The following is a 144,179-nucleotide window of genomic DNA, read 5'->3' on the forward strand; positions in this document are numbered from 1 at the left end:
TAGTGATCTCTACACTTCCAGGTTTTCTCTCTGAAGATGTGAAGAAGTGAAGCCAGAAAACTCCTCAGCTATTAATGCCAAAAGCATCATTGATTTCATCTTTACAACTGCTACTTTTCTGATATGCAGTTGCTGAATATGATTTAGAGTTATCAACCAGTCAAGCATATCAAGATACTGAGTATCCTCATACATCATGTTAAAGATCTGTAGGCATTTCCATATTAGATCACCCACTTGAATTGCTTATTAATAAGCTATTATAATTCACCTTATTCTGAAATGATAACATCAGTTTAACTCATGAGTAATTTTATGTAGTCTGGTGTGTGAACATGTTTTGGGAAATACTCTTCATGTATAATTTGAAAGCTATGTTCATACTAGATGTCTTCTCAGAGCACCTGTGTAATTTTTTTGGATTTAGGGACTACTCATTTTGTTCAGCAGGTCTTTCTACAGGCTTGCACACAAATAATAGAAATGCTACAACTGTAGCACATGGAAATAAGGTAATGCAGTTACAACTGCTTTGTGAGCTGCTGAAGACAAAGTGCTTCTCTGTTACATGATTGTCCTCTTTGAGTATTTTTTATTATTGGTTTTACACTGAATTATGTCTGTGAGAATGTTCTAAGAAAGATTATTGGTCCAGATAACTCACCTGGGTTGAAGTCATGACAAGGATGAATTTCTAGCATGGATGATTTCCCAGGAGCTGTTCAAGGTTAAGATGACAGGAATACTGCAGTGCAGCTCAGATTGTGCTTACTGGCTATTTCATTTTCCAAGCTAATTACCATTATTATTTATTTACTTTTATTACTGTAGCAATTAGAAGCTACAGCTTTGAGTTAGAAGCTACAGCTTTGTAACACATGTTCAAACTTTAAATAGGCAGTGTTGCTATCAGTACCTGAAAATCCACTAACATATATTAGAGCTGTGTGAAGCTTTGGGTGCTGATTAGATTCAGAGGAGATTTGGCCCTATTTGGTGGCAGAATCTCCAAATCTGAATTGAATCAGGGGACCAATTAAAAGGTCTGAATCATAGTTTTATAGTTTCATAGTTGGTAGGGTCAGAAGGGACAGATCCTCAAGTCCGACCCCCTGCCATGGCAGGAAAAAGTACTGAGGTCAAATGACCCCAGCTAGGTGTTCATCTAACCTCCTCTTAAAGACCCCCAGGGTAGGAGGCAGCACCACTTCGCTTCAAAGTTGATTCCAGATCCTAGCTGTCCTGACAGTGAAGTAGCGCCTCCTGATGTCTAATCTGAATTTACCCTCTGCCAGCTTGTGACTGTTGTTTCTAGTCACTCCTGGTAGAGCTTGGAGGAACAGGGACTCCCCCAATGCCTGCTGGTCCCCTCTGACTAGTTTGTAACAGGCCACTAGATCCCTCCTCAGCCTTCTCTTGTGGAGGCTGAAGAGGTTCAGGTCCCTTAGCCTGTTCTCATAGGGCCTGCCCTGCTGCCCCCTGATCATACAGGTGGCCTTCCTCTGGACCCTCTCCATGCTGTCCACATCCCTCTTGAAGTGTGGTGCCCAGAACTGGATGCAGTACTCCAGCTGCGGCCTGACCAGTGCTGCATAGAGGGGGAGGATCACCTCTTTGGACCTGCTTGAGATGCATCAATGGATGCATGACAAGGTATGGTTGGCCTTCCTGGCTGCATGCCCACACTGCCAGCCCATGTTCATCTTGGAGTCAATGATGACTCCAAGATCCTTTTCTGCCTCTGTACTGATGAGAAGGGAGTTCCGCAGCCTGTAGGTATGGTGCTTGTTTTTTCTCCCCAGGTGCATCACCTTGCACTTGTCAGTGTTGAAACCTATTCTGTTCTCATCCACCCACCCCTGCAACCTGTCTAGATCTGATTGCAGCCTATTCTTTCCTTCTAACGTGCCCACATCCCCCCACATCTTAGTGTCTTCAGCAAATTTGAACAGGGTGCTTTCTACCCCCTCATCCAAGTCACTGATGAAGATGTTGAACAGTGCGGGCCCAAGGACCGAGCCCTGTGGAACCCCACTGCCCACATATCTCCAGGCTGAAAATGACCCATCCACCACCACTCTCTGGGTGTGGCCCTCCAGCCAGTTAATGATCCATTTGACTGTGTACGTGTCAACACCACAGTCCCCTAGTTTTTTAATGAGAATGGGGTGAGAGACAGTGTCGAAGGCCTTCCTAAAGTACAGAAAGAGTACGTCCACTGCTACCCCTGCATCTAAGGATTTTGTGACCTGGTCATAGAAGGCTACCAGGCTGGTCTGACAGGACCTGCCTCTAATGAACCCATGTTGCTTTCCCCTCAGCATAACCTCCCCAGCTGGCCCCTCGTGGATATGTGCCAGGATAATTCTCTCAAAAAGCTTACCCAGGATTGAGGTAAGACTAAATGACCTATAGTTTCCTGGGTCCTCCTTCCTCCTTTTTTTGAAGATGGGAACCATGCTGGCCCTCTTCCAGGCCTCTAGCACCACACCAGAGCACCACAAGTGCTCATACAGCCGTGCCAGGGGTCCCGCAATGACCTCAATTAATTCCTTCAGCACTCTGGAGTAGAGATCATTAGGACCAGCTGATTTAAATACATCGAGTCCCTCCAGAAGTTCCCCAACTAAATCCTCATTGACCCTTGGCCTGGTGCGCCTCCCCTGGGGCCTGAGGGTGTCCCGGTGGTGGGGCTGATCCGGCCCTGCTCAGGAAAATGGTGGCAAAGAAGTTGTTAAATAGGTTAGCTTTGTGGTCTGGTGTGATGACCAGATTCCCTAGTGTGTCTTGCAGAGGCCCCACGTTATCTTGTACTTTCTTTTTGCCCCCTATGTATTTAAAAAAGGACTTCTTGTTGTCCTTGATCTGGGTAGCTAGTCCCAGTTCCATCTCCGCCTTGGCCTTCCTGATCGCCCCCCTGCAGCCCCGAGCGACTGCAGTATAGTCCTCCCTGGTGATGGCCCTTCCCTTCCATTGGGTGTATGCCTCCCTTTTAGGTAGGAGACATTCCCGGATGCTTTTGGTGAGCCATGGGGGCTTTTGTGCCCTCCTGCCCCCTTTGATCCATGTTGGGATTACCTCCCTTCAGGCTTGGAGGATCGTCTCCTTAAGGAACAACCACTCTTCTTGGATACCTGACTCCCCTCCCCACCAGGACCTCAGTGCCTCCCCGACTATTCTCCTTAGCTCATTGAAGTCTGCCCTCCTGAAGTCTAGGTCTGCTGCCTTGCGCAAGGCCTTTGCCACCTTCCACTGGATGGTGAATTCCAGCAGACGATGATCGCTTTCACCCAGGGGGTCGAGCACCCACAGCCCCCTCACCAGGTCTAACAGGGCATCTTCCCTGGTGGGGCTGTGCACCTCTTGGGTTAGGTGGACGTCCTGCATTTTAACAAGGAACCTATGTGAGCAGCCAGACCTGGCTGACTGCTCTTCCCAGCAGATGTCTGGAAAGTTTAGTCACCCATGATGACCACATCTTTTGACCTAACTACCTCTGTGAGCTGACTTAAGAATTCCCAGTCTAGCTCTTCCCCTTGGTTGGGTGGTCTGTGATAGACCCCCACCGTTAAGTCCCATTCCCCTCGACTGCCTTGTATTCTAACCCAGAGCACTTCAGTGTGCCCCTCCTCTGACCCTGTGCTACTTGATGAGGATGTGTATTCCTCCTTGATGTAGAGCGCCACACCCTCACTTTTCCTCCCTGTCCTGTCCCTCCTGTACAGCCTATAGCCCTTGATATTCACCGCGCAGGCATGCAATGGGTCCCACCACATTTCTGTGAGCCCCACTATGTCTGGGTTGGTGTCAACTAGCAGGAGGGTAAGTTCCTCCTGCTTGTTCCCCATACTATGAGTGTTTGTTTAGAGGCATTTGAGGCCTCCTGAAGATGTGTGCACTGACCCCCTAATCTCAGCATTGCCTTGGCCCCTGTTGCTTACTTGGGCATTTGTTTTGCTCATTGGTCTCTGCTTGGCTGTACTTGTGGGTACTGCCTGGTTTAGCGGTCCAAGGCTTCCTCCGCCTTCATCTTCCCCTTCCTCCAAGAAGCCTAGTTTAAACCTGCCAGAGGAGATCCACCAACCTGGAAGAGAACACATGCTTACCTTTGGGGGAAAGGTGAAGCCTATCCCACCTGAGCATGCCTCTTTTCGTGATGTGCAGGTCATTGTCTAAGAAGGTGAAGCCTGCCTCAAGACACCATTCCCAAAGCCATTAGTTTGTCTGTGTGATGCAGGTCTAATGTCATCTTCAAAATCTGCTTACTGGTAGGGCAGAAGAGAATGCCACCTGTGCAACTGTCTCCCTCAGCACGCCCCCCAGAGCATGGTAGTTTGCCATCAGGTGATCAGGGCTTCTCCTGGCCACATCTTTAGTACCCATATGGATTAGGACCATGGGGTAGAATCGGTGGGCTGGATCATGACCTGGATCATCCCTGTCATGTCCTGAATCTTTGCTCCGGGCAAGCAGTAGACCTCGCATATTGAGGGGTCCTGGAGACAGATAGGGCCCTCTGTACCTCTCAGAATGGAGTCACCTATGATGATTACTTGAAGTTGCCTCGTCCAGGCCTGCTTATCTCCTTTGGCCTGTTCGGAGCATGGAAAGTGTGGAGTTGCCTCCTCTCCAGTTGCCTCCTCTCCTTCCTTCTCCTGAAGTGTTGCCAGGTCCTTGTACCTGTTCTCTAGCCAGACTGGAGGAACTGGTACTGCTTTGCTGCAAGCAGCCCTGGTTCTGGAGGTGACTGTCTGCCACTCTGCAGTGGAAGGCACCTCCTGGGGTGCTTCTTCCTTGGGTACATAGCTGTGCAGGGAAAGGAAATAACCATTAATTTCATCCTCCACCTCCCTGATTCCCCTCAGCCTGCTAACCTTCTCCTGGAGCTGCCTCACCTGCACCCCCAGGGCCCTAAGGAGGGTGCCTGAAGGACAGGTGTGGGGGCCCCCAATCCCTGCCCCCCCAGACTTGCTGGGCATCCCCTGTGCAGGCCAGGGGAAAGGGGGATTCTTGCTCCCCCCATGGAGGCCCTGCCCCCCAGGCAGGGGCCCTAGCAGCACTCCGCATCAACACCATTTTATGAGTTGATGTTTATTTGTAGTTTGGTGTGGTGCCTTCAACCTACCCTAGCAGGAGTCTCCCTCCTAGCTGTTCCTGCCTACCCACCAGCATGCTCTTACAGAGCGTGCCTGTTTGCACGCTCTGTTCACGTGGCTTGTCTCCCTCCCAGCTCAGCTAAAATGGATCCAGGGGGCTTCCCCTCTGGATCTGGCTCAGCTGTGTCTGGTCCCTCTGCCCAACTTACCTTTGGGGGATCAGCTGATGCTTCCCCCGCTGCTGGTTCCGCTTCTGCTGCGTCTGCCTCCGGTCAGGTAAGGGGGCACATGTGTGTGCAGGACGCACGTGTGCCTAGTTCCCTCCTCTCCTCCCTGCTCCTAGCTCCCAAGAATCGAAGCTCTCTGAGTTGATTCGGAAAAGATTTAGAGAGCTTCAGAGATTTGGGCAGTCCCTGCCTGCTGCAGCAGGGAGGTAAACCTGGACTCAGAGCTGGTAAGTAGGGGGTGAAGGAAAGGGGACAGGACCATGGGGGGACCCATGCCAGGCCCTGTCCTCTGCCTGTTTCCCCAGTCTCCCCCCATGGCTGCCTCACCCAGCCTTTGCTTCCAGTGCTTTTAAAAAAAGCCCCTACTCACCGGGTACTGCCAGGTGGGGGGGTCCCTGCTGCCCCCCACTGCCCCACACTGCATGGGGGGCTCTGTCATGAGGCCCCCAGACCTCACCCACTCTCTCAACCCCCTCGCCCCACCATGGTTGTCTCTCCTGGCCTAGCTCTGACCCTTTAAGAAAAAATGCAAACCCCTTCCCCTGCACTTACCAGTTTCTGCAGCAGCACTGGGGCTTCTGGGGGCTCATGCAGAGCCCCCAACACAGCACAGGGCATTGGGGTCAGCAGGGATTGCCCACCTGCTGGACAGGAACTGGTAAGTCTTGTGTTTTGGGGGGGGTTTTTTCTTAATGGGCCAGAGCTGTGGTGGATGGGCAGTCATGGGGAGGCTGGGACAGTGGGTGGGGGTTGAGAGGCTCATGGCAGAGCCCCCCATTCAGTTTGGGGCAGTGGGGGGGGCAGTGGGGATCCCCTCACCTGGAAGCAACCAGTGAGTGGGGGCTTTTTTGTCCAAAGTGCTGGAAGCTGGGGTCAGTGGGGCAGCCATTGCTGGGGCTGGGATAGTGGGTGGGAGATTGGGCCTGTGTAATTTGAAGATTCATCAGCAGCTGAATCTCCAAATCAGATTCAGCAAAATCAATTTGGGACAGTGATTCGAATCATCAAATTGAATCACTGTCTCCTGAATCAGCATGGCTGAGACAGAGAACCTAAGAGCAGGGCTGGACATGCATCTCTGAAGCAGCTACATTGCTTTAAAGCTGCTCTTCAAAGCAGCTACACTACCTTATTCTTAGAATTTGAAGTGCATGAACCAAGAGTGAGTGGGCAGGGTGTGTTTCATGGCAGCGCTCTTGGGCGCAACATGGAGGCAATGTGGACATACTCTAAGATATTAATATTTTTTAAATACTGGACTACATAGACTGGATTTATATTCTGTACTATTACTCATGTCTTTGCAACATAGACTTGTAGAACTGGACCTTATAATGACACTGCACTTGAATCAATTGTTAATTCAAGTCATATAGGCTAGGAACAGATGTTCCACATAAAGGCTAGGGACGGACATTCAAAAAGCCTGAGTCTGAACTGGTTTAATCTTTGCAGGTTAGTCTAACCTGGCTAAGCTGAACTGGTTTGAAACTGGACAGACAAACAGTCTCTCTGGACTGAAGAAATTCAGGCACATGCCCCCAGTGGCTCAGGCTAGAAGCTGGGGGTGAGGGGCACTCTACAGCAGCCCTCCCTTCCCTTCTGCCGGGAAGCTGAGCTGAGGGGGATGTGGCCACAGGACGCTCTCATTAGGGATGTCTGCCTGCACGGTCCCAGGCTTTTTCCCACTGGCTGCTCAGGGAGTGGGAGAGTTGCCAGCCCCAGGCAAGCACTGTGAGACAAGGTGGGGTGTGCAGTGCATACATCTGTTGATGATATGGAGCTTTTCAATCTCCCTCCCTGCTTCATTATACTGTCTGCAACAAATTAACAGGTGAGCAAGCCAGCAGGCAAGGGGGGGAGGGGTGTGGCAGATAACAGTCTTTATCATCCAATTAGCAAAACAATAGCCTCTCTTCACATTACTTCAGACTTCTTAAACAGCTTACTGGCTGACCCGTTGATTAGCTCCATAAGTCTTAAGCAGTCACTGCCTGCCCCAGTGAAATTGGAGACAGACACACGCACAGACACCTCTAGGCATTAGCTAGCATACCACATGCTGGCTATGGTCCCTGCTGTGGCAGAGAGGAGGAAGGAATCTCTGTTTAAGTAGCAAGGGGGGCGGGGCAAGAGGCATAGGGAACCCAGCAGACCCTGTTGTGTATCTGTGCTGAGCTCCAGCCAGGGAGCAGAGAGGAGGGGCAAGCCCTGCTGTGGAGCAAAGAGCCCTGCCAGCCCAGAGAGCATGCCAGGATGCTGGGGGACTCTGATTTAACTTAAACCAGCAAGAGGTGTGGGGCAGACATTGCATAAACTGGTTTGACCCAAATCATTAAGTCTGATACTCAAATTACATTCAACCAGCTTCATCTCAAACTGGATTAGCCATTTTCAAATCAGTTTATGTGCACTGAACATCTTTTCTGTTACAGATTTAAACCAGTTTCTGATCACTTAAACTGGTTATGCGTAATGTCTGTCTCTAGCCAAACTGGTTTTAAATGATCAGAAACTGGTTTAAATCTGAAACAGAACCCTCCTCCCAGTATCAATCATTCTGGTACCTATTCACTTTGAGTAAAGATATACTTATTTATCCCAGGAAGCTTGGCTCTCTGTCACCTGCTCTCAGACACTGCCTCCCAGAACCACAAATACTGTGAATGCCTGTCACTAAAGAGTAAATTGTCACCTTGTAGCAATAAGCTATGGTGCTTTTAAAACCAGATAAGCTTCTTGTGCTGAAACCAGCATTAAAATAAATCTTAAGACACTCGAGTTCTAAAAAAATTGTTGAAAGACTCAAAGTTCTTTAGAAGAGTTTGCCACTCTCTCTAGGAGTCAAATAGGGTTGCAGGTACCATTCAAATTGAATTTTAATACTTGGGCTTGCAGAGGATGTCAGGTTATGAGCATCCCTGAAATGGGATCATGAGCTCAGAAGTAAGGTTGCTTACATGAAAACTATTGTTGTGGAGACCAGACCAGATTTCAACTGAAAAACTGCATTGTTTCATAATTAGGCTAGTTTATTAAGAATACGTTAACCCCCTTGTAATTACATGGGTGTCAGTGGAATTAATCTCAATTTATCCTGTTTTAACAAAGATGAGAAATAGGCCCCATGTCTTTTCCCTGAACTCTTCTTGAGAAGACTGCAAGGGAACTTTGTCTCATCTCAGATACATACAAATATCCAGAGTCTGAAAAAGGTCTATTTGAGTATTATTGACTAGGGATTCCTCATCAGGGAACCTGTATAAAGATAGCAGCAAGGAAAACAGTTCCAATGGAACAAATAGGTAAAAAGTGGAAAAGGTGGTCAGAGTGAAGACAACAATGCAGAAGGGCTGTAAAAAAAGGAACAGAGGTTGGGAAGAAGCAGGGAGGCAGAAGAGAGAAATGTGAATGAAAAAAATAAAACAAAATGAGTCAGTCTCAATTTTACTGGGCACATGTGAGAAAGTGGAAGCACAGACTCATTTACAGATCCCCAATGTCAACTTCCTACCAAACCAATCCCCACAATAGGTTAGAATAGCCTCAGGGATGACTTCAGTGCTCTATCTAGGCCAGGTTCTCTCAGCCACACCTATGCCAAAACTGCTTTGAGATAGGACAGTATAGGAAGCATTGGAAAGGTTCTAACCCGGTGGTTCTCAAAGTTTTTAGACTGAAGCACTTCTCATAAAATCCAAGCTCTTGGCTTTCATTTATTTTTTGACTAGGGAAGAATTGGTCTATTTTTCCATTGCAAAGAACTGAGACCACACCCAGCCAGAATAGTCTTGACACTATGGATTCCTACTTGAAGTCTCAGGGTTTATTTTACAAATCATGTGTAGGTGTTTGCAGTGCTATTATTGTGTGCCCCCCCTGTAGCAGTCTTAAAAGTATCTCAGGCACTCCATGGTGCTCCAGCACCCCGGCTGAGAATTATCACTCTAACCTATTCAAGGATATCTCACACCAGGGGAATCCTCAGACAGCTGAATCTAACGCATAGTTAGCATGATACAAAACAGGAATAGATACAGTAGATTTTCCCCTGTGCTAGCTATATAGCTACAGCCACTGAGGGACAGATTGGGAGGGGTGCAGTAGCATAGTCACACCCTGCTTTATCTTTCAGGCCACATTATAGGAGCAGGAGCCAAGGACTTTGAGTCCCCCTATCAGGTAAAGATCCCTCCTTCTCCCTTTGTACTCAGCAGCATGCTCCCTCCCCTCACCCCCTCCCCTCACCTGTCTCCCACTGCTCCAACTATCTCTAGCTGCCCAGGGAAGCTCCAGAGCCATTCCTACCCCACTCCAGCCAGGGTGCACAGGAAGCCAGGATCAGGCCAATAAAGCTGCAGCACACAGTTCCTCCTCCCTGCCCAAACCCCACCCCATGTTTTCCACCAGTCTGGTGTTATACCATGGACAGCCACATCTGGGGCCACTCAGAGAACTGAGGTGCAAACTAGGGTCAGAAGGAGCAAGCTGATTTCAGGGACAAGCCAGATCAGGAGGTCAATCCAAGAGCAGGGTCAAGAGACAAACCAAGCCAGGAAGCCAGGAGATCAGGCAGACACTGAAGTCAGAGCATAAAACAGCAAAGCAATCTAAATGCAAATTAAACCCTGTTGCCCAGACACTTCCACTTCTTGTGAGGCATTTATAGTGGGGAGTGGAGGGTCAGCTGACCTTGATCAGCCACTCCAGTGACAGGGAGCGGGTGAAAGGTTAGGCCCTGATGGAGCCAGCCTTGCTCAGCTTAGGTGGTCAGCCATCATGTGGTAGGCTAGGCTGAGCAGCAGTATTGGCCAAACTGAGGCCTCAGGTTCAGGGCAATGGCCTCACACCTGGGAGAAGGCTCTAGGAGAGGAAATCCATCTGTTATTGTCACCAGTGGAACCTAGCCCCCTGTGCTATCCATCTCGAAATGTCCCCACCCCTGAGGCAGCAGAGAGAGGATGCATGGTGGAGCACAAGGGCGAAGATGCGGGTTTCTTTCCTTTTTTGGTAGCTTAAAAAAGTCCCTGATAGCTGCTCTTAGACTGCAGTTTGGTCCTGAACCCCTCTATTAAAATCCTGGATATGCTCATGCACTCGCACACAAACTATGGTAACATGGAGTTAACATGGAGTTAGAAAGTATGTATCATAATTTATTGGTAGAGTACATCATAGAGACTTTGCAGTTATTCCCAAACCAGTCATTACTGACAGTAGAAGATTAAAGTTTTATGAAAGGAAATCCAAACAGCTTAAAGTTAACTTAATCAGTCTTAACTCTGTAGTAACACCAAGAACTAGCCAGGTGGTTCTGACTGTAGACCCACAGGCTGTTTAACTGATTTTCAGAACTCATTAAAATTTTATTTAATTTTGTTCCCTCAGGGTGTCACTACAGGCCAAACTTGGTGGACCTTCAGGGATCCATATGGACAAGCCTCTGTAAAACCTGGAAAGGGGTTTATGCTTTGTAGACATGGAGAATTCTTCCCTATATACTGACAGGGGGACATGATCCGGGCAGTTATTGGGTGAGCAGAAAGTTACCTTATGAGGAGACAAATTATACATATGTTTGTGTGTGTGTGTGTATAAATGTATGTATGTATGTATGTATGTATACACACACTTACATACATATAAACCTAAATATATATAAATATGTTAAAAGGAAATACGTTTCACAAGAAAATCTTCAGTCATGTCTTTGGAAATAAATATAATAATTTTCTATAATAAAAAGGAGATTGTTGTCTAAGAATCAGCAGTTACATGAGACAGAAGATCTAATAGAAATTAGACCATAAACTCACTGTTACAATTTGCGCAAATTAGGTATTTCCTTGTACTTAAGTGTTTGCATAAACTGGTGAAGATGGGCTGCAAAATTAATCTCATTATATGGCTTAAAATGAAATGTAAAAGCTGCTAATAAGGTTTTGCTTTCAGATCTAATTCTTTTTACTGCACATAGTTAAGATATCATCTATTGAAAGTAACACAACTATTATAGGATGTCAGGTTACTTCAAATATGTGATTATCAGACATAGTTTCATTATGCCTGAGTAGTTAGTGCAAGAAGCAAAGAGCAATTAGCAGTATTTATTTATAAGAGTATACATGACCTCAGCTAAGCTATTTATGTCATAGTCTGGCATGTCATCTGTGTACTTCAGAAGTGGATCTGCTGTAAAGAGATGACCTCTGTCTTATTTATGAGCATAACAGCACAGGCTAGGGTCAAACTGCAGAGATTCTCTCTGACTTCCTCTGTTTTCTACCAAATTCACTGATGCATTTCAGCTGGTAAATATTAAAATTGTCAATAAGCAAGTTTTGTCTGTTTTGTTATTATCTGATCTGCTGTGAGCTAGAATTTGTAACTGTGATGATTGTCACTGAAGAGAGTCTTACATCACATGTGCTGCCTCAGCCATTCTATACAAGCGTACATTTCAGCTGTCTAATTTTCAGAAATGTGGCTAGCTTCTCATCACATGAACATTGTCTATATCATAAATCTGGTATCCTGTCTAATTATAGGATGGTATTTAAAAATTTTAAAATGTGATTTTTTAAAAAATCAGTGAAAATGTAGAATGTAATGATTTTTTTCCTTTTTAAATTTTCAGTTTTGTGAATCAAGTCTCTGATACCTTTGTTTAAAATTGCATAGACAAAGTCTTCTGAAAGGCTATTATAAGGGTTGTAAGTTAAATATTCAATAGTTACTAAATGTCAGAACGAAGGGGTCTATGAAATCTAAATTTGGCCCCTGTATGCAGATACATTATGATATGCCCTTTAATTTCATGAGCTCATATAGTTTTCTCATGTGACCATGCCTTTGCTGGGTCCAGAGTGAACCTCTTCTATAATAGAATCTAGGTGGTACAGTGAGTAGAGGTATTGTCTGTAGGACCCCTGCCTCCTGTGTTGCAGAAGTTTTAAAGTCTGTAGTGAATGAGTAAGAGACTGCAGAAAGAGAAAGGAATGTCTCCTGTGAAAAGCAATTGAATGCTGTGTTGGAGAGCTGGACTTTATCTCTTCTGTCACAGAGTTCTTGGGTAGTGTTAGGCAAGTGACTCAAATCAAACTTTTCACAGCTGTTCACCAAGTGTGTTTTCCTTATTTTGTGGGTACCTGAGACTCCAGGCTCTCATTTGCAAAAGGGCCGAACATTCACAGATACAAATGAAAACAATAAGATCTGTGCTTTGAACATTTTTTGCCAAGTACTTAACAAAATCAGGTCTTGAGAATCCCCGACTGCATGCTCAGAACAAATGCAAGCTTTCAATCTTTGTGTCCCAGTTCTACATCGGTGAAGTGATACCACATCCTCATTTCACAGGATATTGTGAAAATAAATGGATGCTTTTAAAATACCAAGATACTATATTGAAGAAAGCCCTAAGAAAGGCCCCTAAAGAAAGTAAAATCCCTATTGAACACTTGCCAAGTAAGTGATCATTGTCCACCCTGTGCAATATTTGAGGTAGGAGTCATATAAAAACAGGATGTGTGGTCACATAAGATTACAGTAATGCCCATGCATAGGACAGTTTACTTAATGTGGTACAAACAGCTTTGATTCTGGCATTTCCCCAACTTTTGAATGCTTAACTTTGCATCCTTAATGTTATTTCAACAGAGCTATTTTTTTTCACACATAATTGCCATGGTTTTTAAAAAAGGACACTGAAAAAGCTTGAAATCCAGCATGTGGCATCATATTGACAATCACATGGCTCAGCCTGGGAATCTGCTGCACAGTCTAGTGATACTACAACTGATAGAGAAACTAACAGCAATAATAGGTTGGCAACCTTTTGAATCAGCACAAGGTAGTGGCATGATTTGTCAATGTGTTTTATAGATATTTGCAAACAACTGAGGAATGATGAATCTTGAGTTCTACTTCAGGTACTAGAGATGCAGACAGAAGTGCAGCTTCTAGCTGTAACTCAGAATGATTTTTGCAAAGTGTTCTGAGTTACAATGTTACCCAAGACCAAACAGAAGTTCACCCTTGGTTCCAGGAGAGAGGAGAATCTAGCTTCAGCAGGGAGCCTGCAGCCAGGTTCCCATAGCAATGGCCAGTGCTCCCTGTTTTCAGAACGGGAGGAGAGAAAGGCAGGGAGGGAGCTCATTCTCGGGGCACCCCAACTGATGCTGAAAGGTGGGGTGGGTGAATTGGCCACAGCTAAAAGCTGCTTTCTGTAGTCAGATCAAGTAAAAATTGTCACTTCTGTCTGCATCTAGAAAGGAGTACCCTAGAGTGAGCATAGATGCTTTTCCACAAGCATGACATATTCTGCCTCATTCTATTCAACCTACACCTCTCTCTTCCCCACCACTGGACAACTGTCTAGCCTCAATGCCCACAGCTAGTTAGTACCATTCTGCATTCCTAAGGGTCCCCCTTTCTAAGCAAGTCCTGTCCCTTCAGACTCCTGCCCCAGTCCAATACTTTCACTAGTCCCAGAAAGGTTTCCTCACCTATGCTTCACTGATCTCTTTACCTACAAGTCCCAGTCCCTGTCCCTAACTTCTCATTCAAGTCTCTAATGCAGACGCAGGCAAAATATGGCCTGTGGGACACCTACAAAGTTTTAGAAAATTAATATTTATCTGCTCTGGGCTTCCTGTCAAAGCTGAAAGGAGCCTGGGGCAGTAGGACACAAGGGAAGCCAGCAGGAGTCAGGAGAAAGGTCAGCCAAGCCCTGCCCCCAACCCCCTCTTACCCCTGCTACCCCACCCAGAAGTGTCTACCTGCGGCAGCTTTCCCCGTACACAGCTGCTCCAGCACCACATGACCCCCAGCCACATCGCTGGACCGCGGGAGCAGGGGCATACCAATACCCCAGGGCAGCATGTGTGCATGTGTGTGCGTATGTTTCTGTAGTGAGGCAAGCACAGTGTGTGTGTGTGTGTGTGTGTGTTGGTAGGGTGAGTCACACAAGCACCCCCCACCATACACATATATCCATATGCGTCCTTGCACTGCCATTAACACAGATCCCCACATCTACACCCCCTCACACAGTCCAGCCAGCCTCCCCCCGCATATCCCCCCACAAACCCTACCCACACCTCACATGCCTACACACTCCCACATGCTCCCTTACCCCAACCCCCACCATATATATCCACAGCTTCCCCCACATACCCATACCACCACAGCCCCCTACAGTTAACAAGAGTAAGACTTCATTTTAAGCTACTGTGTGATCATCTCTATACACACTACACAAACACATGTAAATCAGGACAAAAAGATTTTTTGAAATCAAATTAATGAATGTTGTAGATGTTTGATTTTTAGAATATAATTTGATATTTTTCTGGTTCCTGAATGGCAAAACCCCTTGCTGAAAGGAGTACTTCTGGGGGCAAGTGAAGGGACTTTTGGTGGCAAAGGTCAGGGGTTAGGGGGTGGGACTTCCGGTCCCAAGATGACAACCAGGGAGTGGAGCACCTGTCAGGGGTGGGGCTACCCATGTGGCCCTTGACAGCTTGCCCAACCTCAGTAAGCTACTCTGCATCCAAAATAATTGCCTGCCCCTGCTTTAATGTCTGTCCTATTTTCCATGCAGCACTACTTCTCAGTCCCCGTCTTCCTGCCAGACCAGTTCCAGTCTCTGTCCTTGGCTTCTCATGTGATCTTAGTCTCCCGTCCTCCTTCTGGCTCCTAGGCCCCATTTATCATCCAAACACTCAGCTGCAAGTTCTTTGCATAGTCAGTTTAACTTTCTCATGGCCTCATAGTCCAATTTTCCTTGTTCCAGCCTCTCCACACCTCAACTCTTAATTTTTATTTCCCTCTCAACATCCTGCCAGCTACTAGTACCACCTTCTTCCCCCACAGCTTTTCCTAGTTTCTACCTCTGGGCCCTTTCACAAGTCCAAAATATGTCTCTTCTGCATTCAAATAAGACCCTCTCTGCCATATTGCCTAGGCTCAGCAGACAAGCTAGTGAGAGCACAAGAAAGACAGTCTTCCAGGTGAGCAAGGACTGGTGACTCCTCAGGTTGTGGAGAGGTCTTTGGGATGTCCCTTCAATCTAGGTCTCTCTCTAACATCCCTATTTAGCTCATCTGCTATGCCTCATTTTTGCCTCAGTGGCCAGGTTGCAGGTCAAGGACCTTGTCCCTCAGGACAAGGTACATTCACCAGTTAGGTCCTTAAGGAAGCTTCTGATAGTCTCCCACCTCCCTTTCACAGCTACCCCTTGCTTTGCAATGTTCCTGCTCCATTGTTGGTCTTCGCAGTTCCTGTTCTTCCCCTAGGTGCACTCAGTCCTCAGTCCTACATGGGATCCTCTCAGTCTAGGCCTTTCTCAGACATATCGCTAGTGCTTCTACTGGACCTCTTCCAGCCCTACTTAGTCTCCCACACCTTTGTCTCCTCTTCTGTGCTCCAGGTCATATCATCTGTAGCAGGGCCTTCTTTCAGGGTGCATCTACATGAGGCAGTAGATTGTGCAGTAGATTTAGCAAACCACTGTCCTCTTAGTGCATTAATTTACTGCACAGTAAAGTGTCACTATGTAACCATGTGCAGCAGCTACTGTGCATTAAAATAGGCTAACACATGGTTTTCTACTACCTATACATACAAGTAGATTTACTGTGAATTACCTAATGTGTGGTAACACACAGGTATATAGCTGACTGACAGCAAATTCCTCCCACTCAGCCCAGGCAGCAGGGGGGGAACTGTCCCCTCACCTGGGCAGCTGCCTGCTGCCAGGCCTCCACTCTAATCTCAGAGCAGGGGCTAGGACTTTGTCCCCTGCCCTGGCAGCAGACAGCTGCTGGGCCCCCGCTTTGAGATTAGAGTGGGGGCTGGGACAATGCCCCCTACCATGGCAGATGCCTGCTGCTGGGATAGAAGACATTGTCCCACTTTGATCTTGGAGTAGGAACTGGGCAGCAGGCAGCTGACTGGGGCAGGGGTGTTGGATGGGAGGCAGCTGCCCCAGAGACAGGAGAGGTCCCCAGCCCCCAGATCCCAGCCCCCTTCCAACCAGGGCTGACACCTGGGGGAGGCTAGAGCTCCCCCTTGGATGCCTTATGGGAGCAGAGAAGGGAGGAATAGCCCTTCACTGAACTCCTCCCATTGGGAGCAAATTTGCTTCTGATGGGCACACGTGTAGACACATTAGGGAAAGTGTACTGCACAGTAACCTTTCAGGGCATTAATTGCACATGTAGGCACACTATCACTAATGAAGGCCACCTATCTATTCTCTGCTGTCTTTCCTTACATAGAAGGGCCTCCCAGCCTGCATCATCCCTTTTAAAGGACTCTTCCCTCTTTTCCCTTTTTCTTCCATGATGACGAGGAAAGGGGCCCATTATAACCAGCTCAGATCTGCAAGATTCTGCATAGCCCTGGGCACAGTGCATACTAAAACTTTAGGGTATTTAGCTGCTAAAATATACATCTCTATTGAGCCTCTTCAGAAGTTTATAATTTGGCCAAATTAAGATGGATCTTCACAGGAGTGATTAAAGGTACCTCCATGGGACAAAGGGCAACCTCTACAAAATATTTAGGCCCTGCTCAAAAGTATAGGGCCAGTACAGAATTTTCAAATTAAAAAATGGCAGACTTTTTTACCAGAGTCAAAATTGGTATTTTTAATAACCTCATGTTCAGAAATAGCTGGCAGAAATAAAAAAGAAAAAAAATTAAAAACAGCCTAAGGCAGATATTCAGCTTGAAAATTTCAATTTGAACAGCTGAAGTTTGGTGAAGTTATAAACAACTGAAAATGGAGTCGTACAGTAGAAGTGTCAAGCACCTTTAATTATAGATAGTGCTAGCAGCCTTCCTTATAATGGATGGTGTTTAATTTCAATATTTATACTCAGAAACTATTTCAGCTACAACTTATTATTATGTTTTAAAGCATGTTACCAAAAGAATGTGCCTCTTTTACCAGAGAAATTACTAAAGTTAAATAAAAATAAATTTGTTTTTTACATGATCATTAAAATATTTCATGATGTAAACACAGAAAAAAAAGTGACATGAGTTTGCTTACCATTTTAGATAATAATGTTATTTCGGTAGTATTATAATACATACACACACACACACAAATGTAGAGTGCCTTTCAGATAAATATAACATGCCAGACCATAAATAATATAAAGTGATTCCTATTTAATAATATCAAACACAATTAACAGGAGTTCAATTCCTACAATATTTATGTTTAAAAACATGTTCTGTAATAATTAGCATTAGAAATATCATTTTTAAAATATCAGAAACAGGAGTGGAAAATATTTTAATATTTACTACTGTACAGGCCTTATAGTAAATGTAAAAATATGCATATGCACACAACACAGGTGTTTTGGCTTGAAGGTAAAAGGTATCATACAACAGTTGGACTTAAACAAAACAATTGTAGGTTAGACCTAGTGAGAGATCAGTCATGCTGGATTTACTTTTCTACCCTATAAGCTATACAGCACCACTGTTTTTTAAGTAGCAGTTTTACAAAAAATATTCATTATTATCACTTCAAAAGGTTTTATTCATTTCATAATCTTTGCCAATCATTGGCTTGGCAACTAAATTGATCTTTCTCCTTTTCTTTCTACGTACATAGACATTATATATTATACGTTATAATTATTGTAATATAAATAAACGTTCACGAATACAGTTGCCTATTAAATTATTACACTTGAAGTGACATTCTTTTGGTACTCACAAGTGTGGCTGAATGTTTAACTTTTCACTTGATTTTGAGAGGAGAAAAAATGAATTAGGGAATGTCTGGTGAACATTCAGAAAAACATTTTGCTGTGTAGTTGAAGCGTGGGATCCATAAAACCAGCTAGCAGAATTCCCCTTTGCTTCAGCAAATTGTATCAGAGGTGGAAACTTCCCTGGATTGAAACCATAACTGACATTCTCCATCTGGCATTCACCTGTGAAATACAGCCTGTTAAAGTAAAGCATTTTCCAGAGAGGATCCAGAAAATAGTAATATGTTTGGTGAAGAGAACTTGGTGTTAAAGAAGAACAATCTCCCCATGGCATGAAGTAATTCACAGTGAAATAAGAATCTGAATCCTTTTGATGTCCTCGTTTTCGCGATCTTTGGTGTTGCCTAAAGTTCCCATGAATAAAATCATTTAAGTTTTCCGGATGGATACTCCAGTAATTTCCTTTACCATCTTCACATCTTCCTACTTTGACAAAACAACTATTTAGTGAAAGGTTATGCCTCACACTGTTTCTCCAGCCTTGACCTTTATTTCTGTAGTAAGGAAAATTATCTTCAATGTATTTGTAAATGGAAGCTAAATTCAGCTTATTTGTAGGGGAGGAGAGAATTGCCTTTGCAATTAAAGCTATGTAAGAAAAAGGTGGTTTTTCCAAAAGCCTGTCTTCATTCATGTTCATGGAAAGACACTGGTTTATGCATGACTCAGAAAAGGCAGTTTTGGATGGAATCCTGTGAGCCAGGTATACTTCTTCCTCTCCTTTTTTATATATGTCTTTGCCTTTATTTTTTCCAGGAATATCGTGAGTCATTATAGCACAGTGAGGGTTCAAGACTTCGAGCTTCTCAATATTCTGCCTTGAGTAGTTAGTGAAATCATTAATCCATTGAAACAAACGGTAGCAGAAGTGAATGGCAGGCTCTTCATGTCCTTCTGTAACTTGTTCAGATTCCTATTTTATATCATGGTAAGGCAGTATTCTTAACAATGGAAAGAACTATCTATATTTACAAAACTCAAGATACAATTCCTAGCTGAATGAAAAAAACACAAAATAATTGTAATAAGTGAAGTACCAAGATAAACTGACCGTGACGTTCATTTTTCACTACATTATAATCTGGGAAAACACCCTTCAGTGTTCCCCATTGAAATCTAATGATTAATGAAAAAATGATTGTGGTTAGATAGCACTGTGAAAGGATTAGACCCTTCACTGATATGCAGAACAAAGTGAAATCAGCATGTTGGTTCCTGGGTTCTACACCTAGACAAACATGTTGTATTTAATACAATAAAGGTTTGTTTTATACTCTAAAAGAAAGTGCTGTGTAAACTGAAACATTTGATCAAATGTTACAGCTAGAAGTTGCCTACTGTGTAAGGAACTGAATTTCAGCCACAAGATAGTTGCCTGATTCTGGATTCTTATAGAACTGAGCCCAATTGTGCGACTGTTTCTCAAACAGAGTAGTGCTTACCCATGTGACTAGTCCTACTGACCCAAAGAACTGCTTGTGTGAGTAAGTACCACTTTGAGTAAGCACTGCATGCTAGGGCCCTCAGGGTATACACTAGAGCCTCAGCATTACATTAAGAGCCAATTCAGATAGCTCTGAGATCTGATACCAAGGAAAGACTTATGAATGTCACACTGTCTAATATGATTTCCTGGAGAAGTTAACTACATATTTTCTGGTATGTTTTATGGTTAAAAGAAAGAAGGAACTGAAGCTTCAAGAGACAAAGCTTATTCCTATGAGGAAAAAGTTTTTGTGAGCATTTAAAAGGTTCTTCTATTTGAGCATTTCTTATGCTCAGATGTATTTTTCCAATAGAAAACAAAGATCTGGAGCTGTGGAGGTATGGAGCTAAAGCTGACAACATTTTGGGCTCCATGGAACTCTGAGAAAACCTGTATTTGCCTTCTCCAGGTAACAGTTCTGACAGACGCTGGGCCTGATTGGTTACAAAGCTTTTGGACCCAAGTGAGAATAACCATCACTTGCTTATCATCCTAGAGAAAATTCTCCACCACTAGATTTAAGCAGTGCATAAAGCAAGGTACATGCGAGAAAGTCATGTTAGACCTGTTTCCTTCCCATTTTACCCATTGTCTGACGCCATTAACCAAGGGGACAGAAAAGATTTTATCTTCTAATACAGGACAGATTTTATCCAACTGTGTCTGCAGCAGCAACTTGCACCTTAAATAGACACATATGCAGTACATCACGGTGATACGCTTTGTTTATTATTGCATTTATTAGTGCATTGTTGAAAGAGCTGCTAGGATACTAAAAGCGTAAAGATTTTAAAATTGTATCAAGTCCCCTGCTCAAAGGAAAGAAAAAGCCTAAGCTAACTTCAGATAACATGCTAGTCAGAGTTCATTAGAGACAGCAGGCTAGAGGATAGTTATAATAATATTATATACCAGACATAAGCTGGACTGGTTAAATAATTTTTTGTTACAATTTACTGTAAATGGAATAATTTTGAAAGGAAGACCCTAGTAGATAGAATCCTGGTAAAAACTTTGAGTAGAAAACTCTGCACTGAAAATTGACTATGTAAACATTGGTACTCAGTGGGTACATCAGTATATTATATAAGCCTTAGTTAGCCTGTCTGTCCATAACGCTTTACTTGTACTCTGACTGGCTGACTGAAACAGCCAATCGGAGTGATCCAAAAGCATTGGGACAAGAGATGGCATGGTGGAGCACTGCCATGACAGTAGGGACACAGGTGACAGAGCAGGGTGAAGACAGCAGGCCGGCCCCAAAGCGGTGGGTGGGGAGGGTGGAGGGAGTGGGTCTGTTCCTCCCGGCCAGAGGAGAAGTGGGGTCAGAGCTGGACATGGGGCTTGGTCCCAGCGTGCACCCTCCCATGATAGTGGCCTGGCCCCAAAGCAGTCCTGAGGTGGTGGTGATGGAGGGAATGGCACAGGGTGGGCAAGGTGAGCAGCACCAGCCTCCCCCACCCCCCACCTGTCTGAGGTGGCAGGGGGATGAGGCGGGTAAAAACAGGCCGGGACATGGCACAGTGGAGGGTGGAGCAGGGGGAACAGCACCTGTGTCACCCCATAAGAATGGCACCAGCTGGGAGGGACTGGGAACAGAATGCATGTGGGGGGGCCGAGGCCAGTATTGCTGGCTTTGCCACCTCCTCCCTGCTCCTTGGAGCTGGTGGCACCATGGGGTGGAGTAGGTCCAGACCCCAAGCTGCATGGGGGTAATAGTCCCTGGTCCAGTTTCGGTGGGAAGTGGACCTGGGCCAGCCACACCGGTGGGGAAGGGAGGAATGGGCCTGTGTGCACTCCTGCCTTCTCCCTGCTGCCACAGGGGGGGATTGAGGGAGTGGTTCCGGTTCCCAAGCGGCAGGGATGAAGGGGGGAAAATGGCTTGGGCCCAGCATTGGGGGATGGGGAAGGAGTGGGTCCACTGCTGGGGCGGGGGCAGGCCCAGGCCAATGCGGAGGTGGTGGAGTGGGAAGGGAGGAGTGGGACCTTTCTCAGGATCCTGAACTCAATCACTCATGGTCACTGCTGCCCAAGTTACCATCCACTACTACATTCCCCAACAATTCTTCCCTGTTTGTGAGCACCAGGTCAAGAAGAGCATGGCTGCTAGTTGGCCACTCCAGTATTTGCACCAGGAAGTTGTCCCCAGTACTCTCCAAAAACTTCCTGGATTGCCTGTGTACTGCTGTATTGCCCTCCCAGCAGATATGGGGCCCTTGCAGGACGCCATGGGAAACTTGGTCGTCACACCAGATGGCAAAGCTAACATGTTTAATGATTTCTTTGCCTCCATCTTCCTAAGTAGGGACCAGAACAGCCACCTCCGTGCTGGGTTCCCCTCGGGCCCCGGGGGAGGCACACCTGGGCCACGGGTTAGTGAGGATTTAGTTAGGGAGCTTCTGGAGGGGTTGGACGTATTCAAGTCAGCCGGCCCGGATGATCTTCACCCTAGAGTTCTAAAGGAACTGGCCGAGGTCATTGCAAGTCTCCTGGCACAACTTTAAGAGCACTCGTGGTGCTCTGATGAGGTACCGGAGGACTGGAAGAGGGCCAACATGGTCCCCATCTTCAAAAAAGGCAGGAAGGAGGACCCGGGAAACTACAGGCTGGTTAGTCTTACCTCGATCCTAGGCAAGCTGTTCGAGAAAATTATGCTGGCACACATCCAGGAGGGGCCAGCAGGGGACTGCATGCTTAGGGGAAACCAACATGGGTTCATCAGTGGCAGGTCCTGTCAGACCAACCTGGTGGCCTTTTACGATCAGATCACCAGATCATTAGATGCAGGGGTAGCAGTGGATATAATCTTCCTGGACTTCCAGAAGGTTAGATGAACATCTTGCTGGTGTCATTTGACCCCAGTATTCTTTCCTGCCATGGCAGGGGGTCGGACTAGATGATCTGCTCAGGTCCCTTCCGACCCTAGAAACTATGAAACTATATCATGGTGATTGAAGTCCCCCATGAGAACCACGGCCTGTGGTCAGAAAACTTCCACTAGCTGTTTGAAGAAAGCTTCATCCTGTTCTGGTGGTCTGTAGCAAACTCTCACCATGACATCACCCTTATTGCTCTCCCTTCTAATCTTAACCTAGAGACTCTCAACAGGCCTGTCTCCAGTTCCATGCTGGAACTCTGAGCAATCATATGGCTCTTTTACATAAAGTGCAACTCTTCCTCCTCTTCTCCCCTGCCTGTTCTTCCTGAGTAGTTTGTATCCATCCATGACAGTGCTCCAGTCATGTGAGCTATCCTACCAAATCTCTCTTATTCCAATGACCTCATAGTGCCATGACTGTGCAAGGACTTCCAGTTCTTCCTTCTTGTTTCCCAGGCTCTGTGCATTTGTGTATAGGCACTTGAGGTAACTAGTTGATTGCCCTGATTTCTCACAAAGTATGAAAGCACCTCCCTTATTTCCCCCTCCTGCCTGATTTTCCTCCAGGTTTCTTACTTCCTTACTTGCTTCAGGGCTTTTCAGCACACCTAGTTTAAAGTCTCCCTCACTAGGTTAGTGAGCCTGTCTGCTATGATGCTCTTCCTTTTCTTCATCAGGTGGGTCCCATCTCTTCCCAGCAATCCAGGCTGGGGAGTTCCCCTCTTGAAAGCACAGAGGCGGAAAGGGATCTTGGAGTTATTATTGACTCCAAGATGAATGTGAGTCACCACTGCCAGACCACAGCCAGCAAGATCCATCCAAAGATGCATCTCAGGCCAGTCCAGAAGGTGATACTCCCCCTCTATGTGACACTGGTCAGGCTGCAGTTGGAGTACTGCATCCAGTACTGGGTGCTGCACTTCAAGAGGGATGTGGCCAGCCTGGAGAGGGCCACCCACTTGGTGAGAGGGCAGCAGGACAGACCCTATGAGGAGAGACTGAGGGACCTGAACCTATTCAGCCTCAGCAAGAGGAGACGGAGGGGGGACCTGGTGGCTGCCTACAAACTCATCAGGGGAGATCATCAGCAAATAGGAAGGGCCCTATTCTCCTCAGCATCACCTGGGGTGATGAGGACCAATGGTAATAAGCTTGTGGAGAATAGGTTTAGGTTAGAGATCAGAAGGCAATATTTTACAGTTAGGGTGGCCAGAATCTGGAACCAACTTCTTAGTGGTCCTCACCCCTACCTTGGGCAAAGTGGTCCTCGCTTCTACCTTGGGCAAATTCAAAAAGAGGTTAGATGATCCCCTGTCTGGGGTCTTGTGAACCCAGCATTCATTCCTGCCTGTGGCAGGGGGTCAGGCTAGATGGTCTGATCAGGTCCTTCCTGACCCTAGCTACTATGAAACTATGAAACTTTTTCTTACAATAACATGAGACACTAGGTTACCAGAGTGACAAGCTACAATGACATAGTGTTAGCAAGCACTAACAGTGATGCTGCCACTACCATGGGGTAGCAATGAGCTACTGTGGTGCAGCTTGTTGCTACTGCACATTACAGTCAAAACCGACCTGTGTGTTGCCAGGACTGTGCAGTAGAGGTGTGCAAAGTTGTCTCTATTGAATTCAGATTCAGATTTGGCCCAAAGCAGAGACAGTGATTCAGTTTGTTGATTCAGATCACTGTCCCTGTTTTGATTCAGCCAAATCTGAATCTGAATCTGAATATTCAATGCTGATTTGGAGAATCAGTTTGTCCCAGGGAGGCAAACACTGAGGGATGGGAAAACCTCCCTGCAGTCGGACAGGGGATGGGGGTGACCCACCCCTAGAAGAAAAGCCCTGAAACCAGGGCACACTCAGCAATTCCAGGCCGGGAAGCATGGGACAAGCTGCACTGAGAAAAGACACCTACACATTTTGTAAGCTGCACTTATTTCTGGTTGAAGCCAGCTCGGGTGGCTGATGTCATTGCAGAATGCCACCTGGCCAGGATAAAAGCCAGCATTGGGAGAGACAGCGGGGAGAGTGGAGGAGATGGCCAGCAGGGAAGGCGCTCTCCACACTGAGCGCCTCTGTGCAACTGAGGATCTGGCTTCATGGAAGGGAGAGAGGTCCTCAGCAGGATAGAGGACCCAGAGCAGCATTGGGGGACAGCACAATCCCCAGGCACTGGGGCTGTGAGGGAGGAGGGGCTGCTAGCCTAGTCCCTCACCTTTTTTTGTGTGTCAGGATTCCTTTTTTTTATTCCCCTTGTTTTTTTCTTTTTGGCCAGGGCATGGGCAATGTTCCAGGAGATAGAAGCAGCCTCAGATCCATGGCTGTGAAGAAGCACTGGGAGGTTAGGACAATCCAGTCACCCCTGGAGCACAGTGATAGGGAAGAGCAAGTTCATGGTCCAGGAGACATGGAGAGCAAGGATTGACATGAATGGAGGGCAAGCCGCATGAAGACCAAGTGGTTCATCCTGGAGGCTGGTATGTGGAAGGGTTGTAGGGGAGGTGGAGCCCCATGTATACCCATCAAAAAACATGACCTACCTGGGAACCCACCACTGATGGTTCAATCAGAGTTGTGGCATGTTAGTTTCTGGGATTTCCCCAGGGTGATCAAGGACCCCTTCAGAGGTCACAGGAGCCCACACAGTGCCCAATACCAGGTATGTGTGCTAGGGCAGCACATAAGCGCATACTCAATACCAGGTGAGCACAAAGTAGTACATTGTCTGGGAATCTGCAAAGAGACCTGGCAGACACAGAGTTTATCAACATGCAACCAGCGGCCATGGCCCCTCCAGCTGTCCTAAGCCAAAACTTGCAAGCCCTTACACAGATCCTGGATGCTTAACAACAGATGATGGATCAGCAGCAGAACTGGCTTTGCCATAGCCTAGTAGCATTGAAAATGCCAAAAATGACCCAGGAAGACGATTCAGAGGCATATATCAAGGTCTTCAAACCTCATGCAATAATGACCAGGTTGGACAAAGGGTATTGGGCCAGCCAGCTAGGTGCGCTCATTGTGGGCAAGGCCCAGGTGGTCTACCGGGGCCTTCCCAGGGATAAAGCCTGCGACTACAAGTGGGTGAAAGCAATTATTTTATATAGACTTGAGACTCAATCCTAGGGAAACTCTTTGAGAAGATCATCATGGAGCACATCTGTGATGGGCCAGCCTCAGAGATGATGCTCAAGGGCAACCAGCATGGTTTCATTAGGGGCAGGTCATGTCAGACCAACCTGACTGCTTTTTATGATCAGGTCATAAAAGCCTTGGATTCAGGTGTTGCCGTGGATGTAGTCTTTCTGGACTTCAGCAAGGCCTTTGACACCGTCTCCCACCCCATCCTCATTAAAAAATTGAGTGACTGTGGCATTGATGCCTACACAGTCAGATGGATTGCAGATTGGCTGAAGGGTCGCACTCAGAGGGTGGTGGTGGATGGGTCATATTCGACCTGGGGAGAAGTGGGCAGCGGAGTCCCCCAGGGCTTGGTTCTTGGGCCTGTGCTGTTCAATTTCTTTATCAGCAACTTGGACGACGGGGTGAAAAGCACCCTGTTTAAATTCACTGATGATCCCAAAATTTGGGGTGAGGTGAGCATGCTAGCAGGGAGGGAAAGACTGCAGCAAGACTTGGATAGGTTACAGGGGTGGGCTAGCAAAAACAGGATGTGCTTCAACACTGACAAGTGCAGGGTGCTGCACGTGGGCAGTAGTAAACAGCAGCACACTTATAAGATGGGAAACTCCCTTCCTGAGAGCACAGAGGTGGAAAGAGATCTTGGAGTCATTATTGACTCCATGATGAATGTGGGCCGACAATGCGAGGTCACAGTTGGCAGGGCTAACCGGACCTTGTCGTGCATCCACAGGTGCATCTGTAGCGGGGACAAGGAGGTGATCCTCCCCCTCTATGCAACACTGGTCAGGCCACAGCTGGAGTACTGTGTCCAGTTCTGTGCATCCCACTTCAGGAGGGATGTGGACAACATTGAGAGGGTCCAGAGGAGGGCCACCTGCATGATCTGGGCACAGCAGGGCAGACCCTACAATGAGACACTGTGGGACCTGAACCTGTTCAGCCTTCACAAGCAAAGGCTGAGGGGGGACCTGGTGACTGTCTATATACTTACTAGGGGGGGACCAGAAGGGTTTGGGAGAGACCTTGTTTCCCCTAGTGCCCCCTGGCATAACAAGAAATAATGGCCACAAGTTGTTGGAGAGTAGGTTTAGATTAGACAACCATAAGAACTACTTCACAGTTAGGGCGGCTAGGGTCTGGAACCAACTTCCAAGGGAAGTGGTGCTGGCTTCTACCCTGGGGGTCTTTAAGAGGAGGCTTGATGCCTACCTAGCTGGAATCATTTGAACCCAGTTTTTTCTCCTGCCCAGGCAGGGGGACAGACTTTGCAACACCTCAGAATGGCAAAGAACTTTGGTCATTTTTGGGGTTAGCCAACTATTACCAGTGAGTTGTTCTCCATTTTTCTGAACTAGTGGCACCCTTCATGGAAACCCTGGAAGGTCGGTGAACAAGAACCATAAAATGGACCACAGAAATGACACATAATTTTGAACTTCTGAAGACCTTATGTGAGGATGTCATAATACACACACCTGACTTTTGTAAACCTTTTATTTTATAGACGGATGCCTTGGAAACCACCATTGGAGCAGTCCTGAGGATGAAGGGCTGGAGAGGCCCATTGCCTATGTAAGTCATAAATTACTACCTACAGAGACACGGCATACTACAATAGAAAGGGAACGTTTAGCAATCTGCTGGGCAGTAGAGGATTTTAGGTACTATCTGATGGGGAGGGAGTTTAAACTCATGACAGATCATGCACCTCTAAAATGGTTAAGCACAGCCAAAACCAATAATGCTCGAATCACCAGGTGGGCCCTTGCCCTACATCCATTCAAATTTCACATACTACACCAACCAGGGAAAACTAATATTGTAGTGGATTTTTTATTCAGGTGCGGAGATGAGGCTAGACCCAGTGACACAGGATGCCAAGCTGTAAAGGTGAAATAAGAGGTAGAAACCCGGGACAAAAGAATGGGATGGCCCAAGGCATCTTAAAGGAGGGGTTATGTCCCAGAGAGACAATCACTGGGAGACGGTGAACCCTCCGTGTGGTGGGAGGGAGGATGGGGGGTGACCCGCCCCTACAAGAAAAGCCCTGAATTCAGATAAACACCAACTCCAGACAAAGAAGTGCTGGATAAGCTGCTCTGAAAAGAGACACGTGCGCAATTCGTAAGCCATGCTTATTTCTGCCTGAAGCCAGCTTGTGCGGCTGACGTCATTGCAGAATGCTGCCCAGATGGGATAAAAGCCAGCAGTAGGAGAGACAGCAAGGACGGTGGAGGAGACGGCAGTGGGGAAGGTGTTCTTCATGCTGAGTGCAGGCACTGCCAGTGTGCAACTCAGGATCCAGCTTCAAGAAGAGAGAGGTCCTCAGCAGGAGAGAGGACCTGGAGCAGCACTGGGGGACAGCCCAAGCCCCAGATACTGGGGCTGTGGGGGAGGAGGGGCTGCTAGCCTACTCCCTCAGCTTTTTTTCTTTAAAGTGCCAGGATTCCTTTTTTTTCCCCTTGTTTTTTTCTTTTCAGCCAGGGTGATGAGGAAAAATACTGGAGCAAGCAAAATAACATTAGGGCATAATAACGGGCATAAGTAAAGGCCAAATAACAAAGAGACCTTGAGGATAAGCTTATTGGGAGACAGCTGGAGAAAACGCATTTAGTCTGGCAAGCCTCCAGGGTGAATTATTGTCAGACTGCCAAGAGTGTATTAAGGGGAAGGCTAATCTGTGTCTTTTTTCTCACAAGTATATAACAGAGCCCTGTGCCCTGCTCCTGTTGCGAATTAGCCGCCCTTGTCTCTTCTCCCAGGGCCATGAAAAATAAAGCCCTTCTGCTAGCCAAGCAGTGATCCTGTCATGATTTCCACATCAAGGGCATGGGCAATGCTCCAGGAAACAGAAGCAGTCTCAGACTCACAGCAAGAAGCTGGCTGGCCATGAAGAAGCACTGTGACGTTAGGGCAATCCAGCTTCCCTTGGAGCACAGTGATAGTGAAGAGCAAGTTCACAGTCCAGGTGGTGTGAACAGCAGGGATTGACGTGACCAGAGGGCAAGCCACACAAGCTTCACACAGCCCTACTGTGCAGTACTGGGGGGTACTGCACAGTCACCAGAGTGATCGAGGTCAGAGGTCCACTTCCAGGTCCGCTGGGACGCCCCCTGTGCCTACCCTGGCTCAGTAATTGGCCATGGGGGGTCCCCGGGTCCCCACCGGAGACCCAGGAGGCACCATTTGCCAAACTGGGAGGGCATTGGGGGCCCCCCTGCATGCTCTGTGCCGGACCCAGAAGTCAACTGGAACTGCTTCTGGTCCACTTCTGGGTCTGCTGCTGAGCATGCTGAGGAGTCCCCTTGTGATAACCCGGAGTTGAATTGTTTTAAAAGTTGCCTAAGCATTTGAAATAACCTGGGGACAGCCTGAAGTTAAAAGGTTTGTCTCAAACATTGTAAGCAAGCACATTACTGCAAATGCTGACTCTGTGGTAACAAGTGCTGGGGAAAGTGGGAAGCAATGCAGGTCAGTGCACTGTACCAGCTTCCTTAAGCTGCAGCTTGTGTAAAGTTGGTTGTTTGCTAATCTGAGCATGTGCAAAACAAAGGTCACATTTCGGTCAACTTAGCTACCACCAGAAACCCCCAATGAGCCCACTGACTCAAATGGGGAAGTTTCTAGAACTCTAAATTGCGCAAGTCCGAGTGAGTGACAGAAAGAGGAGGAGCCATCATGAGGGAAGAAGATAAAAGGCGGACAGGAAAAACGCGCGCTCGTCGACCCACCACCCACGGATCAAGAAAGAAGTGCCAGCGACAAAGACACGCGCTGACAATGCAGGATCCAGGGGTGGTGATATCTCTCTCCTTCTCTTTTTCTCTCAAGTTTTCTTTCCTTCTCCTTGCCTCATGCGAATATTTCTGGTAATGAGTTTTGACCAAGGGTTTTTATGTTGTTTTTGAGTTAACCAAAATAAAACAGTAAATTGTTTACTTTGAGAGTGTTGCCTAACCACGCCGCACAGAGGATTGCAAAAGTACCTCTCCCTTCACCCCACTGAGTGGGACGGGACACCCCTGTGGTCCTGATACTCCATGCGCCGCAGTATTGCAGCTTTCACGAGCCACCTGCTACCTAGAGGTATGTAGAAAAAACATTTAAAGTTGTGTCTATGTCACATCTCTGAATCTTTCAGAATCTCTCCAAATTGATTCAGAGGGTTCCTATTCAATTTGAAGAGATTAAAGGTCCTCTGATTCGATTCAGAGTTGGAGATTCAGCCACCAAATCAAGCCAAATCTCTGCTGAATCGAATCATGGACTGAAGCTTCACACAGCCCTACTGTGCAGAACTGGGGGGTACTGCACAGTCATTTAGTACTTGCTAAAGCAAGTAGCACTCATTTAGTATGTGCTAAAGCAAGTAGTACCAACTACACAGTCAGGGGCACGTGTAGATGCACCCATTGGATTGGTTCCACCCAAATCCTGGTAATCTTGAAGTCAATGGGAATTTAGTTTTAATTGTATTGTGTGTATTGCTATTAAAATGACTTAAATAAAGTTTATTTTTGTTATTGTATATGCTTTTGTTACTCCTGATAGCACTGTGAAACAAACACGGTTTTTGAGAGTGAACTGCTTTCTAGGTTAGGCCACAGATATCAACAGAACCGATAATCAGTTTCCAATTTCAGGACCAAATCTCTGCAGTTTCTTTGAATTACGCACAGTCTGTAATTGAGGGCAGAAGACAAAAATGCTGCACAGATATAACAGAGGGCCTTTGCCCTCACACAGCCTTTATTACTTGTGGTGTGCTTTAAATTGCCTTTTTGTCAGGATATCTTGGCAGAACACAGTTAAATGAAATGGTGTGTGCTTTCTTTCTTAGGTCCATACACTTCAAAAAAAAATCTCAGCATACCTCACACAATATGCCAAGAACTTGATTTCTAAAGGGTGCAAACTTTTCAGCCTTTCTGCCATCTCTTATTCAGCTTTTATGACCACCCAGCCATTGGCTAGTGTAGGCTTTTCTGCATGGAGAAAATATTTATTTCTTTCCCACTATACATACTACATACTTCATTATGTAAATAAGTTTTGTATTCTTCACTGAAGATAATTATGGACCCATATTTTTACAAGTGCTTCTATTGCTTATCCTCAGTCACCATTAGAGAGGTATGTATAAAGGAATAAGGAATTCTCTCTGCTCTTCACCCTGCTCTTCAGCCTGCTATTCACCCTGCCAGAACCAACCAGAAAAGTACAATCCAATGGCAACTATATAAACAATATAGGCAGTTGCACACATTCAGTAATGAAAAGTTCTTTTGGATTTTGCTTTCATCCTCCTGTTGTGTCTGGTCCTGCTTCCTCCATTATGTCCCTTATGGAATTGTTTACTACACAGTAGGTGCTTCTACATGAGATGCTAACTGTGCAGTAGCCTAATAATACAATGCAGTAATGTGTCACAGCACAAAGAGTGCTAATATGCTACTGTGCAGTATTATTAGACTACTGCACAGTAGTTTCACTAAAAAGGCATACACTGATGCTACTGAGCAATAACACCAGTTATTGTGCATTAATTTCATTCTAAATTTAATTTGCAATTTCTGTGGCACATTCATGAACATGTAGACATGCCCAGTTTGCTGCAGAAGCTGCTCCCTGAACAGCTGTGAACATTTTTGAGGAAAATTGTTTAAAATTAGTCCAACTGATGCCATCTAGAGGGGAAATAAAATGCTCCTCAGTTCACTAGATAGTTCAAATTGAAGAAAAAAGTAGTTTCTAACAGTGATGGTTTAAAAACAACTAGAAAGAGATGAACTCCATGAGTAGCAGGACAGTTATAGACCCAGAGAATAACTTCAAATGCTGACTTAACTGACACTATTTGGGTTTGGAAAAGTTTTGTTCTCCAAATGGAAGTGTCTATTTTTAAAGAGAAATTAGACATGACATTCTAATTGCAAGTAAAAGTCTGATCAATGAACAGCACAAAAATTCAGACCTAAGGCTGAAGCTTTCTTCATAAAACACCTGGCTAAGTATAGACATTCAAAAAGCCCAAGGCTGAATCAATTCAATTGTTGCAGGTTAGTCTAACCAATAAGCAAGTGAACAGACATTCACTTTTGATTTTGTAAATGCAGCCACATATCTGCAATGGCCCAGGCCAGAAGCTGGGGACGGGGGGGGAAGGTAGGCACTACAGGCACATGCCTCCCTGCTCAGCTAGAGCTGACAGCTTGGACAAAGGCTAGTTGGGACAGAAGTTTAATAAACAGATTTAACCTAAATCAGTTAAGTCTGATAGTAAATCCATCCACATTTACCTTAAACCAGTTTTGGTCATTTTGAAGCCATTTATGTGCACTAAACTTCTGTTGTGTTATAGATTTGAACTGGTTTCTGATCACTTATATGGGTTTCAGTGTAACTTCTGTCTCTAGCCCTGGTAGTATTCACTTACTGTGTAGGTATCACTTGTCATGTGTTATAGTCTGTACTTTAGCCGTCAGCCAACATTGGCCCTGACCCACTGCCGACTGAAGTTAATGGAAAAATTCCCATTGACTTACTGGGCATTAGATTAAGCCCAGAAAGAACATTTCTTCTTATTTAACTGTGTTTAAAATAGCAAAACCTTTCTACTTCTCTTCAGCTTGGTTTCTATATTCTAGGAGAAATTTCAACCTTCACAGTTCTAATTAACCTTCTGCTTACTAACCTCACTCACTTCATTCAGAATATTAAAAAAAACTTCTCTGGAAAAAGATAAATCCTTAATTCAAGATTGCATTCTCTCAGGAATTCTGCCTGAATAGCTTAGCCCTTCCCACCTATGTGGCTTGCCAGAGAGTTCATTAGGAAGTTAATTCCTTGTCTGCTGGACACAGTGTCTGTGCATTCTTTTATAAAGGTTCATTAAAAATAAAAAAGGGAAAATCATATCAGCGTGGACTGTGGGGATTTTTCCCCTCCCCTGCAGTTGGGGAAAAATAGTTCTATTCCTTAGATCTCTTGCATGTATTTTAACAAGCTACTTCTTGTCCTTCCAGTGTCAGGATGTTGACAGCACCCTCGTGCCCTGCTTTACCCCAGTCAAGTTATGATGTTCTGGCTGTTTGGAAACATTGTGCCTGATAGTTGTGCAAAAGGTTTGTTAATGCAGTTTTTAAAATAGATTCAACACTTACATAGGAAAGGTTACATACAAATGATCCTATCTTGAGCAGTGGCTAGGACTAGATGACCTCCTGAGGTCCCTTCCAGCTCTATTTTATATGATTCTATGAAACTGCAGTATGTAACAAAACTGGACCTAATATAGTTACACAAGCACTATAGTAACATTACAGTAAGTAAATTATAGTGGTTTTTGTCTCTGTGGGAAAGATTTTTGTCTCTGTGGGAAAGAAGTTGAGCTGCCAGTAGAGGATCAGCCACCATTGCTATCTTCAGCATGCAGTCACCATTCATCTGTAGGACTGTCCTGTTATTCATCTTCTGTCCTGCTTCTACAAGTTCTTCAAGCAGCCCCTCCATTTCCTGCTGTGATAGAACCGTATGAAAAAGTTCGATAGCATTCTACAATGCTACACTTTACAACGGTGATATTGCAAGAGTTTACATGACTACAGCAAACTACTTCACTATTCTTTAAATAAAGGGTTGCATTACTTATATAAGAATCCTATCTCAAGGGGAAAGCATCAATGAAGAGACAATGATAAGAGGAAACCAGTGTGATGCTGCAACAACTGATGAGACAATAGCAGAGAGGTGATAGTGGCGATGTAGCAAAGAGGGATGGAGTTGTATTCTCAATGTGGGAAGCAACATCTTTGTCAGAAAAGGGAGCCTGTAGGAAAAAGTATGTATGCCTTGCACTCCAAAAGTGCAACTGCATTACATGTAGGCATACCTGAGGTAGTTTAACAGCAAGCCACAGAAGAAAGGGGTTTCATGTAGAATGTGCCTGAGATCCTGGAAAAATACTCTGGAAACATAACTGAGATCTTGGAAGAATCCAGAAGAAACTCTGTGCTGTCATGGATATATTGCTCCCCATACCTGAGACTGCTACTTAAGATTAGTTTGGGTATGTCCACATGAGCTGTGGTCACATTTCTGGATTGAAAAGTAATCTTGCCCTTTGAGAGTCATATCAAGACAGCATGGAAGGACAGATGATAACCTATGGGAGGAAGAAATTAAGAGGTCATGGCCTATGCCTCAAAAACAGTTTTGCAAATTTCTATCTTCAGAATATCTTAAAAATATACGCTGACTGGTTAAGGTGTTTTTGAGTAAACTGATTTCTGGTGTTTAGCTGATGTCATGCCATGGGTGATATTGAGTTTTCTTACCCCAGTGGGGGCTCTCAGAGCCACCACCTCAAGATTTTAGCACACACAAAGCTCCTTGCTTCCTCCTCTAGGTGACTGTATGAGGACTAGACACAATCTAGCCCAAAAAGACTTTATAAAAGAACTAGTATGGATAAATGGATATATTTACAGTGATAATTTACAACATGACCTTCAATATATTAACTATATTTCATTTTGACTTAATTTAAAGGTATTTTGATATGGCTGTAATAAGATTGGCACATGTTTTTGATGGCAAGAACTTCAGTTGGTATAAAATAACATGGTTCAGGATCTGGCTTACTGAGCTTGCATGAAATCAGAGCAGAATTTGACTGAAATTTTATATTTGGATACAATTAAAATAATATGTTTGAAAAGAGAAACAGAAATAATCCATAACAAAGCATATCTTTTGTTGACAGGCAATACCTCCTATTTATGGTTCTACATTTGTGCAATATGTTATGCATTTGCTTTACAATGCAAAATGATTGCTTAAAATACCTCTATATTTGCAGTTTTGCAAAACATCAGCTATTTAAATGTTGCTTTTGCTCTTTGCACGTACACACTACCTAAAAACATCACTGCAGTAATCAAACATAGTTGAAACGGTAACATTAATACTATCAGATTTAAGGCCTTTGGAGAGCAGACTAACATAGCTTACAAGCCATTGCACCTATTAATAGACCTGACTCCCTTTTGCAATGTCAACTGTAACATGAATCCTTGTTTTAAATCACAGTGTCTCAAATATCATCTACCACTAGTTGTACAGTTCTCTTTCAGTTTATATCAGAGAGCCCAATGGAGTCTTTTGAAGAACCCAGTCAGGTTAGCAGGGATAACTTATTAGAAGTCCCTACTTTAAGCGATCCCCCTTCAGAAGATGAAGATGTTAAAACTACCCTTAAGCCTCGTTTCTCCCCACTTCCACGAAGGCGGAATTCTGCTTCTTCAGAAGATACAGAGCCAGATATCCCATCTACCATTACCCGAAAAGTTTCATTTGCTGATGCATTTGGTTTTGATCTTGTGTCTGTTAAAGAATTTGATACCTGGGAAGTTCCAACTACATCACAAAATGATGTCTTTGAAGATGAAATTGAGCCTGAGGAGGAATATTTTTTATCTCCACTGTTTACTTTGCCTGCCTCACAAGAAGATCTTTTGCAAAAAGTGCGTGAAGAGAAAGTATCGCTGGAGTCAGTTTTCTTCTTACCTGGAGTAACGTGTATAAATGGCATTATTAGAGTTCTAAATATATCTTTTGAAAAGTTGATATATGTTAGAATGACATTAGATGATTGGCAAAGTCACTATGACATCTTAGCAGACTATGTGCCTAATTCTTATGATGGTGAAACTGACCAGTTCTTCTTTAAGATTTCATTGGTTCCTCCTTATCAGAGAGATGAAGCTAAAGTTGAGTTCTGTATACGTTATGAGACCTCTGTTGGCACATTCTGGGCAAACAATGATGACAAAAATTACATACTGGTTTGTCATAAGAAAGTAACTAAGCAAGAGGTGGATAATAAAACACAAGAAGATTTTACTGACAAATACCTCAAAGGCTGCTTAAAGACAACGCTGAACAGGTGAGGTCGCATCTTACCTTTCTCTAGCTTTCAAAGGATTAAACTTTTACCATTTAAAAGTCATCAACTAATGCTGACTTGCTAACTGCAACCACTGAAGCTAAACATTTCCATACTGTTTTATTTCACTCAGTTTTCCTTGATAAGTAAGACCATTTTGTGCTTTAAATAAGGCACATACATATATAATACAATTGTTTTCTGCAGCAAAGTTAATTGTTAACAAATGCCATCATTACTAAATATGGTGTGTGTGATGTTCTTTTGGAAGCTAACATGGGTCCTACAGATTGAGAACTATGTACTGATTTTAATCTGTAGAGCATATAAATCCAGTTGACATCAGTGGGAGTTATGCTGTAAACTGAGATGAGTATATTGTCTCAAGAGTTTAAATTTAGTTCTTTGGCATGTCAAGAACAGTTTTAACATAAAATGTCTCCATATTTTCCTATAATTTATGTCATATGTAGATTTTCTAAATGTCATTATTGGGACAAAAGCAATAATGGTGGTTCAGGAAACTAATGACTCAGGGGAAGATGCTGTTGCACTCAGAACAGCTGGAACAATCTTAGCTATGATTGGCTGAACTATTTTGCGGGTAACCTTTGGTGATATCTTCCTCCTGTCACCGGTGAGTGTTTCTGTGAGCACTTTGATAAAAATCTTGAGCAGGAGAGAGAAAACAATGAATAAACAAACTGTGAAATAGATATAAAATAAAATAGGAGTTAACATGAAGAACTGTAGCTTTATTAAAAAGATGTTAAAATAGAAGAATATAGTAAATGGTGAGTAAAATAGTAATAGTTAAATTACCACTTAAACTCCTCAAACCAAAAAAACACAGGAGTACACCTACACTTCTATATTCCTATTCTATATTTAACTCATTATGTTATAATTAAATAGAGCAGCACATACATGGGCTCTGCTCCTGTTCCCATTCAAATCAATGGCAAAACTTCGATTGACTGTAATAGTTTAGAAACAAGTCCCTGGAGCCTAATCCTGCATTTTTATTAAGCAGTTTTGTTATGGAAATCAATGCAGGTATTACTTGAGTGAGGATCAAATCAGTATTTTGTGTACAGATTTCTCTAATACATTTAGGCACCAGAGGTGAATTATTGATGGGTTTACAGCTTTAATTGTCTATGGCTTTTCTCAGTCAGACAACACTATTTCTTTTTTGTGGTTTTAACTTCCTATGACCCATATTTCTCTTCTAAGCAAAAGTGAGGGGGAGGAGATCCAGAAAAGCAGCAAAGGCTGGAGGTCTGTGTGGGAAGAATCTAGTCCAATAGTTTAACCTTGCAGACCACTCCCAGAGGGATTGTCTGACCTATCTATATGCTACAGCAGTGGTTTTCAAACTTCCTAGAGTCACAGAAGCCTTTCAGATGACTTCTCCTGCTGCAGAACCCCTATCTCGGGCTCCATGGGCCATGTGAACTGATAGAGCCAGGCACCCCAGCCCAGCATTGGCAGTGCACTGCCTCCTGGCCTGCTTACCCATTACCCTCAATCACCTAGTGGAATCCTGATGAGCTATTGTGGAACCCTGGATGTCCACTGAATACTTTGAAAGCCACTGTGCTATACCACCACTTACCCACTAGCTATGATGAGTGAACATATAGTGAAAACAGTTACAGCTATCTAACTATAGTTTTGACAATAGTCAGAAGACTATTGTTCCTAGCTAGTTGTTCACTAGCTATTGTTCACTGTTGTTCTTCATATCCTACATAAACTTCTCCTTTGCTATGGTGATGACAAAGAATTGGACACGGATAGGCTGCTGGTGTGCTATGGCTGTGTCTAGCATGCTGACCAATGTTCTTTCATTGTTTCCTTGTGCTCCCCATCTGTTGCCTTTCATTTTAGACTTAAATTATAAGGTTTATGGGGCAGGGACTTTTGTTCTCTGTTTACACAGCACCAAGCACAGTGGGGCCTGTGAGTCCATTATTGTAGGATACAGGGCAATGCAGATAAATGCTAATTTTCGTAATTATTAAAAAGAATTATATAATTACAGTAATTATATAGTTAGAGGATATTCTGACCCAGACACATACATTGGGAACTGTAAACGGTAAATTACATAAAATAAATGACCACAGTGATTTCTTATCAGATAAAACATTTATACCCAAACTCTGAGAGTAGCTGGGTGCTAACAAATTTTAAAAATCAAGGAAGCCTAACTTTAAGCACAAATAGAAACCAAAAGACAAGCAAAAAAACAAGCAACCAGCCTACCCCACCCCAGAAGTACTTGGTTGTAAGATACTTAAATCTCTTCTTTTTAATAATAGGGTGGATAATTAACTTTCTAAGAAAGGGATTTTTAACCAGAAGCTGATCCTACATAGACCAAACTCTGCTTGCCTTATGTAGGGACTCTTTTTGGGGGCTGTTTGTATTAACTGGAGAAAATAATAATTTTGCAAGCTACTCCGGATACATAATTTTTTTACAGGACCTTATTTTGTAACCTTTATGGAACATTGGTCAAGACTACATCTCTGACTGCGGTAAAAAAAGGGCTTTTTGACATTATTATTTAAAAACGGGTTTACCTCTCAGAATTTGTATCTGTCAAATGTCATGATGAAAAGTGAAAGTCTGCAGAGATATAAAAAGATTATAGCTACTCAGGTGGGATCATCAAAAACACCTATTAACTATAGAGCTCTTGTTTGTTTGCAGTTCATGCATATATATGGCCAAACAGATTTCTATCAAACTCTGGAAAAAGTGTTTTTTTCCACCTGTGTTTTTCCAGTTTGAATTTAAACATCTGCTTTATGCACATTTCAAAAGCCACATAGACGATTGTAGGTGTTAGCAAGTGGAAAGGTCTGGCTATAATAAAATATCTATGCACATATGAAACATATATGTTTAGCTAGGCTTTGAATACCTTCTAAAAGTCATTCAAAATGCATATTAATTTCATTTTATTTGTTGGCCTCTGAAATGTTGTATGTGTATATTTTGCTGGGTGCAGGAAAGAAAAGAATATTTCACTCTTTAATTAAATTCAAACATTTTATAATTTGAAGGTCAACATTAAAAATGGTAACTAATGTAGGGAAACACATGACCTGAATTGACGGATTAACTTATATTGTCTTGTTGTTGAAATGAAAATTGGTAATGGATGCCACTCATTTTGATATCTTAACTCCATTCGATCAAATAGAAGTCTATTTCCTACTGTCACTACTGGACTGTATCTAAGAAAAATATCTATAATATATAGTTGCAAGTACCTGATGAGCTGTGGAAACCCATTCAGTAGGGTACACTTTGAATTATGTCTGTGAACTGTAGGCTTTCTGCTTGAGTCTTTTGCTCTGAAGACTGGTGATGACTCTGATCTATAACCATAAATTACCCTTGGTCCTAGAGTTTGGTACCTGCTTCTATTGTGGAGAGGCAGGTACTACATTTGGTTTTTGTTTGCCTGGAGTCATTTGGACAGTGATGTTAAGAATATGGCAGATGTGGCTGATCGGCATAATAATTATATCTAGAAACTGTGGAGTGTACAGTTGGCTACCTATCCTCTGTGTAAGAGAGGTGACTGCTAATATTTTTCTTATAACTGCTGGAGTTATCTCCGACTAGATTTTTCCTTTCTCCAGAGTGTTACTCCCTGAATTTATGGTGCATGGGATAACTGATCAATTGGCCCTGTGCTTTCTTTCCTAGTTTTAGATTCCTGAATGTTTTAACTATAGCTGTAGTTGAACATAAGGCCATTAATTCTGTTTTGTCTGTGTATTTTTGTCTCTTTTCTTGGTTTGAAAAAGAAGCACAAATAAGAAGTAATGGTGCTCAATCTTTTTGCCCTGTAGGCTAGGTACTGTATTTCCCCTGGGGCTACAAATATTCTTATCCCATCACGGCCAAGGCACTTTGTTCTGTACCACCTATTTCCCCACTTCAATCATAAAGTAACACAAAAAAATGGAAATATTAGTAATTGGAAAATATATTCCCCCAGATAGCATCAACCCAAATAATCTTAATCTGGTCATCAAACCCGTTTTGGCTGGTGGACCCAACTCACAATGTGGAGCAGGTGTGGTAGAGGTCCGATCCATCCTGGGCCCAATGCAGCTGGGGGGAGGGGCAAGATCTAGCCCCTCAAGGGGTCGTGGCTTCTGGCTGTGTGGAAGGGGGCCACTTCAGCCACATGGTAACAACCCAGTTTGGGCCCTGAATCAGCTGCATTGTAATGGCCTGGCTTGAGTCCCAATCTGGCTGTGTGGCAACAGCTCAGCCTGGACCTAATCCAGCCATGAGAGGCTTGAAAATTTGATGGTGGGTGAGGGGTGGCAGTGTAATTGTCACTACTCCGTCTCTATCACATTCCTGACATGTGGGAGCCCTAAGGGCCAGTAACTATAGCTCCACAGGCCGGATTTGGCCCATGGAGCAGGGGTTGAGCACTCCTGGTCTCTAGGCTGTATCAGGATGTAATGATAGTCAAAAGATTAAAGGGCCAGATTTACTGGTACTAAGGCCATTTACAACTGCATAACTACAAAATGACTTTAAACCAGTGGGAAATAGCCAGTGGAGAATTCCTCCTGCTCAAGGGAACTCTGCTGCTAGAAATCTGGCATTAGTTGCTCTTGTTTCCTTCTTCTCCAGCCACATTTCACTCCCAGCCACATCCCACCTGTTGGGTATATAGCATGGCAGAACTCTATTATGCCCAAGTCTCCGCTGGCATAAGGTATTTGAAAGCAAGTGAGCCTCTCTGCAGCCCCAGCCTGTGCTTGGGTAGGATGTTTTGGAATCAAGGAGCTGCAGTTAACTTCCTGAAGTCCTTGCCTCCTGCACTGGAGCAGAACCTGTACAAAAGGAGAATCAAGGGCTACAGAACTGCTATAGATTGCGTTTACAGTTTATTATATTCCCTGCTTCAGGAATAGGTGTACCATTCCCAGATGGCAAATTTAAAACATGGCACTTAAATGAAATTTTGTTGTATTCTTTGCTTTTGCACATCATAATCAGAAAGCAAATGTAAGTGAAAAAGCATTGAAATGGGAGACTCCTGCTTTAAGTTGTTGAATCCAAGTTTGTTACTGGTAAACTTAAATCATAAGTGTGCACCTTGAGTAACATGCAGGCATGGGGATTTGACTAAAGTTTATTACTATTATTAGGAAGTGACTATATTCATTGCTGTTATCATGACAGCAGCTGTTCCCTGCCAGCGTTAAGACAAGCTATCCATTCACAGAGAACCAGCTGAGAGATCAGCTATTCTGTGGCTGTCAAACCTGCCCTGGCTTTCCAGGCCTGCTCCTTACTTCTTTTTGCCAATCAGCAAAGGGAGGGCAGTCCTTTAGGTCAAGACAGGTGAAAAAATTCTGATATCACACTCAAGGGTAATGCAGAAGTCAGAAGCCCTCGCGGCCTGTGTGTTCTACTCCTTGTCACATAATTGTGTTCCAATTTGAGCTTTCTTTTTGAAGTGGTGTTTCTAGCTCTTCTCATTGTAAAGTGAAGATTGTAAATGTAAAATGTGCAAACCACTGTGGCATCATCTTCCTGAATCTACGAACAACCTGAAACAATATATCTGGCTATGAATTGTCACATTTATTTCAATGGATCACTGGTTCTGTAACCTAAAGAAGACAGATGACATAATTTAACTGTTGTCCATTTTATCAGGAAAACCCAGCTGATACTCTGCTCTTCCAAACTGAATAGTCCACTGTTGGTCTCCTTATATTCTGACACCAACCACTGTCCCTCAATAAAGCTGCCAAAACCTCCACCTCCTGTGCAATTGTGCATTATAATTACAATAAGTGGTGGCATACTCAAACTTGTGAGGAGAACAAAATAAATATAATAGGTTATAAATATAAATTACATGCCAACAAGAGTTACTAACTATATTATCCATACTCATGTTTCATTAATTAAACATCTAATTTTATTAATTTAAATAAGACTTGTAAAATTTCCAAGCAGAGTGCTGCAGAACTGGGGGAATATATCACAGAGTGTAGGTCTAGTCTGCTTCAAGTTCAAAGCCCTTATTTCAAATGTTGCCATTGCTTTAAATGAATGTTAGATGTGATGTGTTGCTGGCTTATGTAGTGAATTCAGATATGAGTAGAGGTAACTCATTAAAATATTATTGTTTAATTAAGAATAAAACAGAGGAAAACATTTGAATTCTTCATACCAAAGTGTGGAACAGGCAAGGAGTAAGATGTACCTCCTTCTGGAAAGGTCTGCAGTTGGTAAAGCATGGAGATACTTTGTTCTTCCACTGTCATACCTGCAAAAATAGACACAACCCTTGTATGTAGCAGTTTCAAATTCAAGTTATACAGATGAAAGAAATGTGTCAGATCCAATCTGGCTAAAAATGATGATGATGATACTGCAGTGGGTAAGACTAAAACACCTAAAGCAAATAGAAATGTCATGGCTCACTCTAAAAATTGGCAATAGTGATTGTTCAGCTTTCTGATTTATCACAGCTAAAGGAATTCAGTTTTGCTTCCTTCAGTATTCATTATATATATGTGTGTGTGTTATATATATAATACTATATATTATTCATTACTATAAACACAGGCTTTATAGTTTTTGTTTTTTATTGATGAATACTCCTTGTAGATTTATCCCAGAGGGCCCAATCATATAATCAGTATTGTCAACCAAAAGCATTTAAAAATCATCTATTCCCTTCCAAAATAAAATGACATCTGCTTAAAACCCCACAAATATTAAAAAACAATAAATGGATTGGAGAGTATTTTTGTTCTTTCTGGGTTTTGAGCCCTTAGCTTCCATATTATTAGGCTTTTCTTCATAGTTGGATGGGCTTACAAGTTCTTGAATGAAAATAGAGAGTCTTATATAATCACATGACAACAACCACTGAGGTTTTAGGAAAAGCATGAAATATTTTGACATCCATGATAATACTGCTAGGGTTGGTAGTACCAGCATAAGACTTCATGCATTTTAGAAAGGTGTTACTATAAAGAAGGGAGAATATTTGTTTAGGGTTATTGAAGAAAATAAAATTTGGACAAATGAGGTAAAAGTAAACTAAAAAGCTAGCCTTGGATATTATGAATATTTTACAGTAACTTCTATTAAGCTATGAAGTTATCTCCTGAGGGAATTGTTTTAATATTAGTCTCAAGAGTCATTAGAAACAAAGATAGGACAAAACTTTTGAAAACAAGTTATGGAAAGTAATTTTTGTTAGTCATCGGTGAAATGGATGACTATTTGATTTTTTTCAGTTGTCCAATCAAAGTATTTATAGGCACACTGAATATTTGAATTACATCATTATTAAAATATAAATTATATATGTTAGCCATGTAAGTGGAAAACTTTGAATTCATTAATTTATATGCAAGAAATATGGATGGCTTTATGGACAGTAATAGTGCATGATTTACAAAAGGCAATTACCTGGCTTACCTGGAAATGCTAATTTAGGAGTACCTAAATCCCAACAAATAGGCTGACATCTATAATAGATTGCTGTGGGCTGGTCTAGTTGCAATCCACAAATAGATCATATTGGAGCCATTAAAATGTGTATTTTATATAACAATATAGGAAAGCCATATATCCATTTGCTACCAATCTTGGTGATTTTTCATTTATTTTGACTTTTAAACACTCTCTTCCAGGAATAATAGCTGTTATCACTGCCACAATAGTAAAGTTATATTTTGGTTAAATGGCTCTGTACATTATGAAATGTACGTCGTTGCAAAGCTTGCTTATGTGAGACAGAAGACAAAGAATGGTGCTTTGCAATTTGACTAAGTATTTCTCCATTGTACTTCTCTCAATACTTAGGTAGCCAGATATTTATATGGTTGTATTTTACATATCTTTTGCTTTATATTTAACTTTATTCAACTGTTTATCTTGAAATATGTGAAATTTTTCTGCAGCTACTATGATTCATCAGTCTGTTTGAATTGTTTTAGAGTGATACTATCTTATAGTCTGTATCTATATAAACTAGGGACCTAATCCTCAATATGAACAGAAGTGACTTTCTGCAGGCACATCTACATGTGCTACTAAAGCTAGTAAAATACATCGACATGTGCTCCCTGTTGGTAGCAAATCTGCTCTCAATCTGTATTCCCATTCACAGGTCTGCTCCTATCCTGCTCTGGTCCCCTGCAACAATATGGAGGACCTCCAGGATGCCCTGAGGTTAGCACGGGGAACTGGCAGGGAACATAAGCCTGGTCCCCATGTGCACGGAGTCAGGAGAGCTCTGCCAGTTGCAGCTGTCTCCTTGACCTGTACACATTGGGAAAGGTCCCAACAAGCAGGGGGCCAGGAGTCAACTGTTGCATCAGATCTCTTCTGGTCCTGTATACACGGGGACAAGCTCTGTGCCCAGTGGCAGTTCCCCATGCAGCTGGTGGCTGGTAGGGCTGAGCGAAGCTTCAGTCCTTGATTCGATTCCACAGATATTTGGCCTGATTCGGTGGCCAAATCTTGAAATCCAAATTGAATCAGAGGACCCTTTAATCTCGCTGAATTGATTTGGAGAGATTCAGCAGATTTGGCAATTGGGAAGCAGATACAGCTTTAAATGTTTTTTCTACATACCCCTAGGTAGCAGGAGCTCTGAACGCTGTAGTGCAGATGCAGCATCCCACAGAAGCACGGAGGTGCTCCCCAGTGCACTTGGCAGCAGACCCAGAAGTGGACCAGAAGCACTTCTAGTCCACTTCCTGGTCCACCAGGAAGCACGTGGGGGGGGCCTGCACATCCCCAGCATGGTGACTAGTGCCTCTTGGGTCTGGAGGGTACCCAGGGTCCCCTGAAGCTGATCACTGGTTTGGAGGAAATGCCCCCCCCCCAGCACACTCCGCAGCAGACCTGGAAGTGGACCAGAATAACTTCTGGTCCACTTCCGGGTTTGCTGCTGAGCACACTGAAGAGTCCCCTGCTCCTGGGGGATGCTCCATGTGTCTCAGCATCACAGAGATCACAAGCCGCGCTGCTACCTCAAGGTATGTAGAAAAAACTTTTAAAGCTGTGTCTGTGTCCAAATCACCAATTCGCTGAATCAGCATTGAATCTTCAGATTCAGATTCAACCAAATCAAATCAGGGACAGTGATCCAAATCAATGGATCAAATCACTGTCCATGATTCAGGTTGAATCCAAATCAAATACAGCCCATTTCACACAGCCCTAGTGGCTGGCTGGAAGCTGTCCTGCTTCTGAGGCAGCTTCTGGCTAGCCCCTGGCTGGACAGCGAAGTAGAGAGCTGTCCAGTCCCAGCACTGCTCGGCTCCCAGCTCCTGGATTTTCCCATCTCTTGTGGTCCCCTAGTGTTGCGTCTGACCAGGAGCAAATTTGCATATGGGTAGATAATGATGCTTTATTGTGCAATAGATTAGTTTACTGTGCAGTAAAGAGTCTTGTGAAGACACACCCTGTATGTATGAGAGGTCCACTGAATTTTCATGAGGCTGCTTTATGTGTGTAAAATTACTTGCGTATGTGTTTACAGGACTTGTGCCTTTTTTCTGAACATTTTCATGTGATTGCTTAAGGCTTTTCTGACAAATTGAAGGATATGTTGCTAAATTACTTTTTTGTGCATCATTGTTCAATCACTCTATTGTTTAGTGAGGGAACCTGTTTGCACACTGAATCAACCTAGTATTGAACATTTCAGTATTCTGTCTCTTATCAAGTACTCTGGAAATGCCTCGTGTTTTTCAGGTTTCATTGGAAAGAGTGAGAACATTGGAAAGTTTTCATTATTTCAAAGCCAGCCCAGTTCAGGATTGATCAAAAGTTCCTAGCAACTCATCAGATGAGTGAATGTTTAATGGTCTCAATCCAGTTGTCAGTAGAGAAGTGTCCACATCTCAAGTTGTATTTTCATCTATTTGTGAGTAAAACAATAAAGTGTCCAAAAGTTGTTTACATGAAAAGCAGTGAGGCACAGCCTGGCAGCATTAGTGACAGATTTAAACACTGCATTTATTACTAGCGTCATACTAGCTGTTTATTCTGTTGAGGAATTTAAAACTCCAAATCCAGCCAAAGCACTTTGGCTCTGAAATTGAAGACAATGGATTCCAACTGCTGCAAATTAATTACCAGGTTCTAATCACTTACCATTTTTAAAATATAAAACTTGGATTGTCCTCTCTTGCAATGAAAGGAAAACATAGGCAAAACAGGCACTTTAAAAAATAAGTAAAGTCCAAAAGGAAGAGCTTAAAAATGAGAATTAGAAGCCTTGTGTGTGCTTATCTAGTCCATGGTTCTTCAAGAGAACACAAAAGCATATTATGTGATGTAGAAATGCCTAAGGAGGGCTTTATTTTCTTGTCCTGGCATTATGAGACCATGACCAGTGATTTGCTAGTGGTGTCTACAAATAACAGCAGGAAAGAGTACTGAATTAGACACTGAACTAAATTGTTGTGTGCAATGCTGCCCTGCACTACTTATGGTCTTTGTGAACTGGCTGCAAATCAGCTTCTTCTCCCTTTTGCCATGCAGGCTCTTGGAAGCTTTAGCAGCATTTAACTTTAAAAATATCTAGAGGTCATCCATTTCACAGGATTTCTGAAGATACTGAATGTATTAAGCTATGCCATTTTTATCATTTTTATTAGTGTAAGATATTGGCACAAATCTCCTAGTTTTTTCATCTAACTTTTTGATAGAAATATTGATATCCATCTCATAGAACCTTCTCTTTGTATTCTAGCAAAGCAATATTTGAAAGAAAAATGAAACAATCACTCCTTGGTATTGATCATGCCTTGACATTTTTGTGCACATTAAGAGATTTATTCAACCACTATCTGCTTCTAAGTAGGCATGTCCACACATGTGCTGAACTGCGCAGTTGTTACTGAGCAGTCATTTAGTCCTTGCTTAATGACTGTGCAGTAACCCATATTATTGCATAGTTCAGATGCTGCACAGGTCTTTTCCCATGCTACTGTGCAGTAGTATCAGCATCATAGTTTGTGCTCAACAACTGCCGTAGCTCCATGCAGGCCTTCTAAGCTTTCATGCTCTGTAGTTACAGAGCCACTTCTGAGGCAGGCCCTTCCCAAGAGTGGTTGACCAGCATTTACCATGGTCACCCATTTTATCTCTTTCCCCAAGGACAGTATCTATTTCTCTGTCTCACCTGACTGACATATATCTAGCTACAGACTCTCTAAGGCATCTGTCACCTTCTTATGTAAGTGCCTCAGTATACTGCAGTTAGCCTCTGGGAAATGCTTGGAAAAGACAAGAAGCTTTCTTGATATACTAGCAGGGGGAGCTGGGTCTTTTCCAATTTTTGGCCAAGGACACACTTTAAAGAGGTCATATAGTCTAAAGCCTTTTCCCTGAAGACCTTCTGAAAATAGATTTAAAATGGGAGTGGTGGAGGAGCCTAATGACAATGCAGTGACAATTAGTAAGAAATGAAGAACTGCACAACCCTCTCCCTAGTTTGTAGTAGAGTCCCCATGGCTTCCAGCTCCAATGGGAGTCAGAAGTTTACTACTTTGCTAAGCGATTTAGGTGAAAAAGGCCTCCTCTGCCCTCGTTCCAAGGTTAGCTTTTTAACAGCCCTCTTGAAATTTGATTCCTGACTCATCTTTCTCCTTTTCTCTCTAGCTATGCAAGGGGATTACTAGAGCTCTGCACTGGAGATGGACACACTGGTAATAGGATGTAACATTGCTAATTTATATAAGTTCCCTAACACAAGCCTCAGCAGTTCTTCTGCTCCTGTCTGAGGGAGGTTTTTTTTTTTAATTTCCCCATCATGCTGACCTTGTCTCAGCAGAAGTTGGCCCATTGTATGAGTGACTTAAGCAGGCTTCAGAGCTTTCTATATACAAAGGAGCTATGTAACAGTCTGCTGGATTAGAGTCTTCTTAATTTTCTTATGCAGATATCTTAATAAGGTTCTATGTTCGGCATTAAAGCTCAAGAATGTAACCATAGGAAGACTCAATAAGATATAAAATATTCCCATGCATGGTCACCCTTAATTCACGGTCACAGCTTAATTCATGATAGAACTGATCCATTCCACATGAGTCTTTCAATAATTACCATAGCTATAAGACCTAGAAATAGATCAAGATAAATGCTAAGGTTACAAATTTTGGGCCTAAGATTATAGTACAGGTTCATTTTTTGATGGCACCAACATCTCCAGCTTGACAGTTATACCATTGGATTTTTTAAAAATTGTACAGGATATCTTACTATTTAAGCTCAAATTCTGTTTTTTAATGAGCTGGAAAATAAAGTCTCATGTCAAGGGACTGTATTTGCTTTGAGGCTGTGATTATTCTTATCCCAACCTGGCCAAGGCACTTTGTTCTGTGCCACCTATTTCCCCACTTCAATCATGAAGTAAGACTAAAAACTGGAAATATTAGTAATTGGCAACTATATTCCCCCAGATAGCATCAGCCCAAATAATCTTAATAAAAATAGGTTTGTTACAAACATTGCCTGAACCCTACTGGGTATTATCTATTCAGTAAAAACACTCAGTTCCCTCACAGCTGAGCACTTGATCAATTGGTCCTCTCAATACTATTCATCTTCATTTTATATCCCTTTTCATACAATATCTCCTCCTAGTCATTGGCTTTCCAAGCTTTCTTTTTAATCCCTGCATGTATGAAAGCTGTTAATAATTGCTCTTTTCCTTCTTTTCTGGTTTTAGCACTCTTTTTATGTACGACAAACAAAATAGAGATATATATTCAAGGCAAAGAAATATCCCTGATCATCATAATTTACACCAAGATGTTGAAACAATCAGATATAGACTCATGAGGGCTGTATTTTTTGTGTAGATAGGTTAATTGATTGCTCTGGATAATGAAATCCTCTATTCATAGAATTGGTTCAATCTGCTAGAAGCAATAAAAACTTTCACTGCCTTACTAGTATCCCACAGCCCTGACTTAGACCTCCTAAGATTCTTGTTTTCCCTCCTAGGTTTGTCCATATGTAAATATTCCTGACAATAGAGAAGCATTAATTTTTCTAGTGAAGCTCCAGACCATGCGTGGTTTCCCTAATATTAAGGGTTTGCATGTATCTGAATTGGAGATTTGGAACAACCACAAATAGGACTTCCCTACTCTCCCAACTGGTAGGGCCAACTGGTTAAAGAAATTTCCCTTGTTACCTTCAGGGACTTTTCACTTATCAAAAGGTGATGCGTTCCCTTTCTGCTCCAGTGCTCTCCAGTTGACCTTTCCTATCCTCTAAGGATTGACAATGACATGTAATGATGCTTCCTCTGTTCATCCCATCACAGGATCCTGAAGGCATAATCACTTCATGAAATAGTTGTTCAGATTACCATTTATGGTCACCTGGCAAATAAAAATTGAGATCTGTGGTACACAAAATAAAAGATCAGACCTAGGTTTTGCTTTAGCTAAACTTCTGTCTGCCCTCTGCTTCCTGCTGGGCACTGATTACAGTACTCCCAGCTACTCTTCAAGCATTCTCCATTTTTTCATGTTTTTCCTTGCACCCATTACATCTCCATTGCACCTAAGCTATAGCTCACAGAACCTTTGATTTAACAATTAATTCACCCATTGGCTCTAGCCATATATATGGGCCTTGTGGCATGCTCATCCCTGGAGCTCCTCTCCTCACACAACTCACAGGAGCCTGACATTTGACTGGCTCTTCTAGTTCAGATGCATCATTAAAAGCAGCTACTCTTAGCGGCCTGTAGCAATACAAAAAGGACGTAAAACATTTTTTCTGAAACTTGGCACTGTCTTTCTTCAAGAGTCAAAAAATTGTTGCTTTACATATCTGCATTTAGGACTATGCTATAATACTGATGCTGAATGTTTTCTTGCTGGCTAACACGTCTTCCCTAGTGTAAACTTTATTAGCTCTCTCAGACCATGGACTGACATCCTCTAGTTAAGCGTATCTCAACCATTTAGACACAAAGCAACCCTCAGGAAATGTCAGCTCTAAGTTTTTACTTGTTTGGGGGAGGAGGGGTTTACTACAGAAAAAGAGCAAATTTTCTGTTGTAAAGAACTCAAGAAGGCCACAACATGTCAGAATTTTTTAACACTGTGAATTCCTATTTGAAATGTCTGGGTTTATTTTCTGAATCGTGTTTGCAAATCCAAGAGTGCTAACATGGTACAGCATCCCACAGCACCCTTCAGAGGATCTCAAGACTCCTCAGGGTATCGTTTCACCCTGGTTGAGAATCGCTGCTCTAGTTTCATGCATGGCAACTTTTCCTCCTAGCCAATCACAATTCTTTACCCAATTACTTAGCACCATCTAGTGGCATTTAATAGTTGATTCTTTAAACTCAGTTTCCCTCTACCATCTCTTAAAGGGACAATGGTAATTTTATTCTTATTTGTATAAAGGGATATCAATTTTTCTTATATTCTCTATGCCTAATATAGATTATCAAAACACATCTTTCTACATTTCTTCTCTCAATCTAGATGCCTTCATATTGCAAATCTGGCCCCAAAAGCTAAAAATTCTCTCACATCCTATTTCTGTCTGGATGGGATTTTCAAAGAAAAAGACACTTCCTTAAATTCTAGCCAATTCTTATTGATGCCTGTATATATAATCCCTTGTAAAGAGAAGAGTTTTCTTACTGATGCTTTCTGTAAATTTAAAACTGCCTCAGCAGGAGTTATGGAGGACTGAAACAACTGATAACAATTTAAAACAGTATCCTTTGCAAATTTACAAAGAATAATTGTATAAGGACAGTTTAGAACAGTGAAACGTATAGACTGTAACTGAAAAAAATGGTGTAATCTTCTAAGCACTCACAAGCTTCTCAAGAAAATATATTTTGTTTAAGTCAGATCCAGAACAACAAATAACCTAAGTAGTCACATGGAAATTATTAGCGGGCTAATAATTTGGGACCAGAGACAGTATAATGTGAGCATGTTCTCAATAAATGTTCACAAATGCATCAGACATCACAATTAAAAAATAAGTATGGCTATATTCTAAAAATATGAAATGTTCTATTCCATTTGATAAGTACTGAACACATTAAAACCATCACTGTTATCTACAAATCTGTATTTACAACATTAAACTGGATGTTCTCTCTTTTCAATAACTGTCATCTCATCTCTATTATTTTCTCCCCAAGACTCCAATTGTTTCTTTTATGTGAGCTAACCTACCAGTGTCCTTGGCAGTACAGTTTATGGCTCATGCATTTACAGTAATTGTTTGGGCAATTTGCCACATGTGATCTTCACATCACAATTGGTTTTGATAATAAACAGCATTAGTCGTGAAAAATAGGAACGATGCATATTTCTTATGGGGGCTAAGGGGCACTAAAGATACCCTTTAGAAAAAGGAAGAAAAATGCTAAAACCTTGAACTGCATGAAAAAATACTGATGTCACAGTGGAGCTAAATAATTTGATGGTACACACAAAAGAGGGAAAAGGGCCATGTATTCATTAATGTCAATTCCAAATGGGAGAGCAGAGTTCATAAAAAGTAACGGCTTTATTTTAGGCAAAATGTATAGGTAGACCAATCAGGGGAAAAAAGGCACCAATTCCAACAGTACCAATGATTTTACTCTTTACCTTTAAAAAGAACCTTTGTGTTTGTTTGCAATGCTTTAAAAGTTCCCATAGCATGGGTAAATCAATTTTGCATGTTGGACTGCACAACCATCTTAAACTTAATGAAGCACAAACATGGCTTAGAATCAATGTTGCACCTCCCCTTACTGAGGTCACGCTGTGCATTCTATGGCATCTGGGCCAAAATGAATTTGATGTAGGTCTCATTTCTGATAAGATAAGAAGTTTTGGAGCAGGTACAGTCTAACTCCATAACTTCAACATTTTATAATGTCATAGTCTATTTAAAACAGTCCACTCATTTTCTTTCATATGGCATCAGTTATCAGCTTCCAAATCTATAAGCCACTGCCTGGTATTATCACTCAATGAGCAGGTTCCATCTGCCCCATCTGGGCATTTGTAAAGATTGCAAGTTTCAATTAAGTTCTGAATTGTTTGTTGGATACCACATTCACATAGGTGAGCTGCCTAAGATGGGGCAGGCAATTATTTTCGGTGGAGGGCCGCTTAACACGGTTTGGTGAGCTTTCGAGGGCTGCATTGGTAGCCCTGCCCCTGACATTTGCCCCACCCCCGGTCACTATCTTGGGACTGGAAGTCCCTCCGCTTGGCCCCTAGAAACACTCCTTTTGGGAGTGGGGGAGGGTTGCCATCTTAGAACCAGAAAAAGACAAATCACCAGAAAAAGTGAAACACCTACTGTAACATATTTTAATTTTATTACAAAAATATTTTTGTCATGATTTGTGTTTGCATATTGTGTATAGAGGTGATTGCATAATAACTGAAAAATAAATTCTTAGTTTTGTATATTGTGTAGGGGGTGTGGTTGGGGTGTGTTTGTGTGTATGGGGGAGTGGGGTTTTGTATGGTGGGGTGTAGGAGATTTGTGAGGGAGTGTGGTGGTGTGTGGGGGGGCATATGGTATGTTGAGGAGCTGTGTATATGTAGGAGTTGTGGGGGTAGGGTGTGGGTGTGTGACATTTGTGGGGTGTGAGGGAGGGTTGGCCCATACTCCCCCCATGATGCAGCAGCAGGCGGGGGTCACTTGGGGTGCTGATCATGCCTGCTGCAGGCGCTGCTGCTCGGAACGCGGCTTCAGCCACCGCTGCACATTGCAGTGAAGAGTGCAGCTCCCACCAGGTTCTCTCTATTACTGGCTCTCCTTGCCATGCACACACAGCTCCCCTGCACTCATTTGGCATGGGAGGGAAGCCCCATGCACTGAAGCTGGCTGTGTTCCCTGTCCCTTGCTGTGCAGGACCTGCAGCTGGGAAAGGCAGCTGGTTCTAGCTCATGGGGCTTTCCTCCCATGCTCCGCACGTGCAGGGGCTGTGCATGCACAGTGGGGAGTACCAACAATAGAGACAGCCCAGTGGAGATTGCACTCCTTGCCGCAATGTGTAGCTCCACATCTCCCCACCCTTCCTCACACCCAGACATGGCCCACCCAAGCTCCGCACTGCAGCTGCCCCCTGGGTGTGGGATCCATACTGCTGCCAGCCCCAGCCCCATGCTCCCGCCCAGCTGCAGCTCTGCCCCCCCCCCTCACCGCTTCCTCACCTTCTTCCTGGAGTGAGTGGGAGACCAGGGAAGCTGAGTAGGTCCCTGGCAGCTGCAGCCGTGGCAATGGCAGCAGCAGCCCTGCCAAAAAGCTGTGTGCTGGTGGGGCCACTGTGCCCACAATGGTGGGAGTGAGGTGCAATAGGGTATACTGGGGGCATGTATATATTATATATGTGGGTGCCTTGCTCATCCTCATGGGTGGAAGGGCTGGCCAAGGTACAATTCATTGGTAGGTGCTGTGGGCAGGATGAAAGTGCCTGGCAGGCTGGATGCAGCCCATGGGCAGTATTTTGGCCTAAGATGTTCATATTATGAAGTGTCATTTTGAAGTGTTCATATCCTGATCTTAATCTCTTCAGCTGAACCCATGCTTCTCTGTCAAGGTCATGCCCAGTGGGTGACTAGTTTGGTGTTGGTACAAAATGCTGTCACAATAGGTCTGACCTTTCTCAGAAGTCAGGCCACTCTTTTGCTGCACATAGGTTTGAGTCAGCAAATTTATAACGAATAATTGTATAAGGAGATACCATAATAGTAAGAGGAGTAAAGCGTACAGTGATGCTTAAAATAACAGTCAAATACACTGGTTATAACTGTGTGAGGTGCGGTAAATAGAAGGACAGATACAAAGCATGATTTTCATACAAGTTTCACAGCGCACGAGGGTGTGGTAGGAGAGCAATTTAGGTGTCTTGCTGCAGCAATGGACAGAAGAGAATGGGTCTTGCTCTAGGGTCATGCCAATAGCCACCACTGGTTGACTCAGATGACCTCACTCAAACTGTAGAGTCAAAAGTGGCCAGACATGATGCTAGCTACATCATTCCCTTGTATGACACTGGCCAATGAACTGGTGTGTCTTAAGCATGTTAGTCCAATAGCAAGTAGGCTCAGATGGACTGTCACATGCTGGCATAAATCAGGTGAATCCGATAGGGTAATAGCAGGGTGACTGAGAACAGAATCAACTTCATGGTTCCTGTACCTCTTGCCTTGCATAGTACAACTCCTAGATTTGTTCCTTCCTCGGACTTAACTTCCCTTTTTTGCCCTATAGGTTGGTTTAACATAGTTTTTCTCATTTTTATTCCCCAGTTTGCTCATTATGTTAGGACCATATAAAAATGCAAAATAAGTACTCAGTGCTTTTCATGTAAACTAATTCTGTTCAGGGGAAAAAATGAGAAAACCATAGCTTGACCTTTGTATAAGGGAGATTACACTCCTGTATACATACTGGAATCTCTTTGAACTTCATACATACTGTGTGTCTTTCTAATTACTGTTATAGTATATTTCCATTGGGATGTTTTATGTACATAGGTTTTAAATGCAGTTAAATATAATTCATGGCTATTGATTTTAGGAGTCAAATGAATGATCAGATGTTTTAAATACTGTATTGTAACAGCACAATGGATTTTACTCAAGTATTCAAATTCTTGTTACACTATCATATACCTGACAAGATGCATGTTACAATGGGTGTAGTGAGAAATGCTTGCCATTTATACTGTATTATTTTATCAATGTGTTAAATATACATTTTTGCGTAACCTACATTAAATGAAATTTTACGTATTGTACATGTAGAGAGAAATCCAATGATAGAGAACATGGCTAATTCTTCTTGTATGAATGGAATTTGATTAGTTTTTCCTTCCGCTTCAGTAGAGCCTGGTTTCCAAAGCTAGAAATGTTTTTATTTGTTCTAGTCGTAGCTTATTTTGACTAGAATGTATTTTCTTACCAGCTATTACTTTGTAGTCTATTCTAAATGAATTATCCATACAGGAAGTGCTAGTTAAACAGCTTTCCACCTCCCTAGTTGCATATCAGAGAAAAATTTGAAGGCGGACGATCTCAAAGCACCTGCCAAAGTAAGATCTCATTAACTTAAGATTTTAGCATTTGCTGATTTAAATTATCATCAGTGAAGAAATGAATATAAGGGAATGGATATATTACAGACTAGTCCTGGTTCCAAGTCCACACTGTCAACAGAAAGGTTCTCTCTGGGTGTGTCTCTATATTCCTTAATGCGCAGTAATTACTGGGCATTTAATTTAGTACTTGTTTAATGAAGTACTAACTAAATGCACAGTAACTAGAATAACTGTGCAGTAGCACTGGTGCATGGGTTTTTAGTGACACTTGCTGTGCAGTGACTTAATACTACTGTGCAGTAGTGTATTAGCATGCTTTTTGCCTTGCATACTACTGTGTAGTGTTATTAGGTGATTGTATTTCATGTAGATGTGCCCTCTGCGTTTAAATGGATAATGCCCTGTATCTGAAAAGTAGTGAAAATGAAGAAACCTTCCATATGTAAATGTTTGTGGTCAGTACAGATGTTTTAAGTTTTCACTAGTTATTGAAAAAATCCCAAATCAGTGCAAAATTGGTCCCAATCTTGCAGGTGACCAAATTGATAGACCCCTTTCACATGGGGAGAGCCCAGTTAAGATTGTGGGATTCTGTTTAAGCCTATTTGGTTGGAAGAAAGATCCAAGTCCAAGGCCCATCCTGACCCTAGGTAGCTCCTTAAGCCAATACAGTTACAACATACATCATATGATCCCAGCAGTCTTTCCTGCCAAAGTGCAGGGGGACTGGACCCAGTGATCTGTAAGGTCCCTTCCAGCCCCTAACATCTGTGAAACGATACTGGTGTCTGTAGTGAGTGACATACAAGGAAATGATGGAACTAACTTTGGCTCTATAGACTGCTAACCATGTACCCACTCACAGCTAGATAAATTGGGGCAGCACTTAGGATTTTTTTTTAAATCACACTTGGCATATTGGAAATTCTAAGCAGAGACTGTGTCCTCTCTCTATGACAGTGACCAAAACTTTGAAAGGAAGGTACAAGAAAACCTGCAATAGACATATGTGAGATCCCCTGCCCGTCAGAAATACTTGTCCTAGTCTTAGTGGTCAGGTCAGTACCTCCAGCACCATTTGTGATAAAGACTGATGCCAACAAGTTATTCAGATTCTATAAAATGCCTCTTTTCCAAGATGCTATCCTGCTCCATGGCACCCAGCAGCCACTTACCACAGTGGAAGTGACAGGTCAAGTGGCTGCAGGGTGAGTGAGATCGTATCTGAACAGCCCTCACTCGCCCTTCTGCCACTGAGGGCCGTGTCCACTGGGGCCCAGGGGCCCTTAATTCTGTGGGAGGCCATATCTCCACCTTAGACATGCCCCCAACTTTTGTGGCCTGCCAGTAGACTAGTGAGCTGGGTGGAGCAGCTCTGCAGGTCATATTTGGCCTGTGGACTGGATGTGGATCCTTTTCTTATTCTTAGCCTTTCTTGTTAAATTTTGGATTGAAGAAAATATGTTCAGATATTCTTTAACATCTGAAAGAGTACAAGATCATTTTGGCTGCATTAATCTCCAGAGTTTTAAAAGCACATTTTTATTTTTCTGTACTGTATATAGTAATAAATTTTAGTCTTTCCCTGGGTTCCATAAAATAAATGCTTTTTAAGTTAGAAAAATTTAAGGTAAGTGTATTAATATTATATCTTTCATTGTGATATGTGGGAGCAAGTTATATAACTATCTCAGCAATAGCTGACAGCTTTGTATATACATTAGAATCACTACAAACTATAACAACCCTACCCACTGGAGCTATTAACCACTACTGGCTCTATGGGCTCAAGTCAAAGAAGTCTCAGAAAACAAATACTACTGTTTTCTAAATATTGGAGATTTTCTGCCATAATGAACTGAAGAAAAAATTACCATGGAGGCAGCTTGTAGGATATTCATAAACAATTGGGAAACAGAAACAAAAGAAATAGGTCTGGAAAGAAACTCCTGGGTCATTAAGTCCAGTCCCAAGTACAATGCCATAAAGAAATATATGTGGCTTCAGCTTGAAACTGGTTAGGTTCTTGCTTTCTACTAATTTTATAGGAAGGTTATTTCAGAACTTGAATTATCTCTTCATTAGAAAACTTCTAATATTCAGCCTAAATTTATTCAAAGCAAGCTTATACTGACTTGTTTTTGTGTCAACATTATTTTTTTGCTTAAGTAATTCTTCTCTTTCCTTGGCTTTCCCCCTCTTGATGTGTAAATGATTTTCTGATGCTGTCCTAGGGTAGTGTTTAGCTTTCTTCTTTGACCTGATCATACTGATATCTCCTAGGCACCTGGTGATCCAATAACAGATCCATGTTTTTTTTCCCCTTTTTAATTGGTAGTAACAGATTAACCTACACATTTTAGCAGAAATTCTTGGTATTAGTTCCAAAATAAAGAACTTTTTATGTTATACTATTCATTTTACATTATTCAAGTTCTCAAAGCCAGTCCCTTCCTCTATATTTCTATCCTACTCCATAGTGGTAATGCCAGCCAACACTGTGTGACCCACAATTTTAATTACCACATACTAGGCCTGTGTGAAGTGGCTAGTATTCGCTTCAGATTCAGCCAATTTGGGGAACAGTGATTCAATTCAGTGATTCGAATCACTGTCCTGAATCGATCGGCTGAATCACACAGGCCCATCCCCTGCCCACTCTCCCAGCCCCAGCAATGTCTGCCCTGCCTGCCCCAGCGCCCTGCACTTTGAAAAAAAAAGCCCTGACACACTGGATGCTTCCCAGCAGGCCCCACTGCCCCCCACCATGTGGGAGCCTCTGCACAAGCCCCCCAACCCCCCCCACTCCCCCACCCCCCCTTTGTTGCCCCACCTGCCCTGGTTCTGGCCCTTTAAGAAATGCTTCCCCCCCCACTCACCAGTTCCTGCCTAGCAGGGGCGATCCCCACTGCGCCCCACTGCCAATCAATCAATTTGGATGTTTTTATTGGTCTCCCGATTCCTTTCAGATTTGGAGATTTGGCCACCGAATTGGGCCGAGTCAAATCAGCACCTGAAGCTTTGCACAGCCCTACCACATACCTATTTTTTATGTGTCCAGGTCATTAATTACATTATTTAAAAATATATTTTTAGGAATTTCACTAATAAGCTCCATCCAGCCTAGCAGTTACCTTTCCTTCATAAAATGTAAGCTTTCTAGTCAGTTTCTTATCAATCTTGTAATTTGTGTATTATTTCTTCTCCAGTTTAGTGACCAATTTCCAGTGTGGTATTGGACCAAAGGCTGTATTGAAGCCAGATACATTAGATTTCCACATTTAAAAAAAAATGTTATTTGTCTCGCATGATCTACCTTTGAGCAACATGTTTCATTTTATCCCATTTCCGTTTATCTCCATATCTTTTATTTCACCTTCTTTCCTTCCATGGAGTTCTGAAACATCATTCTGTTGTGGTCAAACTATGGATCTTTAGTTGTTTGGATTATTTCTTTTCATTTTCTTAAATATAGGTATGAGTCTTGCTGTCTTTTAAGAATAAAAAAACCACATCCAACAACACAAAGCCTTTGTTACTGAATTTCAGAGTTCATGTGCCAGTTCTTTAGTAATCTGGGATACAGATTTTCTGCTACCTTTGATTTGATTGTACTATACTCTAAATTTGCTTCTACCTCTTCAGTGCTAATTTCCATTTCTGTGACTTGGTTACCATTAGTTATTTGGTTTTTCCCTACTTTCCCCAACATCATTGTCTTAATTGAAAACATAATTTCTTTGTATATTTTGGATATATAAAGATACCCAAAACTTTAATCTTGATCTCATTGTCATTTCTATCTTTCTTCTAATTGGTACAGCTGAAGAACCTTGCTTTATTTGTTTTAATTGAATTTTAATTGAAAGGTCTAATTCAGCTTGAATTCTGGCAATTCTCATGTTATCCCTAGCCTTTCTGACCTCCAAGACAGATTTCCTGCTGATAAAACACTTTTTATTTTATTTTGTGTAATCTCTGTTTACTCCTCGTATCTTTTTTTGAGGTGATTATTAATCCAAAAATGTCTGGACCCTTTCCTAAAAGATTTTCCCTCTTTATATAGGAGATAAATTCCACAGAGTTCTTTCTTTTTTTTTTTTTTACTTAAAGAAATGTTATGCATCCACCACATTTATATTCTGTCTTCAAGAAAGTTGAATTAAATATATTTAAAATTTCTCCAAAATGGCGTAAAAAAATTAAAAGATTATTTAGAGAGCTTATTTTTATTTATTCTTCTATGTATTTACAGCCAAATCAGCTCATAATCACCCAACAAAAGGAGATTTTTCTACAACCAACTCTTCCTTAATGTACTTACTATTACTTAAATCTAAGACAAAAATATCAATAGTTCTTACTGATTTTGAGAGGTCTATAAGCATCTTTTAGAGTCATTTCCTAAAGTAATGAAAGGACTCCATTAAATCCAAATGATCCATTATTATTGCTTTAGTGTCTCATATCTTACGTATGTGAGACTACACAATCACTTTTTCCTCATTTCTGTATTTCCCGAACAGCAAATATTTGTCAGTACCTGTTTTCCAATCATAACTTCTGTTCCATTCTGGTTCTTGTTAGATGCCTGACTCCATGCAGCGCCCAATGACTAGGGAGATGATGATCCAATTGCTCATGGGTCCTGTTACTCATTTGCCAGATCAGACAGGGAGCAAATGCTACTTGCACACACTGCTTGCAACACCTTTATTTAGAATGGAGACAGCTTTGGGTGAGCCCCCTCACAGACACCCAGTCTATGAACATGGGGAGCAGCCCTGAACAATAGATTTTTACCACATTTATACGCCTTGGTTTATACTCATTAACATTCACTTCACTTTCGTTCCATCTTCTGTTCCACCCATTTCTCCTCCCATTTCAAGCTCTGCCGTTGTTTACTGTTTGCTTCATTAGCATGGAATTGCCTATGTATTTCATTCATTTACATTCCTTTTTGCTATGAGTGCATGTCTAAGGCCATGAACTCCCTTCTTTTGGTCAATGGGTGGACTCTGGAGGTTCCTTTACCAATCACCATTTACCATTTTGCATATGTTCATCTCAGTTACATGTTATCTTCCACATTCCAATCTGTATTTCTGTCCCATGTTGTACCATCCCCACCCTTTTTGGGCCCCTGTATCTTATCTTGTTCCAAACTGTAGCTGGTTCACAGCACAGACTTATTTGCTGCTTTTTCCAGAAAATCGTTAACACAGTTAAGATGGTTACTTAACATGAGCAAAATCTTACATATAAAAGCTATATATCTCACAACAATACTATTATGTGGTTAAAACTACTTGCCTAAGCATACGCAAGGTTACTTTTAATATGTATCATTCTGTCTTTTGGTCAGCAACTTTGCTGAGACACAGATTAAAGCATTGCTCCAGCTGCAGGTTCTATGCACTCCAAAAATCCACATAGTGTTACCCTAACAGTTTTGTTCTCTTTAATATTCATTTTTGAACCTACAACAGTAGTTCTAGCTCCTCCATTTCTTTTCTGTGTATTTGGTTTAGTGATGGGTCTGTCAATTCTTTTTAGTAAGGAGTATTCAGTCACATAGACCTGCCTCTTCCTGGTGTTGATTTGAAACTTAGACTCTCCACTCTGTTTTGCTTCTTTCTGCAGATCATAGTTTCATAGTTTCTAGGGTCAGAAGGGACCTGAGTAGATCATCTAGTCCAACCCCCTCCCATGGCAGGAAAGAGTACTGGGGTCAAACGACCCCAGCAAGGTGTACATATAGCCTCCTCTTACAGACCCCCAGGGTAGGAGCCAGCATCACTTCTCTTGGAAGTTGGTTCCAGATCCTAGCCATCCTGACTGTGAAGTAGCACTTCCTGATATCTAGCCTAAATCTACCCTCTGCCAGCTTGTGACCGTTATTCCTGGTCACTCCTGGTAGTGCTCGGGGGAACAGGGACTTCCCCAGTGCCTGCTGGTCCCCTCTGACTACTTTGTAACAGGCCACTAGATCCCCCCTCAGCCTTCTCTTCTGGAGGCTGAACAGGTTCAGGTCCCATAGCCTCTCCTCATGTGAGTGGCCCTCCTCTGGACCCTCACCATGTTGTCCACATCCCTCTTGAAGTGCGGCGCCCAGAACTGGATGTAGTACTCCAGCTGTGGCCTGACCAGTGCTGCATAGAGGGGGAAGATCACCTCCTTGGACCTGCTTGAGATACATCTGTGGATGCATGAAAAGGTATAGTTGGCCTTCCTGACTGCATCCCCACACTGCCGGCCCATATTCATCTTGGAGTCAATGATGACTCCAAGATCCTTTTCTGCCTCTGTACTGACAAGAAGGGAGTTCCCCAACCTGTAGGTATAGTGCTGGTTGTTCCTCCCCAGGTGCATCATTTTGCACTTGTCAGTGTTGAATCCCATCCTATTCTCATCTGCCCACCTTTGTAACCTGTCTAGGTCCGATTGCAGCCTATTCCTCCCTTCTAGCATGCCCACATCCCCCCACATCTTAGTGTCATCAGAAAATTTGAACAGGGTGCTTTTTACCCCCTTGTCCAAGTCATTGATGAAGATGTTGAACAGTGCGGGCCTGAGGACCGAGCCCTGTGGAACCCCACTGCCCACATCCCTCCAAGTCAAAAATGACCCATCCACCACCACTCTCTGAGTGTGGCCCTCCACCCAGTTGGCGACCCAATTGACTGTGTGGGTGTCGACACCACATCCCCCCAGTTTCTTAATGAGAACAGGGTGAGAGACAGTGTCGAAGGCCTTCCGAAAGTCCACTGCCACCCCTGCATCTAAGGATTTGGTGATCTGGTCATAGAAGGCCACCAGCCGCTAATGAACCCGTGTTGGTTGCCCCTAAACATAATCTCCGCTGCTGGCCCCTCATGGATATGCGCCAGAATAATTTTCTCAAAAAGCTTGCCCAGGATCAAGGTAAGACTAACTGGGCTTTAGTTTCCCAGGTCCTCCTTCCTTCCCTTTTTGAAGGTGGGAACCACATTGGCCCTCTTCCAGTTCTCTGGCACCACAGCAGAGCACCATGAGTGCTCGTAAAGCCGAGCCAGGGGTCCTGCAATGACCTCAGCCAAGTACTCAATGGTGGATATCGTGCAGACCAGCTGATTTGAATACATCCAGTCCTTCCAGAAGTTCCCTAACTAGTTCCTCACTAATGCTTTGCCTAGGTATGCCTCCCCTGGGGCCTGAGGGGAGCACAGAGGGGGGGTGACTGTTCCAGTCCCTGCTTAAGAAAATGGAGGCAAAGAAATCGTTAAATATGTTGGCTTTGTTGTCTGGTGTGACGACCAAATTTCCTAACATGTCCTGAAGGGGTCCCACATTACCTGGAACCTTCTTTTTACTCCCTATGTATTTAAAAAAGGACTTCTTGTTGTCCTTAATCCAGGAAGCTAGTCCCAGTTCCATCTCCACCTTGGCCTTCCTGACTGCCCCCCTGTGCTCTCTTGTAACCTCTTAAACATAGTCTCCATTCTTCCCTGAGTGCTGGGACCTGATATCTGTATCTTTTACTGTGGGTTAAGATAGGTCCATATCTATACGTCACACATTTATGTCTTTCAGGTAGTTTGGCAAATGTATAGATTTTGAATTGTCTGTATGGCCTCATTTTTCCTCTTCTCCTTTACATCTTCAAATACCCACATGAATGCTATTATCATCTCCAGCTGCATCTGTAGTTTTCAGATCTTCTTTCACAATTTTTTGTGGTGACACAATGAATGAATAGCTTCTATGAGTATACATTAAAGATAATTTACATACCACAACTTTGGTATCCAGACATCTTTGTTTTCTCCCAATTTTTCTGATTCAGTAGCCATCATCACCTTTTCTTTTGACTGCTTAACCTTAAGTGAAAAAGAGGGAACAGAAGGATTTATCATTTAGTCAGTGCTAAATTCTCTCATTAGCAATTAAAAAAAACACATTATCAAGATGAAACCCATTGAAATTCATAGTTTCATAGTTTCCAGGGTCGGAAGGGACCTGAGCTGATCATCTAGTCCAACCCCCTGCCATGGCAGGAAAGAATACTGGGGTCAAATGACCCCAGCAAGATGTTCATCTAATCTCCTCTTCAAAATTCATAGATCTGCATGTCAGTTTTTTACCTCCATTTGCCACTAAGTTGTAGCTTTGTTGCTTATATATTATCCCCCCTCCTTACTTCCAGGAGAGGGAACCCATCTATTCTGTGGGGAAAGGCAGGGTGGGAGAATGCTTGTTCTACATCATCACACCATTCTTCCTATGTCTTACAAAACCTTTTCCCTATGCCCTGTGCCCCACAAAAGCATATCTGCCAGAACTCCATGGAATTTTTAAGATAAGCAGGGTAGGAGGAGAAAGACCAGGGAACCAGTTACTCTGCTTTATACTTATTGTATTTGGTGCAGCAGCCAAAGAGAATAAGCCAATGGTACACTGTCTCTTGAAGTTATCAAGTTCTTTGTAACAGGGGGCTTTCTTGGGGCTGGTCTGCCATTGGCCTGCCCACCTGTTTCTGGGCCAACTGTCTGCCTCCTCATCTGGCACACCTTGTCATTTCTTAATTGGTTCTAATAAGGCAGGAGGCTGCCCATTCTTGCCCCAATTCCAGGGGTCAATATCTGTGGCTCTTTTCTTCCCCTACACTGCAGCCCAAGCTTTGCAGATGGCATCCAGGTGACAATGCCCCTGGCCTACAGCTGGACCAAACTTAGCCCTCATTGCCAGGCCTCAGACACACACATTCATACCACCCTCCTCTCACTAGGGCCTCTCATGCTTCACCCCCTTTCACAGGGTCTCTTTCACACATCCACAACTTGTACTGCCTTACTTCTTCTCGGAGTGGGCCCCTTTGGCCATAGGCTTAACCTAGCACACACCTTGGGTGGCAGACATACCATCTTTTGGGACTCTCCTGTGACCCTCACTGGGGTAGTAGCCAGCTAATTACCTGACGGGGGCCAAGCTTGCCCTGGTTCCTCCCAGGGCAACTCTATACACACTCACACACACACCCAGCCCTCTGGTTTCCCCCTCACTGGGACTCTACATCTCTACCCCTTCCCTGGGGCCAGGGAGCCTCCCTCCCCAGTGGGGGCTCAGGTGGCCATAGTCATGCCTGGCCCCAATTGCTACTCACAGTGATTTGTCAGCTAGGGGTTATTGAGGTGCCCTGACCTTCCTTCCACCAGGGTGGTAACTGGTCCGGTATTTTCCTGGAGGCTCCTGTGCCACTGGGAGCCCCACCAGGCCACCCACACCTGGCAGGGTGCAACTTTAGGTCATGCCCAGAACCAGGAGCCTCCAAACCATCCCCTTAAGCTCCTGCCCTTACCTCCAAGATGTTTCATACAGCCTTTCAGCCAGGCAGTGTTTCTGCCTGGCCTGCCACCAGCGAACTGCTCTGTTTATACAGATGGCCAGAATTCTAAACTGGCCACTGTAATCAAGCACATGCCGGTTGTTTGGCTCAGCCCTTAAAGTGGCAGGCAAAAAAAGTGCCCTGCCACACTCTTAAAAGAAACTAGGGGGGGATTAGAGGAGAATAATAGATTAACTTTATGGAGGGACATCCCTGTATATGAATGCTTCTGGTGTCACATAGTTGAAGACCTTGCCTGCATAGCTCCCTTACATCTGTGAAATTGGACTGCAAAGACACCCTTTCCTTCATGCTTTCCCAAGGGAGAAGGAAAATCTCATGGCCTGAGGTCAATATGAGAATACAAGTTCTTACTTAAAAAGGATAAAGATGTATGTTTTAAAAATGAACAGGAGCTTTGTTCCTGAGCAGGTACATTTAGATTCCTGTGAGATTGCTAATATATATCAAAAGCAGATTCTTTATCACAGTATTTATTTATATAGTCCCAAGAGTGAGCTAGGCACTTTTTATGGATGAGAATAAAGGAAATGTTGTAAACCAACCAGTTTACAGTCAATGTAGACAACAGACACTGAGTGAAAGGGTTGATATGGAAAGCAATGTCTTGCTGGTTAATGGAAATTTTCTCATGAGGTTGTTTTTTCTTGTTCCCTGCAAATCTGTTCAGATTTTTTTCCCTAGTTACAAGATTCTGATAGTCACCATTTTGAGATGTTAAGCAGAGACTGTTAGAAGCTTGATGCTAAGAATCTCAACATGACCTGTAGTATACATGACCTGTAGTATACATTCTTCTAAACTTTGAGAAACCTTGTATGGCAGACATAGAGTTTCAGCTCATAATGTATTGGGGCCTGGGTGTCAATAGTCCAGTCCAACAGTCAAAATCACAATCCAAGGTTGATATCCAGGATAACTAAGAGTTAAAAACCAGAGACAGGGACCAGGATGATAGGCAGGAGTCAGAAAGTGAAGGTTACTCCATATACTCTATGAGGCCAGAAGCCCTCCAAAGAAGACACACACCAAGACAAAACAAAATCTCCAGAACAAGGAGAAACATTAAGCCATTTCCTGTGGCTCTTCTGTGAGACCCTTAAACAGTTGAGCTTCCTGCTTCTTGCTTCCTGGGAGGTGAGAGCCAATCACAATCCAAGGTATGACAGTTAAACAGGTCACAGGCCCATGTAAATGAATCATCCTACCTGCACAGGAGGGCAAATCGTTACAAAACTGGACACCAAAAAATAAACAATAGCAGAATATGGGACACCAGAAAAATGAACAATAGAGGAGCTTGTTAGCTGGGGATCAGAGGGCCATGTTTAACAGACTTGATTTTCTGGATGCCTAGGTTTAACAATTCTTTGCAATTCATAGTCCTTATTGTTGAATAAGGCTTTATCATCCTTCTCTGAGTGATACAGGCAAGTATTGTGCCCAATTGTACAATCATGGAAAATTGTCCTTCAGAAAAAATCATCTAGTGCTTTCCTATACTGTCTTTAACCACTAGATACCATACCTCTCTAAAGGCAGGATTAATGGCTACCTGCATTTCATTGCTTCCCAGGAAACACTTAGGTAAGTCCCTGCTAAAGTGCCACTTCTCCCCCTGTACCTTGAAGCTATAGTTCTACAAGTTGTTTCTTCAGCATAAGTAGTCAAAGACTGTTTTGGGATACTGAGGATATGACTTCTGATGCTGCTTTATGACTGACAGCAAAGCTGAGTTGGTCAGGTCTCCTGCTGGAGCTGAAGTATTGTCAGCAGTAGACATTACAACAGCTCCCCTGAATAACAGAAACTCTGCGAGCAGGACTACATCCACACTGGTGGTTGTAGTTACAAAAGTTATATTTGCTACATAGCCAAAGTGGTTCTGCAGGCTGAACTTTGTCATGCAGACAAGGCCTAAGTACACAGCAAATTGCAGTGCTGTGCTGAACTAGCTCTGAATGTACTAGCTTGGGTACAAAAGACAAATATCCATATTAACATGGTGCCTGTCCAAGCTAACAAGCCCTACTGAAAAGCTTGTTCAGGGCTCCGTTAGGTATCTTTACACAATAATTTTGGATTGAATAAACAACATTGCACGGTGCTGTGGAAACATATCCTAAAGGGACAGTATTCAAGTCTTTCTGATGGTTCATTTTTTCCAGGGCTGTTTTTAAAGCCTAGAAATTATAAGCAAGGAAACAGACAACATTTCAAAAAATGTTAGCCATACAAATTCAGCACTTAAAGGCTGGGGAATATCAACATTCAGGTTTAAGTAGCTGCCTGATTTAGCAGTAATTCTTTTTTCCTGAATACATCTCCTTTATATAACACATACTGGGCCAAGACAGGTCTAGTGATTCTAGCATATGAGCAATAATGCGAATACCTTAGTTGAACCCTTAATTTTGATGCAGGCATGTGTGACTCTGGGGCTGTGTCTACATGTGTACTTTACTGCAGAGTAAAGCATCACTGTCTACATATGTGACGGTATTAGGCCACAGTAAACTAATTAATACCACTGTAAATGTTCATTAGTACCATCTGGGACAGTACTATCTTACAGCAAAGTAATTAGCTGTTATTAAACACATGTAGGCCTGGACTGAGGGTTAGTATTGCATCTGGTTAGTCCAGCCAGCAGGGGGCCAGATGCTTGCCTGCCACCTAGCCACATGGCTCTGCACTTTCAGCACCCTTTTGCCCAGCCAGTTCTTCTTGCCTCCTGATGCTACCACCCGGAGCTTGGGGCAGAGCAGGGCAGGAGCGATAGTGGCATAAATTTCTCTATCCCATCTCAAATTGCTGCTGTCCTTGGTGCATGTGCAAGTGCTGCATCCAGGAGCAGTCAACTCTGACTAAAACTGCTCCAGATTTATTGTTACAAATTAATGGCACATGTAAGCACGCCCTGGATGAATTATTTAAGTCCTGTTGCTCAGCTCCAGTTTCACTTTTATGTGAACATATACATAGAGACACAAACACATGCAGATTCCTACAATTTGTGGATGCATAGGTTACCATGTGACATTAAATGATTTGATCTCTTTTACATAGGCTGGTGCTAGCACTTACCCTCTCAAAACCCATTTATCTCAATGTATGTTGAGTTTGTGCAGAGGTTCATTTGCAGGCAGAATATTTAAATTACAATTTGTAGGTGTTTCAACCAATACAGTGTGTTTGTGTGTGTAATTATACACGTACATAAGTGGAGGCTTAGCAGAGGACCAGCTAAAAATGTGGGCTTTACATTTTCAGAACATACTTGCTCATTTCAAAGGTGTGTTGCTAAGTTAATAATTTTTTTTCTTAAAGCTGTAGTAACCTTTTATATCAAAGCTCAAAGAATTAATGTGGCCAATACTAGCAAATTGCCGGTCAAGAATGACGGGGGGGAGGGAGGGGGGGGCAGAGATGGAGGCCCACATTTGGCTCTGCCCCCACTCCAGCTCCAGCCCCACTCACCTTCCCTGCACCCTCCTGCCAGTCCGGGTCCAGCCCCACTCCACCCCCCACACCACTTCAGGTCTGGCCACACTCAACTCTCCCTCCGCCTTGCTGTTCTGGGTCCAGCCCCACTCCACCGCCCCCAGCTGCTCTGGTTCCAACCATACTCCACCCTCCCAATCCACATCTGCTTCTATCCCTCCCTGCCTGCTGCCTCCCCCTCCCTGCTGGCTGTTTCTCCCTCCCCTCCCACTACCGTGATCTCCCCTTTGCCCTCAGGCAGGGAGGAGGGGGAAGCCCTGCTGCTTGGGTAGCTGGGGTGTGTTCACTGCTGCCACAAACTTTCCTGGCAACATGAGCACGTGCAGCCAGTCACCACCCATCCTCTCAGAAGCACATGCGCAGGTGTCCAAAGGTGTTACGGACAGACAGATATACACGCAGACAGACAGACTAACCTTTTATTATATTACAATAAATTACCCACACATTTAATGAGATTAGGCTTTAGGTGCATTGGTGGCAGGTTCTATGTTAGCAGATTTAGTAAAATACAATGTAGCATGAAAAGTCAGGGATCCATGCCCTGTGGTTATGCTATTATCATTATTTATTATCAGTATTATAGCAGTGACCAGAAACTCCACTCATGGATCAAGTCCTCACTGTGCTACTTTTTACACAACCATGTAATAAGAACATACAGCTAGAATCAATAAAAGATTTAGGCAGCTAAAGCCTAAAGCTGGACTTGCATAGAACTGAGGCATCTACATCCTGAAAACCTCTGCTCAGCTGCTGCCTCATAAGCTCATAAGTCACCTTTCTGTTTGACCTTAATCTGCCATGGATGTCTCTACATTCCACAACTGCCCCTAAAGAGACTAGCTTATGTATAAGGCCTATCAATATCCAGAAACTAGAGCTCAGATTCTATTCTATTAGGTGTGCAAGTGGACTTAGTCACCTAAGTGTGATTCTGTTTGATCTTGCTTGAGTCCCTAAAAAACAGTTAATGTAAAAGGTGTGGGAGTATTTTCTTCCTTCTCCTCACTGCTTTTTATGACTCAACCTTAAAGGACAGATGTGTGTTAAAAAGTAGATGTATTAAATGGATTTTCATGACTTGAACAGGGTGGAATAGAATTACATTTAGGCAACTAAATCCACATAGGTGCCCAATAGGTGGAGTAGAATTTGGTCTGAGTATCCCTCCATGTTACTTTTTTAAGGGACCCAAGCAAGTACTGAGCATGTTTTCCACTTAACAAAAGAATCACATCTCTAGGGTTCAATTTTTATACAATAGATTAGTGGTAAGAACACCTACCGAGGAAATGGGAGAATGAGTTTTGGTGCCTTTCCTCAGCCCCATTCTCAGGTCCACAGAGAAGTTCATAACCAGGTTACACATTAGGCCTGTGGGATGTGAGGAGGAGACTCAAGTCCTCTAACTGAATCTATGCCACTGTACTTCCGAGAATCCAAAATTCACTGGCCAGAGGGAGGTAGCATGACTGTCTGGTTTATTTAACAGTCCAATGGGCCTCCACTCATTTTTCATCTGGAGAAAGAAAGAATGAGAAACCCTGTATTTTACATTAAAGAATAAAGGGAGCAGGGGCCAGAACTCAGAATTCCCTTTTCTAGGTATCTTAACAGCAGACTACAGCGCCACCTTGCCCTTTTCTCTCTCTGAATTCCTTTATTGTCAACCTGGGAGGTGAGAGAGGAGTTTGATCTTCTCAAGCCTTTAATCCAAGTCCCCCACATTCTGGCTGAATGCTCAAACTATTATATAAATAAAGGGCACCACTGCCTCATACTCCAACAGCTCTTTTTAAACCAAATCGGGGAGCACTGCTTGCTCAGTTCTTTCAACAAATGGTGGTAGATGCCTTCCCTTAGGGCTCTGGATCTCAATTGGGTACATATACCTGACACATGTCGTCAGTCAGGTATGTAAGCTACATAGAAAAGTGAGGTTTAACAGATACTTCTTTTATACCTTAACTGCTAGCTTGAATTGCTCCTTGCTCAGTGTACTGGCTGTTCCAGATCCCATTATGACAAGTGCTCTGTAAGGAATCTAGGGAACCAGATGCATACATCTAATATTTTATTGGGTATAGGCCATAATCCCCCTGCAGAGTGCTCATTTGTCAAGGTTTATGAAAGACACAGAAAAAGGTGGATGAAACAGACATGCAAGTGGGTGGAAGGAAAGATGGAAGGAGGAGAAAGATAATGTGATACTAAGATGAACTTTTAAATAATAAAAATAATGACTAACATTATTTAAATATTAATCAGTAAGATTTACTTTGTAGCAAACCACAGATCCTCTACATAACAAGGACAGGCTCTGCTTGCTTTGCTCTGGATGAATGTTATCTAACTCCATGAATAGTCCTGTTAATTCGCAGAATAAAGTACAACTCAGGGGGTCCCTCTACACATGCAATTACAGTGCCTGAATAAACTGTGGAGCTTATCGCTCTGGAGTTAATTGCTCCTGAGCACGCTATTTGAGCATTCGCCTGGGAACAATTAACTTTGGATCAATAAGCTTGCAGTTTATTCAGGTGCAACATGTGGAGCCTGGGCAGCGCAGCCCCAGCTGGCAGGCGGGCCCGGAAGTCAGACTGCCAGCCCAGGGCTGCTCCCCTGGGTTCAAGGTGCTGTGGAGGCACTGGCTAGGGCACAAGAGAGTTTTAGTGTGGGGCTAGCTGGCAGGCAGCTCCCATACTGAAGCACTCACATGCCCCAGCTAGCCAGGGCAGTAAACATCTCTGTGTCTACATATGTGCTGCTGTGGAATATTTTACTCTACAGCAGGATAGTACTTGTATTTACTCCAGCCTACTAGGGGTGCACGAGTAGATGCTGAGACATTTATTACACAGCTAATTAGTCAACTGCACAGTAAATGTCTTGTGTAGACATGCCCCCTGTGAAGAGGATCAGCAGTATCTGATTTTCTGGTTATGTGTACACTGCATATTAAAGTGAATTAACTTAGGCATTGGAAGGAGTCTAGCCACAGCAGCACAGAAATTTCTTCATGGGCTAATTAAGTTAAGAAGCCTCCATGGGTGCATACACGCTTGCAGCAGCTCAAATAGAAGTGGTGAAAATCTGAGATGGGGCTTTTTGCCTCAGCACACATGCTCAGACATGCACTTTGTTGTGGAGCAAATTGTGCCACTTGGGGCAATATATCTCAGACCTGCAGCCAGATCTGCAGCGCAGTACCTGTGCTGTCCCCAGAAGTATAAAAAGCTGCCCTGGCAAGTAGCTCAGGGCTACTCGCTCTCAGGAGCTTCTGGGTCCCAGCCATTTGGTACCTCAGGACACTACCCCTGGTGCCAGCTAAACTGCTGAAGCAGCCCTGAAAGTTCCCTGCACCCTCTACCCACTGCAGCAGACTGGCAGTGGGGGCTGCTGCCTGGCTGTGACTTGCTGCACACCTGCCAGACCCTGATGGGGACTGTAGAGCCAGCAGAGGCATCTGCCCCTCTGGGCCAGCTGCCAGTGGGCTGTGTTTGCAGGGTTGGCCTCTGTGTGGCTCTACTGCCATGTGTGCCCCTTGTCTGGCTGTCTGGGCAGCTATTGCCCAGAAGATGTTCCGGGTGTGGTGGCCTGCTCTGAACTGTCAAAACATGTCCTCCTGGCCTCATTTGGCCAGGAGGTCAGCCACAGCCAGCTTGGTCCAAGGTGCCAGCTCTGAGCAGGCAGGAATTCTGGTGTTCCTTACTGGAAAACTGAAAAATCCCTGATAAAAAAATCCCAAAGTCACTCTGTAAAATACCCCAAAATCAATGTTCCTCCACAAGTAAAACAAAAGACCACTATAAAGAGAGTGAGACAGAGACAGCTATCAGTTGGGCAAAGTTTCATTGATATATCTACAGTGTTAAAGCAATGTGGAAGCCTACCAGTGTCTCTATCATAATAATAAAGTGAACTCTAAATACATGTATTCATGAATTCATGAAACATGAATATATATTTTGCTGCCCTCCCACAGGGCTACGGCCCCCACATAGGAGTTACGGCCCCCCAACAGAGGTTACAACCCCACACACAGTGGTTACGGACCCCCACAGGGGTTGTGGCCTCCCACGCAGGGGTTACAGCCCCCAACAAGGGCCAAATGGCCCCCATAGGGGCTACTGCATTCCCTACAAGGCCCACCTCAGTGCCCCAATTGCTGCCCCACCTGGCCCCATCCCCCACCAGCTGCTGCAGCCCCACTGATTGCAGCCTCACCCAGCCCCACCCTGCACTCCCTCAGACCCCCCCAGTGGCTGCCCCACCCAGACCCACCCCACAATTGCACCCCCAGACCTCCATGGCTGCCCCTCCAACCCCAGGCACCATCACTTTAAAAAGAAAAAAAATGCCTCTACTTACCCCAGGAGCAGGGGCTGGCGGGGCTCTGGGGTCTCCTGGCAGAGCCCTCCTGGGCAGCACAGGGCAACAGAGGACAGGAGGGCCCAAGCTGGGGCCACTGGGGCTGTCCCTCTGCCCTGTGCTGTGTGGGCAGGGCCTCAGTGATCCAGACAGCAGCTGGACTGCTGGTAAATGCCGGAGGGTTTTTTTTTTTTTCAACTTTTGGGATGCTGAGGTTGGGGAGCAGAGATCAGGGGCCTCAGAGGTCAGGGGGTGGGCTGGGCAGGACAGGGATTGGGGGGATGGGGGGATAGAGCCGGGTAGGAAAGTGATTGGGGAGTTTGGGGAGGCAGGCAGGGGTGGGGCAGGGATTGGAGGACTGGGGGTGTGGGCGGGGCCACCAGGGTCTGCCCCATAGTTCCCCCCCTCCTCCAGCCCCCTGACCCCTTATAGCACTGGAGCCCTGGTGCTGAAGCAGCTGCCTGCCCTGCATGGGCAGGCCGTGTGTTTCAGCACCAGGGTGAGGGGCCAACTACAGAGATGCTGTGGCAGCCAGAGCATCTCTGTGGAGGGCTCAGCCTCTGGTTGCCTCAGGGCATGGTCTGGGACTGTGCCCTACCCCTTTTTTTTTGAGCTTCATTTTTTTTAGACCACTGGATACCCAGGGGTCTAATTTTCTCCGCGCACTGCAAGGTTGCAGCACGGGGAGCATTTTTCCTTTCCTGCACGTGCCTCTTGCCCTATCTCAAAGGGGTTTGATATGGAGCAAGAGGCACATGCACACTTGTCTGGACGCACCCCATGTATCTACAGAACACTGCAGTAGGCAAACCCTAGCTGAGCAGGGCTTAAAAATGACTAGACACTTTATGAGTATCAAGAATACCCAGAGTTATGGTAATTCATTATAAAACTAAATTGTGGAAGGGATATTAAACCTCATTTTTCAGGGACAAGCTTAGCTGCTAAAACTCAGGATGAGATCTGATGAGGAAAGGCAGATTACTTTACATCATCCTTCTGCAGGGTTGGGATGCATCTGGGGCTGGCCACACTAAGAGGCAGGACACTGGACTAAAGGATCTCATGTCTGATCCAGCCTGGCAGTCCCCAAGTTCCTAAAGGAGGGAATGCTTTGTTTTTAAACATGTGGTGACAGTACGTGTCTAGATTCTCTTGACAAAGTATAAATTTAGCATTCTACTTCTGAATGAAGGGTATTTTTTTGTTGACCAAATGAATGTTACATCAGCCTAACTGAATGAGGTTTGGAAAAATGAAGCAGGAAAAGAATGATAGATTAATCGATTCATAAATTGTAAAGGGCTGGAAGGGACCTCGGAAGATTATTTGGTCCAGCCCCCTGAACAAGCACAAAAGACAACTGGGGTCAGGTGACCCCAGCAAGGTGACTGTCCAGTCTCCTCTTGAAGATTTCCAGGGTAGGCGATTGCACCACCTCTGGAGGGAGCTTATTTCACAGTCTGGACACCCTAACTGTGAAGTAGTTTTTCCTAATGTTGAGCCTGAAAAGGTCTTCCAGGAGTTTGTGACCATTACCCCTAGTTTTCCCCAAAGGTGCCCTGGTGAACAGTTGTTCACTGAGTCCTTGATGTACACCTCTGATGTAGCGATAAACTACATTAGTAATTGAAAACTGGAAAGCAGTTTAATCTAGTACCGCTAGTAGTCTGGCAGATCACAAACTTATTAAGGCCAATACAAATGTTTTCTCTTCACGGGGATGGAGTCATTGATTGATATAAAATATATTTTAATATTTTAAAAAATCATTACTATTTTATTTACCAAGGGTAAATTCTGATCAGGACCTGAACATTAGTTCCATCTAAACCTCCACCTCCAACTAAGGTGTGGAGTTTTATAGGTGTGAAAGACACTCAGTGCCCTTCCTTAGGTAGTCACATGGAAGGTTTAGGTCTCTTATCTTTAAGGATCCTGTTCCATTTGAAATCAATGAGAAAAATTCCATTGACTGAATGGCAGCAGGATTAGATCCCACAGTACAGGAACAACTTAGCCTTAGGGACTTCAGTGCAGCAAGATTTCCTTGTTTATTGCAGTTTACAGAAATGTCTTATGCTCTCTGCTTACCTGCAAATATTTTAACAGTAAAAACAACTTCAACAGACTTACAGCCAAAACCCTGGTCAACCCCAAATGATGGTCCCTTATTTTTCACCCATCTAATCCATCCTTATGCAGTTTTCTCAGCAAATGCCTGAGAACACATCAACTTTACAGTATGATCTGAAAGTCAACACGTTCTTTAATACTTCTTTCCTTAACTAAGAGTTAATGCCACATCATTAAAAATATTTTATACAATTGTTATCTGTAGAGTTATGTTTCTTCAGAATTGCAAAAAACATGAAATATTTTGCATAATTACTTTAGCTATTTTTAGGTTTGGATGTAAAAAGATTTGGAACAATAATTGTTGCAAAATAACTCATGATGTTTCTTTTTCATTTAACAGCAAAGAAGAAATACTGGCAACATCTGATGATGACATATGGAATAATTCAAGGACTTCAGGTACAACACCCAGTTTAATTAGTTCTTCCTTACTGCACATGTTAATTAAAAATAGATAATGAGATAAACAATCCAAGTATTCAAATATATTTTTGTTAACTCTTCAGGTGCAAATATCCCAGAAATTGTTTATTCGCAAGAGGAGGACAAAGACATGGAACCAATTAACAAAAATGTAAAAGATACAAGTGTGAAATACAATGAAGGCGATAATGAAGATAATGAAAAAGAATTAGAGTTGCTGGTAAGTGTTACAATTACATCTTCCATACTAGATTATATGAATCTATTTATGCTTCAAAGCCAGTGAAATGTCCCCTTTTTAACTGAGCTGGCTGATGTACTAATTTACAAATGTAAAGCCTTGTTCTGAATTTTCATTGCATCTCCATCTGAGTCAACAACAGAAGGTACTTTGATTTTAGTATACTGCATTAATTTCTTGTGGTCTTAAATTAATGACATCTCTCTCCTACTTCTTTAGCAAGGTCTGTCTCTAAATGACAGTTTGGAAGAATTAGAAGAGTAACATTTGAAAGATGTCTCTTCCTAGTGTCTGCTGAAAAGTATATACTTAACATAAACATTTTATATTTGGTAAAATTCCTATATTAATGGTCTTGCTAGGATTTTGCATTTCTTACAGGTTAACAATGGAACCCACCTCATAAACAAAATGCCAATTTCCATAATTTTAATAGGACAAATTATAGTTATCACACTAGACTTTTCTATATCTGTATTTAGTATTAATTTGTTATAATAAATTTCACACTCAGTGAACACTTAAATTACTTATTTTTTTCCTTTGGTTTGGCTTGAATTTTTCAGCATGGAGAAAGAAATGGCAATAAATGAGACATATACATCAATTTATTATTCTTGGTGCCTGTTCTGAGCTTTATCATTTGGTTACATAGATTCATAATCACAGATTATAATGGCTATCACCTGTGAAAGTGTGAATGCTGAATCAGACAAGAAAGGAAAATGAGTGCCCCTCTCTCTTTTTGATAAGGAAAAAGAGAATGACTTCCTCACACTTACATATGAAATTTTCTTAGCTCTAACTTGCAGAAAATTCAAAGTTGTCACCTATAGTGGGACCTCTCACCACCTGAAAGTCAACATCTCCATATTTTTTAAAGATCGAACATGCATTTTAAAAGGGCCATAAAAATCACATACTTTTCTCAATTTGCCCTGCTACAATGAGCTGGATCAAATATAACGATTTGTTTATAAATTATAGGGATTGCCCGTACAATAAATGAATGGGGGGAGATGTAATTTAGATGTTAATTTGCACTCTGCACTCTTTAATGAATTAAACAATGAAGGCTTATAATAGATGGAAATACAACCAAATCTTTGAAACCCACAGGCATTGGCTCACAAGACAGCTGTGCAGTTGACAAGTAACATGAGCCTTATGTGAGAAGAAGGGGAAATCGTAAGATTTGCATATAATTATTGAGATCATGCAAATGTCAGTTATGAGAAGGGAAAAAAAACACAGGCATCTCACTGTTAAATCCTGACAGTTGGCATCACCGAAGAGCTCAAATACATTTGAGCACCAGTTGGCAGAGGGTCATTAAAACAGAATTTGCAGAGACATTAGCTCCCTCACTTTTCTTTGAGTGACGTTTTACTATTAATAGTTTGCAGAGGCTTTGCAGAAAACATATTAATAAGAGAAACTGCAATGGGGTATCTACAGCAAGTGTAAATGTAAAAAGGGGTGCCCAAGAAACTATCCTCTAATTGATCAGCATGGAGCTATCATTGTGAGTATCCTAAAGTGAGAAGAGAGTGCAATGACAAGCAGGCATAGTTGAATAATACAATATGATATTTGGGAGCCAGGAAGGAGAGTGATTAGTTTCTAGCCTTTTACTTCACTAATCTCATTTCCAACTTATGCCTTATTATGTTGTCTAAAAACATTCTGGTTTGAAGGCTGCAAAAGGTCCCAAAGAGAAATGAAGCAAAGATAATCCTTACAGTATTTGTCTGTGTGCAAATGTGTCTTTGTTTTACTGGACAATACTGTATGTTACCAGGCTTTCATATACTGTATCAATTCTCTCACTTACAAAAAACCCAAAAAATTAGAAGTGAATGTGCAGAGAATGAATTAACCTCCCATTTAGAGCATGGTCTCTTTAGATTTCATTTGTATAAAATGTACTTGAAGCTTACTGAACTCATGAATAAAGAGAGAGTTCTTAATTCTGTTTTATTTCATGCTCCTTTTCAGCGTCACTATAAAGCTCATTACATATGTTAAAAAATACATACAATGCAAATTTTGCAAATGGTTCAGAACATGTTTCCATCAAAGCTTTGTTACTGAAAACAAAACTTCCCATAATGACATCCTGCCTTATTCATTTAGCATATTTTTATAAAGCTTTTTTTGATCATTTTTTCTATTCTATTGTTTCAGCTAAATCAGCACTTCACAGAAACTAGAAGTACTTCTTCCAGAGATGAAAGGAATTTATACACAACAGAGCCAGTTAATTTTCCAAATGAAGCCCAAGGACTGGAGAATAAGCTAACCCTTACTGAAACCAGCACCAACTTGCTTAGGCAGCCTGTGCCTATCAGTCCCTCCTCAGAAAATATTTTACAAGAGTTAGAAGAATTACATGATAATGATAACAAAAAATATTCCATAGGATATAATTATAGTCAGCCATCAGCACAGGAACCTACTGCAGGCTCTGTAAACATTAGTGAGCCGCCTTTGGAATGCACTGATACCGCCACCCTTTTATCACAGGAATATTTGCCTGGAACAAAGCAAAATGAGACTATCGGTACTCCTGATATTGTATCAAGCAGACAAGAAATGAGCTATGTGGATGTTTCAAAAGGTGAAACAGATAGCGCCTCAGGAAGTAAGATGACGGAGAGATTATTCATCAGTGAAGATGATGCTTATATCTATAAAGAGACCTATGAAACGAGACCAGAAGCAAGTTCTGCAGAGCATGATAAACCAATGCAATTAAGTGCATGTGCATTAGAAACACGGGATGACAATGCTAACCCAGCTGTAGAGCAGCACATGGTACACATGTCTTCCCAAACTCTAGATTCATTGTTGGCAGACACTGATAAAAGTGAAGAAGTCAACATGACAGAAAGCAAAGACCAGGTGCATGTAAGAACAGATTTATATGCTGGCATTTTTGCACATTCTGAAACACAAGCCACAGAGTTGCTATCAACTGTGGACAACAAACATGAAGACAATCCTTCACAAGCAGATGACCAGATTTGTTCCCATATAGCAGATAAAAGAAAGGCTGCAGGCTCTTGTGAAGTCACAGAGTTTACATGGGCAAGAGATAGAGGACACTCAGGCAACAAAAGCAGAAGAAAAGAAATCTCAAGCTATGTGGAAGAAAATCAAAGGGAGGAGGGATATAGTGAATTAAGTGATGACTTCAGGAGAATAGACAGTGGCTATCCAGATGCCACTCAATGTAGAGTGACTGTTTTTCACACAAGTGCTACAAGTGCTATGTCATTAAACCCAGATGATGTGTCCAGTACAAGGGAAAACGGTCATAAAGTTGTTGATGAAAGACTGTACAGTCAATGTTATTTTCCAACAAATAGCAATGTTTTGGAGACAGATCCCTGTCAACCTAAATCTGCGAGTATCCTTTCAGAGGATAAGAACAGAGTGGTACCAGAAAATCAAAGCTGGAGTGTTTCAGAAAGGCAACTGGTAGAAAGAGAGTGTGAAGCAAATAGATCAGAACATATTAAAGAACAAACAGATGGTAAAGTTACGTGGGGAATGCGGGATAATTCTGGGTGTGCAAATGTTACTCCCAGAGAAGAATTGTTTACCTGCCATGAAACGGTGGGATTTGAAAAGTCTTCCGTATCTGAGCATGATATTACACAGGAAGCAGAAGCAAGTACAGCTTATATAATTAAAACAACATCAGAAAGTGCTCCAGAAAAAATGTCTGCTAGCGAAAAAGCAGTAATTGCTAAGCTACCTCAAGAGACTGCACTAAGTGACAGGCCCACAGAGGAAAAGGAAACAGCGTTTGATACACATGAAGGGAGAAATGATGGTTCACATTATACTCTTTGTCAACGCAACACAGTGGGTGTATTATATGACACTGAATTTGAAAAGAAATCAGTTTTAGATATTTATAATGCACGCGAACATGAAACACTGCAAGGAGAAGCGATGTCTGTATGCAATATCACAGAAAGACTTGCCAAAGCAGAACATGACATTAGAAATATTCCACCTGCAGAGAAAACATTATGGGCTTCTGCTACAGAAGAAGAGAGTTTGGAACAGGATTTACATTCAGAAGAGTCATCTAAATCCCCCACAAATCCCCAGCTGTCTTTGTACGGTAAGGAGATTGAAGAGCTTCAAAAGGAGGAAAGCATTTTTGGAACACTTTCCCATTTGGGTGCTAAAAATGAAACCAAAATGCCACCTTCTGATACAAATATCATATCTAGTTACCATTACAAAAACTCTTCAGTGACATCTTCTGAAGAGTCTAGTAAGATAATTGCTGCTGAGGCAGAAAATACAGGGCATCCAAATACAGACTCTGCATTCAAACCACTCCCCAATGTTTCTGCTGAATCAGGATATGATTTCAATCCCACAAGTGAAATGACACATATTAATAAAACTCTCTCTCCTGAAGTTGAACACAAAGAAGCTCTTCAGAGTTCAGATCTGTTGACTTCTAGCAATGGAGGAGAAAAGAATATAGGCCAGTGTTTCCATCAAACAGAGTTCAGAAAAGATAAGTCATTAGGGCCAACGATTTTAATTAGTGAGCCTATTGAAGAAGCTGAAGAGACAGCGTCTCAGTCTGAAGGTTTAATAACTGAGGGAAAAATATTAAACTGGCATGATGGCTCCCAGCATGGAAGGCAGCATGTTTCTGATTCTGCTGATATTTCTGACCAGAAAAATGAAGCACATAGTTTACCTAGTGAGTCTCTAGTTTTAAAGCGTATCAGTCACAGAATCTTCTTTTTTCTTTTCTTTGTTGTATTCGTTGTAACGCTCTGTCATTATGATTTGACGGTTTGTTTTGCACTCTATCTGTTTTCCTTGTACTGGTTATACTGTGCCGGAGGAAGACGCAAGGAGTCTGTAAAGAAGGAGTAACCTCAAGGTTCATGGTCTAAAATTGTCTCCTGTACTTAAAATGTAAGGTTAGTACTCCTCAGCCCCTCAAAAGCATTTTAACTGTTAGATGGGAATATTCATTGTCAAAACCACAGCAAGTTTCTTCCTGAAGCACCTTTTTAAAAAAGAATGCATATGAAGCTTGTGCCTTCATATAAGTAATTATTCTATATAGGACCATTATATTTGGATCATTAATGCCTATATGAATATGAGATCTGAAGCACATCATGTTAAAATTAAGTACAGCTGCTGGTTCTTACCAGGCTATGAAGATGCAATGCTTCATATCTCTTCAGCACTTAAAAACACCATTTTCTTCCATTTGTTTTTTGTAGTAAAGCTTACATTTTTTCTGAACATTTTTCTAAGGTTTTGTATAGTAGTTAACACAGAGAATGGCATTATGGTAATACTGACACTGCAACTGATAATCTATTTTGAGAGATGAAAACTGTAGACTAAATAGTTCTTTCAAATTTTTATTTCATTGTTTTGAGGTAGTGCAATAATAATCATCGTTATTGAAAAATGTCAAGCTTTGACTCCAGTAACATTATGTAACTTTGGCAAGCTAGTTGACCTGCTTCCATACCATGGAGGTGTAAAAGACTGAAGGATACACCTGTGAGCCCATTATCACTCACTTCCACAAACATTCATAACTGGGATGTTTTCAAGTGATGTTTATATATTTGCAAAGGATGACTAGAGAGAGCATTTCATTAGATTTAAGATATTCATATCTACAAAGCACTGAATAAAAAAAGGAATTGAATGCTTTGATTGTTTTCAGAATTGGCGACACTGCCTTTTTTATTTACGGGTTTTTAACTAGGTCTTATTATTCAACAGCAGAAAAGCCTAAAAGGAAAACATGGGGCATGATCCCAGCATTCAATAAGTTGGTTTTGTGCTGCAGATTAGCCCCAAGTCTACGCTGGTGAGACAGATGGGAGAATTCCACTACAAGGGGCATGCTGTGGAGTTCACTGGCTCTGAGCTACTCTTGTCCAGTTTAGCAGCAATCCAGCAGTATGTCACAAAAGGAAAGGAGCATCTGGAGCATGCTGCACTCTTACAGTTGGGATCCCGGAAAAGTTCAGTGAAAAGGGGACACTGCAGCCAAGCATAATGCAACACCCCCACCTTGAGACTACGCAATGTTACTGGAGTCCCAGAGACTGAGAAAGGAGAAGAGTGGCTTTGAGCACTCCTCAGCCTTTCACCTCTGCACAGCTGAGGACAGGGCCGTGGTGAAATTATATAGTGGCTGTGAAAGAGATAGGTGCAATATATGAGTAAGCTAGATAATCAAAATAACATGACCATTATTTGCTTAGCACTGAAGCAGATTTTAGCATTTGGCTAAAGACTGTTTACATATTTCAGGATGTTGAAAGACCCTGCGACAGGAGTGACCTTAACACTCCTGCTCTCCAAGAGGGCAAAAATGCAGCATCATGGAAATGATGCGTTCTGTGGGGTGGAGATATATGTGAAAACCTACTTCTGGCTAGATGCATGGACTGTTTTGGACAGTAATCCAAGTGGGTGATATTAGTGGTATCTAGAGTGGTATCCACTTTGTATGGCTGGCAGAAAAAAGGTTGCCACACTTGCCCAGAAGCTCAATGGTATTTAGGTGATCAAATCCCATTGAAATAATTGGAATAAATCCAATAAAGGACTTAGTTGCCTAACTCAAATTTTGTGATGTAAAAACCCCTGAGCTGCCACCTACCCCTGAAGGCACCTAAAATCCATAGACATCATACTGTCTGACCCTAAAATTTCCCAGGCACTCAGAGCTGCACCTCTTTGCCTAGCCAGAATTGCATCAGTCTGCAGAATTCATGTGTAAACCCCACTGGGATCCAGAAAGTAGGCATTCACCCACTTAAGTAACTGAGGGGCCCAATCTCGTATGTGTTCTCAGAGTACAGATAATACACATCTGTTAGGATTGTGCTTCTCACAAATATGGACATGGCTGTCTTCTAGTAAGAAGTCAGGTGTGGTAACAACGGTGCTTTTCACATTTTATATAAAATTCTAGTGGGAGATTTAGGTTATAAGTCCTCCCCAGCCTAAGAGGGTTCAAATTCATATATTTCATCTGGACAAATGAGAAAGGAGAATACCTAACTCACTAGGTAGAGGCCAGGCTGGGACAGGGACACTGTCAGTTCTTCCTGTGGAAGACATGCCACTGTGCAGCAATAAAAAGACAAGATTCACTGGGTTGTAGGCAGCATTGTTTGCTAGTCTAGTGGTTAGGGCATTTACCTGGGAGGAAACTATTTCTTTATCACCTGCCTATTTAATATGAAATACAGAGACAGTCTTCAGATTAGGGACCAGATCCAGGTCTTCCCCATCAAAGTGAGTACATGAGCCACTAGACTACAGAGCCATGTCCCCACTTGTATTCTCTTTCTGTGCAGTTAATCAAGCACTCTGTTGCCCACATTTCCAACAGGAGCAATAGCCGGGTATTCTTTTCAGAATAACCTGTAGTCTGTTGGCTAGGGAACTCTTCTGGGAGGCTGGAGATGTGTGCTTGAATCTTCTCAAACTGAGCAGAGAAGTGAATCCATATCTACCACTCCTGGAGCTGTGTAGTAAGGAGTAGGCTACTGTGTAAAAAGTGACCTTTTCCCTCACCTTGTGTCCTTAAGGAAAAAGGAGGGGATCCCACTTAGTTCTTTAAAAAACGGCTATAGCTAACAACCTTCAAGAGAGGGTCCAGAGCTATGGATCTTAAGTAGCCAGTGGGGCCTCTTTGCAACCCTAAGTGGGATGCTTAACTCTTGAAGATGGGTGGTATTTCTAATACAGCCCTGCGCTTAGCCTTTTACCTTTTGTGGCTTCCATCTCACAGTACTGGCTGCTTTGGATATGCTTCTGAGACAAATCCCATGTGTTGGATATGGGGCAAGTGCCTAGTCCAGGATTCTGGTTTCCAGCCAGCAAGAGCCTAACAAAGGCACAGTATAGAAATGACTGCTGCCTCTCAATTTTAGGTCCCCATAGCCCCCTTTTTGGATCGAGCCCTAAGCACCTAAACACCTTTGAGTGTCTGGGCCACAGTCCATGTTGAAAATATACAGATGGATTCCAGCCATAAGGGAATGAGGCTAGCTTGGTTAAGGTGATCACAGAATATTGAGGGCCTGTCAGGGTGTGCACTCTGGAGAAGCTCTTGCTCATTAGTTTGACCTAGCAGTCAGGACATCCTGGAAAAATGGGGAAATGTTGGTGTGGTAAGCACCTTGTATTTAATTTAGTGACTGCATGTGGTTTCTTTCATTTATTTTAACTCAAATTCTTTGTTTAGTTGTTCTACACTCAGTCTTAGGTCATCTGGCCTATGATGGTGAGAAAAGGGAAAGGAGGAGAATGGTGGGCCTGTGCTTAAGTGAGGAAGAAAGCACAGGGACTACATCCCTAGATCAGGATTTGAGGAATGTCCAGATAAAATTAAGGAGAGAAGAGGTATGTGCAGAAAAGAACAGAGAAGATGAATAATGTGTGGATTTGAGCTGAACAGATGTGATCTACTTTGTATGGATATTCACTCAAAAGAAAAAAGTATACTACAAATTTGTATGTTATCATATATCTTAAACCATTAACTGGAGATCAACTAAATTATATTTTAATGTTTCTGTCTATTTCTATTATAAATACATACAGTAAGATAGCTCCAAATGGCTTTATTCCTGAATCCAATGGGTTAAGAATTTCTAAATCTGCCATTTTACCATGTACAAACATTCTGAGTTGTAATTTAGGATAAATATTTGAATGCTAGAATAAGCATAGTTTCATCTAAATACAAGTGGAATGCTGTTAGCATTTCTCATATTTGAACTGGGATTTCTGCATTCTATATTTAAGATGTTTAGTCAGGAGATCATATCTTATGACTGCAAAACATAAGTCTAGATTGATCTGTGAACACAGCTGCTGAACTGTTACTTATGCACTTAAAACAACAAAGCAACTTATTTTGTCTTTTGTATTTAACATTTGATAAGATATCCTTTCAAAATCCTCTTATCTTTATTTGTAGTATAAAAACAGTGCCCTTATAATATTGGAAAAACACTCAACTTTATGTTTCTACTTATTTCAATGAAGAAATCATTTTTGGCTGTAAAATGTTGCTTTTCCCCAGTGATTCACTTTTAATTTGTCCAATACTTCTGATAGCTTGATTCTTGTTAGCCAGTAATGGTTACATCTCCCAACAAAGCAAAACAGATGGTATGGTTTTTTATAGATGAGTCTATGATTATGAGAGGCCCAACACCAATCTAATATAGAGATTAAGCTATATTTTATCATGAAAGTCTTTCCTTACTGTATCAGGAGTACAAGGTAGGGTATACCTCCTGGCTGCTGCCTGAGCTATACATGTAATGGATAAATATGTCTTTTTATTGCAGCATTTCTATACTGCTGGAAGTAAAATTCTGGAAAAAAAATCAAGTGAGGTTTGTATCAGGGCACTTGATTGTTAGGAGATAATGAGGCTAAACCTTACCAGTAATGTCAAAAATGCATTGTGTGGTTGATTGCTGGTTGCCATCGGGGAACTTCTGGCTCTGCAGTATGTAGATTGCAGACAGCAGAGGGACGTGGCACAGAACAGTGACTGCAGGCTTCTGAGGAGCTATTTTTGTTCATCACAATAGAGGTGACTGCACATGCATACCTCCTGCTGCAGCCTTTGCTTTCACAGACCCAGTAATACGCATGGAGTCTCTGTGTGGGTGGGAGGGATAGGGAGTTTCTGAGTATGGCTGCAAGGAGACAGTGTTGGGGCTAGATTCACTAAGGGAGTCAGAAAAGTCAATGAATGGCCTTGCTGACAATGCTTGTCACATCTAATGTTCAGGCACCTAGCTAGCTGTTTGGAAACCACAATCTTTAGTTAGGCATCTAACCTCTATATACATTGTGCAAAGAGTATTAGGCACCTCTGAAAGGGATTCACAACAGTCAGCAGGCAAAGTGGGGATCTGCTCCAGGTAGTCGATGGGAAATACAGAGGTAGGTTTAAATCCTGTCCCTCTCAAGTGCAAGATTTAAGAGATGTCTAACTCTAGTTCGCAAGGAGGCACTGATGTCAGACTGTGATTTATATCCTAGAACCCTCTCCTGGAATTAAGCTTGCAAATCATTCCTTTTGAAAACAGAGCAGGGGTCGCACATTTCCTATAAAGCATGACTGACAGATGGTTGTGTTTCCACTTTCTGTACAATAGCTTTGTGACTAAAGCATGTCAGATGTCTTTTGTGCACCTCGGTATATGGTTTTAAGGTTAGCGGTAGATTTCCTGAGCCTGGAAGATTATGTTTGTGGGAGAGGAAGAATAGGAAGGAAAGGGGTGGAGTTGGGATGCTATTCTGACCTTGGGAGAGTTGATTTGGTTGTGGTCCTGAGCTGGGGCTATTGGTTCAGCTTGGTAGGAAAAGGGGAATTTTTCAGACTAAACCCGATTGGGGGTTGAACAGTGTTTCTCAGATAATGCAGTTGGACTGAAGAGGACTGAAGGGTCTTAGCTGGTGGTAATGGTGTAGACTGACAGAAAGGAAGGAAAGGAGTGACCTGATGAATAAGCCTATAGGTGAATTAAGTTGCATCTCTGAATGGGAGGTTGCAAAGTAAGAGCTAGACTGGAGGTGTGAATGGTTCCAAGAAAAAATATCACACCAACAATAGCCAATTGTAAGGTTTCTGAGCTGATTTCTCTAATTACGTGACTATAGTTCAGACAAAAGGTATAAGCAGAGTATTAGGTCTATAGACAGAAGCTGCAGAAATTCAAGTACATGATAATACACTAGAACACTTTTATCCATTACCAGTTCATGGAGATGTAGCAGAAAATGTCTTGGTTAGCTTCCTGCCCCTAATATTTGGTAGGCAGAAAATCTGGCCTCAGTACTGTTGTCCAGGCAGTACTCATAAACACTATAAAATTCCTGAAGAGGACTTTCTCTGGGAGTGGCCACAGAGCTGCTCTATGGGTGGCTACTAAGGTCCATTTTCACTGAGGTAAAGCCAAAAGACCACAATTCTTAGCTGCCCTGAGTGTGTGGGGGCTAGCGTGTACACTAAGTAACAGTCAAGTTTACATTCCTCCCATCCTGAGGTTACTCTTTGTTGGCATGGTGTCCTAACATAATTAAGACTATTGTTATGCCTACTCTACTTTGTGCCAACTGTCAATAGCTACAGGAGGAGATTAAGATCTCCAGGAGCTACTGGGACATATGGGAGTACTTGGCATGCTCCCTTTTACCTGACTACAGGGAAGGAACAGTATAAGAACTGCTACAGTACCTCTGCCTCTCATGATGGTTTCTTTCCTCTCCCCTGGAGGAAATCTTTCTAGCATTAATTGAACAGCACTAAAGCAGAAGGAGACTAGGAAGAAATAGACTGCCCTGGAATGCCATATGCAATGTCAGTGGGAGATGATGCCTCTGTCTATATTTCAGCAAGGAGAATTAGAACTTTTCTGCTGATGGAAAGTTCAGCAGATATTGAGGACATCAGCTTGATCCCTTTAGACCATAAAGGGAAATATCTTCCATTCCCAAGGCAGTTAGGAGATATGAATAGCTTAACTAGGCCAGGGCAAGTAGGGCAAGAGCTCAAAGCTCCAAATAAGAAAGGGTGTCAGAATTGTCCCCAGGAGTCTTTGCCATGGCAGGAACAGCCCTGCATTGCCGTGCCCAGCCAGCAGTGTTTCTTGGGGCAGGAGATGAGAACAGTGAGTAGAATGGTGCTCTCAGTGAGTAGATTGGGCTCTCAGGGAGGTTGCTGTCACCTGAGAACAGCTGATACTGCTACACTCACCCCAAATCTACCCTGGTCAGTAGGGCTGTGTGGAGCTTCGGCCCTGATTTGATTCAGCAGAGATTCGGTGGCCGAATCTCCAAATCTAAATTGAATCAGGAGACCCTTTAATCTCTCCGAATCAAATCAGAACCCTCCGAATCAATTGGGATAGATTCAGAAAGATTTGGAGATTTGGACATAGACACAGCTTTAAATGTTTTTTGTACATACCTCAAGGTAGCAGGCGGCTCATGAATGCTATGATGCTGGGTGGATGGAGCATCCCACAGGAGCGTGGGGGTGCTCCCCAGCGCACTCCGCAGCAGATCAAGTACTCCCTGAATCAACAACTGGTGCCTCCTGGGTCTGGGGGGCATCCAGGGTCCCCTTGTGGCTGCTCACCGAGCCTGGAAGGTTTAGGGGGGGCCCACCGCGTGCTCCCCAGTGGACCCAGAAGTGGACCAAAAGTACTTCCAATCCACTTCTGGGTTCACTGCCAAGCATGTGGGGGCCCCCTGCACTCTTGTGGGATGCTCCATGTGCCCCAGCATCACAGCATTCACAAGCCATGCCTGGTACCTTGAGGTATGTAGAAAAAACATTTACAGCTGTGTCTATGGCTGAATTGCTGAGTCTCTGAATCAGCATTGAATCTTCAGATTTGGATTCGGCCGAATCTAATCGGGGACAGTATTCTGAATCAATGAATTGAATCACTGTCCCCAATTCAGGCCAGATCTGAATCTGAATCAAGTATGACCCACTTCACACACCCCTACTGGTCAACATACCTCCACTACTCCCAAACTCTAATGCTGGGTGTTCATTGAGTTTGCTAAGCCTCTGGTAGATGCATTGAGTAACCCCTGCATCTATACACACACTTTTTTGTGGAATGTCTGAATAAGCTCCTCATAGTCAAGCTACCTCTATCCAAGCTGTCTCAGGGCACAGACTTCCTGTGGAAGAGAGTCAGAGGATCCAGCATTTGTGGATGAATTAAGAAGATGGTAAAAAGTTGTCAGATGAGATAAGTTTCACTCTCTTTTCTAATTTCATTATATGCACTAGCTCATCTATCAGCAGCTTTAGTCAGGGTTTCATCGAGTAGACACCAACCACAGGAGCAAGTAGCTTGTTTACACTTTAGGATTTGGCTCTTCAACTTATAAGTTATTTCCCAGGAGACCGTATCATTTGACTAATGATTTAATCTGTCTCTTCCTTTACAAACCTTTATCCAGAGTATGTTTCTTTCACTGTTAGTTATAGAACAATATATATGGACACTCTAAAGTATAAATTACTTTTTTACACAGCTCTATGATGTATTTTTAGTGCAGAGTGATACTGTTGTATTGTTCAACGTTTATGGTGAATTTAGAAAGAGCCTTAAAATTGAAAGAGCGAGAGAGAGAGAGGAAGAAAGAGACACAGCAAGTTTGGGTATATACTAGTGTGTGCTAGAAGTGAAAAGGTAAAAGAATAAAAAAGTGGAGTATTAACTAATTCTAAATTCAGAATGTGCTTGTGATTAATATAACACAACTCTCTAATATTAACTCTACTCCAGAACAGGCCAGAAAGCCAGTCAAGCCTGTTTTGTTTTTTTTGCCTGTGGTGATGATAATAATGATGAAGGCACTAGTAATAGAAATCTGTTTGACAAAGAACTGTATTCTCTGTGATAAAGGAGATGCTTCACTTTTTGTCAGACAGTCTACAATAGATTCACTGCTGTAAGCAGAGACCGCTTAGATGGAATGGCCAGTATGTTCTAAAAGCCAACTTTAGGTTGGGATACTACTTCCACATTTCACGTATTCCACTCATGTGACAGATATTGCCCACTTTACCACTTATGTCTTGAAGCACTTACATTTGGCTTTCCTATGCTAAAATGCCCAATAAACTGCAAGCATAGTAACACACTACTCATTTGATAATGTATAATTTGGTGGTGCAAAGAAATGTGTAGATAAAACATCTTATCTTGAAATTATCACACATAGTGAGAGATAAAGTGCAAGAAATCCAACACTAGCAACTGCTGCTATGACCTTTCAGACTAGCTGACCTGGTCAAACTTACACCTGTAGCTGTACATCAACTTTTAGTGCAGACATACTATGTTAGAAGCAAACAGAGAAGTTTTTTTTTTCCGAATGTGTGTTGTCTGATAGTGTGACTTGTCATATACTGAATATAACCTCCTTTGAATCCTGCAAAACTAAAGATCCTGCAAATTCAATAAACATTAACTATAAATTAAATGAATTAAAATTGTAATGTCATTAATTCTAATTTTTATGAAGTGTTGCACCATGTTGCATTGTGCAGGAATAGGGCTGTTTGACTAACAGTCTGACTATCAATAATTTGAAATAAATCTGAATTTTTAGCATATTGATTTTTATAATAGCTTTCAAACATGTGAAAATCATTTCTGCAATCCTTAGCAGTAGAGCCAATGAAAGATTTATGTGCCTACAAGTTAAAAGTGGAATCCAGAATCCTCTATTAGGTGCCTGTGGTCTTTGTACAGTGGATAGGGAGAGATAGGTGCCTCAGAATGGGAATTAAAAAAGACGGCATGTGGAGCAGGAAGCTGCCTAGAGCAGTGGTTTTTAACCTGTGGTCCATGGACCCTTGGGGGTGTGCAGATTAAGTCTAAGGGGTCCACAAAAGGTGACTGTGATCAATCAAAAGTATGTGAATACCCACATTTACAATTCAAAAGTGTCTGCATCTCCATTTGAAACTTCCAGAGGGGTTCACACCTCCATTCCATTTTTTTTTCAGGGTCTGCAAATGAAAAAAGGGTTGAAAACCACTGGCCTAGAGCCAGACAATAGGGAATGCAGCAGTTTCTTAAATGCTGCCCTCCCTTTGGAGTATAGGTATATACTTGAACCTTGAGTCACAAACCTCTGTCATTTGGGGAACTACAAGATAGAATTCACTGTTAAATCTGTTCTTTGAACAAATGGAACAAATGTATAACCATTAGAGAAGAAGGTGATGGTGGGGGTGTTGTCCACCTTCCATATTATCACTTGGTGATTACAGTATTTACGGAGGAAGTGAGAGAGCAAGATTCACTGCTGTCCTTCTCCTGAGGGGGCTTAAACTCACAGCTGGCTCTCTCAGAAAAGTTCTTTAACTATTATTTGATAGACTAATGATTCTTAGCCAGGGTGCCAGTGACAGTCTTTGAAGGTTGCCACCAGAAGAAAGGAGATAAGCACTGGCTCAGTAAGGAGATAAGTGAAGCTTGTCCCTGGAAGCTGCTCCTCTTTCCAAGCTCTTCTTCAAGCAGGTAAGCACTATAATAAATAAATTAGTTCTTGAAATGAGGTTCCAGTCAAAACCCCAAGGTTATGGAGAACTCTAAAAAGGATGAGAACCACTGTGAAAGACTATCATTGGTGAGTGCACTCTGTCATCCTGTTGAAGCTTGACTACTGGGCTGGAAAGACTGCAGAATTCATGAGCCAGACAGAGACTGAAAGACTCTAACTTAGTGTCTAGGCTGGGAGGGAGGAGTCCTGCATTTGGATTCCTACTTCAAGGACTTTATTTTATCCAGTGACTATTTAATGTAATATAAAGGAACAATTTCTGGATCTTTGACCAGAAGCCAGGAATCTCCCCTCCATGTGAACGCCATAACTACTAGGCTACACAGCCAAGCTTCCTCTTGGTCTCATTCTTTCATTCTCTCTCCCTCCTCAATATATCTTCCTTTTTTTTCACATACTGGCACAGAACCAGTAGATGCAGTGCGGATGGCTCACTCAGAATAGCCTAACGATTAGGGAACTTTTCTTGGAGGTGAGGGGGATAAGGGCGTGACATCTCTCGGACTTAATAGGGAAGTGAATGGGAGCCTTCCACTGCCTGGGTTACTACTCTAAGCACTATATAAAAGGTGGCTACTACTTGCCACATTTTCAAAGAAAGCAGGCAGTGCTGCATTTTGTGAGGAGTTTGATCCTGACACTGAGAACACCTAGACTAAGTACAGCCAGTCAAAAAACCAAAGGCTGATTCAATCCTTGCAGGTTAGTCTAAGCTGTATAGATGGAACTGATAAGCAAGTGAACAGCCATTCACTTTTGATTCCAGAAATGCAGCCACGTGCCTGAAGTGGCTGAAGCCAGAAATCAGGGGATGCTAGAGCATGCCTCCCTGCTTGGCTGGATCAGACAGCTTGGGCCAAGGCTAGCCCATCCACCCTGTGAGGGGGTGGTTTTCAGGGGAGGAGCAAAGCATCCTGGGATGCTGAGGGACTATGAACTAACTTGAATCTGGAGTGGATTTAACCTATGTCAATTAAATCTGACACTACATCCATCTAAGTTGATCTTAAACTGGTTTTGACCTTTTTGAAAGGGGTTTACATGCACTGAACTTCTGTTGTGTTACAGAGTTGAACCAGTTTCTGATCACTGACATATCACCTGGACAAGGGAGAAGACATTGACTTCATATATCTGGACTTTAAAAAAGCCTTTGATCTGGTGTCCCATGATCTCCTTATGAAAAAATTGGCCAAATGTGGCCTCAGTACACCACAGTTTGATGGCTGGGAAATTGGCTCCGAGGTCAAACCCTGAGAGTAGTAGTTGATGAAAGTGAATCATTATGGTGCTCCATGACCAGTGGTGTCCCCCAAGGCTCTGTCCTTGGACCGGTTCTCTTCAACACCTTTATCAATGATGTGGACATTGGTGTCAAAAGCACACTGGCCAAGTTCGCCGATGACACTAAACTTTGGGGCATAGCGTCCACACCTGAGGATGGGCTAGTGACCCAGGCTGACTTGGATAAGCTTAGTAAGTGGGCAGCTATAAACCTGATGACATTCAATACTGAAAAATGCAAGGTACTCCACCTAGGGGAAAAAAACTCGTGGCATGCTTATAGGCTCGGCAGTGCTATGCTCACTAGCACCATGGCTGAAAGAGACTTGTGAGTCATGATTGACCACAAGATGAACATGAGCAACCAATGTGATGTTGAAGCTGGTAAAGCAAAGAAAACTCTGGCTTGCATCCATAGATGCTTCTCAAGTAAATCCCAGGATGTCATCCTCCCACTGTCATGCAAATCTTTAAAATATGCTTACATACAAAAACATTGCAAAAAAACCCACCTGATGAAGTGTGTATTCTACAGTGGCCTAATTCTTGGAAACTTACATAATGTGGGTACATCCACATGTGCAATTAATTTGAATGAATAAACTCTGGTGCCACCATAGGTTAGTACCAATATTGACCTAATAGGGCTACATGTGCAGACACCAAGATGTTTTCTACAGAGCTAATTAGCCTACTCTGCAGTAAACATTTTGTGTAGATGCACTCAGAGTAGTAACTTGCTCCACAAGCACTTCCATTTAATTTCAGTAGCACTATATATGAAGCAAGGTAACTACACAATGTAAAGATGACAAAATCCTTTTACTGAGCACAAAGGCGTATTTATACCTATATTTAGCAAACAGGTTGCTTCCAGTGCACAACTATATAACAGTATCATTTAATTCCTTACTTGTAAATGCATAATGGATCACACATACAAAGCATGAGAACTCTTGGTTCCAAAAAGATACCTTTACTAGGTCAATTGGGAAATCACAAGAAAATTGTCCTTTTAGCAGAAATGCATCATTCCTGATATGCAGGTAGTCCTTTACAGATGGTCTGGTAAGGAAGTACTGCCCACATGCCTGAATATTATGAAGTACACAGTAGCTCTAAATACGACATTGCACAGAAAGTGAACAAAGTGAGCTTTCTGGTCAGTTTTTCGACCAGAGTACATGGGCCATCCCACTGTTAAAGAACAGCAGGCCATTGCCTTTCCTTCCCTTCCTTTAGTTGGGCTTGTAGATTTCCTACCCCCAGGTACTGTGAAAGAACCTCCCCACCTGTGCTGTACAGAGGCAGAAACCCCTGAGCCTTACCTTCATAAATGCTGTTCTGTGCTGGTTCTTCTTTTTGTTTAGCAGCCAGGCTTCTACCTAAGTGTTCCTGCAGCTACTGCTATAGCTCAGTAACTGAGAGAAGCAGAGAGAAATTGGAGGACTTAATGCTACTCCAAGGTGATCATTTCACAGATCCTTGACAGGAAGATATTGCCTTTTGGCCAAATTTTTTTCTTGGTTACACTCATGAAATCTTACTGACTTCAGAAAATAAGAAGTAATATTAATTATAAATTTAATCATGTCATTTTGCAGTTCAAGAAATCCATGAAAATCCCATACTGACACTTAAAATATCCCCTCAAAGAATGAGGAAACATTATTTTTTGTAAAAAGCATAAGCATTAATGAAACGACAGACTGAACACTACACAGTACGGTTGTGCAAAGCTATGGGTGCTGATTCAATTCAGTGGCGATTTGGCTCGATTTGGTGGCTGAATCTCCAAATCCTAGTTGAATTGGGAGACCACTAAAAAGGTCCAAATTGATTTGAAACCTCCGAATCAATTCAGAAAAGATTTGGAGAAAGATTCAGAGATTTGAGGAGTCTCCGCTCGGCACCACAGGGAGCTGGACCAGGGCTCCATGTTAGTAAGTACAGGGCGAGGGGATGGCCTGGAGGAGGGAGGAGGAAACCATGGGGGAACCCCCCCAGGTCCTATCCCCTGCCTACTCCCTGAGTCCTCCTGAGTGTCCCCTCACCCTTGCCCGCTCTCCCAGAATTGTCAATGGCTGCCCCACCTGATCCCAGCATCCCAGCTCTTTAAAAAACAAACAAACCCTACACTCACTGGCTGATGCAGTGGCCATCAGGGCATTTGAGGCTCATGGCAGAGCCTCCCCATGCAGCACGGGGCAGTGGGGAGCAGCCGGTATTGTTCCCCACCCCCAGCCCACCTGGCAGAAGCCAGTCAGTGCAGGGCTTTTTGTTTTTGTTTTTAAAGAGCCAGGATGCTGGGGCCAAGTAGAGCAGCCATTGATGGGTCTGGGAGAGCAGGTGGGGAATGGGGCCTGTTTGATTTGAACATTCGGCTGAGTCAGCGGTGGCCAAGTCTCTGAATTAGTTAATTCAGGACAGTGATTTGAATCACCAAATCAAATCACTGTCCCTTGAATCAGCTGAATCTGAATCTGAAGTGAATACTAGCCATTTCACACGGCCCTACTACACAGCTTTGAAAAAGAAATGCTCCTGAGATCTGTATGGTCTATTAATTGAAAGGTACAATCCAGTGCCACTTCTGGAATGGGCTTGAAAATTTAATATTCTTCCTCCACCTTTAACCTCTATAAACATATGTCTACTTTGGAAATTTTGGCTATAGTGTTCTTATACTTATAGTCTGCAGTTGGATTTAGAGCAAGACCACATCACTAGGTCCCAGATACTATAATAATTAGAGCTGTCTGATTACAAAGATAGATTGGGTTGAATAGTAATAAAAGCCATGTATATCAACCTTTGTGGGGGGGGGTACAAGGCAACCCTCAATAAACTAAAGACACTCTTGAAAATTCCAGTTCTTAGTTTTCACTCATATTTTGACTCCAGAAAAAATAATAGAGCAATTCTTCTGCAAAGAACTCACAAAGACCACAACCAGTTGGAATGGGCATTGATACATGTGCATTGAAGCTGCTTCAACACGCTATAATAACAGAGCATTGGGGAAGATGCCAGTGTCATGGGTATCAACATCCCTGCACTGAAAAAAGGTGACGGAGGCACTTTAACTAAAGTTTGTTCATTGAGCTTTAGTTAAAGTGCTCCCTCCACCATTTTTCAGAGAAGGGATGTTGATACATGTGATGCTCCAAGCACTTTAATTAGAGTGGCTGTCAGGGCCAATCTAATTAAAATACCCCAACACCACCACCTGGAACACATGTATAAATGTCCAATATTTTTGACAGTATGGATTCCTTACATTATATGGCAACTTGCAACACCCTTGAAAGGATCTCAAAGTACCTCAGGGTGCCAAGGCTGCTTGGTTAAGAATCAATGAATAAGGGCAACATTCTCCCCTTTGTTACTCAGAGTGGAAACTAAAAAGAGCATAGCAAGCCCAAATAGAGTATATTTTACACATGTGATACCCAGTGAAATTTGTATGAGCTGGTCTCCAAAATTCCCTTAAAAATCTAGTCCTGAATCTTAAAATTAACCTGACACTGAGAAGAGAGCAATCTTTTTTTGTTGGCATGAATATTTTTACCCCCAGAACCTAGGCCTGCTTATCTTCTGGAAGAAGGAATAAGATATTTGCACAGCAGTCTCAGGACAGAGCATATTCTATTTACATTTGGGTGGAGTTTCAAGCAGAAATCCAGACTATCCATAACTCCGCTATTCATGATCTACATTCATGCTGTCCTTGGGAAGGAGAACTGAGAAAGCACTGAGTCCTCATATAAGTGCTCATCTATCTTGGTACATATACCAACATTCAAGTGAGTCCTGAGCTTCCTATATATTTAAGGCAGTGAGTCTCAGCCACAGTGCCACAAGATCCTTTGGAGGGTACCACGAGGAGTGAGGAGATAAGTGAGGTGTGAGGAAACAAGCAGAAAAGGGCAGGCTTTGGATTGTCCCTGTCTGGCCAAAACCCTCCCACACTGCCCAGCCCCTCTGTGAAGAAGCAAGCATTGTAATATATGAATTAGTTTATGAAATTGGCTGCCACTCAATTCACAAAAAAGTAGAGGGGTTGCTCTAGTCTAAAAAAGTTGACAACCCTGATTTAAGAGGTCAAAACCTCACTTAATCTCAACATAACAAGAGAACTGGTAGGAAACTCTGGGAATACAAATGCTTAAAAGTTTGTGTAGCAGTAGCATTTGGCTCACTGCCTTTCAGAAAATATATAAGCTACTCATGCCAGGGACAGTGTCTACTTCTATATTTGTACAGTGCTGAGCACAATGGGGCCCTGATACTGACAAGGGTTTTTGGGTGTTAGTAAATTATAATTAACTACCTTAAGACTTTAAGATCTGTATTTTAAGCTGTTTGCACACCTGACTCACAGCAAATTAGTCTGAGCTGGTCACCTAAATCCCCTTAAAAAAGTAGTCCTAAATCTTATAACTATAGTGTTTGTATACAGCACTTTTCTAGAAGAAATTTCTCATTTCTGTTAAACTATTGCTGAGTAAATACAAGTACATTTTCCCCCAGTAATTTATAGATTTTAAGACCACAAAAGAATGTTGTTATTTAATCTGATTTCCCTCATAATTAATTTTATTTAGTGTTGCTTGTATGTAGACCAATAACATGTACCTGGGCTAAAGCATTACTTTTAGAAAGATGCTTAATCTTGATTTAAGGACCTCAGGTAGTAAGCATTTACCTTACCTTTTGGTAATCTGTTCCAATAGTTATTTATTCACATGGTTAAAAAAGTCTTCATGCTTAACGCTAGAGAGCATATTTCTCTACATGCTAATATAGAGAAATTCATGTTTGCTTTGTGTCTCTATTATAAAAATATTAAAGTATTTCCAGGTTCTTGATTCAAAAGAAAAATTCAAGTTTCATTTGTGGTTTCTGTAATAGAAAACCTATTACATTTTTTTGAAAAGTTTTAAATCCACATCTTACTATTTAATAGGCATTATAGTCTTTTAAAGACACAGCTCAGATATCTAAAAATAGTTCACTCAGCATGAGGTTTATAATGCACATATGCATTTTAAACAGCTGGAACATTCATTCATATGCATTAGTGACATATAGATGAATACATATGTATTTTTCATGATTATACCTGTGGACATTTTATTTTTTCTTTTGACTCCATCAATATTAACAGAGTAGTCTTATCCCAATAAGTTTCCTGTCAGTATGCAGGTATAAAGCAGCACTTTGTGAAAAGGAAAGAGGCTAACAGGCTCTTTTGGTTACCATATCTCTCTGCATTCTTAATATCTAGACAGCCTTCATTATATTATGTGGGATCATATAGTGAAATGCAGTCAGAAGCGTATTTAACATGTGAGACAACTGGTGAAAGTTAAGTGGAAGGGAATGTATCAAAGGAGAAGCCAGCAGTGTCACTGAAGAAAAAGCACCCAGTCATATTCCTTTGCTTCTGTAATCCAAAATGTATTATATGGTTCTATAAGGGATTAATCAATCTGGGACACCATCTGGCCTTATGGATGTAGCCACCAAAGGGTTTGTCTACATGAGATGCTTTAATGCACATTAGCTTAATTTAATGCACATTACGGGTGTGCATCTACAGGTAGGCACCCTTAACGTGCATTACAAAAGGCATTTTCAGGTGCGAATTAGGCTAATCGAACCTAAATTTGTGATTGTCTTGCAAATGCAGGTATCAAATTTAGGCATAATTAGTCAAAGTGCATTAACACATGTGTAGATGTGACTTGGCACTAACTTTAGTGCTTGGTCTTCCCAGCCACTAGAAACACATGGTAGGGCTGCAGAGACTTGACACTAACTTCACGTGTAGACACCTGCCAAAAATCACTTAATGCACCTTAGCTTAAAGTGCATTAAATTTAGTCATGCTTAAATGCACATGTAGATGCCCCCCAAAAGCTAGTATACGGTTCTAAGAAAGTCAGTATAGTGCCTATCCAAATTATAAATTGGAAAACCTGGCTTGGCCTTATGGCAATATTGAGGGTGCCATTTCAAAACCTATAAAACACTTCAGAACATCCCCATTGATCACTGCAAATTTTCCCAAATGAAACCCCTGTGCTATCTTTGCTCCACATGTGTTAATACTCATGTGACTTCCGTACATGCCAACCAAGATGAAACACATCACTATGAATACAACAAAATCTTCTCTTCTGGATTAAGATGAACATTCCCAAGAATACAAATTTACATAGACTCATGGATTTGCTCAAGACCATTTACAATGTCCGGAATTCTTTTCATGGTGAAATAGACAATGGCAATTCACACTGTTAGGCTTTGTTCAACATCTCCCCTGACTATTCAACTGGCCCAGTAAAAGGTATCACCCTCCCCCTGCCCCTCCCCTCCCCACCTAGTCTCTCATTTCCTGGACCATCATGACTACAACACTTCAATCCTGTTACAGATTCACACTGGAATTTCATAGACATTAACACACTTTCTGAGACCTGTCAGAAAAAAATGATGAAATCTACACCCATTACTCTTTTCAAAAGAACTGTATGGGGTCCTGATGATTCACAGATTGGGGCTTGTGTAATTTCTGCCTGTTTTACATAGATACAAAGATACATAGAACAAGCTTATCATTCTACAGCTGCCCTCACAAGCCTGGCTATAGCTGATATTTGATCAGACCTGTTAATATCAGATTACCTTTTCAAGGATTATATTCTAATGAAACCACTCTAAACTGCATTATGTCTTAAAAAGGGTCAAAGCTTTGCTGTTTTCTCTAATTTTGAAGCAATGTGTTCTTCTGTTCTATTCCACAATAGTGTAGGCACTGGAGCTTACTCGTTTCAAAACTTTTTGGTGTACATGTCTAGAATAGCTTTCTTTTTTTCCCCAGAAGATACAATTTATTATTTCCCTCTGAAATAGATACATTTCCTTTACATAGTATGAAAAGGAAATAGCAGAAGTTGTGTGTATAATCTCAAAAAGGGGCTGTAGAAGAGAAGTGATTTGCAAGTTTATAAGTCTATAATAGATGGCTCCCACCTGAAACAAGGTGACAGATGAGACCAAGATGTAGGTCAACAAAAAGACTTAGTCAATGTGATGTTCAGCATTGCAACACCTATCTTTTAGGCACTTGCCTCATTCACTGGATTCCACAGTCGAGAGTTAGGTGCCTAAGTTAAGTGAGGAAAGTTATGTGCCTCAGGGCATGACTACATGTCACTGTGCTTTAGTATGTCCTTTTGGAAGTACTAAAGCATGGTGCAGCACAGGCAGTTACTGTGCTGTGCGTGCAGTGCAGTTAGATTTTGCTGCTGCATCGCCACAGCAGTGCACTATAGTGAGGGGAGTGTGCCACTATGACAATGTAGCTGGCAATCACATGTAGATGGGCGGGATCGCTACATTGCTGTAGCACACTGTATGGAGATGTAGCACATCGGTACATCACCGTAGGGCGGTGTGTAGACATGCCCTCACAATAGGCTTCCAAACACCCAGACCCTAAGTGGAGTAGGGTCAGATGCCTCAACCAGTCAATAGAAGACACTGAAAAGAGGGGTATGTCTTAAATCCAGCCCTCTTCTGGAAAGTAGGTGGTTCATTCTTGGTTCCTGGGAGTTCACAACCTAAAATGACTGTGTGGATTTAGATACTTTTCAAGTGAGAGCAAGAGTCACTCCTTTCTTTAAAAACACAACAGTACCATCAATTAATCTCAGGCACTCCAATATCTTTGAGATTCCAGAAGAGAGTGTATGCAACATTAATTAGCTTGGCTTCTTTAGTTTTCTAGGAAAATTCATGTTTCATATAGTATCTGCAAGTCATTCAAAGTCCTCTTGATTTTCAGTATTTTAAATTACATTACATATTGTCTTGAAACCTGATACATTCTAAGAGGTCTAACCAAATATTTTTTTTAATGTCCACTGATGTTGAAGGTTTCTATTATTTATCAGAGCTTCCCTTCATTTTTTTTCATTTGTATCCTTATTTATCTGTTTTTTTCTTGACTCATCTCCAACATGGAGGATGGGTGTCTATTTTTGAAAAAAAAAATCATGTTTCTCACTATTCTCTGTGGGGATGTCCTACATTGCAGATTTTATACTGATTTCCAAAACAATATAAATAACACCGATTAACAATCAAAAGAATAACATGAGTATTTAACCTGGCTGCTTCTACTCAACTTCTTAGGCATGTCTGGCAAAGCACTAATCTGCTATACACATTACACAGTTTTCCAATGGCCCATCAACAAAGTGCAGGACTGAAGATGCTGGAGCCAACATTTTCAGAAGCTTTGTTGCCAAAGTGTGTGCAATGCGGTGCGTGACACTTTATGCAAATTGTGTAATGAGATCATTTTCAAAAATGCATGAACTTTCCCTTGGAGAAAAACTACACTGCATAGTTTTAATGTTGGCAGAAGGTACTGACAATACCCACGGGTCACTTATTTTGATCACAGGGCTCTTCCAAGTACTGGGAACATTGTGAGGGACATAGGACCTTTATTCCCTTTATTCCCCTCAGAAATATGGGGAAAATCAAAGATATGTTGGGAAGGGTTGGGGGAAATAAGGGGTATGTGGTTGCTTGGCAGGAGGATTACTATGCAGTGGTATTGCTCTCCTGTTGCTGCACAGAGGCTCGCAGGTGAGAAGCACGTGGCAGCAGGCATATCAGCAAAAATGCTTACTGATCTGGGTGCTTGACCTGCCATAGGACAGGAGTTTGGAGGCTTAAGTCAGGCATCCAAAACCTGAAGCAGTAAAAATGAAAGGAGGGGTTTTCAAAAGTGCTGAGCACTGGCCTAACTCTGCCCAGAGCAGTTAAGTAACGACTAAGTCACATCAGTGCTGAGTAACTGTAAATACTGTAAACCGAGGGCTTAATTCTATGCCTCCCAATAAACTTTTTAAGTATAACTGCTGGCAAAGGCCTGGTGTAAACAGCCAGAATAAAGGAGCATTGCACCGTGCCTGTATAGTTCTCTTGTCTTTTTTAATGGGGAGCAAAATGTAACTTGGGGTCCTGGAGATAAATTCTACCTCACCTTGCCAGGGGCATATAGCTCTTCCACCCATAGGTAGCATTTAGATGCTTCTAGAGGTAGCACTTAATGCCTTTAGAGTTGGCCCTCCATTCACTCTAATGAGGGATTTTACCCTGTGCTAAAACACCCCGTCTACTCAGACATCTGCATCTCTTGATCACATAAAGGCACACATATCTTAGCAGGACTTTGACCTAAGCAAATAGGCATCTCCACAGACAACAGCTTAGGGATCCTATCTTAAGACGCCTCGGCGTTAGCGCACTTGCCCTGGATGTAGAGAACAGGGTTCTAAGTTCTGCACAAACTGGAGGTTAAGCCATGTCACAGAAGTGTGAAGCAGGATTGTAACGAGTCTTTCACTTAAGCACTTTCTAGATCGTGTAGCCTGGTATCTATTCCAGGGCCACAGTAAGGAAGTTTCAAGTAGGTAGAGAACCATATGAAGCCGATTCATTGCCCCACTGCTGTTTATGCAAATTTCCAAAGACCCTATAAAACAAAATGCACAAACTGTACTGGAAACAAGGGCTCCTTCCCCCCCCTGCCCCTCAGCGCAATATCCATGCCCTGAATCAAGCTCAGTTTTGCTTATTTTCTCTCTGGCTCTAGGATGCTTTCTTTTGTTAAGACCAGGTCACTGGGCACTCATGGTCACTCAGTCTCACTTAGCTTGCTGCCTAGTAATTAGGTTGTTATTCTGTGATTTGGGAGGTCAAGTTTCAAATCCCTTCAGGCTCCTCTAGAAACCAGGTCCCCTAGTTAATCCCTGCTGGAATAACTTTGCCCTGCTGGGCAAAACACTTCCACTGCCACAACCCACTTGTGTTTTTTAGTCAGCTAAAATGTCAGGGTATGCATAACACTTCTGTGAGCCCAGAATGAAATGAAATGGAACTGCAGCAGTGTATAAACTGCCTTAGACGCTTCGGGCCGGCACTCTATCACTTCCACACACATGCAGCAGAAGCAACTTGGTTGTACAGGATGAAACTGTAGTGCACATAATGCACATAAAGCACACATGTGATTCAGACTACTGCACAAGTAAAGCAGAATGTGGTTGGGTGATTTAGATAATTAGGGGTTTGCTACATATTCAAATTAAAGCTGGATAGAAACCAGCTATTGAGTTTTTACATATTTTCAGGCACTAACTTTATAGCTAGCTGGCTTACTTTATAGCTGTATAGTCCTTTTTATCATGAGATAAAATCTTTGCAGGTGTGGCTGGTCCAAATTTATTGTGCGATTAACCAGTTAATTGCATAATATATGTAATGTGTAGCAAGGGTCTAAAAACTGCATCATTTACACATCTGAGAAGTGAAATAGAAAGAAATCTATTCTAAATATCCACTTTGCAAAATGCAGACCTTTGTGAATGGCCAGCAGTGAGTTGGTTTCCAGTTAGACAAGTTTTAGGCTCAGCCCTGAAGACTAATACAGGGAAACACAAATTACTGAAGTAAGGATTGCAGAGAATTTAAATATTAAGTTCCACATTATGGCAGATATTTGAAGAAAACTGGAGAAGCTATAAGGAGCTTCCCCCATATTTTGTACCAGGCATAGCTACAGCCTTTGAGCTGCTAAATGTAGGAATTGCTCCAGAAATGAGCTAGCTTTTGTCAACACATGACAGGCATGGAGAGAAAGAGTGAGAGCAGTGAACAAGAGCAGAGCTGACACAAATATAAAGGAAGGCAAAGAAAGACAGAAGTGAAGCTGACAATTTGCACTTCTCTCACAGCTTCAGGAGAAATTCGACTGCATTAAACTACCATCTTTATTCTTTCTTGCATTCTTCTTACCTATCTGCAAGGACCTATAAGAAATGAATCTCATTGTTTCTGGCTATAAGTTTGTGTAACGGGCATGCAAAACCTGTAACAAGAACCTTTCAGGGTCAAAATAAAGCTACAGAGAGCCAGCTGGCTCCTTCATCACCGACCAGGGGTCCAGTCTGGCTGCAAAACTCTGACCCTAACTTCAAGGTCCACAGCTTAAGCTCCTTTAAGAAACCCAGCCCGTGGTCCCAAGATCTCTTGGTCTGAGCCAGTGACTATATGGCAGGTATTTTTAGAGGCAAGTCTGGCCCAAAAGATACCAGTAGCCTATTTAGCTGTTCCAAAATGAAACCTGTTCCTTGAAACATCTGTGCCTATGATTCATAGAGATGGAGGTGTTAGAAATGGCTCCCTCTAAAGAGCTGATTTTAGAAATGTTGGTCATGCTGTCTTACAAACACACTGAAGACAATGGTTTGCTATGGATTGTAAGGTAGCATGGAATTTAGAGTAATAATATTTGTATAGAAAGAATTTGAACTTGATCTCACATCTCAATCTACATAATGGGTTGAATGGGATATGCTGGGGCTATACTGGCATAAATACAAGGTAAGTACAAATAGAATACTTCAAATAATATTTGTAGAGTGCTTTATTTTTGCAAAGTACTATGAAGACATAAATCGGTTTTAGAGTTTGGAACTGTTCGTCCAATTGTCTTCAAGCTGGTAATGATTTTATCCATCATGGTTGCTATTATGTTTGTGTCAAGTCTCCACTGAATCAGGATGGGGTTAAGAGCTGAATATTAGCTTTAATTTTGAATTTCCATTTATTGTCAGATTTATGTTGCTTTTAGTATTGGTCAGAAAACTCACTCTGCAAAAATATCATCTTGTTACTGCAAGCTATGCCCTGTGAGTCATAATGTGATGAGAAAAATAATGTTTTATTAGTCATCACTGTAGATGTGATATAGCTGTAGAACAGTGTGCTGAGTCCTATCTGACCCATGAATCTTTAACTAAGCTATCAGATACTTCTCCTGGATAGCATAGTGATGGTCATATTAGAAACAGCAGCTAAAAATACATAGATATGTGATTTCCAAATCATTACTACTGTGCCTATAGAGAGTATAAGGCAGAAAGAACACAACCTGAATTTAAAATTTAAAACAGAATAGACTTAGCTCATTGTGCTGGCCTACCGATCAGAAAAAAACCAAATACTTGGTCTTGGACCCCTACATTTCCTAGTTTTCTATGTGCATTTATTCAAGTTTAACATTTAAAATGGAATGTATATGCCTATACTTCTAACTATAAAATGGCCCAGGTTGAAAAGTCTAAGAACACCTTGTATGTTCATGATTCAACTGTATTAGCTTCTTGCATGCTTCTTTCAGTCTCAGACTCATCAGTCTCAATCCATTATAACCAACAAACCTTAGGAGTGAGCCAGAGGAAGTGTATAAGTGAACTCTCCATCACTCAGTTCTTTATGCTATTGTCAGAATCAATAAATACTCATTCAAGAAAACTTGGGTTAAGCCACTCATTAATCCTGCCGCCTTGTGTTTCCAAAATATAGTTTCTTTTCCTATGTGGTCTTTTTAAAAATCCATTATGAAAAATGCAGCATATGAAAACTGGTCAAAGTATAGAAAAGATCTTGCTGAAAGATTACACAAATATCTAAAGGGGAAAACTCAGTGTTCATTAAACTTACACTCATGTAATTTGTGGTTTGGCCACTAGCAGGATTTTTTTTCTAGTAATGTGTAATTTTCTTCCTTCAGGACCTAAGTTGTCTCTGTATTTAGGTAATTACAAAAGATTGGTGTTGCTTCACTGAAGAAAAATGTCCTTGAACATAAATGGCATTTTGGCAACACACTCAAATAATAAACTTGGAGAGCAAACAAAAGCCTTGTTAGTGCATCAGAACCAATTTAACAAAAGCTGCATAGAATTGTTTGACAGCTCAGAATGATTTTGCTTAGATGCCCAATATTTTTTAACTTATGTTTTTTGTCTTGCATCAGCAATGCGTTTCAGGAAAGAGGCAATACTTGCCACTCAAGTTATGCCAGTAGGGACCATGACATTTCAATCAAACTCTGCCACTCACCCTAAAACTTTCATTATTACATTGTTCTTATACTTCCTCACAAGGTATATGTATGGTTGGGATTCCTAAGAACAGCCTTCCAGTTGTTTAAAAAGCCAAGGGTATCAATAAGGCCAGGCTATATTTGTTTGTTTTTTTTGTCTTGGTAAAACCCACAAACTTACTGCTTGCTATTCTGAAACAGTGGTACTCACCCTCCAGCACCAGGGGATGGATGAGTGGTAAACAGCTGGTCCACAAGCCTGATCCACTGCAGGGCTGGCTCATATAGTCAGTGCCCAGGTGTGAGCTAGCATACCAGCTCAACCCTGTGCGTTGGATCTGACCTGTGCTGGATTCCACCATGCCACTGGCACAACCCTGTGTGCCAAATCCGACTGTGCACTCACCCAAGCCCACACATGAGATCCTGTGCATGGCTGCCAGATCCCATGCATTAGACCTGTAGCATGCCCAGCCATGGAGTGACCCCATACATTGGCCCACCATGTACCGGCACGATCTAGCACACAGGGCCATATCATATGGCTTGCAGGGCTTCTTATGGGTCCAGAAATTTGGCAGCAGGGGAGTGGCAATTAATGCTGCCATCACTCTTTTGCTGCCAAGTTTTCAGAAGTGTTGGGAGATTCGCAGGCTAGACAACACAGCATCACAGGCTGGATCTTGTCTACAGGCCAGCACCACCGTTTTAAAGCAGCTTGAAAACTTGTTCAGGACTCAGTCATTACACTGTTGCTCAAACAATGTCTTTCTTAGAATTCCAAAAACCCTACCAACTTAAGCCTGTGCTTCTGAATAGTTTCAGTTCAATGCCACATTTACTCAAAATTATGTTGATCCTGAATTTAAGATGACGCCCAAATAATTAGATTACTTATATAACAAAATGATACATTTTCCATGATTTTTGAAATATAGGGTCTAATTATCAGAGAACTTGCCAATAATTAGATTCTATAACTGGAAAATTATAACAAAATTATTTGATTTCCCCCCTCTCAATGCTGCAGCAGGGAATATAGTGTCTGGGAGGAGGTCAGTTGGCCCTCTTGCCCTCTGAGCCCCCACTTCTTCCCCTTGCATCCTCCCTACATCTACTCCACCTTGTATGCGAATCTAAGATCAGGCACTTTCCCCCTCATGCTGATGTGGGAAAAAAACCTTGCCTTAGATTTGAGTAAATACAGTATATGCTTTAAGATAAAAGGACCTCTCACTTTCAGATACAGCTACCTTTCCTGGTGCTAGTCAGGAAATAGGTATATAAGTCCTGAGCCTTGGCTTTAGGCAACACCCAGTGCCTCTGAGGGAGGCTTATAAAGATCCAAAGACATGTCATATATACAAAGATATGAAACACTGAAAAACTAACCTCAGAATTTTTTTTCCTTGATGTGGAAAGAAAGAAAGACTTTTTTAATTACTTTATTCAGGGGTTCAGGGATACAACAATGGTAACCGCTTGCAAAGCGAAAACACAAACAACTTACTATCAAACCAAAAACTAGATCGAACAAGTCTCTTTGTCCTCGGATCCAGAGACCAAATTGGGAAAGGGGATTCGTTTTCTACCCAGGAGCTACCCGCACCCATTTTAATGCCCACAAAAGTGCATCCAATGCACACCAAATACCAGAAAGACCAAATTGGGCAAGGGGACTCGTTTTCCACATGGGAGCTACCCGCACCCATTTTAATGCCCCCAAAAGTGCGTCCAACGCACACCAAGTACCAGAAAGCGTGCACCGAAGGATTCGAGCCAAAGACTGTCCGCAAAAGTGCGTCCCACGCCCACCAAATACTGGGCCAAAAGAATCCCCAGAACAACCAGACAATCAACACATCACACCATGACAGACACCTTCGCTGCCTTTCATGTCGTGTCTCGCATGCTACGTGGTCGGTGTGCCAGCCACACAGTCATAAACAATTCAGACCCTGCTCCATCCCATCATACACATCACAAAGCCTCCAACTTCCACACACAAGAGAGCAGAAAAGCAGCCTGGTGAGGTCCCAGGACGCGGCAGAGCTGGGAGTCGCAGTTCGACACCGAGCCAGCCCGGTCGCCCAGACCGGTCATGACATCACAGCGCGTATTTGAGACGGCCGTCCTCCACCCGGCACAGCGCTCCCTCAAGGGCCCAGCGCGCCTCAAAGGCGGGCACCGCCCGCCGGAGCACAGTGTGCTCAAACTCCAGCGAGAGGCACGCCTGCACCAGGAGGCGGAAAAGCCGCAGGGCATCATCTGTGCTGGTCCCGGCAAGCCGGTTCCGGCGGCTCTTGAGGACGGCCAACTTGGCTTGATCCAGTACAAAGTTGGCCAGGCAGATGGGGCCCTTATCAGCCGCCTGGTACAGGCAGGAGCACACATAGGTGGTCTCTGAAAAGCTCCTGCCCAGAGCCCGCAGCAGCAGGCCGAGGGTGACAAAGAGCGGCTGCAGGCGGGGGCAGTCCAGGAAAGCGTGAAAAAGGGTCTCCTCAACACCCCCCAGGCAGAAGGGGCAGGCCGTCGAGGTGGCTGGGTCCAAGTGGGACGCAAATGCGCCGGTGGCTAGGATGTTGTGCAGCAACCGCCACTGCAGGTCGCCAGTCTTCTTGGCGATTGGCGGCTTATACAATGTGCGCCACGCCGGCTTATACAATGTGCACCACAGTGTATCAGGGCGGCTCGCCAGCACTTGGGCGTGGCGGACGTGAATCACCCAGGCGTATAAACCTCTATGCGACAGAGAAGCAAAAGGACAACCCGTGTCACTGTCAGGAGGCACAGCGAGCGTCAGCAGGGTGCCAGGGCCACCGGCCGGATCGTCGGCCACGGCTGGGGTGACTGGTAACACAGGGAAAGCCTCGCTCGGGGTGTCCTCAGTGCAGGGGACCTGGCCCGCCCAGAGATGGTCCTCCAGGGCGGCTGCCACCTCCAATGGGAGGGCAGCCCGGATGTCGCACAGGAGACGGCCCACGCTGTGAACGGAGCACATGCCCAGCCGGCTACTCAAGGCCTCGGGCGAGAGCCAGGCTGACCGAGCGGGGTCAAGGAGGTGGCCCAGGCAGAGAACACGCGCCTGAATGAAAGCGGCCGTGCGACTGGCAGAGGCCAGGCTCGGCACGGGGTGCCTCAGCGCTGGGTTGTGCACAAGGGGTTCCCCCAGCAACCGCGGGAACTGGAGGTGACGGGCCTGGGACTGGAGGCGGAAAGTGGCTTGCCAGGCTCGTACCACACTATGGTAAAAGGCTGGAAGCACGGCAAAAGTGTAAGGTCCAGCAGGAAGAGCTCCCGGTCAAAGCCGAGGGGCCCCACCCTCTGCAGAAACCGGCGTGCCAGGTGTTGCCAAGGTGGGCACTCCTCGCCGTACAGGAGTCACTGGAGGGCCTGGAGGCGGAAGGAGACCACCCTGCTCGCCAGGTCAACCAAACTCTGGCCCCCCTCAGTCACAGGTAGGTAAAGGACAGGTCGTGGGAGCCAGTGGCACTGGAGTCTCTCGAGCAGGTCCTCCGGCGGATCGAGTACGGTGCACCGATGCCACAGGCTCGCCGCCACTAGGTTGTCCACGATGAGGACGCGTCCACGGTAGGAGAGGCTGGGTAGGCACCAGTCCCACCCTTGCAGGCGGGCCTTCACTCCTTCCTCGAGGCCGTCCCGGTTGCGCGCCATGAAGGCCGGTGGCCCCAGGAACACGCCCAGGATCTTAAGGCCCTCGCAGCGCCAGCTGAGGCCCCCGGGCAAGGCCAGGGGGGGTTGTGGCAATCCACTCTCCAAGCAGAAGGGTATTGCTCTTGGCCCAGTTGATACGGGCCGAAGAGGCGCGTTTGTAGGCTCGCTGGCAGGCTGTCAGGGCCTCCACTTCTTCCTGGATGTTAAGGAAGATGGTCACATCATCTGCATATTCTGAGAGCCGCAGCAGAGGGGCAAGGGACGGGCCCCCAGCTGGTGGCAAGGCCACACCGCTCAGGCGGTGCCACAGCGCATGCAACAGTGGCTTGATAGCCAGGGCATAGAGCATGCCCGACAGGGGGCAGCCCTGACGGATGCCTCTGCACGTGGGGAATGGGGCACAGAGCACCCCGTTCACCTTGAGCAGGCTGGAAGTGTCTCGATACAAGACCCAGAGGGCGCCAATGAAAAGGGGCCCAAAGCCAAAGGCCTCCAGGGTCTGAAAGAGGTAGGCGTGGTCCACCCGGTCAAAGGCTTTCTCCTGGTCCAGGGAGAGAAAGCCAACGTCCAGGCCAAAGAGTTCGCTGGCTGTAAGTAGGTCGCGCAGCAGAAACAGGTTGTCTTGAATGGTTCTGCCCGGCACGCAGTAGCTCTGCTCAGGCCCAGTGACGGAGGCCATGACAGTGCGGAGGCGGGTGGCCAGCGCTTTGGCCAGGATCATGTAATCTGCGCACAGCAGTGAGACCAGCCGCCAGTTCTTAATGCAGCCAAGGTCTCCTTTCTTGGGCAGCAGCGTGAGCACTGCATGGCGGCAACTGATCGGCAAGACCTTGTCGGCAAGACTCTCCTGGAAAATGCGCAGGAGGCAGGGGCTGAGAAGAGGCCAGAAAGCCTTGTAGAACTCCGCAGGTAGCCCGTCGAGGCCCGGGGCTTTGCCGGAGGTGAGGCCAGCTGTGGCCACCGCCAGCTCCGCCAGAGACAGCTCCTGCTCAAGCTCGCCGGCCTCCAAGGCACCAAGGCACAGCAGGCCCGCATGGAGTTCCCACGTGGCATCAGGGCAGGATGGCTCAGCTGCAAACAGGTCATGATAGAAAGTCACAGCATGCTCATGTACTTCACCCAGGTCAGTGATGACCTGGCCCTCAGGGGTCTTGAGGTGATCTAAGACTTTGCTCGCTGCCCGCCGTCACTCCAGGTTGAAAAAGAAGCGGGTCGGGGCATCCGTTTCGGCCAGCTCTTGGCAGCGGGCGTGGATCCTCGCTCCATGGGCAGCACACTCCGCCAAGACGCGCAGGCACTTCTTCCGGAACTGGAGGCTCTCGCGCAGCACCGCATCGCTGCCGGCTGCCAGCAGGGCAGCCTCGAGCTTCACCACGTCCTCCTCCAGCTCTCTGATACAGTGGCGCAGTTCACTGGTGGCCAGCTGAGTGTACTGCTGGCAAAAGGCCCGAATCTGTACCTTGCCCACATCCCACCATAGCTTCCAGGAGGAGTAATTCGGTCTTGTGGCCTCCCAGCCCCGCCAAAAATTGGCAAAGCAGTCCCGGAAGTAAGATTCTTGAAGCAGGCTGATGTTGAAGCACCAATAAGGCGCTTATGCACAGGTTCCCCCTGGCAGGCTCAGTTCACAAAAGGCTAGGCTGTGGTCTGACAGGCCCGAGGGAATGATGCGGCCGCTGCGTAGGAGTGGCAGGTGGTACCTGGTGACATAAATGTGGTCGAGGCGGGCCATAGTGAGACCCCCGGCACTCATCCTGGCCCAGGTGTACTGGCGCGCGTCGGAGTTCAGGGCTCGCCAGACATCGACGAGGCCTGCAGTCTCCAAGACGGACTGCAGCTTGCGGGCTGAGGGCAGGTGAGGCTTGGGCCCCGTACGGTCGAGCAGGGTATCGGTGGTACAATTAAAGTCTCCGCCTACAAGAACCAGGTCATCATCCTCGCCGACGTCGTGCAAAAGGCCGGCCAAGGTCTCAAAGAAAGTGACCCTCTCCTGGCCATCAGAGGGGGCATAGACGTTGACGAGCAGCAGATGGTGTTGCGCTAGGGTGACGTGGACTGTCAACAGGCGGCTGGGGACAACCTCTCGTGCCACCGCCGTATCATGCTTTAGCTGTGATGATAGGAGAGTTGTGACCCCGGCGCCAAGATTGGTGCCGTGACTCAAGAACACCCGGCCTTGCCAGGCAGCGCGCCAGGCCAACTGGTTGTGCCTGTCAGAGTGCGTCTCCTGGAGGAAGACGACAGCCAGCCGCTTCTGGCTTCACCGGATCTCGACAGCCGTTGATGTTGAAGGTGCCAATGGTTGCGGCCGCCATGGGTGTGAGTTTGAGAGAAGAAGAGCAAGGTAAGGCGTAGATAAAAGCAAGCCTCCAAGAGTCGAGCAAAGGCAGAGACAGGTCGAAAAGAAAAGGCCTATCGTGCCCTACTCTAGTCCAGGGACCCCACCAGGCCCCACTCATCTCTCACCCGCTGGGCGAGCTTCTCCAGACGATAGGCCATCTGCCTAGTGCCCAGATCTTGCTGCATGAGCTTGGCCGCAGCCCTGGCAGCCTTGACGAACACTTTGGGGTCCGCGCACCACTGGGTGATGCGCACCGCTATGTTCTTTTGTCCCTTCGTTTGCTTTAGAAAGGTCAAGAGCCCCCCATAGTCAGGACCAACCCAGGGGGGGTCTGCCAACATGGGCTGCACATTTCCCACAGAGGAGCGGCGAGGGTGCACACTGGCTGGGAGCACTACATCCACACCCTCAATATCCAAGCCCATCAACCTCCTTTGATCGTCCAGGTCGAGGTCTGGCTCTTGAAGAGCAACCCCACCTTCTTGGGGGGGAGAGGTCATCCCGCTCTCGAGGTCGCTTGCAACACTCAGAAAGCTGGATTTCCATCTCACAAGCCTCCTCATCCAATTCAGTGGCCTGGGACGTGACCAAGAGGTCAGCAGACTCTTCTGCTGCTCCCTGGGTCAGACCTCCAGAAGCGACACATTGTGCATATGTCTTCTTGCCCCCCGTCTCCGAGAGCTGGGAGACGGGTGAGGCGTTAATGACCCCTGTCTCCCCCACCTCCAAACTGCCCTCATCCCCGGTCAGCAGGGTTGCTGTCGTGACAGCCGGAGCAGGGCCGGGCTCTCCAGCAGGGGCCTCCCCAGCACCAGCTAAGGAAGGCCTCAGTGGGGACGGGGTGTCCTGAGGGGTCCCTTTCACTTTCTTCTCCTTGTTGCTCTTCTTCTTCTTCTGCTTTGTGGCAGATGACCCATCCTTCACAGAGGATGGGCCAGACTGTGCCTGGCCTGTCTCCCCAGAGCCAGCCACCGCAGCCAAAGCCGTGGTGGAGAGCAACTTGCAGGAGGTCTGAGCCCCGTCATCCGATGGGGCCTCGGTGCCACAATCGCTGACCACCCCGGCCTCGATCGGGGAGGTCAGAGCAGGCAGGGCGGAAGAGGAGAAGCATCCGCCTCTCCCCCTGGTGCCGTCTCTGCACTGGTGGGGGTGGGCACTGTAGGTGGAATGGGGGGGGAGGGCTGGGGCCTAGCCTCAGTTCCTCCGCCAGATGACACTCCCACGCCAGAGACTTGAGCCCCCTCAGATGGAACAGGGGCAGGAGGAGGTCGGGAAAGACTCCCGGCCTAACTGGGTGGGGCCTGCATCCCAGAAGTGGATGGGCTGTCCATCGGCGTCACTGTAGTCGCCGACGTTTTGGCTGATCCCCCCTGTGGGCACTGAGCTGCTAGATGGGAAGAGCTGCCACACTGAAAGCACGTGGTCTCCCCACAAAAAAAATAAATCACATACCTCCGCCCATTGGACAAGAGGCTCAAGGACTGAGGCAGAGATCGTGAGCCCTCCCTAAAGAGCATGAACACCTGCCTTCGAAAAGACAGGACATGCCTCAGTTTGGGGTTTTTACTCCCTATGGTCAACCGGCAAAAGGGACTCGTAAGCACCCCATAGGGCTCGAGTACCCTGGCCAGGTCTCAATCGGTCACGTGCGGGGGCACATTGGAGATCACCACCCTCACCGCTAGGGGGTTGACAAAATAATGCACGCCCGCAATGTCCAGGCCCTCTACGCACACCCTGTGGACTAGGGTGGGGTCGCTCAGGTAGATCATCAGGACCGTGTTGACACAACCTGCGTAACGGATGGTCTGCTGTCCCAAGAGACTAGCCAGAGCATCCACGCAGACCTCAACCCCAACAAAGGGAGGAGTGTGCACCCTCAACCCACAGGTAATGGGAAGGTTCTGGGAGGCATCCTCGTGCCAGCTGCTGGCTGTAGGAGCAGCCATTCCTGATAGGACAGGGTTAATTCCCAACTCTAACTAAGCAAAGCAATAACAAAAAAAGTTTATAGTAACTAAAAAAGATAAGTGTCTGGGAAAGCGGCCACAAAAACTCTAGATGGGAGCGGGGAAGGGGGTGGAAAAAAAAAAAAGCGGCTGGGGTTTGAAAAAGCAAGAAAAAAAAAGACAAAAACAAAAGGGAGGGGGGAAAAGGGGTAATTTAGAGCACCCCGCGGAAGGCAAACTAATGGAAGTTAACTCCCCGCTACAAGCAAGCAGAAAAGAAAGAAAGAGAGAAAGAGCGAGAAAGAGACAGTAAGAAGGAAGGCTGCGAAGACAAGAGACCGGAAGTACGGGGGGATGGGACGAGGAGGAGAGAAAAGGGGGAAAAAAGCTGCAAAACAGCAAGAAAAGAGAGAGAAAGTGAAATAAACAGAGGCTAGAGACCTTTAGACAGGTGGGAGTGAAAAAAGGAAAGAGATAGGAAGCTGGGGAGTCTTACGCTCGGGATCGCCCCGTGCAGCTCCAAGCGAGCCTGGTCCGGTGCGTCCAAAGCGAAAGAAAGAAAGAATGAAAGAAAGCATGAAAGAAAGTGTTCCTGGCCCAGGTACAGTTTGGTAAACTAAACAAAACAGCTAGGAGGAAGGAGTTCTAAGTCCTTCATCCCAAGATCATTTCTGCTTTTTGATGGATGTCTTCCATTGTAAAATGAAAAAAAATGTCCTGGGGACTAGGACCCAAGACTCCCTCCTCCCAGGAGTGGCCTCCTTTTTGTGCTACAGCCAGGCTTTTTCTCTGGCCTTATGAGTCTTGCATTCTTTTCTGCACTGAGACCCTGCTTCAAGAGGGAGGGCCTGGAGGCAGGGTTCTGCACCCCAGCTACTCAATAGCCTGGTGGTTAGGGCATTCTTCTTTAGTGTGAGAAATGGGTTTGACCACTTAAGGTGATGAGGCCCTAGAACCTATGTTCCACATTTACTGGGTGAGTAGTCTAACAGCTAGACAGGTATGTAAAAGAGAAACTATTGCATAATCATGTTACCATTGCCCTACTCAGTGGGTGTGTTTACATGTGCATTTTCTGTGCAGTAAGCGGTTTTTATGTCAGCATCTACATGTGCAGAGACAACAGCACAGTAATACTGTGTGTGGACTGGCTTGGGACTAAAGTTAGTTCCAAATTAATCCACACACACAGGGTTAGTGCATACTAAGATGTCTATATGTGCCTTATTGTGCAGTAACTAATCAGTTGTAAATTTGCTATCTGCATCATGCAGGTAGCAAATTTATGTCCAAGTCAGCATAAGTTGCCATAGTTAGTGCACAGTATGGGCACGTACATGCAGACTAGTGCCTGTACTGAGCAGTAATTTAGATTACTGTGCAATAACAGTGCATGTATAGACCTGCTCAATTAGTAGCCTAGTCAAGTGGACTCGGTGCTCTGGGTCCTCTGCAGACCTAGTGTGCTGCTCTGAGGAAGGAAGAGTTCAAAATAAACCCATGTGCTTCCCCCCACCCCTCCTGCCCTTACTGGCTATGTCTGTGAAGCTCCCATTAGCATGTGGGCTCTCTGAATCACCTTAATTGACAATATGGGGAGCACAAGCACTTAACCCTGCTTCTTTTTATCATTTTCTTAGGGCCAAATGGTAACCTTTAGCTGTTATTATGCATAAATTGGTGGTGTCTAAGTGACCAATCTGGATGTTGTCCTAACTGCCATATACTAAGCCTCTTGTCATAGGTTCAGTGGGGCATGCAATGTAATGTAAAACAATAAAATGTAGCCTTACAGTGCTGAAGTAAAGAATGTGCAGTAAGAACCACAGGATGTATCTGTTGTGTGAAATGTTGGCAAATTTGTGTCTAAAGCTAATAATGTCCTCCAGAGTGATACCAAGGAAGCCATGCATAGCACTCCTTCTCTAGATAATATACTGCTTTGCTTTAATGTTAATGAGATAGAGTACACCATTTCCCCTGTATAGGAAAGCACTCGTAAATCCATTTCTCTTCTCTATCGTGACTAAGGGAATGAAGGACAATGGGAGAATTGATTCTTTGTCTATTCAGTCACATTTTAGTACATACTAAGAATGCAACTATATTGTTAGTTTTGCTCTTTATTAATTGCTTTCCTGGCTATTGACTTGAGTTTAGTAGCTGTATGTTTCAGAAGCATTAATAATTTCTTTTGTGCTCTAAGCTAGTGTTCCTCAAACCTTTCAGAGTAGGAACTTCTAATTTGAAATACTTTTTTGGCAATCACCCCCACTCTACATTCTGTAAAAATAAGTGGTAAAGGAATGTATCAATAATAGTGAAAAGCCTATAAAAATCAAAGGGTTGACAGGCAATACCTATTTTTAGAGATAAGGTGGGCAGGGAATTGGTAGAGGAAGATAATGGGAAAGAGTCATCTTAAGATGAAAGAGCTAGTACCTATAATGGATCTCAGAAGCTTTTGGCCACCCTGAAGTTATTATTTAAAATTTTATTTTCATTGTAAAATTTAATTGCGATTTCCTACAGCTAACAAGAACCCTCCTGATTTTACTTCACAACAAACCTGGGGGCCGTGCCTCCACTGATTGCAAACCACTGGTCTGGCCTGATGATGGTTGGTCTCCATATTGTTTCCTTGTATGCCTATTCTGCATTTGTATCCATACTGGTGAAAGCTGGGAGTGATGTCAAGCCCACTTGAGCCTGTGGACCTGTGCAGCTCCAGCTGTTGTCAGAGTCCCTGGGTTAACTGCACCTATGAATCTTAAGAGGTCTCCTTGGGGGCACATCACTTTGGCCTCAGGCTTCCCACATGTTTTTTTGCCAGTGTACACTCCTAGGATTCTCTTTCTCCAACCTAAGCCTTTAGGTTACACTCCATTGCAATACTCTGTGGTCACCTTAGCACATTCAGTTCATTACCTGCACTTACCTGTTCCTCCAAGGTCAAAAAACAGCCTTTGTGACCAGCCAGCCATCTTAAAGCAAATCACAACTTAGAAAAAATGACTTCAGAGTAAACCTTTGTTAAAATGACAGACTACTTACAACTTTAAGATGGTCATCCTTTTTCAATATAGGGACCCTGCCAGCAGTGGGTGTAACTAGGGAAGGGTGACCAGGGCAGGAACCCCAGGCACCAACTTGGAGGGGAAGTGGGTGCAGAAAAAATGGCTGACGCTGCAGCTGCACAATTGTGCCAGCAGCAACTGAAAATCACCACTGTCCCTGTGCATGGCAGCTGCCTCTGCCTGCCATTTCTAAAGTATTTCAGGCCATCCTGCTGGGCCAGTTTATATTAGTCAATCTCATGCTTGTCAGTTTTCAGATGGGGTGTGTCTGCCCAAGTTAGACACACATTTCAAGCAGTTTCAAGTCCTTTGTCTTTTTCTAGGCCTCTGGAACCAGTTCAGAGCAGTCTAGGCACTTCCTTGTTAAGGAGATGTATCCATTGAAGCTTCAAAAGCAGTTTTGATATGGCATGATTTCAGTATTTGGAGTTTGCTTTAATTACCCCGGATTACCTTTAGTTCTTGAAGAAAGCATTTCATATCTTATATAATTAGTCAGGAATAGAGCTTTATAATTATTACAAGGATTCATGCAACTCTTATCACATTAACACCTAGGCTTTAAATATTGCATGATTCTGTAGTATGCATTTCAGTGAATGTGCATTACAGCAACTTTCAGACTCTGCTTTAAAATGGCACTGCACCACCATGTGGAATATACCTACATGAATGTGAAAAGCAAATTCAAGATATTACAGTGTTCCAAAGACACGTAAATACAGCTTCATGAACAATAATTGTGCCATATTTTATTCACTGGCCATGAAACAACAGCAGGTCAGAAGAAAGGCCAGATCACAGTTATGGTCCACAGTGACTGGCAACTTTGGTGTATTTATGGTATGTAAGTCCTATTTATAATGAGAAATTTATGCAGTAGTATGAACCTGGAAATTATGTTGCACTAGACTGAACGGAAACAGTGTAAAAATGTAGCATGCTTCACTGGATTTTAAGTTGCCTATAGCTAGTATATTCTGGGGAATGGAATATATAGCACTTGGAGTATAAAATAATGAAGCAAAACCCTAAGTTAAAAAAAACACTCACATGATACTTCATGCACTAGTTCCATCTCTCACCAAAATTTCTTGGTAGCTGCTTTGTGACTAAGTGACACATCTGGAACATCACAACAGAGCTGGAGTTTGCATTTGTGACTACTGGGGATTTTTAAAAAAGTAAATGTAATTGTTTATGTGCTGAATATGTCTCTCACTAGATTAGCAGAGACATTTAATAGATTTCATAGACTTTAGGGCTGGAAGGGACCTTGGAAGATCATCGAGTCCAGCCCGCCGCCCAAAGGGCAGGAAGTCAGCTGGGGTCATAGGATCCCAGCAAGATAAGCATCCAATTTACTTTTGAAGGTATTCAGTGTAGGTGATTGACCCACCACCAATGGCAGGCTGTTCCAGACCTTGGGGGCTCAGACAGTAAAGAAATTCTTCCTTATGTCTAGCCTGAAATGGTCTTGCAGGAGTTTATAACCTTTCGACCTCACCATCCCTTGGGGCACCCTGGTAAACTTATAGGTGGCCATCAGATCACCCCTGAGCCTGCGCTTTTCCATGCTAAAGAGCCCCATGGTTCTCAGTCTGTCATCGTAAGGTCTGTTTTCCTGACCTCTGATCATGTGCGTGGCTCTTCTCTGGACTCTTTCAAGCTTTTCCACATCCTTTTTGAATTGTTGAGCCCAAAACTGGATGCAGTACTCCAGCTGCAGCCTCACCAAGGCTGAGTACAAAGGGAGAATGACATCCCAGGATTTGCTTGAAAAGCATCTATGGATGCAAGCCAGCATTTTGGTCGCTTTACTAGCTGCAGCATCGCATTGCAGGCTCATGTTCATCTTGTGGTCAATGATGACCCCCAAGTCTGTTTCTTCCATAGTGCTACCCAGCGTAGCACTGCTGAGCCTATAAGGATGCTGTGGGTTTTTCCTCCCAAGGTGGAGAACCTTGCATATTTCACTGTTAAACACCATCAGGTTCTCATCCACGCATTTGCTGAGCCTGTCCAGGTCAGCCTGGATCATTCTCCTGTCTTCAGGTGTGGATGCTTTGCCCCAAAGTTTGGTGTCATCAGCAAACTTGGCCAGTCCACTTCTGACTCCAATGTCCAATCATTAATGAAGATGTTGAACAATATGGGTCCAAGCACACAGCCTTGAGGGACCCCACTGGTCATGGGCCACCATGACGATTGACTTCCATCAAATACCACCCTCTGGGTCCAACCACGGAGCCAATTTCTCAGCCAGCGGATCGTGATGGACCCAAGGCCACAACTGGCCAGTTTCGCCAAGAGGTGATCATGGGATACCAGATTGAAGGCTTTTTTGAAGTCAAGATATATGACATCATCTCTTCTCCCTTGTCCAGGTGATAGATCATCTGGTCATAAAAAGAAAGTTAGTGAGTAATGCTGAAAAATACTGAAGTGATTACTTTTATTTGAAAGTTATACTTAATTATGTTTCATAAATGTATTAGTAGCAATATTAGGGTAACCCACTGGCTATATCTAAGACCCCCCCCCAAAATATTCAAAGGTTTAGTTTTCTAATGCAGCAAAATAATAGACTGGACCATAAAATACAAATACCTTATAAACAGATGAAATAGTAATATACATGAATAGAGTACATATAAAATTAGCCATAAAATATGATTAACCCAGTTGTAAGAAACAGCCTTAGTAACTCACAAGTGGTGATCTCATTAGTGAGGTATAGAGGTTTCCACATCAATGAGGAAATCATGTATAATGGTTGCTCATTACATACCCTATTTATTCATAGGGTGTCTTTTGAAAAGCCTTTTTTTCCAATTAAGTTCAGAGCAGCACAGAGAAAGAAGAAACAGGAGATCCCCAAATCTTTCACTTCATTGATAATGTGGGTTCTATTTATTTAAAGAAAATCTGATAATCCAAAAATGAAAAACAATGTGATTCTGAAAAGGAGAGAGAGAGAGGGAGCAAGCATGTGTATGGAGTTTAGATTGTATTGGCTAGTATTGGCTTAAAATAAGTATCATGAAGGGTGCAAGCCACTGGAAATTAAAATATTTAGAAAAATATCAGTTTCCCCCCAAATTTAAAGGCAAACATGCTTCATAAATTAGGGGAAATTGTTTTATATAAAATAACAAATACTTCCCATTTCAGTGAAACTTGTTCAATAGCTAAGTCAGCTACTACCCAGTAGTAAAACAAGAGTCCTCGGAGTAAACTGATGTGAGCTGTCATACTGTTTGCCTGTCTCCCTCCAATCCTGGTTAAAATTCTCAACACTGCAGGGGCTCCTGAGTGAAGTTGTATAAATAAATGCTAGTCAGGCCAACAGCTGGAAATTTCAATGATATATTCCATTCAACTATTAGCTATTTGGGGGTTTCATAAAAACTAAACTTGGCATCTAAAGAAGATTAAAATGTGTTCAGCGTAGATATGGTGACAGATTTAGAAGAAGAAATTAATAGATTTTTTCCTTAAAATTTACCTTACCTGTTCAACCAATGAAAAGGGATGAATGAAATGAGTGAATGTAGAAATTTCAAATTCTCTCAGCAAAGCTAACCTGACATCAAACCAGAATATCACATTGCCGACAAGCCCAGAAGTAGAGGACACTTACAGCATTCTTTGGTGATGGTTTGCCATTTTTACATTCATGAAGAAGAGTACAGGTTTTCTCTGTTACAGGTTTAAAAATTGTTGAAAGATTGCTTATGTTCCAGATCCCTGCATTTTCACAATTGACAAATTGTGTTGAGAAATTCTTCTCCAAAATGCAGGTTTTGGCATGCAGAATACAAGAAAAAAAATATTTTAAAGCAAGTCTAATTGCACCATGCAATCTGATTTCCTGAAAAGAAACTTCTTACAGAGACAGAACATAAATACTATTTTATTTCCTAAGGATACAGCATACAGTGCAGTTTAGTGGTGAATAAAGTTATATTTACATCATCTGAATTACTCTAAATTTATACTAGTGTAACCAACATGAGTCTGGCCCAATAGGCTTATAAAATATGCTTAAGATTTCCATATTTAAAGTACCAGCATACCCTGCTTCTCCTGTAGAGAAACACATTCTATATGTAGTCTTTCTTTCTGCATATCTGTCTTAAAATAAGAGCAATGAAGATGTGAATTGCCAGTAGCTGTCATTAGGCCAGATCAACAGTAATTCATACTGTAGATGTTTCACTTCTAGATGTTGAAAAGTAATCCAAAATTCTGACACTAACTAACATCCACAATAGCATTATGTTATTCACATCTGAAATGCCCCTAACCAGAAGAACTGAAGAGAGAGTCAGGTAATGTGATTAAACACCTGCCACCTATCTAGACTGGAAGGACAATGGGTAAGTCATCATGGTCAGTGAAACACGTTGCTCAGCTGCCTCTGTCAGAGAATCACACTGGCTCCTTATATTTCACACTTCCAGGCATGAAAAGCAGCCTGAAAAAAGAAGTTGATGAAGAAATTAATTCTTGAGTAAAACGACACATGCCTAATGTACTGTACTATATGAACAGCCTGGCACATCTTTTAAATATTAGTGACATTTTCTGAATTACAGCATGTTCTACAGGGAAAAGTATCATTTTTTTAAAATATAATCGATAGTGTACCTTCCAGTTCAAAAAAGAGTCAGGCTAACAATACTTTGAGATTGTTGGCACATTATGCATTCTGGAAATTCTAATTTTATGTAAATTTAGAAAATGTATGCATGTGCCAGAGTTGCTCTTTGTTCATGCACTGTTTTAGCATGTCTAAGTAGGAGAGGCTGCCATACAACATGGTTTGCAAAACAGCAGATGGGGGTGATTTGATCCCTAAGGAACTCTAATTTTGTCTGAAAAAGTACTTGTATTTGTGATTTTAGCACTATAGGGAATTCCAAATTTTTTTTATATATATATATATATATAGAGAGAGAGAGAGAGAGAGAGAGAGAGAGAGAGAGAGAGAGAGTTTGGGCTTCTCTACAGGAAAGAACAGCCCAGAAGAGCCATTGAACTATTGTCCTGAATACATTTCCATGATATGTGGACATTTTTGTTCCACACTGAGTATTCAGTCTACTTCAGAACTAGATTAAGCTAAATTGCAAAAAAGGGCACTTTAACTATGTCCACATGGGGAGTTAGTGCACAATTGTACACTTTAAATTCCCAGCCCAGCTTATCTCACGGTAGTTTTCCCATGTAGACAAGCCTATATTTTCCTAGCTTTATATAGGGTAATGTTATGAAATTATCCTTTTTTTCACTTAGAAATAATATACCACATTTAAGGCTGATTATGACAAATAGAACTTTGCAGTCAGATTTTGAATCCCTGAGACTTTTATTTTATGCAGATTTATAAAATAAATACATATAGAATAGTTTCTTCTTTGTTTTGCCACTATTCTGACATATCAGCTTAGTGGTAGATGCCACATAACAGAAGCTATAAAAATATGATTGAAAAACCATATGAGGTTTAGAACAGTTTTAGCCCCCATCAAGACCAGAGTTCCCATGTAGAGGGATACAGATTTAATCAATAATTTATAATCAGAACACTTTAAACATTTGAAAGGATTGCCAGGATTTTGTCTAAAGTTTTATAAGCAGTAATGCAAAATAAAACATGTGGAAATCAGTTATATTTATTGTATTATTTTTATATTACTGCCACTTCTAGAAGATTTAAACTAAAACCACTTTTGTGGGATGCTATTGAGTTTATCTTCCTGAAATCTTCATTTTCTGTATCTTTTCTCTAGATATAAAATTAAAATAATGCTCAAAGATTCGTTAACTGTATGAAGAAGTCAATACTTTAATTAGGATCTTACACCGTGTAATCAGTGGCAAAGCTCCTAATGGCACAAGATCATGATAATCAAGGCATAATAAGTGGTTTAGGAAAGTTTGGTTAGATTATGAATACTACAATCTGTGATTTTTCAAAATACCTGAATTTCAGGAGAAATTTGACTTTAAAAGTATTACATACTACTGGAAATTTACATTTTCCTTACATTGTTTTGATTTTTGTGATTGTACTTGTAGCTAGTGATAAAATGTTCCTTAAAAAGCACAACTTGCACCAAACCTTAAGCAGTAAAGAGGTAGTTACCCATGTTAGCCTGACTTTAAAGAGAAGGCAGTGCAGTGTGCAATTATTTCAGCTGGAGGGCCACATCATGAGTTTTGGTAAGCTGTTGAGGACTTCAAGGGTAGCCTCACCCCTTGACAAGTGCCCTGCCTCCTGGTCACCATATTGGGACCAATCAGAAGTCCCACCCCTAACCCCTGACCTTTGCTACCAGATGTCCCTCCCCTTGGCCCTAAAAGTATTCCTTTTGGGAGGGGGTAGCAGTTGTCATCTGAACCAAAAAACCCCCCAAATCATATATTAAAAGTATTTATTAAAAGTGATTAATTTATTAATCATATATTAAAAGTAAATATTTACAGTAACATATTTTAATTTTATTACAAAAATTATTTTGTCGTTATTTGTATTTGTGTAGTGTATATAGAGGTGACTGCATACTAGGTCAAAAATAAAGTCTAACTCTTGTATTTTGTGTGGGGGGGAGTGTGTGGGATATGGTTGGGGGTGTGTGTGTATGGCATTTGTGAGGTGGTGTATTTGTGTGTGGGGGGGTGTATAGGTGGGGGTTGTGGGGGCAGGATGTAGGTGTGTTGGGTTTGTGTGGTATGATAGAGGGTGGAAGAGTATGGTCTTACCTGTCAGCTCTGTGTTCCTGGAAACCCTGACATAGTACCCAGCCTGTCTGACTCCAGAAGGTTTTTCCCCCCACCCCCACCTCTGCCTGAACCAGAACTGGTCCAAAGAAGAGCTTACCAAAGGAAACGAAGATACAGCGAGAAACACATCTAAACCCCTCTGGATAAGGGTAACAAGATTACAGCAACTTCCCCCCAGTCTCATTTACATTTGAGATGGGAAAAAGGGAGGCACCTTCATTAGCATCAACGGTGGAGAACGGTGGAGAACAGGTGAGGACTGCACGGAAATCTGGGACTGGAGAAGCACTGCATGATGGGGGATCTCTGCTCCATACACTAATTTACCCATGCCTGTACACCTCCTGCTCAGCATTTATCAGAGCAATTCTAGTGATAAATCCTTTATCAGGTACCCAAAAATACTGTCTCTGCCTGATTACATTATGAGCTCCCCCTGAGTAACACTACCCAGAGCCAGGAATAATCAGTTCCTATTGTCCAGCATAAAGAAATCCATTGTTCTCCCCTGAACTATTGTTGTTTCTTTATAAGTATCCCCACCCTGCTCAAGTCTCTGTCCTGGTGATTGGATCCAAAAGCTACACCAGTTGCACTGGGACTTTACCTTCTCCTTTTCTGCTGGAATATGGTCACTGATCGTGCTGGGGGCTCTGCTTGTCAACAAACACCTGGGAACCTTGGAGTGGAAGGAGCCCACTTCCTAAACCTCAGACTTGATTTGATCTCTCTCTCTCTCCTTCTTTCTCACTCCAGGCATAGCTTTTTAAAGTTGATTTTTGCAGCTCAAACTTGAGCTAGACTTCCACAAATACCCAATTGAAACTGTGTAACATTGTAATGGTTTTGTTTGTTTTTCTGTGTCTGGCTATTACTGCTAGTATCATCATAAGTTTCCTATCCCTGGCAATAAAATAACTTATATGGTAAAGCTGGTTGCCATACTTTCTCTGAACCTCATTTACTCTTCCTTCTCCTCTCTCTCTCCCCACTTGATCTGCAGCAATGCTTCTTTTACCTAAGCCAAAGATCCCTGTCAAGCCCAAAGATCCTGTAGGGCCTGCTCATCAAGGGAGTTACTACCAGGACACTTGTGACAAGAGATTGGGACTGCTGGGTTGTGGCACATAAGGGTATTAGTTGAAAGTGCTGATTGGACCCAGCCTGCTTAGTCATGTGCGCCCTGTTAACCTGTGTGGGTGTGTGTTTGACTGTGCTTTATCATTGCCCTGCTGTGCTGAGCCGTGACATATGAGGGGGTCAGCCTGTAAATGCTGATTGACCTGCCCAGATGTGCTCTGTTCCTGTGCTGAGTTCAGGGTACATGAGGGTGTCAGCTGGAAGTGCTGAGTAACCTGGCCTGACTCAGATGTGCTCTGTTAACCTCTGTGTGTGTATGTGTTCAATTGATTTGGTGGCTGGAGGAACCCAGCCCCATTGAAACTAAACCCTGCAAGATAGCTCCATTAGGAGGGAGGACTTGCAAAAGGGAGAGACAGAGCTCCGTATAGAAACACAAGAGACACTAGCAGCACATTGACAGAATTACAGAGACCCCAGAAATTTAACTCTAATAAATGAGTGCATCCCTAAGTGCTGGGAAAATCTGATAAAAATGGGGACGCCCCACACATACTTCCCCCATCATACACAGCTCCTGCTGCTAGTGGCAGCAGCAACTAGGGCCCTTGGGGCACTTGTGGCACTGCTGCCCAGTGGTGTGCAGCTCTGGCTAGTGCTGTATATGGCAATAAGGAGCACAGCTTGCCCAGCCTACCTCTATCATGCAGTGCTCCTTGCTGTGCATGAGCAGCTCCTGGCATTTGAGCACTGCTGGGGGTAAGCCCTATGTGATGGTGCTGGCTGCTGCCATGGAAGCAGGGGGTGGGGCTCCCTGCCACTTCTGCCAGAGTCCCAGCAGCTGCACATGGCAGGGAAGGCAGCGGACTCCATTGCATGGGGCTCCCCTCAGTGGGGTGTGAATGCTGGGAACTGCACATGAGCGGTGGAGAGCGCTAGAGGTAGGCTGACCTGGCTGCACTCCTTTTCACCATGTGCAGCACTGTTCTGATCTGCATGCTGCCAGACAGCAGTGCCACAAGCACCCCGAGAGCCCCTGACTGCTGCTGCTGCTCCTGCTACTGGCAGGAGGATCTGTGCACAATGGAAGGAAATGTGTGTGGGGGTCCCCAACCCCCCCCCCACCATCCCTTACACCCTGCCCACCTGAGCTCTGCACTCCCATTGCCCCCCCCAGGTATGGGCTCTACACTTCTGCCAGCCCCAGCCCCAAGCTCCGTGCACCCACCCAGCTGCAGCCCCTCCCACCACAGTTCTTCCCACCCCCTCACTTACCTCCCTGCTGCCTGGAGCAACTGTTGCAGCAGGGAGACAATGAGAAGCTGATTCTCAAGATCCCAAAACCATGGCCCAACCCTAAAGGTTGTGCAGGGCCCACCTTACCATGTACTCTTGTTTATAGTTTCACCATTCATGGATGTGACAGAGCCAGTGAGATATAGACTTTACAGGGGGATTTCTAAATCAGTCACTCTTTACTTTAGATAGCATAGTATGAATTGTACAAATCCATGTAAAACAAGAACCAACTGGCACAATCTGCTTCAGTTTCCTCACAATTCTTTATCATTTTTGGGATTTGTCTGTCATTGTTCTTTAAGGGTTTCAGGTTCCAAATTTGCAATGCCAAGTGCAGCATAGTGTAGATATATGAGTTAGCTTGTTCACAGGTATGCTGAGTACCAGAAGTAGTGTAGCTGCAGTAGCACACAGCTTAGTGGAGGGTAATTTGCCCTGTTTCACCCCTCCATCACAGACTTCTCTTTTTGTTTTGCTTCATAAGAGAAGACAGAACTGCTCTAAAGAGATCTGATCCAGTCCTTTCTGGCACCTGACCCTACCAGTCTCCATCCATCCTTCCTACCTCAGGGGATCAAGTTCCTGTCAGATAGTGTGTTCTATAAATATCACCTACCCACAGTACAGCCTTGAAAAGTTATTTAATTCAGCTTTGCCATGGTCTTTGACAAACACTGTGTTCCTAGAACAGCATCTATTCAGTTGCTGAGGAGTCTGTAACAACCATACTGATGAGACAGACTACAGAATGTGTGTAACTTAAGTCACACTACAGACTACACATGTGTGTAACTTAAGTCATGTCAAATAAAACTGGTCAAGACATTTTTTATGGTAAATAGGCTCATTTAAAAAAAAATCATGTTTCTTAAATGTTTAGATTTTTTGGGAACCCCTCCCCCCCAAAAAAATATCCTTTGGTTTTTAACAACTAAAGCATTTCAGTTGAAAACATCATGAAAACGGATGGCTTGGGTTGCTAATTGAACGTTTGATCCTGTTTTTTAACAACCAAAAAATATATTTTTTTTAAGTGTGGAAATGTATATAGATGATGAAATGTGCCATGGCATTTATCAAAGGAATATTTTTTTTGCTGAAAACTTTTTTGATTGAAAAATTTTGACCAGATTCAATATTAAGTTTAAGTGTATGTATTATTCAAATAAGAGTTACTTAAGTGAGAAAAGTTGTTTCTGCCACCATTTCTCCTTTTGTACAGTATTGCAGGCCCAATCCCAAGAAAATTTATACACATAAATAGATCTCTCAGTGGACTGTAAATTCTTCGGGCCGGGGCTATCTTTTTCAAAGTTGCTTATATAACACAAAGTAATGGGGAGCAAAATTTTGATTGGCCCCCTCTAGGTACCATAATATTAATCATTAAAAATAATCAATATAATTTAAGGTGGCTAAATTGGGTCCTTTATGTTTTATTAAAGATCTCTGAAGTTTTGGTAACTTATTTTTGTTTCATATATGTTTAAGCTCATTTTTGTAGTTTCTAGACTATTTTACTTTTCCCAGTTTGGTCCCAACCCTACAAATATGCATGCAGATTCCTATTTTTACTCACATGAACAATAGAACTAATCACTAAGGCCTTGAATTTCATGTACTAGGGAACTAGCAGTTCAGAAAATATAAATTATTTACTTTACCCATACTTAATATATCCAGTTCAACAGGCACACAAAACGTTCTGAAGACAGTTAAAACTAGGATTAGCTAGAAAAAAAATTCTGTTTTGTGAAAAATACCTAGGTTTCAAATCTTGCTTTTGTTCAATGTCAGAATCAAATCAAAGCCTTTTGAAATTTTCAAAGAAGAAACATGACAGAGACAGACTTGAGCTTCCCACACCTTGAGCAAGGATCTCAACTACTAGAATATGGAATCAGGCTCCCTTGCAACCTCTCCTCTTGGAGCTTTATCCATCCACACTCAAATATTCATCACATCAGAGAGAATGTGATTCTTTCCCTTGTTTAGGACATTAACCTGGGATGTGGAGGACCATCTCCATTTTATCTCCCCAGTGGACCAGATTTGGATGTCATTTCATTCAAGCCGTCATTCTAAATAAACCACTTAATGAATTTGAAATCTGAAGCCTGCTGTTGTTGGTATTTGAATCTAATGTCAAATGGCTTTTGCAGCTTTACTTTTGAAGTAGACAATCTATATTGAATGCCCTTGACATACTTATTTTGGCACTGACTTTTTCATGGATTTGCAAAGCATTTTGGTTTGGGTCACACAGACAAACCAAATGTCAGGAATGTTCACCAGCCCACATACTGAACCATAAAGCATGAGTTACAAATGTGAGACACTAAACTGGACTGAGTATACCAGAATAAAAGCTTTGATTATTTCACAATCAGGTTTTGATATATGCCTGAAGTAAGGAGCAGTCTGGAAATTAAATGGACCACATAGTTGCACAGTATCTCTAAGTTTTCCTATGCATGGAGAGGGGAAATGACTTGATTTACTGGCTGGCACACAAAGCATATTATCTGATACTATTACTTTGCTTATACCATGCCTCTTTGCTTTTCTGTGCCAAAATAATGGATAGTGGGGGAACAATTTACTGCATGCACAGCACTGAGCCTCAAACAAGTTGGCACCTTACATGGGCAATGCAAGAAAACCTGTACCATTGCCCCATAAGTGAAGGGCACAGTCTAACATGAAATTATATTTCACCAGCCAGATATTTTTATGACTCCATTGGTTAAAACCCTCTCCAATCACAGCACAGCTCCCGGCTCCTCAAGGATGATGATGCCATCCATCTGCATTGGAAGAAGGATTTCAAACTTGTCCTTAACCAGGAGTCCACTGTATCAGAGGAGACCCTCCAAGCCATCCTGCAGCACCCTGTGCTGGATTCCCTTGGTGATCCACCAACCACTGGACAGCTGAAGTAGGCCATCCAACAGATGAAAACCAACAAAGCCTGCAGGCCAGATGGTATACTCACAGAGGTCTACCATGCTGGTGGCTTCTGATTCACATCACAACTCCACCACCTTATCCTCCACCTTTGGGATGAAGAGAACATCCCCGGGGATCTCAAGAACGTGACCACCATAACCAGCTACAAGAAGGGGGACAAATCTAACTGTGGTAACTACAGGGGGATTTCCCTCCTGTCCATTGAGGGTAAGATCCTGGTCTGCACTGCCTTTGTTCCATCGCCAAGGAGATCCTTCCAGAAACCCAGTGTGGCTTTCTACCATCCTGGGGCACTGCTGATATGGTTTTCATTGCCAGGCAGATCCAAGAAAAAAGTTGGAAGCAAAATCAAGAACTGTTTCTCACCTTCATTGACCTGACCAAGGCATTTGATTCCTTAAATCGTGAAGCTCTGTGGACCATCCTCCAAAGCCTTAGCTGCCCGCTGCAGTCTGTCACCATGTTCAGGGTCCTGCATGATGATATGACAGTGACTGTCCTGAGTGGAAGACCTGGAACTGATGACTTCTGCATCCATACCAGGGCCAAACAAGGTTGAGTGATTGCCCCCCACCCTGTTCACCATCTACCTGACCATCATCATCCACCTTATCTGAGATGATCTTCCATCCAGTGTCAATATCCAGTATCAGCTGGATGGGAAGCTTTTCAATCTTGGGCACTTCTGGGCAAAAATGATACTCCCAACCAAGGACATCCATGACCTTCAGTTTGCAGTTGATTGCTGTGTGATGGCTCACTCTGCACAGGATGTGCAAGCAACCTTAAAACTCTTCAACACTTCATGTAAGATACTTGGCCTCTCCTTGAATATTGCCAAGATGAAGGTTCTCCATCAACCCTCCCTAGGCCAGCTGAGCATCCCTCACGCTATTTACATAGATGGAGAGGCTCTTGGGTACGTGGAGCACCTTCTGTATCTTGGCAGCCACCTTTCTCAATGGGCTACCATCAATGAAGAAGTCCAGCACCAAATCAACTGCACCAGTGCCACCTTCTTCAAGCTGCAACAACATGTCTTTGAAAATAGAGACCTTCGGAAGTCAACAAAGGTCCTGGTTTACAAGGTTGTCATGCTGATCACCCTCCTCTACTGCAGAGGGCTGTCTACTGACACCACATTACAATCCTCAAGATCTTTCACCAGCAGTGCTTGCATCGAATCCTGGGGATCAAATGGGAGGACTGCTGGACCAGTGTGAGCATCCTCTATGAAGCTGCAACCACCAGCATTGAAGCCTTGCTCTTGAGAAATCAACTCTGATGGGTGAGCCACTGCATCTGGATGTCTGAGAGCCACCTCTCTCACCAGATTTTCTTTTCCCAGCTCTCTGTTGGCCAATACTCAAAGGGCGGCCAAAGGAAATGGTACAAAGACACACTCAAGGTCGCCCTCAAGCATGGAGGCATTGACACGAACAGCTGGGAGGAGCCCAGCTGACCATTCAGTGTGGCATCACCTGCTCCACCAAGGCGCGCACCACTTCAAGGCCCAATGACTCAGTACTGAGGTGGAATGGTGTTGGCAGAGGAAGGAGAAGAAGACCAGCTGGGGGCTGTGAATTCTACTCCCCTGCACAGCAACATGCCCCCATTGCTGAAGAATGTGTGTATCCAAAATCAGGCTCCTCAGTCACCTAAGGACCCATCAAACCTGACGGACATCATAATTTCATAGTTTCATAGTTGGTAGGGTCGGAAGGGACCTAAGCAGATCATCAAGTCTGACTCCCTGCAATGGGCAGGAAAGAATGTTGGGATCAAATGACCCTGGCAAGGTGTCTGTCTAGCCTCCTTTTAAAGACCTGCAGGGTAAGAGTGAGTACCACTTCCCTTGGAAGTTGGTTCCAGATCCTAGCCATCCTGACTGTGAAGTAGTGCCTCCTGATATCTAACCTGAATCTACTCTCCATCAACTTATGGCTGTTATTCCTTGTTACTCCCGGTAGTACTCGGGGGAACAGGGACTCTCCCATTGCCTGCTGGTCTCCCTTGGCCAGTTTGTAGATGGCCACCAGATCCCCTCTCAGCCTTCTCTTGTGGAGGCTGAACAGGTTCAGGTCTCATAGCCTCTCCTCGTAGGGCCTGTCCTTCTGCCCCCTGATCATGCGAGTGGCCTCCTCTGGAACCTCTCCATGTTGTCCACATCCCTCCTGAAGTGCGGTGCCCAGAACTGGATGCAGTACTCCAACTGTGGCCTGACCAATGTCCTATAGAGGGGGAGGATCACCTCCTTGGACCTGCTCGTGATGCATCTGTGGATGCATGACAAGATGTGGCTAGCCTTCCTGACTGTGTCCCCGTATTGGCGGCCCATGTTCATCTTGGAATCTATAATGACTCCAAGATCCTTTTCTGCCTCTGTGCTGACAAGAAGGGAGTTCCCCAGCCTCAGTGTCATCCTCAACTCTGAGGGACTACCACCACTGATTCTTATGACTACTAAAATATCAGTTTAACACACTACTATTTTAGAGTTTTAATTTTATTTTCACAAGGTTCTTTTGTTTGAGACTTACAAATATGCAAGTGAAGAAATTTCTATAAATCAGAGGTAGTAGTGTTAGTCTAAAGTCAGACAGAAGGCAGGACAGAGTGGCACCTCATAGGCTAATTCAGAGAGTCGTTCTTTCACAAGCAACAACGTACTTCGTCAAGTTACTTCATCAACTCTGACAATGTTTTACCTTACAAAAGCTTACGTCTTTAAGTTAGTTAGTTTATAAGGCGTCTTCCTGCCTTTCCTTCTTCCTCCAAATGATTAATTTCTGTCTATTCAATGCAACTGTTCCTGTGCATACAGTTATCCAGGTGCATAACTGTTTTTAAATAGGCCCTTAAAGAATTAATATTAATTCTGACATAATAATTTAATTGTCCAGAACATGAAAATGATACATTAGTCAGAAATATGTTATGTAATATAACACTACATACAGAACTAGTACATTAGAAAGAAGTGGATAGATATAGCTCTACCAAAATAAAAATGTATAATTAGACTCAAATTAATATTGTGTTTCTATGATGAGTTATGACATTTCAATGACATTTTACCAATTATAGCTATTTACACACTTGCTGTTCTTTGTTTTCCTTTGGATTTCTTTTTTTAGTGCTAACCATCTTAGAGCTAACCTACTTCCTTAATCCACTTCTGAAGAGGACATACTATCTTCAGTGTAATGCATGCCAAAGTTTGTCACTGAAGTTTCAGCACTTGCACTTGGCATTTGGATTTTAGCACATCTACATGCATATCTAATCAGAAGCAAGTCTAAAAATATGAAGCATTACCACTATCAGCGTATGTATCATTAGTACTGTAAAGCCATATTTACCATTTCTATTATTTAAATCTAAAATTACATTAGGTATTAAGGGTCAAAATCCAGCCTTGAGCTGTGTGCATACACGTCTGAAAAGCAGCAGTTTTAAGGAGAGGTACTGCCAGGCACAGCTTATTTACCCTCTCCCAAAACATGCTGAATACAAATTCTATATCCACTGGGTGTGTCTATATATGCACTTAATGTGCAGTAGCCTATTTTACTGTGCATTCAAGTGCCACATAAGAAGTGCAATTATGCTAATTCACAATAAAACAGGCTACTGCGCATTAAGCATCACTTTAAAAGTGTGCACTTTTAGTACTGCACATTAGGGCAGCCTAAGGCCCATTTATTTAGAACCTTGCACTGGGGGTACATTAATGCATGTAGATATGCCTCCTGTTACCAAAGCTACAGGGAGGGTATTCTGGGGCTAGGCTTAACATCAGAGTGTGTGAACTGTATACTTCTGCATATACTCTCAGAAGGTACTTTAGCATAAAGTTCTCCCTTCTAGAATAACTGTGTTACTAACTGAGTAATCTTTTGTATGTATTTGTGGCAAAGTGGCCAATCTTTTGAGGAGCAAAATCTGAGATAGAAGCCTGGACACTCCACGGATTCCCAGAAGCAGAAGCAATGGGCACCTTACGGTTAGTATAGCCAACTTAACATGGTGCCATGGGCAGAGCTAAATAGCCTGTGTATGGCACTATATGAATGCAGTTCTATCATCACCTACTCAGAAGATATCCCCTGGATACCTCATGAATAGGAAGCATTTAAGCCACATGTACTCTAAGGAGTCTCATTCTGCATCTTTCAGCAGATATAGGAGGATGCTACCTAGGCACCAATCCAAAATCTTTTTCTTTTTTTTCCCAATTTTCTGACAGAAGTCTCATTCATGGAGTCCTTAGAGATGCCACAACACAGCCCTGCAATTTCAAACTGTCCTGGGAAATTTGGGAAGGTCAGTCACTTTAACTGATAAGCTCATCCTTTATGAAGCTGAATATGAGGTAGGTTGAGAAATGCCCTCTTTGCCCCTTCCTCTCAAATAAGGATCTAGCCACTTTCACTTCCCCTTAGTTATCACAGCACCTACATTTTAAGCACAGTATTTATTTGAGAATTTAGCCCCAGCAGACTAGGGCTAGGGACAGACATTCAAAAAGCCTGAGACTGACTGATTCAATCTTTGCAGGTTAGTCTAACCTGGCTAGGCTGAACCGGTTTGCAACTGTACAGACATCCCTTCTGGACTGAAGAAATGCTGGCACATGCCTGCACTGGCTCAGGCTAGAAGCTGGAGGGCTCTAGAGCATCCCTTCCTTCCCTTCCACAGGGCTGAGCTAGGGTGGGAGCATGAACAGGCCCCAGCAGGTCGCTCTGACTAGGGAGAGCTTCCCCCCTCACCCACTGTTGATAACAGAGCACTGAGTCACACAGCAAGGAGTTACACAGGGAATTATTAACTTTTGTCAGCCCATCAAACAAAACAAAGCCTCTCTCAGTAGTTCAAGCTCTTCTTAAATGATGTTTTCCAAGGAAGGAATGGAGGGACATTACCAGCTACCTGTTGGTTAGCTCCAAAAAGCTCTAAGCCAACACTGTCCTGCCTTTGTCCTGTCTCCCACAACATGGATCATAGCCAGAATGTGGTATGCTAGCTAATGCTGAGAGGTGTCTGTGCAAGGCAGAGGGGAGGTGGGCATCCTTGCTTGACCGGTGAGGGGGATGAAGAGGAGTAGGAGGAAGCCAGGCAGATGCTGCTGTACTTGCAGTCTCTGCCGGAGCTGCAGCTAGGGAGAAGAGGTGAGGGGGCCATCCCTGCTGGACTAGAGAAGACAGCAGAGCCCTGCCTAGAGTTGCAAAGCATCTGGGATGCTCTGATTTAACTTAAACCAGGAAGGAGTTTGGAACAGACATTGCATAAACCAGTTTGACTCAAATCAGTTAAGTATGATATACATTCAACCAGGTTTATTTCAAACTGGTTTGGTTTCAGCCATTTTCAAACTAGTTTATGTCCACTGAATATCTGTTCTGTTACTAGGTTTAAACTTAGTTTCTGATCACTTAAACCAGTTTGTGTGTAATGTCAGTCCCTAGCCTAGATGAGTATCATTCACTGAGTTGGAGCACACAGATGGAAGCAATGCTGATACTCCAGCTTGTATAGAATGCATTAACCCAACTTCTTGGTGGTACAGGCTGCTGAGATCACATCCTTCTGTACAACCAAGGCTGTGCATAGAAAACACAATTATACTATTAATGGACATCCATTACTATACACAACTAGCACTGAATACTAGACCCTCTTAGATTGCAATGCACTGAAAAATATAAGGGTACATTTTTTCCCCGTATCATTTTGTTGTTTCTGTTAGAAGTGATAAGTGAACCTCATGACTCAATTTTCCTCTGCCTCTCTCATGATGGGCAAACCACACTTTCCCAGTGGAATGATTGGGAGGAGACTGTCATTTTATTTTGCAAGGAAAATACAAGCCACACAATTTTATTTGCCTGTTCAATTTTATGCTCTTTTAACTTTTGGAACTTCAGTGAAGTTGTACTAATGTAAAACTGTAACATAGTGGTGAATCAGACTCAGAGGCTTTGAACTGGACTAGAAGGGATATATGGTGTTCTTTGGGTAAGATTTGCCATTTTCATTATGAAAAATAATTAAGATATTTTGTTGCACCTTTTCAAGTTAGAGAGTTGTCCATTTCTCCACTGAAAATTTAACTTCTTGGTTGTGCAAAGAGAGGCCTGCCTTACATGTCCATAGTTATTTACATATTGCTTATAGTCATTCACTTCTATCTGGCAATGGAGATGTAAGAATTTTGACGGATTCAAGACATATTCCCAGCAAATCTTATTTTACTGTTCTCTAAAATGGAAACTGCACTTTTAACACTGAAATGGCATTTCTGTAAGGGCCTTGTTACGTATTGCACTTTTTGCTGCTCAGATGTTTATCAGTGTTAGTCCAAGCTCAAGTTTGGAGCAGTCACACTTTAAAAACCTTTTCCAACTATCCCCCACCTGCAGAGCTGTGACTTGCCACTAGAAGGATGGCAAGCAGGGGCCGGATTAGGAGCTACAGCTGTGAGTTGCCACTACAGGGCTGGCGAGCCAGGGCAGACTTCTATCCCTGCTCTAGGTGGGCAGTGGGGGTGAGACATGGGGTGGGGCAGAAACATGAATCTGGGAGGAGGACAGTTAATGGTATCAGGTTGGGTAATGAAACAGGAGGTGGAAAGGAAATAAAGGTAGGTAAAGGGTGGCAAAATGTCAGCCAGCCACTGAAGGATAGAATAAAAAGAAATAGAATAAATTTAAAAGAAATCAAGAGGAAGTAAATTAAAGAAGGTCTCATGTTTTAATAAACTGGGATATGTGGGGGATGCTGGTCATGCTTCCTGGAGTGGCTGGGAGGTGGGAGAAGTGAGGGAAGATACTTTTGGAGGCTCTACTGTCCCTGCCCTGGGAAGAAAGCTCCAGCTCATGGGGACCTGATCTGCCCCCCTACCTTGTTTCCCACCCCACCCAGACCTCATTCCTGGACCCATTTGTGACCTGCAACCTGGCTAGTACCATGTGCTATATAGGTTATTTCCGTCACATCCTTGGGGGTGGGAGGAGGATTTGACTTGGTGCTAGGACTACCTCCTGTCAGTAGAGCTCAGGGGGTCCATACAGAACAGGAGGGTAGAATTGTGGAAATTTACAGTTGCCAATGATGTGGTCAGTATAAGACAATTGCTATTGACAAGTATGAGGCCTGTGTATGTTTTCAGTTACCAAGAGCAAGTCCTGTTTGTTGCATATAGCACTTATTTGATGTCACCTCTGTTTGTTAATTTACATTCTATTTTATCTTTCTCAGCAGCTGTTTGCTTTCACTTTTAGAGGACAGTTCAATACTACAGACTCAATGTATTACCAAATATTTGCTTTTCTTGAAATCCAAGTGTCTTGGACTGAGTGCTTTGAGCCTAGGGATTTTTTACCAACAGATTAATAGTTTAGACCTTTTCATATATTTTATAGACCAAATTATAAACATAATAAGGGTGAGCATGGCTATAATTTCTCATGTGTAACCTAGTTTGGCTCATTTTTCATTTAAAAATATAACACCTGAGAGAAGCTAAGGGAACAAAGTTATTCTTTATATTACTAAGCTCAGTTCATTTTAGGGATATATTACAACACAAATCTACAAGGTCAACTCAGCCAGTAAGCACACCGGCAGTTTATCTGGGTACCTACCTAGCCCTCTCATCAGAGGATGCTTATATTTTATGTTTTACATTAACCATTTAAACCATAGAGAGGTAGTTAGCTGTGTTACTGTGAAGTTAGGCAGAAGGCAGGGCAGTAGTCCATGAAAGTTTTCAAAAGTTACCAGAATTTTTGGCATCTGCTAAAGGATTTTCTGGTTTTGTTTCATGGTATAGTACTTTTTTATCTTCAGTCTTTTTGCCCATCCCCAATACCCGTTATACACAGAAACACATATTCAGTGGATATACAAAAATAATAATTTATTTTTTAAAATGAAGATATATATTTTTTTTACAGAAGAACATTGGACCTTGCAAAGAACTGAAACTCCGAAGACTGTGGTTCACAACTGCCTGTTTTTAAGAAAAGGTGACTTCATATGACCTACTGAAAGCTAAAAAAAACTGCAGTTCAATGAACCACTTTTAAAGTCATACCAAGTTGTCTGATTTAGGTCCTGCAGGGTGCAGTGTTACCTTGCTTGGTGAGCTGAATAATTATTTATAGACTCAGTGAACATTAAGATCATCTCTTATCTAACTTTACACATGCTGTCAAGCTAGCAGCTCTTGTAGAGATCATTCTGCTGGGTAATGTAGTCCTACATAGTAGGTCAGGGTCCAGCAGCCCTTTTTTCATTCTTTAGAGATGGTTTGAAAGTGCTGGAACAATGGTTTTACACTACATTGATTTTATAATCCCTAATCTAATGACTCCACAGGGGAGTGTAACTCTATGCAATAGACATAAAGCAAAGAGATCAATGTTAAAGTTCTTAATGAAAATGGAGGCATCAGAAATCCATTGAGAAGTTTGGTATTTATTTTTAAATGATGGCTCTTAATATTTACATTATAGTAAAACAAGCATTTTTCTCTGAGATGCATGATACAAATATTGCATGTAACATGGTGCCAAGCTTTGTCCAAGTTCTATAATTTAGCAAGACTATATGATAGGCATTTATCAAGAAACACTTTACACTTAAGTTATACTGGTGTATGAGGCTAAACTTATGCAGGTAAATTTTGCAAAGATCTTTAGTTTGGAATTGCTTTCCTTGATTTTGTATCTGAAATGATCAAAGATTACCAAAATTATCTAAGTGTAGCATTACTGACAACCCATTAAACACTTAATGTTTAAGGGACCTGGAGGGATGTGGGCAGTGGGGTCCCCCAGGGCTTGGTCCTTGGGCCCGCACTGTTCAACATCTTCATCAGTGACTTGGACGAGGGGGTAAATAGCATCCTGTTCAAATTTGCTGATGACACAAAGATGTGGGGGGATGTGGGCACATTAGAAGGAAGGAAGAGGCTACAATCGGACCTAGACAGGTTACAGGGGTGGGCAGATGAGAATAGGATGCGATTCAACACTGACAAGTGCAAAGTGATGCACCTGGGGAGGAAGAACCAGCACCATACCTACCGGTTGGGGAACTCCCTTCTTGCCACTGCAGAGGCAGAAAAGGATCTTGGAGTCATCACTGATGCCAAGATGAACATGGGCCGGCAGTGTGGGGATGCAGTCAGGAAGCCCAACCGTACCTTGTCATGCATCCACAGATGCATCTCAAGCAGGTCCAAGGAGGTGATCCTCCCCCTCTACACAGCAATGGTCAGGCCACAGCTGGAGTACTGCATCCAGTTCTGGGTGCTGCACTTCAAGAGGGATGTGAACAACATGGAGAGGGTCCAGAGGAGGGCCACTCGCATGATCAGGGGGCAGCAGGGCAGCCTCTACAAGGAGAGGCTACGGGACATGAACCTGTGCTGGCTCCAACTTGGAGGTCTTTAAGACAAGGCTAGACAATCACCTTGCTGGGGTCGTTTGACCCCAGTACTCTTTCCTGCCATGGCAGGGGGTCGGACTTGATGATCTGCTCAGGTCCCTTCTGACCCTACCAACTATGAAACTATGAAACTTACTCCCTATGTCTATCTTCAACATTAGAAACTTAAAATACTATAAGGAATAAGATAAGATTTACTGTGCTACAGCATGGGAAAAAGCGCACTGAAGCTTGGTACTTAGTGCATTATTTAGGAAATTGGTACCTAAATAATATTTTTTATAGGTTCATTATGGGTTACAGGATTTCAGTTAGCCCCCACGCAGCTGGCTGGCTGTTTTTCTAACACTGGGCAGTAAAGCACTCAATTTGCCCATTATGCTTTATGTTCTGCAGTCAATTCTACAAATGTACAAAAGACATGACAAATATTTAACTACATCTCCTCTTCTAATCTACAGTAGCAAAAAAAGGTGCATGTGTGGGGGGGTGGAACCAAACATTCAGGGACAGCCTTTAGCAATGTGCATTTATTTATTTATTCTTGCAAATACAGGTCTCTTATAGCCAGATGCTCTTATATACACTGGCCGTATCTACAAGAGACATTTACTGCAGTTTCCTAATTAGCGCTTCAGTAAATGCCTCAGCATCTACACATGCAGTATTATTAGACAGAGTAAACTAATTAACTCTGCCATAGGTCAGTACTTGTAAACACCAATACTTTCCTACCTCTTCAAGGTCCTTGTAGCTACCATGGCCTAGTTGTGGCACCTCATTTGCCCTTTTATTATGTGCTATTTTTCACTCTGGAAAGTGTAATTCGCTGTGAATACTTAGGAAAATGGTCAATCAGCATTTGGACCCATTTGTCATGGAAGATTTTGTGCTTTTCTGGTCATCTTTGGAGAGAGAGGCTAAGTGCTAGGTAGGATTTAGTCACCAAAATCCAAATATTAGATCTTTAAAACCCATCTCAGCAACTCACTGCCTGTCTTTCGCCTGTGTCCAATTGGAATGGGTAAAATATGTAGACTTTGCCAACCTTGCCCAGATCTCTAAGGCTAGGGGGCAAACATTACACATCAACCAGTTTAAGTGATCAGAACCTGGTTTAAACCTGTAACAGAACAGATGTTCAGTGCACATAAACCAGTTTGAGAATGGCTGAAACCAGTTTGAGATAAATTTGGTTGAATGCAGTATCGGACTTAACTGATTTGGGTCAAACCAGTTTATGCAATATCTGTCCAGACCCCCTGCTGGTTTAAGATAATCCAGACACCCGCATCATCCCAGCATGCTCTCTGAGCTAGGTGGGGCTCTCTGCTCCACATCAGGGCTGGCCTTTCCCCTCTGCTCCCTGGCTGCAGCTCTGTAAGCTGCTTCCCCACTCCCCTCGCCACTCCATGCTAAGCAGGAATTCCCCACTCCTCTCTGCCTTGCTGTGGAGGTGTCTCTGTATTAGGTAGCAGATCATGTGCTGGCTATGGTTGTGATGAATCAACAGGCAGAATCAACAAGTAGCCGGTAATGTCCCTCTTTTGTTTTCTTAATTGGGTGATAAACGCTGTTATCAATTCCCTGCTGAGCTAATCAGAGTGTCCTGCAGGAGCCTGGCCATGCCCCCCACAGCTCCATGCCATGGAAGGGAGGGCTGCTCTAGTGCCCCCCAGCTTCTAGCCTGAGCCACTGCAGGCATGTGCCTGTATTTCTGGGATGTTTGTTTGGTTACAAAACTGATTTTGCCTAGACAGGTTAGACTAACCTGCAAAGACTGAATTCAGGCTCAGGCTCAATTTAGGCTCACGGTTTTTGAATGTCTGTCCCTAGCCTTCAGGGACTAAGGTATCTCATGTCTATCTCAGTTCCAGCTTCAAGTTATGTTACTCAATGGCCTATGAAGTAACTAGGAAGTTAGATGTCGAAGAATGGTATTTACAGCACAAATAAGTACACTGAGAAGGGGGACACCTAAGCCAATGAAATGTGGAAGAAAGGAATGTCAGATATCCTAAATGAAGAATTTTCAGGTTCATAGAAACTATTAGCACTTGCCACTCAAAAGACATGTTTTCAAAGAGACACAACAGTCTTCCCCAACAAAATGTATCATCATAACCAACTCCCTGAGAGTTGCATCTTTGCAACTGTGGATGTCACATACTCTCTGAGAGTTTTATATTTGCAGCCATGGATGTCACATACACTAACATCCCATATTATGAAAGCATCACATCTTATCTGAAACACCTACAAGACTGTGGACAGCAATAGGATTTCCAACCACAACATGGTAAAACTCCTCCACTTTATCCTCAGTCAGTACCATCAACATTTCTTCCAAAATACAGGCACAGCTATAGACACAAAGATAGCCTCCAACATGCCAACCTTTTCATGATCTACCTTGAGGATTTTTGGAAAGTTGACTACCAAACCTGTGCTATACCTATGATGCATAGATGGCATCATCATCATTTGGAGTGAATCTCTAAATTTGCTTATTATTTCTGTTGCAACTAGCAGGATTCCACAAAATTCTCTCTAATGTAGTCTTACATTAACAGACACCATTACTTCTACATACCAGATCTACATCCAGAGTGGCACCCCACAGTCAAAGAGATACAAAAAAAACCCCTATAGAAAATCACATTTATTTCTACAAAAGCAATGACCATCCCTAACACACCAAGAAAGCTTTCATCAATAGCTAGGTTAGCAGATACCATCACTTCTACTCTAAGAAGAATACCTATGACCCACCCATCTCAGCAACTTAAAACCTGCCTTTACCCTATAATGACAATCCACCAGATACCCTATACAATACAACTGACTGCTATTCCATGCTGGAAGTTACACAAGTTACAAGTTAAACAATAACAGCCTTTACTTGAGGAGATTCTCTGCCCCACTACTGATTTTAAAACAATTGCCTTCCACATCACCAAAATCAAACTCTCTTGATCAACAAACACAAAACAGAACAAGACCCTGCTTAGACAATAGCCAGTCACCAGGATAGTACACTTTCCATAGAATACAGATCTGTCTTAAACCTTAGTCATTATCCACAAAGGATACCAGTATAATACCTCAAAAAGAGAGGTCTTTAAAGGGTATCAGTATAATACCTCCAAAAGAGAGGTCTTAAAATCCTATTTTAATGGACATGAAAACATTGTTTAAGCACACACCATGGTTTTATAGATTATTATAATTTATTTGCTTCCTCTGCTAATCTCTCGTTGCTTCACATGTGGTAATGACCCTCTTCCCTTTTCAGTGGTCTTATTCATTAACATAATTAGGTTTATCTATAGCAACTGTTCTCTACTGGTCTGTAAATATTTCCCTTAACTTCTTTTTGCTCCACAAGTTTACAGCCCATTTCCTCTTTAAGTGATCACATTCATTAACATAAGGAGGTGAAACAGAAATAATTGTTTTAGTGGGTATTTACCCCTGGTTGTATCTGCTTGCTTCCTGAGTCTAAAAAAGGACACTTGGTTCATGAAAACTGGTTTAACATCTCTCCCAACTATAAAGTTGATACATTAAGGCTAGGGACAGAAGTTATGCATAAACCAGTTTAAGTGATCAGAAACTGGCTTAAACCTGTAACAGAACATAAGTTCAGTGCACATAAACCAGTTTCAAAATGGTCAAAACTGGTTTACGATAAACCTGACTGAATCAGACTTAACTGATTTGGGTCAAGCCAGTTGATGGAACTTCTGTCACAGATCCTTTCCTGGTTTAAGTTAAATCAAAGTCCTCCAGCAGCCCAGCATGCTTTTCAGCCCTGGACTGGGCTGGGCTGTCTGCTTCAGAGAGAGGGCTGGCCCTGCCCCACTCCTCCCTACCCAGAGCTCCAGCTGCCTGAGGAGGGGGAGACTGCAGGCACAGAAGCATCTGTTAACTGCTGAAACAGGAATCCCCCCTCTTGCACTTCTCTTCCACAGCATGGACCCCAGCAACAAGGACCCGAACCAACATTTGGTCATGGCCATGCCACCCCCATGCTAGCTAATGCTGAGAAGTGCCTGTGTGCATGTGTCACCAATTTCACTAGAACAAATGCAGACAAAACAGTGTCCACTTAGGGCTTTTTGGAGTTAATCAACAGGTCAGCGGGTAATGTCTCTCTGTTCTTTCTTAAACAGCTTTTTGCAAAGCGTTTTTAAGAGCTTGAACTAATGAGAGAGGCTGTGTTTTCTTGATGGGCTGATAAGCTTTGTGTTCTGATAAGCTCCCTGCTGGCTGCTGGCTTGCTGTCAGTTTTCAACATGGGACAGAGAGAGGTGTGAGAAAATACCTGGTTTGCAATGAATGCGGTGCCTTCATTTTGCTGCAGACACTATGAAAAAGCAAGGAAAGGGAGATTGAAAAGATCAGTTAACACAAGCAGTCTTTCCTCCCCCCCACACACTTTGCTTCAAAGTGCTAGCTGGGGGCCAGGGTCTGGCAACACTCCCACCCCTTGAGCAGTGAGCAGGGTGGGGGGAAGCCTGGCAAGGGCTGCTTCCCCTCCCCCTACAGACACACCCCAGATGGGGTGTGCAGGGCAGGGTGGGGGTTTAAACCCCTCACTAATATCAGAGTGTCCTACCAGGGCCTGGCCGTGCCCCACTCAGCTCAGCACTGGAAGGAAAGTGAAGGCTTCTTCAGTGGAAGGAAAGGGAGGGCTCACTCTAGCACTGCCCCTCCCCACCCCCTTCCAGGCACGTGCCTGAATTTTCTGAATCAAAAGTGAATGTCTATCCATTTGCAAATTGATTCAATCTCTGCAGGTTAGACTAACTTGAAAATATTGTATCATTTCAGGCTTGGGCTTTTTGAATGTCTGTTCCTAGCCTAGAAGATATTACCTTATCTCACAAATCTTGCTTCTTGCATATTCCCTCTGCCATCACTGCTGAACAGCAACACTAAAAGGGGAGGCAGAACTGCAAAACACTGAAAAACCTGAGCTTAACGTGATGCAGTAGGAGAAGGAGGACTTAGTGGGGGTAATAATGTTGGAAAGTAGTCTTAAAGGGTTTCTCCACATGTGAGATTATTTAGTCTGGAAAAAACTGGGGGATGCTTTGATAACAGCCTTCAAATACCTGAAAAGTGGCTATAAAGGGAATGGCAGAAGGCAAGGCAGGATGGTACCTTAGGCACATGGAAGACATTATTTTTGTCAAGCTACAAAGTTTGTAGTATGACAAAAAACCCAAACAAATCTACTGTGGGGAGCCATATATTCAAAGCCTCCTGTCTGAAGCATGACAAAAGCATGTTCTCCAGATAGAGGGTGAGAGAGGGCTGCTCCATATTTTCTCTGCCTGCAAGGAAGCCTATAATTGAGCCAGACAGGCTCACTGAGAGGTTTGTGAGCCCTTTAAAGTTCCAGGATCATCTGCAGCCTGGGATCTTGGGTGGCAGGTAGGTACCTTAAAGATCTCAATGTGCCTGTGACCTGGCATCCTAGACTGCTACTTATCATTGCTCCAGAATCCTGGGCTGCATGCTTCCATCTTTAAGGAGACATCATGCAAGCTAAAATCCCAAACAGTCCCCAATCAATTTCTAGGGAAATGGCCCCCTTCCACTCTGATCAGCTGATCACCCTGGCTTTGTGCAAGGGGCAGTCCCTTTGCATAGAACCAAGAAGATGGACTTACTGGTCCCAGACATAGAGCAGCAGCTGGGGCTGTGATCATAGCCCTTGTTCACCAGCAGGGGTGAGGAAGTTAAAGTTGAAAGCATACACAACTTGTGTGGCATGTTACAATTTATCATGTTATTAACATGTTAATCGTGATAAATGTAATGTCTGCTAGGGTCATAGAGACCAACTGGTTTAGAAAAGCATAAACTTTGTAAACGTACTACTCACACAGGGAATTGTTACAGAGTGTTCTCTTTGGCTAAGAGGACAGGACAAGGAATAATAGTTTCAAATTTCAACAAGGGAAAGTTAGATTAGGTATTAGGGAGAACTTTCTCAATATGTAGTTAGTTAACCATGAATAGATTATGCAGAGAGGCTATAAAATCTACATCCTTGGAGTAGGTTAGACAAATTTTTGTCTGGGGTAGTTTAGACAAGTTGAACCTGCCTTGAGCAGGGGTCTGGACTAGATAATGTTCTGGGGTCTGTTACAGCTTTATTTTTCCTATGATTAAATGGATAGTATTCCATAATAGCTGTACCTGAATAAGAAATGCTTTTTCTCTAATTAGCTTCACCCACTGAAGAAGTAGATTTGATTTGGAAAAAAAAATACACCCTTATTAAAAATGTCCAGACATGAAGGTACTCTGGAATAGGTATTCTATGTTAAATTGACACACACCCTATCCTATTCTGGAATAATTTTCATATTAATTTTCACTCATTAGTTACTTTTTCTAAGTTCTGGAAAAGGGCATTAATCAAAAAAGGGGAAATGAGTGAAGTCCTGTATGCGAGTTACAGCAAAGGAGACTTAAAAGCAAAGAGATTAAAGATACTATTGTTATATTAGTATAAAATAACATGTTTTCAATCCCATACTAAGGTGCATTTTCTTTGGTAACTATTTTAAATGTCTTACTTTGCACAATGGAATTGCTTCTGCTGGGTAACAGCCCTGGTAAATGTACTATTTTTTTTTCAAAGTAATAATCACATCTTTATGAAGTGGCAGATGAAGTTGGAACTTCAAATTAAATAAAAAAGCTGCCTGATTCAAGGCATGTAACCTTTAAAAATGGCAACAGCAAGCATAGATACAATTTGTGTTAGTCTAGGAACCCTGGCAACAAGGAACAAATTCTAGGAAAACCAAAATGAAAACAACCCAGGAGGATCATGACTAATTTGCTACATACTTGTAAATGAAAAGAAAAAACAAACCAACAAATGGAACTGGATATACATCAAAGCAAGAGACAACCAAATGAAACAGTCTAGTCATGGATAAGAAAATTAAATGAGTAAATATAATACATATATAATTGTATATATATTAAACACATGCATATAACGCATATATATTTTTATATATATATAAATAATTTATTTACATAATTTATAAAGAGAAAACATGAAAAATTAACTCTGAGAAAGAGGGGCTCAGTAACAACTCTAAGAAGGACAAAATGAAAATTGAATATTTAAAGTGAAATAAGTGGACCTAAAAGAAAATAAATAGTCATTAATAACTTAACAACTAAAGAACAATGTTGAGTTCACTTTAAATAATATTTTATAAATCTTTCTTATTACACATTCATAGATTTCATAGGCAGAAAGGATCATTAGATTATCTGGTCTGACCTTCTATCCA

The 144,179-nt window shown here is 43.1% G+C and overlaps 1 protein-coding gene and 1 long non-coding RNA gene across 2 annotated transcripts; both read left to right on the top strand.

The window, feature by feature from the left end:
* Positions 1 to 24,797: 24,797 nt before the first annotated feature.
* LOC149865709 (uncharacterized) lies at positions 24,798 to 30,012 on the top strand. Its single transcript, XR_016442157.1, has 3 exons — positions 24,798 to 24,970; positions 27,142 to 27,209; positions 28,400 to 30,012. It is a non-coding gene; the product is annotated as an uncharacterized LOC149865709 (long non-coding RNA).
* Positions 30,013 to 34,763: 4,751 nt separating this feature from the next.
* Positions 34,764 to 88,860, top strand: PPP1R3A (protein phosphatase 1 regulatory subunit 3A). Its single transcript, XM_090042272.1, has 4 exons — positions 34,764 to 35,583; positions 74,467 to 74,525; positions 74,633 to 74,769; positions 76,978 to 88,860. The coding sequence occupies exons 1-4, from the start codon at positions 34,790 to 34,792 to the stop codon at positions 79,705 to 79,707; spliced, it is 3,720 nt and encodes a 1,239-aa protein (XP_089898398.1). The 5' UTR covers positions 34,764 to 34,789; the 3' UTR covers positions 79,708 to 88,860.
* The last annotated feature ends 55,319 nt before the right edge of the window (positions 88,861 to 144,179 follow it).

Source organism: Crocodylus siamensis, chromosome 4, assembly GCF_052110815.1.
Source record: "Crocodylus siamensis isolate JL-2025a chromosome 4, ASM5211081v1, whole genome shotgun sequence".
NCBI lineage: Eukaryota > Metazoa > Chordata > Crocodylia > Crocodylidae > Crocodylus > Crocodylus siamensis.

Coding starts and splice junctions, on each gene's coding strand:
- PPP1R3A (XM_090042272.1), top strand. CDS start 34,790: ATGGAGTCTTTTGAAGAACCCAGTCAGGTTAGCAGGGATAACTTATTA. Junction 35,584..74,466: donor TTAAAGACAACGCTGAACAG/GTGAGGTCGCAT, acceptor TTCATTTAACAG/CAAAGAAGAAATACTGGCAA. Junction 74,526..74,632: donor GAATAATTCAAGGACTTCAG/GTACAACACCCA, acceptor TTAACTCTTCAG/GTGCAAATATCCCAGAAATT.